Here is a 144,179-nt window from a genome sequence, read left to right on the forward strand (position 1 = left end):
ATATATTTATATTTATATATTTATATTTTATATCTTTATATTTGCTATTAACTTTAATCCAACATCTAGCATTTTTTAAGATCATATTGACAGTAGTAATCATGCATTATATTATGTTGTTTTACCGTCAATGATTAAATATATTTTGCATTGATTGTTTTAAAGCAAAATATCAAATAAAATATTCAAATGTATATAAAGGGAATTATATTGGCCACACCACTGAGAACAGATTCCACTTTGAGAATGTACTTTAAATCACAACCTGGTCAACTGGTAACCAAGATTAGTGGAATCTTTATTACTTTTCATATGAAAAGATCCTCTGTAATGTTTGGCATGGCTCAGCGTAGAATTACATTTTTTTTTGGGACATTTTAGATCACCTTTAACATTTTATTCTGAAATATCGCACATGCGCCAGAAGTCAATTTTTCTGCAGTTTTATATTTTAAAAAAAGCCTCAACCCTCTACAGAAAAAATATACAGTTACAATAACAACCAAAAAAAACCCCAATTCAGGAACATACATATTAACAGCGTTTGCTACTTCTGGGTCCTATGTATGGATGTGCATATTAATTTCATTATATCATTCTTTACCCCCACCCTTTATTATTTGTCTGTTTATATAGAGAGACTTTTTCCTGCAAAATACCCTTTGAAGTTTAAAAAAATGCTGCCGGCAGCAGAAAAAGTAAACCCACATTCTTACAAAAAATTAGATAATGTATGAGAGAAACATATACTGATAAACCGATTCAAAATAATATTGTTTTTATGGTGTAACATATAAATATACATAGGTTTTGCTTGCAACATTTGATTCCAACACAAGATGTCAGTATCTACCTACTTTATCTTGTGAAACACGGAGACAATAGATTTTTCTGCCAGTAAATCAGCCATATTGTTGCTGGATTTTACAATTGTGGATATTTCCTTTTTAATCTCCATATGAATGAAGATATTTTGGAGGTGTTTGATTTATATATAGCATCATATAGCCTCTGATTGACTATCGGAAATGTTTATCTTCAAACCAGATGTTCTGGTGATAATCCAGGCTGTCTTCTTAATGCAAATGGCTTGGAATAAGGTCCTTTGTCAGCTTCATTACAGCATCCCTGAGGAATCCAAACACGGAACCTTTGTTGGAAGAATTGCCCAGGACCTTGGCATGGAGATCATTGAGATTAATTCCAGGATGCTAAGGATCATTTCTAAAGACCAGAAAGAATATTTTCAGGTAAATCTGCAAAATGGCATTTTATTTGTTAAACATGCTATAGACAGAGAAGAGCTGTGCCCAAACTTACCTTTGTGTATTGTGTCTATTCAAGTTATTGTTGATAAACCTGTACAAATGCATCGTGTGGATGTGGAGATAGAGGATATAAATGATAATTATCCAGTGTTCTCTTCCATTCAGTACACTATTTCAATAGCAGAATCAAAGCAACCAGGGTCTCGTTTCCCACTAGAGGGAGCTGTAGATTCCGATGTTGGAACTAATTCTGTTACAAGCTATGAACTCAATGCAAATGAATATTTTATTCTAGAGTTTCCAAAGTTTGTTCATCAGATTAGATCAATACAACTTGTTCTGAAAAAATCATTGGACAGAGAGAAAATAAGTTTGCACAATTTGACTCTTACAGCATTTGATGGTGGAAAGCCTAAACTAAGTGGTTGCACTCAACTTATTATCAATGTTGAAGATGTTAATGACAACTCCCCCATATTTAATCAGTCATTTTACCAGTGCAGTGTTGCAGAAAATGCTTCTAAAGGAACCTTAGTTACAAGACTGAATGCAACTGATTTGGATTTGGGTAAGAATGGGGAAATATCATATGAATTCAGTAAACTGGTTCCATTGCAAATGTTGTCAATATTTAGTCTAGACAAGAACACAGGCTATATTAATGTAAATGGGGAACTTGACTATGAAAAAAACAATGTTTACGAAATCTATGTTGATGCTTTTGATAATGGTGAACCCCCTTTGACTGGACACTGCCAACTTTTAGTCACAGTTGCTGATCTGAATGACAATGCTCCTGAGATGTCAGTGACTTCTCTTTCTTTGCCTGTTCCTGAAGATGCAACTCAAGGAACCATTGTTGCAATCATTAGTGTCCATGATAGAGACTCTGGGATCAATGGAAGAGTGAACTGCTACAGCATTCCACCCACTCCATTTAAAGTAAACCCTGCATTCACTGGGGATTTTTCTCTCATAGTTAATGCACCTTTAGACCGAGAAAACAAATCAGAATATCAAGTTGTGATAACTGCTACAGATGAAGGCTCCCCTGCACTTTCAACATCAATGACAATCAATGTTGAAGTCAGTGATGTGAATGATAATGCACCACTATTTCAACAACCAGCACACACTATCTTTATAAAGGAAAATAATGCACCGGGCTCTCATGTCTACACAGTATCTGCCTTTGATTCTGATACTGGTCAGAATGCCTTCATAACATACTCACTCACTGAGAGCTTCATAGAGGGGATCCCCATTTCCTCCTATATCTCCATTAACCCAGAAAGTGGAAACCTGTTTGCTTTGTTACCATTTGATCATGAGGAAGTTGTATATTTCCAGTGTCACATAAAAGCCACAGATGCAGGACTTCCTCCACTGAACTCCAGTCTGGCATTAAATATTTTTATTGTAGATGTAAATGACAATCCACCAGTGTTTACATCAGAATATGCCAACAGAGAATCTGCAATGTCTTTAACAGCACCCAAATCAATACAACCAGGTCATCTGGTAACTAAGGTTAATGCTGTCGATTTGGATTCTGGATACAATGCCTGGATGATTTATAAAATTAAAAATGTAGCAGGAAATTCCCCATTTGCTATTTCTCAACATACTGGAGAAATAAGACTGACCCGGCCAATAACAGAAGCAGAGGGTGATGAGTTCAGACTGTTTGTGGTGGCTGAGGACCACGGAGAACCTGTAATGACTGCTCTAACTCAAATAATTATCTCAATTAAGGATTCTGGAGAGGACACCAAGATAGTTCATCATCATTCAAGAGCAATCAGTGAGGAATTTTCTGATGTAAACGTCTACTTAGTTGTTGCCATTTGCTCAATTTCCAGTATTTTTCTCATAACGCTTATCACCTTCACTGTTTTACGATGGCAAAAATATAAAGATGAGGTCAATCAACTGAGAGAAAACTACAGGATTTGCTCGAACACAGTAGGTAGCTGGGTGTATTCTCAAAGCCAATACAAGTTCTACACAAATTCACTTCAGGCAAAGAATGATTTAATAGTTTTCACGCCAAATAGAGGTCAATCTTCACAGACAGAAGAAACCACATCCGAAGGAGGTGCCATTTCTTACTTATCACTTCAGGTGAGATGGTCACGTTTTTTTAATTATTAAATACATAGCCTGCTTTTCTTCTAATTACAATATATTGTTAAACTTTGCATTGTCGATGACGTATTTAAGCTAAGAAATAGTATTACTGTGTTTTGAAAAGGTGGCATACGATAAGGAGTATACCATGATACACATTGTACTCAGGGCTTGTTAAAATATACAGGCTCTTTACAAAAGCCCACAAGAGACCTCACATATACAAAAATGTCTGATAAACATAACACTATTAGGTTGGCAGTTAGTAATTGTGTAAGAGTAAATAAAACAATGCTTTTGGGGTGGCAATTGACTCTCTTTATCAGACCTTACAACTGAATACTAGCATTTTGAGAGGACATGCCTTTTTTGACACCAAAATAAAACTACTAGTTCACATATATCATATCAATGGCTTGATTGCATCCTGGATAGATAGTGATGGATAGTGAAAGTAAATAATTACTATTGCCTATTTATATTCTGTAATTGTTCATACGTATCTGTATTCTGTACAAAATAAATATATGGCTAGAATGGTAGTTGAAGCAGAGTCACATAGAGACATATTGTAGAAATAAAAGACACACATCCATCAAGTTTTCTTATAATTGAAACCTGCCTAACTGCTAATTGATACAGAGGCAAACAATATTATCTGTAGCCTCTCCAATTTGCCTCAGAGGAATAAAAATTACAATATAAGTAGTGCCATTCCTACTGTTGAGTGTTAATAATGCTAATTTGAACACACAAATTCATACCGTTGGAATTGTACATGACATTAAATTTTCCTATATTATCTTGGCATATTCTTTTGCATAATTTTTTGGAGTAACTCTGACATTTTCTTTTCTAATAGATATTTGCAGTTTATACTTTGTCATTTAGTTAAATTAGTTAATTTTGCAGGAGTCAGAGACCTGGAAGCTTGTTATCCAGAGAGCACAGATTTGTGGAAAGACCATCTTCCACAGACCCCATTTTAATCACAAAATTTAAATTTTTAAAAGTTATTTCCTTTCTCCCTAAAACTAAAACAGTACTTTGTACTTTATTCCAACTAAGATAAAATCAATCCTTATCGGAGGCAAAACAAGATGAATTTTAGAGTTTTTTGTACCTCAAATGAACTCACAACTGGAATGGTTTCTAATTTAAGAAAAAACTCGAATGGAAAAAACAGGAATCAGTGAGTTCAGGGGTAACAACATGAAAACTTGAATCAATCGAGATTTTGGCGGGAAAAACTCAAATCGCTCGAATTGATCAAGTTTTTTGGCAAAACCCTGTGAAAAACCCCAGAACATCATAAAGGCTATTTACATCTTCAAATGGTTCAAGTGACCTCTGCCATTGACTCCTACATGACTTTGACAGGTTTTAGATGGTGTATTTTCTGATTATAGCTATTTCCAGGGTCAGGGTATAAATTCAATTTTTTTTTACCTGAAAAAATTAATTTTTTGAAATTCCGAATTTTCATGGAATACACAACTCGATCCTTAATAAATAAGTGTTTAAATTAATTTTAAGTAGACATAGATCAAAGATTACAAAAAGACCCCTCAAGAGGAAAACCCCAGGTTCAGAGCAGTCTGTTTAACAGGTCCCACAACTTGCTCTTAAGTTCTACCAGTTGTTTTGACTGAAATGCAATATCTACTCCTCTTTGTGCTAGATCTTAGCACTGAAATAAGAACCTGCTTTTGCAGCTCATTTGGGGAATCTGTTGGTTAGTGATGTCAAGCAGTAATCCATTGAATTATTATACATTGATAAATAAATTTAATTTAGTGAGCAAAATAATACAGTATATTGTATAATTATAGACCTAGTTGGCTGCATACATTTAATATCACTATAAGGGACTATTTTTAAATTAAAATGTACTCTATGCACGCACTCATAAAAATGTTGTGAGATATGGTATGTGGTGGTATGTGGTTGGGCAATTTGATTTTGTAACTATAAGCACTGCCCAATCTATCTGATTAATGACTGGCTTGTATAATCACATGGGATTCTGCATGAGAGTGGTGTAGAAGAAGGGGCCATACATGTAAGTATATATTATAATCAGTTTGCAAAGACACTAGAACGTGTTTAAATAGAGAAAACATTTTTATAACAATACTAACATTGCGCCTTGTATAGAATGTTAGGTTGGTAACTGTTCCTTGAAATTGAAGTAAAAATATACATGTGGTAATATGATAATGATTTATGCAACACTATTGCTTGATCATTTATTTTGTTTGTATTCTTCACATTTTACTTGACAAGGTCATGGAAGAGATCATTAACGTGATTATGTATTCTTTTTTGTGTTTAGGCTTCTAACCAAAAAAAACACACCACTGATAAAAATAATTTCAAAATGTTTGTAATTAAGAAAATAATTACCAATAATCTTACCGACACATTTCAACTAGTTAGTATAAATGACTGGAAACAGATAAGCAGAGGTGTACCTCCAGATATCTGTCTATACAATCGTCTGACACCGTACCCTTTAGTACTTCTTGATTTGACTGCAACAAGACATAATTAGTGAAGGATTTCTTTCTTGACTTTTCCTTATTATCTGATGCCTCTCTTGACTTGCATCTGCCACAGACTTTCTATTGAAACCTCCAAAACATATCCTATCATGTAGGGTTTCAGCTGTCGCATCAGACTAGGCATAATCTATTCATTTAAATGGGGCAGTAAAAGGACTGGCAGACTTTTGTGCAGTCAATGGAAAACTGGAAAAGGATTTTTCTGCAGCTTGTCTAACGAGTCCCCTAAGTATATTGCATTGCTATATATGTATAGCAAGAAGAATTCAGGCAACTTAATTTCTTAATGATGGAGATGTATTATTCATTTCATGTCTTATCCATGCAATCATGCGCATATATATGACAGTATTACATGTTGGCATTACCCATTTTTGAGTTTCTTAAATAAAAATTAATTAAATATGAATAAACGTCAAATTAATTAACATAGAACTCAGCTCAGTTAGTTGAGCAATAATTCCCTATAAATGTTGAACTTAATTAGTAATAAAGCATTATTTACTTCACTACTAATTTACCACAAAACTGCTCACTGCTTACAGATTGGATTTTTTTTTGTAAACAGGTGCACATCTATCATTTATCTCTGTAAATTAATTCATAACTAAATAAAATATTTACTTGCTGCCTGAGTTTTCAGTTTTTTTGGTTGTTTTTTTCTTTTGTACAAAAAAAACTGAACTGCTCAACAAGGTATTTGGCTTATCAATAAAATAACAGAAAATGATTCACATTTTTTTCACTTTATGTAATGGAGTCAGTATACATAAAATATATAGAAATATATAAACAGTATTTACAAGTTGGTGTAAAAGTAAACACTATAAGCCACAACATTAAAAAAGACACTTGCATATAAATTCAATACAAAATGTGTAACAAGGTAGCTACAGACAATGACATTAATAAAAATAAAATATGTAAAAATAATTCATATGTATTATTCATTATATTTATATATTCATTATTTGGGTGTATTCCATATATTTATCTATCCATAATTTGGGTGAAAAAATTATTCCTGTGTGTCATACTTTTATAGTATCACTCAACAGAAAAAAAAGCAGTAAAGATATTACTATTAGATATAAATACTAGTTTCACTACAAATATTTGTGCTTATGATGAAAATATTTTACCAAAGGACTACATGCAACATATAATTCCAACACAAGATGTCAGTATCTACCTTCAGAATCTATTGAACGTAAGAGATACTGGTTTTCTTTTTGCTGGTGAATCAGCCATATTGTTGCTGGATCTAGATTTTAAATTGTGGATGTTTCCTATTTAATCTCTCTATAACGGAAGATAATTTGGATGTGATTATAAGAAGCATCACATACCTTCTAATTGACTTCTGGAAATGTTTTCCTTTAAACTGGATGCTCTGGTGATAACCTTGGCTGCTTATGCCTTCCTAATGCAAATGGAGGTCTTCTGTCAGCTTCATTACAGCATCCCTGAGGAATCCAAGCACGGAACCTTTGTTGGAAGGATAGCACAGGATCTGGGTCTGGAAATCAGTGAGATTAATTCCAGGATGCTAAGGGTTCTCTCTGTGGACCAGAAAGAATATTTTCAGGTAAATCTGCAAAATGGCATTTTATTTGTTAAACATGCAATAGATAGAGAAGAGCTGTGTCCAGATTTACCTCTTTGTATCGTGTCCATTCAAGTTATTGTTGATAAACCTGTTCAAATGCACCGTGTGGATGTGGAGATAGAAGACATAAATGATAATTATCCAGCATTCCCTTCCAGTGAATATTCTATTGCAATACCAGAATCAAGGCTGCCAGGGACACGATTTCCACTAGAGGGAGCAGTAGATGCTGATATTGGAACAAATTCTATCACAAACTATGAACTCAGTGCAAATGATTATTTCATTCTAGAACTTCCAAAATTTATTTACCAAATTAAATCCATACAACTTGTTCTGAAAAAATCACTTGACAGAGAAAAAATAAGTTTGCACAATTTGACTCTAACAGCCTTTGATGGTGGAAAACCAAAACTACGTGGTTCGACACAACTTATTATCCATGTTGAAGATGTGAATGATAATCCCCCTGTATTTAATCAGTCAGTTTACCAATGCAGCATTATTGAAAATGCTCCAAAGGGGACTTTGGTGGCAAAGGTGATTGCTACTGACATGGATCTTGGCAAGAATGGGGAAATATCATATGAATTCAGTAAACTGGTCCCGGAACGAGTGTTGTCAATATTTAGTCTAGATAAGTACACTGGGGAAATTTGGGTGAAAGGTGAACTTGACTATGAAAAGAGCAATGCTTATGAAATCCACATTGATGCTTTTGATAATGATGAGCCTCCCTTGATTGGACATTGCCAACTTCTAGTTACAGTTGTAGACCTGAATGATAATGCTCCTGAGATGACAGTAACATCTCTTTCTTTACCTGTTCCTGAAGATGCAACTCATGGAACCATTGTTGCTATTTTTACAGTACGTGATAGAGACTCTGGGCACAATGGAAAAGTGAACTGCTACAGCTCAGAACCCGCTATCTTTAAAATAAACCCTGCATTCAGTGAAGATTTTTCTCTTATAATTAATGCACCTTTAGATCGAGAAAAAAAATCTAAATATCACATTGTGATCACTGCTAGAGATGAAGGTTCTCCATCCCTCTCAGCCTCAATGACAATCAATGTTGAGGTCAGTGATGTAAATGACAATGCACCCCTATTTCAACAATCCACTCACACAATTTTTATCAGGGAAAACAATCCACCCGGTTCTCAGGTCTTTGCAGTATCTGCCTCCGATTCAGATATTGGTCAGAATTCCTTCATAACGTACTCCATCAGCGAGAGTTTCATAGATGGAATTTCTGTTTCTTCCTTTATCTCTATTAACCCAGAAAATGGAAATCTGTTTGCTTTGTTATCTTTCGATCATGAACAAGTTTCATATTTTCAATGTCATATTAAAGCCACTGATGCGGGACTTCCTCCTTTGAGCTCTAATTTCACATTAAATATTTTTATTGTAGATATAAATGACAATGCACCGCAGTTTACTTCAGATTATTCTAACAGTGCATCTGCAATGCTGGTAACAGCACCCAAATCAGCACAACCAGGTCACCTAGTAACTAAAGTTAATGCTATTGATTTGGATTCTGGATACAATGCCTGGATGTCTTATAACTTTAAAAATGCCGCAGTAAATTTTCCATTTGCTATTTCTCAACATACTGGAGAAATAAGACTGACACGGCCCATAACAGAAGCAGAGGGTGATGAATTCAGACTGTTTGTGGTGGCTGAGGACCATGGAGAACCTACTATGACAACACTAACTCAAATCATTATCTCTGTGAAGGATTCTGGTGAAGACACAAATATAGTTCATCATCATTCAAGAGCAATCAGCGACACATTTTCTGAAGCAAATATTTACTTAGTTGTAGCTATTTGCTCGATTTCCAGCATTTTTCTCATTACACTTATTGCCTTCACAGTTATACGATGGCAAAAATATAGGGATGAGGTCAACCAACTCCGAGAAAATTACAGGATTTGCTCAAACACAGTAGGTAGCTGGGTGTATTCTCAAAGCCAGTATAAGTTCTACTCAAATTCACTTCAGGCAAAGAATGATTTAATAGTCTTCACTCCAAATGGACCTCAGTCTTCACAGCCAGATGGAACCACATCCCAGCAAGGTGCCATTGCTTACTCATCAAGTCAGGTAAGCTTGTTTCATTTTATTCAAATATTTTATTTGCATGTTTATAGCCTGTGTCTATTATAAGATTTTAAGTTTTCTTTTTTTACTGATTTTCTTAATTACTATGATGATAAACAGTATTGTTAGGAGAATACAATATGTCAGGTCTATCCAGCACAGAATATCAGAAAAAACTTGACTCAACTAAATGCAATTAAATGTCCATTACTTTAGAGTATAAAAGCAGAATTTGGCAGTGTGGGGTGCCTATTGTTTCACTCAAGTTAGATCAAAAGTAGCTCTTGCTACTCTGATATGCTTTGTTTCCTCTTACATTGATAATAAATTGTGTTCATTTGAGATGACACACTTTTGTCTATACTATTTGTCTATACCATAAAGTTGATGACATTTCATAAATTTACATGTGATAGCAGTATTAAATGCAATATAGCCACTGTACCCAGTCATTTGTCCATCTTTCTGACTATTTCTTAATATCTACTGTATCTCTGCTTAATTTGAATCATTAGTCCATAAATCTGCTAAAAAACATTTAAACATGAAAGGAATGGTTTTGCCGCCAATATGGACTCATGCAGCTGACTTAGGAAGACGGACAAGCTCCTGTGTTATTATAACAGAGAAAAGAAAAATCATTTTTAGAAATTAGAACTATTTGTTTAAAATGTGTGAGCTTGCCTTCCTGTAATTTAGAGCTTTCTGGATAACAGATTTCTGGATATGGGATTCCATACCTGTGATACACTATAGGGCTCATTACTGAACATGGGTGCTAACTTGTACTAGTGTAGCAACCAATAAGCATTTTGTTTTTACTTGTAGTTTTTACTACAAGTTTGAAAATTAAATTAAAAACTGTGCTACTCGTATCTGTAGGTTAGCACCCATGGTCTTATTATTCGAAATAAAATTATCACCTTTATCACCTTATCTTTACGGTACAAGGTGATGTCTACTGCTTGTCATTTGCATTCTCTCCAGAAAAGAAAGAAGTATATAAGCAGAATGGTTGTCAAGCTATGCTGGTATATTCCTACCAAACTGGACTCATTTATTTTGTGCATTCTTTGGTTTCTAATTCAAGCTGTCTTTTGCTTACTAATACGGAAATACCTTACTTGCAATATTTATTTGCTAAATCTCTCTAATAAAGTTCTTACTAACTCTAAAGTCAGCTTTAGGATCCACTTTTTAAAATAAAATGCAGCTATTTCAGTAGTACTTTTATCCCATGAGACAAAGTGCTTAACTGTGTTTTTACAGCAATCAAGGCAGCCACCATGGATACACTAAGTACAGAGATACCAAGAGACCCAGGTCCAAGGCAACAATGGTTGCTGAAGGGATTACAACCAAAGGCAGATAACTATGTTAACTCCTCCCAGTGTGTAGCTGCAATGTACAGTATACTTATCGTGTAGTTACATTTTGCATAATTTTGTATAACCAGCTGTTATTCTGTCTTGTAGTTAAGTTATGCATAATTTTGTACAATCCAGCTGTTGTTCTGTCTAGAGTTTAGCATTATAAATTCTACAGTGAAATACATTTTAGATACAAACTACAGTCTTTAATTGTATTGGTTACATAAAGGACAATTAATGCTATATTAAAGTTGAGTTATTCAATTTGAGCTGAGCAATGTGCTGTCATGTTTTCTTTGCTCACAAGTGTCCCTTGCATCACCCTGGGCTGTGTGTATATGCAGTATAACATAACAATAATAACTATATAACTACTCAAATTACAAACGCCTAAAGCATTATTAAGGACTCTTTTTAATGTGTTTTGTGTCTATATTTTTCCATGCATGCATACTGTATCTAAAGGAGCTGCAAAATATGGCAATATGGTTGTCTAGTTTCTGAGAGATTGAACAATACAAACAAGGCGCCATTTATATTTAGCATTAACCAATGTGTAACTTTTTTTTTGTAAATAATCTGGGAGAAGCTTACAATTTTTAATAACAGTAATGTACATCGTTGGAGTAATATGTCAGTATCTGGTTGTTCGTACTGTAGTATCTTACAAGTAACTTGTGCTAACGTCACATACTGCAATTACTGTATTATTATCACTTATCGTTTATTTATGTTGAACATAAACATTAATACAGTTTTCCTATAGTATAATTATTTTCATTTATTAAATTATTTTTATCTGTAAAAAGTAAGCCTAATAGCTAAATATTATATTTAGAAATAGGTTAGTTATTGTGTTAGAATGATTTGCTTTGTGCCCAAAAGATTACTATATAAAACCACAAGAGATCACTTGTCTGTTCGAGGGCCCATTTTTTTTATTTATTAAACTTTGAATTTTTCTGGTCGCGGGGAAAACTCAAAAAAAACCCCAAAGCTGCTAAAAATCTAAATCTGAAAATACTTCATCTCAAACCTGTCGAGGTCATGTAGAAATCAATGGCAGATGTCCCTGAAAATGTTTCTTGAGATTGTGAATTGCACTGGTTTTCATCTGATAATCCAATAAAGTTGAGCATTCGGATCGTCAATCATACAATTCAAATTGACACTGAAATGATCATCATCTTTGGGGGCAGATTCGAATATTCGCCAGCATCAGCTTTGCACCCCTTGCACCACTTCACCAGGAGCAAATGCGCTATGAATATGCTAATTCAATAATATGTGAAGTTTCATCCTGGCCGTCGAACGCTGGAGACTTTTCGATAGCGTTAGTTCAACTGTGTGAGTATTTCATAGTGAAGATGCGCTAGCGTTCGTTTGTGCCTAGCGAAAATTCGCAAGTGTTATTGTGCTTAGGTCACTTTGCATAGGGCAGGAAATTTGTTGTAAGGACGTCTTTTATTATGAATGTTGGTGCAAATGGTTTGTTACCTCTTTTTATTACAAATGTCCAGGGAACCTTAATAAAGACAAGAGAGTTAATATAATGTCCTTCACATGAGCCCACTGCAAAATTAATGTTCCATATGTTATGAAATGTCTAGAGAAAACCGGTTACCCAAAAAAAGACTAAGTTAGGACTTTTGCAGGCATTCCCGCTTAAAAAAAGGAAAAGTCGCCAGTGTTTTTTCAACTTTAATTCATTTTCGGCAAACAGGATATGATGTAAGTGACAGAAGATTGAGGAAGATCTAGCTTCTTTATAGCACTTCGCTTGGTCTGAGGTGGCGAAGTCAACTCTAGCAAAAGAGGTAACGTTCAGAAAATGGAATTTAATGAATTTGCGGAGTAACGATCGTTCGCCAGAGGGAAAAGTCGCCTGGCGATAGAGTGTGAACGAACGCTAGTGACGGTATCTTTTGCTCGCAAATTGATACCTGCGCCTGTTAGTGAATAGGCTAAGTCCCTATGGATGTTAACGCTGGCAAATTGTGGCTAGTGCTATCCATTTCACCCTTAGAATGAATGAATCTGCCCCTTGGTCTTTCAGATAGAGAGGCCCTGACTCAATAATTATTAAAAGGAGGGCTTGAAATATTTACTTATATTTTCCAACATATTCTATGAACATTACACATATGGGCAGATTTACCAACTATCTAGCTGGCAAATCCAGAAGGGACATTTTTAACAAATGAACCATTTATCAAATATGATACCTGTGTCGACTCATGTGTTTTCAACTCTTTGAATAGTAAAATAAACATTCTATTCACTACTGTGTCAACTATTGTCTATCCAAATACTCCTGGTTGCAACACAAATGTGTGGTAAAAGGCTTTGGACAATGTTTCAGGAAGTTGAGGGTGATAAATTACCCTAAATGTTTTTATGAACAAAGAAATTATTTTATTTTAATTATAACATTATTATTATAACATTATATATTATAACACTTTAAACATTGCTTGGTTTGGCTGTTACAAACAGCCAATCTATCTCATCCACCTGCTGATCTGGTCTGACTTTTGCTAGTTTTGATTTGACTGATTTTTTCTCACTGAACTTTTGTTTTATTCATGAATTCTGCTTGTTTGTTGCGGCCTCTGTCTCTGAAAGACCCACGAGTGGTATCTGACCCTTTGTATTAAACCATCTATATGATGCACCTAATGGTCACTGGGAAATAATCTCCTATCTATGATAGTTATGATAGTTATCCTATGATAATTATAGAGAATATTTTTCTCCTAGTTCTGGCTTTTTCAATAAAAAACACGCTGGAAGCTCGAAAGATGTGTACATTAAATGTTAGCACTAGTGAATACCAGAGTTGAAAACATGGATTGCAGGAATGCATAAAGCCTTTGGGTATGGTGAAATAAGAGTTTTGAAAGTTCTGTTATTAAGATTATACCCTTTAATTTAATACAAACAATATTTTAACTATTTTACACTACTTCAATAATAAGAGTTATTTTCTGAAAAACGTACAAACACTTCATCTGCAACATTCATTTCCAACACAAGATGTCAGCATCTACCTAAAAATCTTTTAAAAGGCCAAGATATTGTTTTTTTCAAGTGAATCAGCCATATTGGTGCTGGGTCTTAAATAAAATTGTGGAGGTTTCCTTTTTATTCTCCATGATTCAAGATATTCTGGATGCATTTATAGAACTGGATAAAGCTTCACCTGCCATCTGACCGATTAATGGAAATGCTTACCTTCAAAACAGATGTGCTGGTGATAATCCAGGCTATTCATTTTTTCTTACTAATGGCTTGTCATCCGGTCCTCTGTCAGCTTCATTACAGCATCCCTGAAGAATCCAAACATGGAACCTTTGTTGGAAGAATTGCTCAGGATCTGGGTCTGGAAATCAGTGAGATTAATTCCAGGATGCTAAGGATTGTCTCTTTAGACCAAAAGGATTATTTTCAGGTAAATCTGCAAAATGGCATTTTATTTGTTAAATATGCAATAGACAGAGAAGAGCTGTGTCCAGATTTACCTCTTTGTATTGTGTCCATTCAAGTTATTGTTGATAAACCTGTTCAAATGCACCGTGTGGATGTGGAGATAGAGGACATAAATGATAATTATCCAGCCTTCCCTGCTGGTGAATATGTAATTTCAGTAGCAGAATCAAAACTACCTGGATCTCGTTTCCCACTAGAGGGAGCTGTAGACCCTGATATTGGAACAAATTCTGTCACAAACTATGAACTAAGTGCAAATGAATATTTTATATTAGAACTTCCCAAAATCATTCAACGGGGGAGATCCATACATCTTGCTCTGAAGAAATCACTTGATAGGGAAAAACGAAGTTTGCATAATTTAACACTCACAGCTTTTGATGGTGGAAAACCTAAACTAAGTGGCTCTACGCGGCTTATTATCAATGTTGAAGATGTGAATGACAACTCCCCAGCATTTAATAAGTCATCCTACCAATATAGTGTTTTGGAGAATGCACCTAAAGGGACCTTAGTGGGAAAGCTGAATGCAACTGACTTGGATCTGGGTAAGAATGGTGAAATATCATATGAATTCAGTAAACTGGTACCAGTGCAGGTGTTGTCAACATTTATTTTGGATAAGTTTACAGGGGAAATTCGGGTGAATGGTGAACTTGATTATGAAAAAGTCAATGAATATGAAATCCATGTGGATGCTTTTGATAATGGTGAACCTTCTTTGACAGGACACTGTCAACTTTTAGTCACAGTTATAGATTTAAATGACAATGCTCCTGAGATGACGGTGACTTCACTTGTTTTGCCTGTTCCTGAAGATGCAACCCAAGGCACCATTGTTGCAATCATCAGAGTCCGTGATAGAGACTCTGGAGGCAATGGAAGAGTGAATTGTTACAGCTTGCCACCCACTCCCTTTAAAATAAACCCTGCATTCAGTGGGGATTTTTCTCTTATAGTTAATGCACCTTTGGATCGAGAAAACAAATCAGAATACCAAGTTGTCATAACTGCTAAAGATGAAGGTTCTCCATCCCTCTCAGCCTTAATGACCATCAGTGTTGAGATCAGTGATGTGAATGACAATGCACCTCTATTTCAACAATCAGTTCACACAATTTTTATCAGGGAAAATAATCCACCAGGTTCTCATGTCTACACAGTATCTGCCTCTGATTCAGATATTGCCCAGAATTCTTTCATAACATACTCACTTAGTGAGAACTTCATAGAGGGCATTCCAATTTCATCCTATATCTCCATCAACCCAGAAAATGGAAACCTGTTTGCGTTGTTATCTTTTGACCATGAGCAAGTTCCATATTTCCAGTGTCACATAAAAGCCACAGATGCAGGACTTTCTCCACTGAGCTCCAATGTGACACTTAACATTTTTATTGTAGATGTAAATGACAATGCACCAGTGTTTACATCAGAATATTCTAACAGTGCATCAACAACATCAGTAAAAGCCCCCAAGTTAGCACAACCAGGTCACCTGATAACTAAGATTGTAGCTGTTGATTTGGATTCTGGATATAATGCATTGGTGTCTTATACGTTTAAGAATCCCTCTGGAAATGTTCCATTTGTTATTTCTCCACATACTGGAGAAATAAGACTCACGCGTCCCTTAACAGAAACAGATGGCGGGGAGTTCAGACTTTTTTTGGTGGCTGAAGACAATGGAAAACCTGCAATGACTGCACTAGCTCAAATCATTATCTGCTTGGCAGATTCTGAAGAAGCCACCAACACAGTAAATCATAATTCGAGAAGAATCACTGATGAATTTTCTGATGCAAATGTTTATTTGGTTGTAGCTATTTGCTCAATCTCAAGCATTTTCCTTATTACACTTATTTCCTTCACTTTTTTAAGATGGCAGAAATATAGAGATGAGGTCAGTCAACTCAGAGAAAATTACAAGGTCTGCTCAAACACAGTAGGTAGCTGGGTGTATTCTCAAAGCCAATACAAGTTCTACTCAAATTCACTTCAGACAAAGAATGATTTAATAGTCTTCGCCCCAAATGTACCTCAGTCTTCGCAGACGGAAGGAACTTCATCCCAGCAAGGTGCCATTGCTAACTCAACAAGTCAGGTAAGCTGGTTTATAACTTAATCTTATTCAAGTTTTTTCTTTGCAAATTCAGAGCATGTGTCTATAATGAATTTTTAAGTTGTTATATTACTGATTTCCTCAATCTGAGTTACAAAAATTGCTATGAAGTTACACTCTTCGCCATGCTGAACATGCTACACTGGAATGTTTTTTAAATGATGTTACTGTTGTTGGAACTTCTTATAAAAGTGTGCGTGGTATTTTTTTTCAAATGACAAAGATAGCTTATATAAATATTTGGAGGCGCAACAGAAACAGTGTATAAATAAGTGGCTTAAAACTTGCAACACATAAAAATTATCTACCGACTCCTTTTTTAATGTTAGATGAAATTGAGTTGTTCTATTACTTTTTTCTATTTATTTTAACAAAAACATAATGCTCGTTTATTTAAGCAAAAAAACACAACACATTTTCCTGCACACGTTTTTTCTCAGAAAGAAAGTTGCACGCCATTGAGAATGACATTGTTCCATTCTTTTTTAATGAGGCTAAAAACCTTGAACGGGGAAAATAAATATATAATTAAAGCTGCAATAATGGAACCTTGCCAGCTGTTACTTGCCGAGTTTTTTCTGGTGACTTTTTGTGTTTTTTTTTTAAATAAATCCTGTATATTCACTGCATTTTTTCTCAAAGAGGGGCCAATTTATTTACTGTGACTTTTTGTTGCCAAAAACTCAAATAAAGCGTTAAAAAGTTATTTTTTTTTTCCAAATCTGAAAATACGCCAGCTAAAACCTGTAGAAATCATGTAGAAATGATTGGCAAATGTCCCTTTTACAACTGGAAGATATTTCTGTGTTTTGTGGTTTTTGGGTGTTTTTGACGCTGACTGTTATGCAACAATATGAAAAAGTTGTAATCATGTGACCAGTCGAAAAAAAATCATGTTTTTTTTCGACTTTTCTGCAACTTTTTCCTGTTTGTGCTTTTTCAGTTTGGATCTTTTGATAAAGAGTTTATTCATGGTTTCTTAAAAATAAAAATGAGAAAAATTTGAGTTTTAGTAAATCCCGCCCTTAGTCTCGACCTTTGTTAAAACATTTTCCTTATGAAAAGCCCATTAAAGATTCAGTCGTATATTTTCCTGTTGTGTTTTCTATTAGAAAATATGGACCCTTTTTTATCCTCTTCCATGATCAGGTTGTCTTGCATTTCACTTGCTCCTGCTCCATCTATCACCACCAGGTAGCCTAGTCAGTGCATATGAAATAAAATAACACCAACCCCACTTACTGCTCTGCCGGAAAAGACATAGTGACCTGGGTAGAAGGTGTAATGGTTAGAAAGGGGTAACATCTCACAGCAGTGAATATCATGATGGAATGTTGTCTTGACAAGCTTTTGAATGTTATTGGCAACTATACATACTGTGTATTCTTTTGTGCTTCTTTTGTGAAAATAAACAATGGAGAGATGTTTAGTACTTGACTTTTTGTTGCACTACTGAGTGTGAACATTCAGTTCTTTCAAAGGTTTATTTAGAATGCAATACTGAAAATTGACTAATTTGCAGTTAGAAACAAAATACTAAATTGAAGAGAAAGGTACTGTATATTTCAGACCAAGTATGCAATATAAGTTGTACACATACACACACATGCTGCATGTAAATATATATATATATATATATATATATATATATATATATATATATATATATATATATATATATATATATATATATATATATATATATAGAGGTATATAACATTAAGGGTTAATTTATGACTTCCAAGGCAGTTTGTAAAGTGCAAAAAAATTTTGAAATCTGCCAATTTTAAGTACTATGCAGAGAGTATATGCATTTCTGAATTACTGCACTGCCTGTGCTTGGCAGCACTGTATTTATGAGGGGCAGTAAATGTGAGACAAATACATGTTTAGGATCCGTTATATGGAAACTAGTTATCCAGAATACTACGAATTACGGAAAGGGCATCTTGTATTGGGGCAGATTTACTAAAGGACAAAGTGATGGTCGAGTGAAAATTCACCTGAAATCTCGCCCTCAGGGACATCGCCATTTTACTAAGCGGCGTAGAAAGAGTGAAAGAGACAGGTACATTTTTGCTCAGGCGAACGATCATTACTCCGCAAATTTAGTAAAGTGCGAATTTTACAGAACGTTACCTCTTTTACCAGAGTTTCCTTCGTCATCTTAGACTTGGCGAACTGATAAGATGAAGCTACATCCTCCTCAATCTTATGTCAGTGACATCATATCCTGTACTCCAGAAGTCATAGAAATGTTTAAAAACCCTGGCATTTTTTCATATTTTGAAGCAGTATTGTCTTTAAAAGTTGTAACCATTAACATTTTTTATTGTAACATTTTTTTTTACCATTTGAGGGGCATGCCACATTTTCTTTAGGGTGGGCTCATGTCTAGGTCATTAGAGGATCTCTTTTGGCTTTATTTTGCTTCTTTGAATATTCTTTATAATAAGTGGTCCCTTCAATCATTTGCACCGACATCACTAATAAAGACATATATATGACCTATGTATGTAACCACCCTATGCAAATTAAACTTAGCGTAAGTGTACTAACGAAGTTTCAACAAAGTTTACTATGCTAGCGAAACTTCATTATAATAATAATTCAGATTTTTAAAAATGATTTCCTTTTTTTCTGTAATACTAAAATGGTATCTTGTACTTAATGATTTTTTAAGTATACAAAGTAAGGAGATCCAAATTATTGAAAGACCCCTTATATAGAAAACTCCAGGTCCAGAGCATTCTGGATAACAGGTCCCATACCTGTTTTTGCTTTACTGATTCAGTTGTTCTAATAAGGGAGTGGCAGAGGACTCATGTCACAATGGGGCCCTGTCTTTACTGACTGCCCTGTAGGTTGTAAGGACAGGGCTGTTCTGCATGTCCTAATCCTGCACTCTGCACCTCTGTAGAGAGCAGCCATTTCCTTGAGCACCGACAATTTGCAGCTGGCTTTTGCAGTGCAGCCCTTCACTTTGGCATTTACATCACTCAAATTGCATTAATTCATAAATTAACAAAATACCCAACACTCACCAGATAACACATTTGATTTGAGTGCCCATGCCCATGCCCCAAACCTTTTGCTTGAATCAATCCCTTACATTACGTGCAGTATGGGTCACTAACCACTCCTAATCAGTGGTTCAGGTGTAGCATCAGAACCCGCAGCAAAGTAAGAATCCAATCAGCCAAATTCCAATATAATCCAATTGACTTTAATTCATTTAGACAAAAAAGTCACCATAAGAAAAAAACGCCTATTAGCTTTAATGCATTTGAACAAAAAATTTGCTGAGACAAAAAAATCGGCACAAGAAAAAGCTCCCATTGACGTTATTGCATTTGGAGCTAGAAAAATTGTCACGCGCTTAAAAAATTGTTGCGTATAAAAAAATGTTGATGTCAATGCGTTTCGCAAACTTTTCGCTGCTTTATATGCTGAAAAATTCCTGAAAATGTGAAAACTAATTTATAAGTACAGTATGGGGCAGATTCATCAAGGGTCGAATTTCGAAGTACAAAAATCTTTGAAATTTGACCATCGAATTCAAAGTTTTTTCAACAAGTTTGGCAATTCTGCGGTCAAATAAAAATTGATCGAACGAACGATTAAATCGTTTGAATCAAACGATTCAAACGATATTAGCGATCTATCGAACGATTTCTGTTTGATGTGTAAAGACTTAGAAAAATGGACTAGAAGATCCCCATAGGCTAAGATAGCACTTGGGCAGGTTTAATTTGGCAAAGTATTGAAGTCAAAGTTTTTTAAAGAGACAGTACTTTGATTATCGAATGGTTGAATATTCGAACGTTTTTTACTTCGAATCGAAGTCCTAGTATCCTATTCGATGGTCGAAGTATCCAAATAATTACTTCGGATTTCGAATTTTTTTACCTTGAAAATTCCTTCGAATTTACTTCGACCCTTAGTAAATCTGCCCCTATGTGTTTTACTTTTTGCTGCTTCATCTTGTGTTTGTGGGCTTATACATTTTAAGCATTTAGTGGAATGTTAATAAAACATGTTTTCTTGAAAAGTTGAAGCATAATGTAAATAATGTATAAAATGCTCATCCATTGTAAGGGGTCTTTATTGGTGGAAGTTTGTTAATTTCCTCTCACACTCTAAATGATACAGGTAGTTTAATAAGCTCCAGATTAACCCTCTTGCTGGAGACCAATATGTAAATTATGTTTTACCTATGTCCACATGAAACAAAATACAGCTAAGAAATATAGAATCTAAAGGGCTAGGCAAACAAGCAACCAGGGCCATAGATTCTAATATCTACTGCAGGTCTACAATTAAAGCCACAGAATGTAATCCTCATTGTCAAACCTGCTGTGTAGGGTAACATATCCTGCAATAAGTTGTGTTCCACCTGTACCTTAATTTCTATGTCTTTTTATTAAGTATTGCGCCAAGTTTTTTTTACTGTTGATTTGAAGTAAAATGTTTCCTTATTTATTCCATACGGGATCATTTATTGGAAATGAGAGTATACAATACTTTAAATACATGGTTGAAAATTTTAAATTTTTTGAATGTGCTGGTCATTTTGTGTATATATATATATATATATATATATATATATATACTGTATATATATATATATATCTATCATCCAATGTTTATCATGCACCTGACATTAAAGAGATAGGGAGAACTGTCCAGTTAGCCAATCTCTCTCTCTTTATATATGCATAAACACATACTTATAATTAAACACACATACAGTCTCTAACAGTTATTACTTATTAGCAACCACATCAACTTTATATATGTATTAACTTTATGATTTGAAAGCTCCATGTAACTGCCTTGCAATAGCACAAGGTGTCACTGTGTTAGCGTAAACTCTATGAATCACAACAACTGAGATGTGCCTTGGATTTTTATTTTCTATCATTGTTCAGAATCTCTGCAATAAAAACATGAACCTTTCACACAATATTATACCTGAAGCAATATCTTTCAGTATCTCACTCTTTTGAAATAAAAACCCTACAGCTACAGTAATTATTTTTCACTTTCCATCGAGATGGACTTACCATGGAAGCTCTTGATACCTTGGTGGTGGGGGGCCGAGACCTTAGTGCTGCTTTGTTTTAGATATATGGTTAAAGGGCAGATTGGATATTCAGTGATGGAAGAGCTTGAAAAAGGCACAGCAGTTGGGAATTTAGCCCACGATCTGCAAATGGACCCTAGGAGCCTTTTCAATCGTAAGTTCCAGATCAATTTTGATACTAAGACTCAGTATTTTGATATTAACACCAAAACTGGAATTCTGTTTATTCGTAACAAAATAGACAGAGATGAACTTTGTGGCAGCAGCATGACCTGTGAGATAAAACTAGGAATTGTTCTGGACATACCGCTTGAGGTTTTTCAAATAGAAATACAAGTTTTGGATATGAATGACAATTCTCCAGTTTTTCCAAAAGATAAAACTATTTTAAAAATTGTGGAGTCATCTGTTCCTGATGCAGAGTTTCCATTAGAAGCTGCTTATGATCCAGATGTGGGCTCTAATTCATTGTGCTCATATGAGCTGAGCCCAAGTGCCTTTTTCAGTATAGAAAGTCCTTTCGAGTATAAAAGCAAATCTTTGGTGTTAGTCTTGAATCAGGCATTGGATCGGGAAGAGCAATCGTTTCATCTATTAACTCTCACAGCCGCAGACTGTGGGACTCCAAAGAGATCAGGGACAACCCAAATAACAATATTTGTTCAAGATGCAAATGATAATGCCCCTACATTTAGCCATCCGATATATAGGGTTTCCATACCAGAAAATTATGCAGTAGGCAGCCTAATAGTAGTCCTAAAGGCTACTGATTTGGATGAAGGGGAAAATGGAATGATTGAATATTCATTTAGCAGCATTGCCCCTCTAAATATTAGGCAGCTATTTAAAATAGAGAATAACAGTGGGAAAGTCCGGCTGAAAGGTCTCCTTGATTATGAGGATAAAAAACATTATGAAATACATGTCCAAGCTAAGGACACTGCACAGCTGCCAATGACAGGTCACTGTAAAGTGATCATAGTTGTAACTGATGTGAATGACAATGCCCCAGAAATTAGAATATCTTCACTGACAGGTACAGTAAAAGAAGACTCAAATCCAGGCTTTGTGATTGCCCTTTTTACTGTTACAGACAAGGATTCAGGGTCAAATGGCAAAGTCAGATGCCAAATACCAGGTAACCTGCCATTTTATTTGGATTCCAAATTTTCCAACTATTATTCATTGGTTCTGAAACACAATCTGGATAGGGAATTGGTGGCAGAGTATAATGTTCCCATTTCAGCAACAGATGATGGAAAACCTGCATTATCTGCTACAGCTTATATACATTTTTCAGTAGATGATATAAATGACAACCCGCCTCTTTTTACAGAGGAATTATATTTTTTTTCTATAGCAGAGAATATTCTTCCAGGGTCCTTGATTTTTCAGGTTTCTGCTTCAGATGAAGACTCTGGTAAGAATGCTCAGATTCATTATGCTTTGCTACAATCATATGTGGAAGGAAAGTCTGTTTCCCACTTTATCTCTATCAATCCTGATTCAGGAAATTTGTTTTCATTGAATTCCTTTGACTATGAAAAGACACAAATGGTTCAATTCCAAGTTGAAGCTAAAGATCATGGTTTGCCGTCCTTGAGCAACACGGCAAACATCACTGTGTTTATTCAGGACCAGAATGATAATTCACCTGAAGTGCTCCCTCCTTTGCCTATCAGTGAAATGGTGTGGAGATCAATGAAGGTTGGACATCTGGTAACAAAGCTGAGGGCAATAGATGCAGATTCCGGCTATAATGCTTGGCTTACCTATGAAGTGGACCCAACTTCAAATACAACCCTATTTAGTATCGACAGTTATTCGGGAGAGATAAGAATTGCACGCAGTATCAAAGAGACAGAGGAAACTATGCACAAGTTGCTGATACTTGTGAAAGACCATGGACAACCTCCTAAATCAACACTAACCACTATAGTGATAAATATTGTGGACACTAGTGAAAAAAAAGCTAATGATTATATTATGGTAGTCAAGAGTGAACATCAAACCACAGGTCCATCTGAGCATCTAATAATTGCTATTGCTGTCATATTAAGCACACTTGTCTTTATAGTCATATTTTACAAAGGGTTTCAAATCTATATGGTTTTTAAGGATATGGACAGGCAACATAGGACTGAGGACTTTGAGTATGTAAGAAATGACTGGACTCTCTTTCACCACCAAAAATGCAGCTCAGGAATCACTCCTCTGTACTTTACTTCACATAGAGACAATAATACAACTTTAACCCTCCATCGGGCATCGTTCAATTCCAGCGATAGACGAATAGCTGAGCAACTGGTGCTGGATAATAAAGATCAAGGGGAAACAAGTAGAGATTTTGAGGTAGGATAAGCAAATATTTAACAAATTAATCTTCAGTGTTTTTTTTATGAATATGTCCTACTACAATCATTGCTTTTGTTTTTTTATTATGCAAGTTGCCCAGCATCACAGATCAAAAATGATTTCAAACCAAAAAACATATACAGTTCTATCCTTTGGCTGATCTGTAAGACATCCTTTTCTTCATCTAGTCTCGGCTGTATTACTTTGCAGCATGCAAATGTGTCAGCTTATTTTTTAATTACAAGATTGCTCATCATAAAGAACAGATTTAAAGTAACAATATAAACAGCATGCATGAACACCAAAATATTTTAAGAACATGGCTTCTTATATCATTGTGTTATTTCCCATAGTTAGTGTTATACATTATATGTCATTAGTTGGTTTTAAATGATTGTAATTATTTTCCTTATCTGCAGTATAATGTAGAATATACTTTACAGTTTATGGCTGGCTATGGTACACTGGAAGATTTGTCTCCCATGGGAGATCTGCACTACCCAGGGGAGACAAATCTCTTGAAAAAAACCCTTTTCTTTGTTGTCAGTGTGAATTGCAGGCAGTAAAATATATGAATCATGTTCATGAGAAAGCTCCCTTCAGGAGAAGGCAATTTTCAGAATGATTCTTATGTTTGGAAGATTTGTCACGTGCCCATGTGACATGAATGAGAGTCAGTATGGGCAGTTTTGACCATTTCTAAATACAGGACAGAATCAGCACCAGTACCAGTGCTATTACCCCAATGCAGAGCAGGGCAGCAGCATATAAACATGAAGTTTTTACCCCGAATCCTTCAGCAGACAAATAGTGTTATGTTATTACCTGCCCATTGTTCTGTTCCACCTGCAAGCACTGAGCTGCTGAACATTCTTAAAAGGGATTACCATTGAACCTCACCTACTATGGTACAGCATTTAGGCTTGAAAATATATTCTGTGGGGAAGCGCAAACAAGATAACTCCTGCTGCCAAATATCCAGGTACGTATATGTAAAAAGTGCAAAAACACATCCACCGTGTCAGTATGGTAACCCCACTAATACAGGTAATAAGAAACCTCTATGGAGAGAATATAGTATATATTTAGGATAAACACAGTTAGTTCAATCTTCACAACCTTGGATAAAACAAAGATAGGAATGCCATATATCGAAGTATAGCTTTTTAATTGTTGATAGACGAGCCCCCAACTGGGGATTCAAAATTAAAACAGTATTGAACAAATGTTCAGTTCAAGCCCACAACATTTATTCCTCTACTTGTTTCATGTGGTGCGCCATGCTTCCTGAGAACTTTTCTTGTTTGTGCTTCCCCACAGAATATATTGTGTTAATCCTGCAAGGTGGACACGTTTGGTGGGAGCTGTAATCAAACACTTATACCTCGAATACAGCACCAATTGGACTTTTTTGCTTTTATGGTACAGCACTACAGCTTTTGTAATATAATATTCTTCAGTGGCATAACTAGAGTGCTCCGGGCCCCCCCGGCCCAGCATACTCTGATCCCAATCCTTCTGCCCACTTCCTGCCCCACCCATGCCCCACCTCTGCTCCGTCCACATCCCACCCTGCCTCCACCCACGTCCCACCCCGACTTGCCTCCCCTTCCTCGCCGGAAAGAAAGCAGTTGGGGAGGAAGGGGTTTCCTTTTTAGATATAGAGGAAGTAGACCCCAAAGTCTGGGCCACAGTGTTCCCTGTGCCCCCTGCTTCCTCTATAGTTACGCTACAGCTATTCTTGCAGTTACAGGTTAGATTACACATTGCAGCATTATATTCATTTTCAAAACATTATTTACAATCTTTGTGTCTTATATCTGGCAGCAAATGTTTATGCTTATCAATGACAATGAATCCAAGTTGAAACTCATGCATCGTTACATCCATTCTCATATGTTCAATAACAAAAATTCTGATTAAATCCACATATTTTACTTTAGTATTAGAGTGATATTTGTGTTGCTGCTGTAGTACAGCAGTAGCTTTTCGGGGCCCTAATTGGGGAACTCTAAAAGGAATTATTATTAAAAAAAATACCAAGCATTAGAATTGTGTTATATTACTTCAGCCAATATGGGTATGTACTGAACACACACAGAGTTTTCTTTCCTATTGTGTTAACAGTCTGCTTTGCATGCGGTAATCATGCCTTTTGTTTGGCTCAGTGAGGAAGTTCTTAAAAGGTTAAACATATAAAAGAAGACAGGTCATTTATAACCAACGCCATCAATGGATAGACGTCTAAACAATCTCAGTGAAGTAAATGGATATGCTGAGGGCCGGATTTACAAAGCGGGCACCCCTAGGCCCGCTGTCATTTGCCACTCCTGTCCCCTCCCTTATTTGCTTGGGACCGAAGCAATGGGGATTGGAGCACGGGAGGTTTAAAAAAAGCTTACGTTTTTATGTGTGGTCTTCATGTGTATAGTTAGGACACTAGGGGCAGATTTACTCTAGGGCGCAAATTCCCCTGCGATCGCTTTGCACCCATCGCTATACTTTGCTAGGTGTAAATTTGCTCAGACAATGATAAATCACTGGAATGTGGAGTTTTGTCCTTGGCGCAGAACGCTGGTGACTTTTCAGTAGCGTTACTTCGGCAATGCGAGCAATTGAAAGCGAAGATGTACTAGTGTTCATTTCTGCCTAGCGCAAATTCACTAGAGGTCTTGCGTTCAGGTTAATTTGCATACTTCTGGAAATTTAAAGTTGAATGGATGTTGCAGGAAATACATTAAGGGGCCGATTCACTAAATTCGAGTGAAGGATTCGAAGTAAAAAAACTTCGAATTTCGAAGCATTTTTTGGGCTACTTCGACCATCGAATGGGCTACTTCGACCTTCGACTACGACTACGAATCGAAGGATTCGAAGTAAAAATCGTTCGACTATTCGACCATTCGATAGTCGAAGTTCTGTCTCTTTAAAAAAGACTTCGACCCCCTACTTCGGCAGATAAAAGCTACCGAAGTCAATGTTAGCCTATGGGGAAGGTCCCCATAGGCTTGCCTAAGTTTTTTTGATCGAAGGATATTCCTTCGATCGTTGGATTTAAATCCTTCGAATCGTTCGATTCGAAGGATTTAATCGTTCGATCGAAGGAATAATCCTTTGATCGTACGATCGCAGCATTTGCGCTAAATCCTTCGACTTCGATATTCGAAGTCGAAGGATTTTAGTTCCTAGTCGAATATCGAGGGTTAATTAACCCTCGATATTCGAGTCTTGATGAATCGGCCCCTTAATTACACAAGTCCAGGGAACCTTAGTAAAGAAAATAAAGTTGTTTTAATGCCTTACACATGAGCCCATTGTATAGTTAGGGAAAATCCGAACATCAAAATGTATCATTTATTGTCTCTTTATAAATTTAACTTCGACCATTCGCCATCTAAAACCTTCTGAATTGCTGTTTTACCCTATGGGGGACCTCCTAGAACCTATTTGGAGTCAATTGGTGGACTTTGAAAAATCAAAGTTTTTGTTGGGAAAAACGTTGGTTCGAAATTGATCGAATGCGCTATTACTTCGATTCAAACTATTTGAATTCAGCCGAATACAGACCTATTCGATCCAAAACCGACCTATTCGGCCAAAAAAAAAAACTTTGACTTAATTTCGGTTGGTCTTTTTGAATTCAAATTTCGAAGTTTTTCAAAATCAAAATTCGAACCTTGATAAATATGCCTCATAATGTTCCATATGTTAGAAAATGTATGGGGGAACCCGGTTAGCCAAAACATTTTTTAAGGACTGGCAGGCTATCACTCTGAAAAAAGGAAAAGGAAAAGACACCAGCGTTTTTGGACTTAGAAGGTTTTTCCCCTAAAAAATGTGCTGTAAGTAACAGAAGATTGAGGAAGATCTATGCACTCCAGTGCACTTCCCCTGGTCTGAGCTGGCGAAAGCAAGTCTGGTGAAAGAGGTAACGTTTAGTAAAATCCGCATTTCATTGAATTTGCGGAGCACGTCCATTCGCTAGAGTGAATTGTTGCCTGGCGATAGACAAGGGCGATCCTGGTCCCTCCGCCGCCTGAGGCAGCAGCAGTTGCTGCTGCCCCCCCTCCCCCAGAAATTCGCTCTTAAAGTACCAGGAGCAGCATTTTTGCTGCCCCTGGTACCTAGTGGGGCGCTGCCGTCTGAGGCGACAGCCTCAACTTGTCTCATTGGTGAAGCACCCCTGGCGATAGAGTGCGAATGACCACTAGTGTCTATCTCTTTTGATAGCGAAGTGACGCCTGTCCCCGTAAATTGGCAATGTTCCTGTGGGTGGTAATGCTAGCGAATTGACGCTAGCGTTAGCCACTTCGCCCTCGAGTAAATCTGCCACTAGGTCTGTATGTGCAGACTACCAAAAAAAGAACATTCAACAATGTATATGTGTTAATCTTTAAGGTCCAGCTATGTGACCTGTTATTCAGAATGCTCTGGACCTGGGGTTTTCCGGATAACAGATCTTTCGGATATTGGATCCTCATACCTTAAGTCTACTAGAAAATCATTTAAACAATAAATAAACCAAATAGGCTGGTTTTGCTTCCAATAAGGATTCATTGGGGCAAATTCACTAAAGGGTGAATTTTAGCTTGCGAAGGCTTCGCCACACTTTGCAAGACGTCAATTTTGCTACCACAACGCTAATTCACTAAAACTAAAGTTGAGTCTTGGCAGCTGAACGCTGGCGAAGTTTAGCTAAATTCATCAGCTTGAGAATTTTATTAGTACTTTGTTAGAAACTTTGTTAGTACACTTACGCTTAGATCAATTTGTATAGGCAGGTACATATACTGTAGGTCGTATAGACTTCTTTATTAGAGATGTTGGTTCAAATGCTTGAAGTGGCCACTTATTATTACAAATGTCCAAGGAAGCAAAATAAAGACAAAAGAGATCCTCTAATGACCTAGACATGAGTCCGCCCTAAAACAAATGTGACATGCCCCTCAAATTGTTAAAAAATGTTAAAACTAAAATTTTTAACAGTTGCAATTTTTAAAGACTATACCATTTTAAAATAGGAAAAAATGCAAGTGTTTTTAATTTTTATAACTTTTCGGCACACAGGATATGATGTCACTGACATAAGATTGAGGAGGATGTTGCTTCCTCTTATCAGTTCGCCAGGTCTAAGCTGGCGAAGGAAACTTTGGCAGAAGGGGTAGCGTAATGGAAAATTCCCACTTTATGGAGAAACAATCTTTCGCCTTAGCTCCTAAATAATATGGCCTGCAATGTAAAATTAAGGATAAACGTAGAAATGCTTAGGGCTGACATCCTGGTTCTGAAGAGATTGTCTTTTTTTAATTCTTGTGTGCTGGTGACCCAAGATTGCTTTCTGGACTCAAGATTTTTGGCTGAAACATCCCAAATATAACAAAGCAGCAAATTTAGGTTTTTTCATCGTAACATTAACATTCAGTATGATGTAGAGCGTGATATTTTGGGACAATTTGCAACTGGCTTTCATTTTTTTTATTTGTGGTTTTTGAGTTATTTAGCTTTTTATTCAGTAGCAATTTCAGCGATGTTGTTGCTTAGGTCCAAATTACCCTAGTAACCATGCATTCATTTGAATAAGAGACTAAAATATGAATAGGAGAGGCTTGAATAGATGAGATGAGTAATAAACAGTTGCAATAATAATACATTTGTAGACTTACAGAGCATTTGTTTTTCAGATGGGCTGGTGGCCCCCATTTGAAAGCTGGAAAGAGTCAGAAGAACAAAGCAAATAATGAAAAAAATATATAAAAAAGACAAAATAAAGGGCAATTGAAAAGTTGCTTAGAATTAGCCATGCTATAACATAATCAAAGTTAACTTAAAGATGAACCACCCCTTTAAGTGTGAAGGGGCTCTGCACTAAGAAATGAATTAAGTAAAAGCACTAGCCCTGTTACATCCTCTCTGCCATATACATTAATTAGTAAGTCAATAAATTCACATCTACCCCCTGACATGTTTAAATGAATCCCAGTTTATGGGAACCAGCTTTAGTTAGGGTGCTTGGAATTTTTTTTATTGACGTGTAGTCCTTCTTGGATAAAGCTCTTTCCTTACACCATTGTCTAGCCCGTCTGAATAATAAAGAGGCAAATGAATGCTTAGTCATCCTTCCCTCTCCAACCTCTGTGGGATGCAGAGATCAATATCCAGATAATCTGACAGCTGTGCTTTCTATGCAGGAATACTAAATGCTAGCATAAAATAAAGGATTCAGTCTGGTGATGTACTGTATATAGGCATGGGCTTTTAACAAACTTTTGCATTGCTAATTCTGTAATGCTCATTTATATTACACATGTGGGCATAGGAATTTGAATTCTGACCTTTTATATTACTTTTTTGTTTAAATATTAATCTATAGTGGCTTAAATATGCCATCAACTAAGAGTGCAGGTGCTGACCTATGTGTTTTGTGAATAATGCCGCTGGGTATAGAGGCATCCAAAATCCATTCAAAAAGAGCTATAACCACAATGGATTTTGCAAATTAGACATTATATATAATGTAAAATATAGATGAATGTGACAAGAGTGTACAGAGTAGCATATACATAAAGTAAGGGGATTTTCAAAACCAACAGAAAGAGATGGACCAGAAGTCAGGGGTTTGTTCCTGCGGGTTTGCACTATGGATCATTCATTAAGGACAAACTGTGTTAACCACCGTGTTTTTTTTTTCTTCATAAATCCATAACCTTTAGCTGGCATGCTGTTTTTTCCGGTGTGCTACAAACCAATAGCAGTCACATACTTTTCTGCAAGTGGGACAATGCCATGACTGGACAGAGGTTGACAAAAGCACTTGTGTTGGCTGTGGGTTCAAGGACTCTATATTTACCACTTTCTCAGCAGTAGTTGCATGGTCAGGAGCATCCCATTGCTCTCCATGCAGGTTTTTGCATACTTAAAAATATTAAAATGCCATGTACAGTTATTGTTGGGCAAATTTTTACGTACAAGAGTACAAGGGAATAAATCTTCCCCTTTTTTCAGTTACTCCAAAGCATTATCAAATCTAGGAAACTGCAATTAAGAGCAGCAATAAATAAAGATTTAAGCTCACTGTACACATGCCAATATTGGCTGCCTACTAAGCCGCTCCAGACTAGGCTGGTAGTTTATTGGCTGGTGAATGTGAGAAGCCCTTCATGTACTTGTAAAACTGATGTAGGGGTCCTCCCCTGTGCACTCAGCTAATAAATCATGCAATCATGTTTGGTTCATCAAGAGGAATCTGTGAGCATCTGTAGATTGTGCAAAAAGCCTGTCTGGCCAATTTGTAGCTAAATATATATTTTGCAAGTTTGAAAATCCTTTTGGGCTAGGGTCACATCAGCTCATGATGTAGCATTATGATCCCATTCTTGGGGGCAGATTTACCAAAGGGAAAAGTAGTTAATACTAGCATCAATTTGCTAGTGTTACTGCCCACAGGGACAATGCCAATTTACTAACGGGTGAAGGCGCCAATTCTCTAGTGTAAGAGGCAGGCGATAGCGGTCATTAGCACTCTATTGCCAGGCGACAATTGCTCTGGCGAATGGATGTAATTCACTAAAGCTAGATCTTCCTCAACCTTCTGTCACTTACATTATAATCTGTGAGCCGAAAATGCATCAAAGTCCAAAAAACGCTGGCGCCTTTTCCTTTTTCCAGCCTGATTGCCTGCAAAAGACCTAACTTTTAATTAATTTTACAGTGGGCACATGTGTAGGGCATTAGAATGAACCTATTGTCTTTATTAAGGTTCCCTGGACTTGTGTTTTAAAAAGTGTAATTTGTATATGCACCAACATTTAACATAAAGATGTAACACAATTTCTCGCCCCATGCAAATTGACCTGAGCGCAAGACCCCTAGTGAAGTTTCGCTAGGCAGAAATTAACGCTAGAGCATCTTTGCTATCAAATTCTCACATTGCCAAATAACGCTAGCAAAAAGTCACCAGCATTAGGCGCCCAAGACAAAACTCCACATTTTAGTGAATCAGCGCCTGGCAAAGTGTTGCGCTGGATGCGAAGTGGAAGTTGGTGAATTTGCGCCAGTTAGTAAATCTGCCCCGTGGTCTGTATCAGCCCAATTTGGCCCAGCTTTTGAGTGGCCTAACTGGGCAAAGATCCATTTGTTTAATAATCTCATCAAACAAGTGTGTGACCAGCATAGGTGCTAAATTGCAAAAGTGCACTGTAGTAATAAGATATTTGCTTTTATTATTTCACTTGTCGTAAATAAAACTAATTGCAGACTGGTTGCTATAGGCAACTGGACTGGTGCTCTTTACCAGATCTGTTAGTAAATATCCATAGGAGTTTCATGAATAACAAATCCAAAGTTTTAGGAGGAACCTTTGTAATGTTGTTTTGGAACTGAGGCTAAAGCATCCCTTTATGCAGCATTACATGGCCTCACAGGAATGACTTATTTAGATAGTAGTATTGACATTTAGATGAAACAGTACCCCATTTTTAGTTTAAACTGAGAACCAGCTTTGTTGAAGAGAAATAGAAAGCATAATAATTGCAGCAGCTTTAGTCATTCGTGAGTTAAGAATACAGGTAATTCAATGATGGGATCTATTATCCAGAATGCTTGGGCCCTTGGATTTCTGGATAAAGGATTTTTCCATAATATACTTTATGTCTGCCGTATTGTTAGTCTGCTAACAAGCATGCAAAGATTTAAACATTAATTAAACCCAATACAAGTCATTTTTAAATTTTTGGATTATTTGGCTAAAATGGAGTCGGGAGATGGCCTTTCCATAATTCGGAGCTTTCTGGATAATGGGTTTCTGGATAATGAATCCCATACCTGGGAATATTTGTAGTTTTGCATATTGGGTTCCCATATAAGAAAACTATACCTGTAGCATAGTTACTCTCTGTGTTTGTAATCAGGAGGCAGTCATATGGCAATCTTCCTGGAACCTACTCGGGTGTTTTATTTGGACCATCAAAAATAATTCTAGGAGAATTTTAACCGTCCCCTGATTTATAAAAACAGCAACCTCAAATTTTGCAAAAATAATATACACATTCTGTAACTAAGTTATGTGTGGTCAGACTGGGTTCCATGGGGCCAGGAGGGGGTAACTATTCAGTCATTTAGATATATGCATCTTATTTGACTGCACTAGATCAGCAAAAGGTAAGATGATTGGCTTGTAAGCGGCACCAGACCAGGGACACATTTCGAGCATTATTACCTATGCCCAGTAATTAAAATATGGAAGATCTGCTGTTCAAGCATCAACATGTATGGGTGATGGTTGGTTTTATTCTACAACTATTGTTGTCAAATAATTTTTTCCACGTTTAAAAAGTGTAAAAGTATATTCTCTCCTTACTGAGACCCCTAGACAGTCATTATAAGAAAACTAATGCCAGTGACCTTTCCAGCTGAGAAACTGACAGAATTCTGATATTAATTTTGCAATAAATTATAATGGATTCTCCACATCTGTGTCTCTGTGTTGCAGATAGCATAGTGCTGTAAATTAACTCCTCTGCACATTTGTGATGGGGAAACCAATTTGATAGCACCCAGGCTTATAGTATTACTTGCACTAAGTCATTGGTGTGTTATTCTTTGAGCAATGTCGTAACAAAAAGTTAAGAACAAAATATTTGCAGTTTGCTGTAATATTTTTCAGTATACAGTTAATGCATTACAAATGTAAATTATGTAGAACATGTTTTAAGACTTATAAATTGTAAATGGAAATACATAATGTATTGTTTATTGTTTATATAATGATATACCTTAGTGACTATAAATATAAGTAACTTTCTTCTTTACTGTTACTGGTACTTACTTAATTTAAATTTACTTAAATAAATGAAGAAAAAACTTTAAAAGGGCGATTTCCCTCCAATGTCACTTAAAGGAACAGGTTTTGTAAAAAATGAGAATGTGCCAGTAAATAATACTCTTTTTGATATAAAAGGAATGTTCTTTACTTTATTGAAAATGTCAGCAAAAACTCTAATAGTCCTGCCCATCTCTTCCACTTCCTGTCCACTTCCTGTCTGGCTGTGCAGGAGAGAGGCTCTCAGCACACTGCACTGTAGGATAGGAACCAATCAGTAGCTAGGCTGAATTGATAGGGAACTGAAGCCTGTCTTTGCTTGTGTGACTGCCAGACTGTGATTGCCTGTCCCCCTCTTACTGTACTTCTGGCGGGACCCCCCCCATTTGAAACATGACAGAGACCAGAGAATATCTATGGGGAGCTCCAATAAAGGGGCTACTTTTGAAGATAATGTTTTTGACCCAGTGCATATTCTGCCATATGTATGCAGATTTAGAGGCTCGAGTTAGAGCACTAGAGGAACAAATTGCAACACTGTGGTCGATTGACAATCTTGAAAGGAATCTCTTGCTCACTGAGCAGGAACTAGCTGGGTCAGACAGTTTAAGAGTTAGTTAAGGGATCTAGGGTCTAAGATTAAGTGAAGGTCTTCCAATGTCATTTTTTCAGAAATTTTGCCTGTGCCACGTGCAAATTTAGGAAGACAGCTGGAGATTAGGGAGCTAAATGTGTGGCTCAAGTCTTGGTGTAGGAATGAAGGGTTTGGGTTCCTAGAGCACTGGGCTTATTTTTCCTTAGGGTACAACCTATACAGTCATGACAGAACTCAATGGAAGGGAGTCCACTGTGCTGGGGAAAGAATGGCTAAGAGGTTGGACGAGTGTTCTAGGCAAGGTGGATGAGATAAAGAATTATGGGGAAGTTAAGGTAAATAGGGCAGTGGGATTAGTAAGGGGTCATGGGGGAGGAGTGAGGGGGGCATACAGTTTACCAGCTAAGGAGGTGTCAAGGCCGCCGGGAGCGCAAAGAGGCGCGTCTGCTCCCGGCGGCGAATAATCCAAGATGGCGGCGCCCAGTCGGCCCAAGTGGGCACTGGGACGCCAGCACCGCAACGCCGACGCATGCGTAAACGCACATACGCAAACACGCCGGCGTAAGAACGTCAATGACGTCACTTTGGCGCCAAATTTGGATATAAAAAGGCTCCCAGGATGCCAGAATGGCGCCCAAGAATAGGTTCTGCTTCCCTGAACCTGGGTTCCTGCTCCAAGCCTTGATATCTGTATCTTGTACCCTGATTCCTGCACCTGCCTTGGTTTTGACCCTTTGACCCTTTGCCTCCTGCTTACCGATCCTGATCTGCCTGCCCTTGAACTCTAGCCTGAACTCTGATTATTCTCTTGCCTAACCCTTTGGATACCGCGACCTTGATCCCTCAAGAAGGCTTCCTCCTTGATCCAGACTACCTCCCTGGAGGGAGCTCCCGGCTCCCTGACAGGAGGTCCCTTTGTTACAATGAAAACAGGCTAATACTAACTTAAGATATAATTCTCCACTAAGTAATGCAAATCTCAAAAGAAAATGTAGTAACCTCCGCTGTATGCTGGCAAATGCACGAGTTTGTCAGGTAAAATGGGAGACCAAGAATTATTTTCATGCTCTAAAAATTATGATGTAATTGGTATCACTGAGACCTGGTGGGATGAAACATGTGACTGGACTGTGAATTTAAATGGTTACACCCTTTTTAGGAGGGACAGAGAGATTTAAAAGGGTGGAGAAGTCTGTTTGGATGTAAAGCCTGAATTAAAGCAATGAACTAAAGAAATAACCATTGATGGGATTGGTGATGGTGTGGAATCCCTCTGCGTAGAGATTTTGACTGGGCAAAAGGTTACAAATCATTGGTGTATGCTATAAAACACTTTGTATAAGTGACGAGTATGAAGCCCAGCTACTCTTACAAATAGAAGCAGCTTCACAAATAGGTCAAGTTATTATTATGGGTAACTTATGGATGACTTATCCAGACATTGACTGGGGTAATGGGGTTGACAAGACAGTAAGTTTGTAAATATGCTGAATGACAACTTTTTATTCCAGCTCATTCAAAAACCTCCTAGGAATAATTCTATTTTGGATCTTGTAATAACTGATAATGCTGAATTCATCTCTAGCATTTGTGTGGGGAGGATTTAGGGAATAGTGATCATAATATGGTCCCCTTTGACATTCTGTTGCAGAGACAATGCTATAAAGGAGTAACTAAAACACAAAATTTCAGACGTGCAAACAGTATAAGGGCATCTCTGCAACATATTAAGTGAGAAATGCTTTTCACAGGGTTAAGCACAGAACAAAAATGGGAAATATTTAAAATGCTGCTTAATAAATATACTTGTCAGTATATTCCACTTGTAAGCAAGGAACGTCGTTGCAAAGCAAAACCTTTTTGGTTCAATAGAAGTGTTGGTGTTGAGGTGGGTAAGAAAAGACGTGCTTTTAAGGCTTTTCAAGCTAATATCACAGCAAGCAGTAAAAAGAATCCAAAATGATTTTTTAAATATGTAAATAGCAACTATAAATATACAACTATTGATGCATGGTTTGCACATGAGGATATTAAAAAAAAACTAGAACATTTTAAGATAAACAAAGGCCCGGGGCCAGATGCTATTCATCCCAGGGTACTTAGTGAGCTTAGCTCTGTGATTGCCAAACCTCTTTTCTTAATTTTCCAGGATTCATTGAGGTCTGGCATGGTGCCAAAAGACTAGAAAAATGCTAATGTAGTTAGCTATTCAAAAAGGGATCCCATTCTCAGCCTCAAAATTATAGGACAGTTGGTGGTAGGAAAGGTTTTTGAATGGTTAATAAAGAATAAAATACTGGACTTCTAGATACTAGATCTTGCCAGACTAACTTAATTTCTTTTTATGAGAAGGTGAGCAGGGACCTTGATTCTGGGATGGCAGTGGATGTGATTTACTTAGACTTTGCTAAAGCATTTGATACAGTGCCACACAAAGGTTACTGGTTAAATTAAGGAATGTTGGACTGGAATGTAAAGTAGTATTTGTACCTGAATAGAGAACTGGCTAAAAGATAGACTACAAAGAGTGGTGGTAAATGGAGCATTTTCTAATTGGACCAGTGTTGTTAGTGGAGTACAGCAGGGCTCTGTACTAGGTCCCTTGCTTTTCAACTTGTTTATTAATGACCTGGAGGCGGGCATTGAAAATACTGTTTCTATTTTTGCAGATGATACTAATTTGTGCAGAACTATAGGTTCCATGCAGGATGCTGCCACTTTGCAGAGTAATTTGACTAAGTTGTAAAACTGGGCAGCAAACTGAAAATGAGGTTCAATGTTGATAAATGCAAGGTTATGCACTTTGGCAGAAATAATATAAATACGAGTTATACACTAAATGGCAGTGTGTTGGGCGTTTACTTAACTGAGAAGGATCTTGGGGTTTTTGTAGACTGCAAGTTGTCTAATTCTGTGCAGTGCCATACTGTGGCCACTATAGCAAATAAAGTTCTGTCTTGCATAAAAAGGGGCATTAAATTAAGGGATGAAAACATAATTATGCCTCTTTATAGCTCCCTGGTAAGGCCTCACTTGGAGTATGCAGTGCTGTTTTGTACTCCAGTCCTAGAGAGAGTGCAGAGACATGCAACCAAACTGGTTAGAGGGATGGAAGACTTTCAAGGTTGGGGTTGTTTTATCTGGAATAAAGGCACTTGTGAGGGGACATGATTACATTTTGCAAGAACATTAGAGGACAAATAGCAGGGGACCTTTTTACCCATAAAGATGATCACCATCCCTTCAGACTAAAAGAAAAGAACTTTAATTTGAAGCAATGTATGTGGTTCTTTACAGTGAGGACTGTGATGTTGTGATGGTTGATTCTGTTAATGCTTTTAAGAGTGGCTTGAATGATTTCTTGGACAGACATAATATCAAAAGCTATTATGATACTAAACTCTATAGTTGGTATAGATATGGGTATATATAATTTATGTGAAATATGGAGGGGTGTATGTATGGATGATGGGTTTTTATTAAGAGGGGTTGAACTTGATGGACTTTGGTTTTTTTTTCAACCCAATCTATCTATGTAACTCTGCAACTATGTAATTTACAGCCAAAAGTAAAACCAGCACTATATAGTATACATTATTGTCTACCAAATTAGGGGGTTTCATTTATCCAATACAGTATGTCTTTTTAAAGTACAATGATATTCCATTTGCAAATTGGTCTTAATTATGTATTTTTTCTCTATTGAATGATTTTGTTTTATTAAAGAAGGAAGCCCCCCTAAAGATAAAAGCCCCCATCCAATACACTCTAGTCTTTTACTTGAAAATGTATATGGCAGAAACGCTGAACTATACATGCAGAGTAGTTCAGCAGAGCTCACGGGTGCCATCTTTGGTATCTTCGGATCCTCTTCTTTTTTTTTTGGTAAATTAAAGAGCTTTCCAGTGCATGTGTAGTTGCCGCCAACACCAGACTGGCTCCAACTGCGCATGCACCAAAACGTTCAGTGAGGATAACAAAGATGGCACCCATGAGTAGTGCTGTGCTACTCTGCATGGATAGGTCAGTGTTCCTGCCATATACTTTTCAAGTAAAAGATGTGTAGAGGAAACATGGAGGGCGGCCAGTAGAGGTTAGTGGATGGGGGCTTCTTTCTTTAAGGCAGGGTCGAATTTACATAGTGGGTGCCCCTAGGCCCCCTTTTGTCGCCCCTGTCCCCTCCCCTTTATTCGTGCAAATTTTCATCATCTGCACTGGAGCAATGGGGATCGGCGCATGGGAAATTTAAAAAATGATTTTATATCCAGCACATCCCCAGTGTTTTTGAACCAATATAGGTGTGGTTGGGCAACAAGCCCTAAAATCCTGTCGCCCTAGGCCCTGGCCTAGGTGGCCTTTCCACCAATCCGGGCCTGTTAAGGGGGGGGGGGGTTTGTTCTGCTTTAAGGAGTGCTTTAGCATCTATCTGGTTTCTAGGCTCCAATTTACCCTAGCAATCAGGCAGTGTTTGCACAAGAGATAGAAATATGATCAGGAGAAAGCCAGCTTAGAAAGATAAGTCATAAAAGGTAACACTAGCAATAAGTTTGTCGACACACAGAGTTGAAAAATGAATAGGACATTCAATAACATAGTAAAAGTTAACGCAAAGGTGAATCACCCTATTTGGCTATGTTACACAATTAGAAGAAAATAAAGCTATCAATCTTCCTGCTTGTGCTCTCCGTCTGTTGAGTCAATAAGTGACATTGGCCTTATGAATTAATGCAGTGAATACAGCAAACCAAACAGACTGACCTTTCTGAAATCTTTGTTTTGTTCTGTATCCATATATAGAAATATTTACCCTTCTTTTATTTCTTTGCAGCCTTTAATTATTTAATGCAGTAAATCCTTGATTTCACTTAGTAACTCATAAAACAGCAGCATACTGGATACTGTTTGTGTTCCAATGGCATTGCTATAATTTATTCTACTATGAAGGACACTGAAGGCAATTTTCATTCTATAAAAAAGTTTGAATGTTTTTCTCCTATAACTGGACATTTCCTGGATAAAAGCACATGTGTAGCTTTGCATGTTTCAGAAGTATTGTTGGGGGGATTGATTGATAAACAATAAAAGGCCAAAATCAGTTCTATTGATGTCTATTGATGATCTCTATCTTGCTTTTTTTTATTGTTTTTTTCCATGATTCCTTTTTTTTTGTAAAAAAAATGGCAAGAATTAAGCAGATGAGCTTCTAATAAAAAAAAATAATAATTTAGAAAATAATTTATTTGGGAAAAAAAACAATCACGATGGAGGTAGAAAACTCAAGTGTTTTTTTTACATTAATAAACCCTATGCCAACCCATTGTTAGCATGTCAAAGGAAATACCTGTGCTGTCATTGAATTGCGTTCTTTCTCAGAAAACCCAGGAAGTTGTCCCTGTTATAGAGAGTACCATTAATGCCTGTTTGATTAGTCAGGCCACTGTGTTGTAATATCTCAACCCTGAATATTCCATTTCGACAGACATACAAATAAACATTCTAATGTCAACATGTCTGCAGTGCTAGATGTTACTCCCTTATTATTATTATAACAATTAATTTTGAATTGTACAAAAACAAATGTTATATCCCTTTAACTGCAGATTAAAAAAAAATTCTATTATAGCAATCAGAGGCTGGATTCTGTGGATACCATTTAAGGGGTTGTTTATGACTGCAAGTACAGTGGGTTAAGTGCAATTTAAAACTCAGTCACTGTGTTTTTCACCCACAATGCAGCATTAGCCCCCATAATTCCAGAGTAATTTCAGTCTACATGGCACAATGGCATGAAATGCTTCAAAACTGACACAGTTCTGATGAAAATTTTGGTTGGTGTGATTTCTGGAAATTGACATAAAAGTGATGTGTGGACTCTACTGTGGTGATTGTGTCTGTTGATGCAGCGGAGCTGAGCTTCCCTAACCTCAAACTAGGCAGTACCTCCAGGGTTTCCCTTCCTCAATAGGTACAATTGTGTGAATTGGAACAGAAAAGGCAGAAGGAAGGCAACTGTCCTAAGTGCAAGTAGGGCAAGTACCTTTAGTGAATGGTTTCTCGTGCAACTGACTGTTGACAATCATAACAGCTAGGCTGGTTCTCTTAAATTAACAGTATGGCGTCATCTATTTGTATGCAAAATTAAATACATGCGGAAAAAATAAGGGTAATTTTAAACCCTATAAATGGTGCTTAGTGATGTCATCAGTTATAACACTGAAACTTGTGCATTATAATAAATAAAGTACCCCCAGTTGCAAAATATGATGATATTAGAAGTCACCTTGGCATTCCATGACCTGTATAAATACAATAGGGGGTACTTTATTCACTATATAGGTTACATATTAATTTTAATAGATAGTACATCTCCTTCCCCTCTATCAGTATAGTTATTATTATATGATGTTATAAATACTGAAATATATCTCTTTTAACTTGTGCTATGTAACATAATTGTTACATGATACAAGGCTCTAAAGAAAGTGTCATGGAAACCTTAGTAAGATTTAGCAGTGGCTTGTCCTTCTATGTAATAAAGACTCTCGTCAATTAATTTCTGCCATGTGACTTGCCTTGACCCCTGTCTGCATCAGCAGTTACTCATCATGATAACTGGCACTGCCATAAATGGCACATTTAGCTCAACTGTCAGTTTAGACAACACTGAGCAAATAACTGGAATTGCCTAGGTTTTTTGTTTCTTAGAAATATGAAGCTTTATAGCATTGTGAAAAGTACATTCTATTAACAGAGCATATATAATAAAATCTAAAAATAATTTGAATGTCAGAGCACAGTTTTTCTGCAAAAGTGTTGCTTAAAAATATACAGTATCTGTCACTAATAGGATTCAGGGTTAGATTCAGTACTACAGCAGGTCACCTGAAAATGATTCTAGAATTGCTATACCTTGGGGGTTATTTACTAAAATCTGAATTCATCTCATATTTTATTAAAAAAAAACACAACCAAACTCCCATGCCTGATTTTAGGTCAATTTATCAATAAAATAAAATTTGATTTAATCGGATCGTGGAAAAACTCGATAAAATCAAGCAAAATTGGTCGAAGTTTTCAGGCTTTTTCCCGATTGCTCTAATTTTTTTCTAGTTTTTGCCTGAACCCTGAGATTTCGAGATTTATTATCCCCCGAAAAAGTTGGATTTTTGGGCTAAACCCAGCGCAGGCAGGCCACGAAAACTTTCCCTTGTCTTATACAGGACCTCGACAGGTGGATTTTCAGATTCTGGCTTTTTGCTGCATCGGGGTATAATAGATCTCAAAAAGATTTATTAAATCACTAAATCACAAAAAATTTGAGTTTTTGCCCCAAAAAGCTTCATCAGAAAAATTTGAGGTTTAGTATACTGTATAACCTCCCTTATGTTTCTACAAATTATAACCCATGTGTTTGCTGCTGTCATTTACCTTAAATATAACCAATGTGTTTGTGGGTTTTTTATTTCTCTAAAACTCTAGATTTGTAAAGAGACAAACCATGAGAACTCTAATATAAAACTTTGGCAAGTAAAAGCAGTCGAGGCTCTATAGAAGTCAATGGGAGCTGCACTGATCCTATTGGACTGTTTTTTAGCCATAGCGTTTTATTGGTTTTCTGATTTTTATTTCACTAGTAATTGTTGGAAAAACTCACAGTTTTAGGGGTTTTTGATTTAGAGAATATGAATTTATTCGTGGTTTCAAAGGCTTCTAAAATCACTAAAATGAGAATGTTGATAAATGAGCCACCCAGTGTCTTCTGACTTATACATTATACCACATTGGCCTAATCTTCCTAACTGTGTCTTTTATATGCTGGGAGAGAGATTTCCAAGGCTCTGCACTATCCACCATTGGTATACCACAAACAATGCAGTGAAGAATGTAACAAGTGGTGCTGATTTTATGATTACTGAACAAAAACCATGGAAATAACCACAGCAACTTCAATTTTATTAATAAGCATGAATAAAAATAATGGAATTAAATAAAATGAACAACCATGGGAAAAGAATAAATGGGAAACAAAGAGCATACAGTATATGGGTTATAGTCCAGTCACGACAGAACAGGATAGTTGGAGTTAAAATAAATATCACCCTGCAGGTAAAATGCTACACTCTGAAATCACTATAAAAAAAAGGAAAAAGTCTGACTATGAGACCCACCATTTATTTAAATCTCTCTCATTGATGTAGAAGATTATTTACTGTAGAAGATTATTCAGGGCCGGCTTTACATAGTGGGCGCCCCTAGGCCCACTGCCGTTCATCGCCCCTGTCCCCTCCCCTTTATTGGTGCAAATTTTCAACATTGGGACCGGAGCAATGGGGAAATTTAATGTATCTCCTGTGCATCCCCAGTGTTTTTGAACCAATGTGGGTGTGGTTGGGCAGCATGTCACCCCCTGAAATCCTGCTGCCCTAGGCCCGGGCCTTGGTGGCCTTTCCACAAATTCGGGCCTGAGATTATTTATAGCTGCAGCTTCAACCAGAGGCTTGATATATGGTTGGCACCTTTCCCCACTGTGAACTCTGGGTGGGGGCAGGGTAATGACATTATGGGGTGGGAGGTGATGTGAGCAGGGTGGTGACGTTGCGCTGATGGGTCAATAGGTGTAGCTATGACTTGTCGATTGGCTGATCACCATGTCAATCTTAGGGAATCCTGCCTGGTATTCCAAATTAAGAAAACTGGGCAGGTAGTTTTGACCCGGACAGCCCTCCCGAAAACCAGGCTGTCTGGATCAAAACAGGACAGGTGGCAACCCTAGCCATTTCTAAAATAGCCTCACTCATATAGGTCTTTCTGCTTAATAAATATCAACTTGCCCATGGTCTATTCATTTCTGTGGGATTTTTAGCATTCTATTTATCAATGGGTGAAAATTAGAACTCCCCTTTTGATAAATACAATTCTAAAAATCCCATAGGAATGAATAGAACGTGGCTTTGTTTTTGTTTATTAAGCTTTAAACTCACCTTTTGATAAATCTGCCCCTTAGTATTTACTGTGGTCAAAGAAGACATGGGGTATCTATACATTGTATTTAAATACAGGGGGCATGCAGTTTTTGGGAAGGAGTTAATTTGGAGTTTATGTATAGAGTAACGGCTTAGTGAGATCTCTGACTTTTTGTGTACATATATTCTAAAATGTGCCATAATCCAGTTTAGCAATGTGAAAATTATACTAACCTGCTGATTCATAAGCACAGAGGGAGCCTCCCACATGGAAAATAATGACAGTGGGTGTCTTTGCAAATGTGTTTATAACATTCTGTATCGCCGCGATTAGGAAATGTTTAAAATATTTCAATGGCAATTGTTTGCATAAAATCCTGCTTTTTTCAATGATGTTTCTGCCCTTTGATGCTTTGCATGTGCTTGAAGGTCTGGCCCCACATCGTCAGATGTAGTGTTATCGATGTTTATTACTAGTACACATTGTTTCCATGGGGACCAGAGATGTTGCAGCCTAGCAACCATTCATGTGTGTGGATGTGACAATTTCAGCATCTGACTATGGTTTCTGCTGCTAATAAATTTAACCCTGTGTCATTTATTCTAGGGGACAAAAAGATAAAGGCAGCTCTAGATGTCTGCATTCATTTATTGCAGCGTTGCATGGTGTTAGAAATACTAGTAGTGGAAGAACACAAATAAAAGCAATACTGAAAGTCAGATGCAAATTCAACTATATAACATAAGGATGGTAAAGCTAAAAATAAAAGCAAACGCAACAAGCATGCTAAGAATATGATTTTTTAAAGGCAGATTTGTAATTTATTCTACCTATGTGTAGGTGAATGGCAAAAGGTTTTTTGCATTTTAAAATATGAACTCTGTACAGTAAGAGATCAATGTACCAGGCTCCTTTATTTAGTACAGTTAATTCATATACAGATATGGGACCTGTATGTTGCCCACAGTGTCGGACTGGGCCAGCGGCAAACCGGAAAAAACCTGGTGGGCCCCTGGCTCTCGTGGGCCCTGCCGGCCCAGATGGTGGTGCGACCCATCTTTGTCGGGGGTCGCGGTGAAATTAGAATTTTGCATGTGTGCACTGACGGGCGCCATGCGCGTTCACACTGACGTCACGCTGCACGCATACTTGCAAACCCTGCACTTTTGGAAAACGGTGGCATTCCAGAATGCTCGTGACCTAGGGTTTGCTGGACAGGGGGTCTTTCTGTAATTAGGATCTCCATGCCTTTACTTTACTAAAATATCATTGAAAAATTAAAGCCAATAGGATTGTTTTGCCACCAATAAGGATTAATTGGGATTAATTAAAATTACAAAGGATTCATTGGGATAAATTACAAGGTACTGTTTTATTATTACAGAGAAAAACAAAATTGAATTATTTGCTGAAAATTGAGTCTATGCGGATCTGGATCTTGGAGCTTTCTGGATAACGGGTTTCCCCATAACACAATATGCACTTTAATGAAACACAGGATATGTATAAATATCATATTGCATCCTCATTGTCCTTTATCCTATAATGATAGCAAATTATCTAGCTCTTTACATTATTATAATGATTATGAGTGCATGTCTGCAAATTTTGGTGGTAACGTAATCTGGGCCAATTTATATAATATTTTGCCATTAGTTATGTAGTTTACTGTGTTAGTGTAGAGCTGCTACTTTAAAAACAGAGTGCACTTATGTTAAAATATATTCTGAAAGGGGAGTGGTGATGGTTGGAAATACAGCCATGTGTCTAATATTCATATTTTTTTATGCTGTGCTTGAAGCAATTTTCCAAAGACTTGAACGTGCGTATGAACCATGGGGTCGATGTAGAATAAAGAAGCAGTGCTTGTACCTGTATATATTAAGACATCATAGTCAGTTGGAAGAAATATTTCCATGATCGAATAAACCTGATGTAGCTCACTCAAGGTGGGCATATTTGGGAAAGATCCGCTTGTTTGGCAACCTCTCCAAAAAAGCGGATCTGCCCATGTATGGCCACCTTAAAGGAACAGTAACACCAAAAAATGTAAGCGTTTTAAAGTAATGAAAATATGATGTACTGTTGCCCTGCACTGGTAAAACTGATCTGTTTGCTTTAGAAACACTACTATAGTTCATATAAACAAGCTGCTGGGGAGCAATGGCGGAAATTGAAAATGGCTATATGGCACAGGATAACTAATGGAAAACAGATAACACCATTAGACAGACAGAGCTTATTTGCTAACTGATGTGTAACCTGAGCCTTTTCTCCTTTAAATGGCTGCCCCCATTGCTACACAGCAGCTTATTTATATAAACAATTGTAGTGTTTCTTAAGCAAACACAGCAGTTTTACCAGTGCAGGGCAACACTGCATTATATTTTCATTACTTTAAAACACTTTTATTTTCTGACGTTACTGTTCCTTTATGTTTCATGGTATTGTAGCTCAGCTGCAGACTCTAAAGTTTCATTTACCAAAATGGGTCAAAGTTACCTCTGTGCAATAATTTACAGAAACTAGTCAGCAATTAGCTTACAGAAAAGATTAGAGAAAGCAAATATTTGATTTGGTCTGTATATCGGAAGCAATATTGCCCTCTATAAGTGTGCTTTTGTGAGTTCTGTGACCTATATAAAATCACATATCATGTGGCATTGTGCCCTTATATGGCACAGAACTCCATGGTGGCTTCTTTAATTTAGCAGGTTGGGCATTACTTATTATATATTGTATATCATATTGCATATATCAAATATTGTATTATATTTTATGTGCAAATATAACTAAGGACTTTATTCCCTAAGTTTATGTGCAGATATCTGCTTTGTTTCATTTCACACTCATTATCTACTACTGATTTGTTCACTGATAATTAGCAATGTACAATGCTCCTTTAATCCATACTGCCGCACACCCTTGTTTTTATTTATGGCCAAGAAGCAGAATGAACATACCAACCCCCCCCCCCCAGCAAAGACCTAAGTGCAGCTATTATTTCCCAACACTATAATAAATGCTGGGTATAGGATACTATAATATTCTTATAAAAAGAATTCTGGGATTGGCAAGAAAACTTTGAATAGGTGATATTTTGCCTGTGCCAACCATTACTGTGTCTTACAGTACTGAGACTGTAAAATAATGACTTGACCTCTATAAATACCAATATGCCAGGTTGTAACCAGGCCTGGATTTGTGGAAAGGCCACCTGGGCCTAGGGTGGCAGGATCTTAGGGGGGCGGCATGCTGCCCAACCACACCCACATTGGTTCAAAAACACTGGGGATGCGCTGGAGATACAATTATTTTTTAAATCCCCATTGCTCCAGTCCAGATGATGAAAATTTGCATGAATAAAGGGGATGGGACAGGGGTGACAAATGGCAGTGGGTTTAGGGGCGCACACTTTGTAAATCCGACCCTGGTTGTAACAATGTGGTGACCTATGGAGTCGGGAGGACGGGGAACTCTGCCCATTACCCAGTTAGTAATAATAATATAATAATAAGTCTGTTCAATATCCAGGTGTCCCATATTCCAATGTAAAGCTCCATCTGGTTATCCAACTGGTACTGTAGTTCTTTTCTGTGTATTTTCTTTAATTTTACAAATCAAAAGTGTTTGTGTATAGGGATGTAGCGAACTGCCGTTTATGTGTTCGCGAACGCCGTTCACGAACACCGGCTGTGTTCGCGAACTTCGAACATCCGAAAATCGTTCGATTCGAACGATCGAAGGATTTTAATCGTTCGATCGAAGGATTTTCGTTCGAATCGAACGATCGAAGCCATTCGATCGAATGATTTCATTCAATCCAATGGCTTCGATCGTTCGATTCGAACGAAAATCCTTCGATTTTAGCGATCGAAGGAATCGAATGGTCGAACGATTTTTGACGCGAACGCCTATTGGCGAACGTCGCGCGACGTTCGCGAACAGTTCGCTACATCCCTATTTGTGTATTTCATGTGTGGCCCCAGACAATTTTTCTGTGTTGGACACCCCTGCTTTAGATGAACATCAGGGAATCTAAATGGAGCACTTTCATTAACACTGGATGTGAATCTGCTGTGCACCGTTACTCAGGATACGAGTATGATTAAAGTGATGCAAGAAGCTGGCAACATGATGGCATGGATGTGATTGAACCCTGTGTATGCGTTTCTTTTGGTCCCGGAAGGAGATTGTCGGAAGCATCTGAGCTGCATAGCTGCTGGTTTATTGCTGACATGTTGCTTTGTGTATTAGAGGTTGGAGCAGCTTAAAGCACAGGAGCAGCCAAGGACAGCGGAGCTGATGGATCGCTACAGCTGGAGAAACGCTGCCCCATTGATGCGGTTGCTGCTGAGCGCTGTAGAAAGTATTAGTGGCGCTGTCCGCGTCCCAGGTGCTGAAACTGAGCCAGCCGAGGCTTAACGCCCCCTCCCTCCACTTAAAGCAGCTGAAGCCAAAGGAGCAGCGAGTCCGCGATCGTGGGATTATCGGGAAGCGGGACACAGAGATGGATTTTTCGGGGAGACAGCGATCCGTATCCCGCCCAGCAGCGAGCGCTTTGCACAGATGGTAACTCGCTGCAGTTGTGTAGCTGTGAGTTCATATACAAAAGGATGTGAGATAGATCCATGCTGGCCGGGGAGGGGTCGGCGGAGCGATTTGATCTGCTACAATGGCTCGTACCCGCCGGGGTTGTACGGTTGTGCCGACCCTCCGATTGCTGCTCATATTATTGGGCTTCGCGTCAGGGCAGCTGAGATACTCAGTAAGGGAGGAGCTCAGTCACGGGGCGTTTGTGGGGAACGTGGTGAAGGACTTGGGTTTGGACCTCAGACTATTACCCTCCCGGGGCTTCCGAATCGCCTCCGGCAACAGCAAACAGTATTTCGACGTCAATATCGGTAACGGGGTTTTATTTGTCAACCGGACCATAGACCGGGAAACTCTGTGCGACCCCGGCCCCCCCTGTGTCATCAACCTGGAGGTGGTTGTGGGAAACCCCGTGGAGGTGCACAACATCGAAGTGGAGATACTAGACATTAACGACAACGCTCCTAAATTCCCTAGAAACGAATATTATTTGGAGATCAGCGAATCTGCTGTCCCTGGGGCCCGGTTTCCTATAGAAAGTGCTCAGGATCCTGACTTGGGGACCAACTCTATTCAAACTTACAAGCTCAGTGACAATGAGTATTTTAGTTTGGATTTAAAGACTTTCAATGGGAACAGCAAGTTGATTGAGATTGTGCTTCAAAAGCCCTTGGACAGGGAGCAGAAGTCTCTCCATCGGTTGGTCCTCACTGCTGTAGATGGGGGCTCTCCTGCTAAATCCGCCACCGCCCAAGTATCCGTACGTGTGATGGACACTAATGACAATACGCCATACTTTGATAAATCTACTTACAAGGCTAGTCTGCCTGAAAATTCCCTGGCAGGCACATTAGTCATTAAGTTGAATGCCATCGATCCAGACGAAGGGACGAATGGACAGGTCACATATTCATTCAGCAGTTACACTCCGCAGAAAGTTAAACAACTGTTCACCCTCGACCCCCAGAAAGGAGAGATACGTATGAACGGTGAGGTGGATTACGAAAAGGCATCAGAATATGATATTTATGTTCAGGCCACTGACAAAGGCTCTGTGCCTATGGCTGGCCATTGCAAAGTGCTGGTGGAGGTTGTGGATGTCAATGACAACGCTCCAGAAATAGTGGTCACCTCCAATTACTCGCCCGTAGCTGAGAATGCTCAAGATCAGACAGTTGTTGCGTTAATGAGTGTAACAGATCAAGATTCTGGGATGAACAAACAGGTCAGTCTCACAATACAACCCAACATCCCCTTTAAACTGACATCTTTTAAGAACACCTACAAACTGGTAACGGATGGTAAACTGGACAGGGAGAAGTCGCCTTCCTACAATATAACCGTGACAGCCACAGATTCCGGGATTCCTCCTTTGTCTACTCAGAAAACTCTGTATGTGGAAGTGTCCGATGTCAATGACAACCCCCCTACATTTGAGGAATCTTCTTACTCTATTTATATCACGGAAAACAATGCCCCAGGGGTGTCCCTCATTTCAGTGAAAGCCACAGATCCAGATTCCAATGAAAACTCATTCGTTTCCTATTCACTTCTAAGAGGGGATATCGAAGGGCTACCGGTCAGTTCTTACGTCTCGATCAAATCGGACAACGGAACTATCTACGCTGTACATTCCTTTGACTATGAAAAAGTGAGGGAATTCCATTTTGTTGTTCAAGCACAAGATGCAGGGAACCCGCCACTTAGCAGCTCTGCGACTGTAAATATTTTTGTCATAGATCAGAATGACCATGCGCCAACCATCTTGTACCCATCTGCCACCAATGGTTCCACTGAGATGATACCTCGAACGGCTAATGTTGGTTATCTTGTCGCCAAAGTGATCGCCATTGATTTGGACTCAGGTCAAAATGCTTGGTTGTTTTACAACCTGTCTCAAGCCGCAGACTCAAAACTTTTCCAAGTGGAGTTACATACAGGTGAGATAAGGACTACACGGAAAGTCATAGATGACAGTATTACTAACTACAACATAACTGTTCTTGTACGAGATAATGGCCAACCACCACTTTCTTCCTCTGCCACTATAAGTGTTGTGGTTGTAGACAGGGTTTCAAAAACCCCGCCTGACACTCAGAGACATGTTCAAAATGCCACCAACCTCTCTGAAATAACCATTTACTTGATCGTTGCCTTGTGCTCAATTTCATTTGTATTCCTTTTGACCATAATTGTTCTAATTATTATTAAATGCTACAAATGCAGTGAGCCTGGGGGTTGTTGTGCTGGGGCCTGTGGATACTCACAGCCAAACCCTGCTGACATATATAAGCAGGCAAACAATAACATTGAAACTAGATTGCCACCTGGTTTAAAGGTACAGCCACACTTTATTGAAGTTAGAGGGAACGGGTCCCTTACAAAAACTTACTGCTACAAGGCCTGCTTGACAGCTGGATCAGGAAGTGACACTTTTATGTTCTATAACACGGGAGCCGGTCCCATTGTGCCTGCCACTCAGGCGGTGGTTGCAGACAGACACGTGACAGCACAAAACAGACACAGCGTGCAAAACCTGATCATTTTGAAAAGTGAAACCACAACACCAGTTGAGGTAAGATCACATTTACTTTCTTTCTTGTACATTTCTAACCTGTACAATAATGAAATTTACCCTGCTTAAGTTTTTCTGTTTGTTTTATGCTGATTGTCTTCTCCTAGGAAATGATTTTGTACAACCCAGCATCGTGGTATCAAAAATTCTGTTTAGATTGGCAAGCCGTGCTCTTAAGGATGAAGGGAATATATATGTCTCATCATATTAGTTTGTATAAAGTGCATGGAAATCAATGCCGGTGATTGATGAAACATTATGAAGAGTATTACGATGACTTAGGAATATTTGAAAATGACAATGAAGTTAAAAGATGGATCGTTTTTTCCATTAGTTTATCTTGGAGGGGAAATGTCAAAGTCCAAGGTTGTGCATGGTATGATATACTAGCAAAAGAGTTGGGGCAAAGTATATTGTGCAGACAAGACAATTGCATCATGTCATTACTTGTCCTATTTAATTTCTGTCAATGTTTTACCTTACTTTATATACAGTCCATGGTGTGTGTGTGTAAATGTTCATTTTCCTGATATGATATAAATTGGTGCTGACCAAAACTTGTGTCTGGGGTTGCACTGTGCACTCCCCAAGGGTATCCACCAACAGGTACAGCGGGAGAGAATCCTATACATTTATGTTTCTATTGAATCTGCATTAGGGCTACCTTCAACCACTATTAATAAGCAGTGCTTACCTGTACCTTGCAAACTGCCTTTTTTAAATTCTGTATCCTAGCCTAAGAGTTATATTTATGTGGAGGGTCCCAGCAGCGTAACTAGGAGGGCAGCGTAACTAGGAGTGCATGTCGCAGGTGGAGGGGCCAGTTGCAGATTTTGCAAAATCTGCAACTGGCCCCTCCACCTGCGACATGCACTCCTAGTTACGCTGCCCTCCTAGTTACGCTGCTGGGACCCTCCACCTGCGACATGCACTGTTTGCACAGTCCTACCTTGCAGGCTTCATGTTGCATGCCCATGTTCCCAGCACGATTAGGTGCAGTCACACCACTTGCCCTCTGTAGGTACAATAGTGGAGGGACCATTAACAATGTGTGGGACAGTGTGCAAAATGGCACAAACCACCATGCTTTTGTAAACTTGCACTCTGCCCAGCAATTTACTGAATAGTCCAAAATGGGGCACAGGGACCTGTGCTTGCTCCCTATATACAGTGTTTCTTGATTACAATAGCGCTTTATTCAGGCTGGTGGCAAAGGCATATATAGCAATACCCAGTCCCCAACCCTACTTGTCCCTTAATTTGCATGCCAACCTCACTGCTCACTATGACTCGATATAGATTGTTAAATTGACTTGATGTGCTGAGCACAGGTATGCCTGTGCTGCAAGTGTTTTGAGAATGAGTACTAAGATGTGTCTCTTAGTGTTCCTGTAGTTGTGGCAGAAGTATAAGTAAATGACACCTCAGACCTGGTGTAGACTGGAATATCAACTCCCCTCTTGCATTACTTCAGCTGCTAAGAGCTGTTGGCGTAATTCAGTCCCTATCACATCCTAATGTTTTCTTTTTGTAGCAGTAGAACTTTACAACTTTGTTGAGGGATATTCACCTCTAGCACATCTGGGGTGTTACTGAAACAGTGAAGTAAAAATAAAATAAGCTGATATTTGCAGGTTAAGTTGGGAATGTTTACACTGGAGAAGGTGGAAAAGGACATTATAGGCATCACTCAAAAACAACACAATATTTTGGAGCAAATACTTACAAGTGTCCTTAGTGCTGGAATAAGGGGGATGCAGAAGAGGCTCATTCCTAGGGTGCAACTGAATAGGGGTGTTGTGTAAGCAGCTCTTCTAGCTCTAGACTGGGACCTTTTTTTGGAGAAAGTGCTGTGAAGTTGTAATGTTCTCTCACTGACAGCTCTACTGATATATGAAATAACATTCCATTGATGTGCCATATTCACTGCACCCTGTGGAACTTGAGAAGGATTCTCATGTAACATAGTTTTTATGTTATGAAAATGTTAGGGTAGCAGGTGTATGGATAACAAAAATAGCCTTGTCACAACACAATTTTAGACCCCATCAATTCATTAGGCAAAAGGCAATCCCTGAAAAAGTCACACAAGTTGAAACTTGCTGTAGTTCTAAAATTATAGCATCTCGCAATACAGGTAGGGTTTCCGTTATCTGGAAACTCATTATCCAGAAAGCTCAGAATTATCTTCTATAGACTCCATTTTATTCAATTTTTTAAAAATGATTTCCCCTTTCTCTGTAATAATAAAACAGTACCTTGTACTTAATCCATACTAAGATATAATTAATCCTTATGGGAAGCAAAACCAACCTATTGGTTTTATTTACTGTTTACATGATTTTCTAGTAGACTTAAGGCATGAAGAACCAAATTACGGAGAGATCCAGAAAACCCCAAGTCCCGAGCATTCTGGATAACAGGTCCCATACCTGTATTACATGATATTTTAGTAAACCCAGCAACCCTTTGATCTTTGCTCCTTTTGATATTCATTTGCCCATCCAGGGTGGGCAGTATAATACCACAAGAGCCCATGGATTGCTGACACTTTCCTCAATCAGGACAGTGTCACTGTTCCTTTAAGACTATAACCAAGGTTAAATCAACAACTTAATCCAAAAGAAGTTTCTGTTATAAATTATAATATTCTTTATAAGAAAGGCATTTTGTCATAAAGATATATGGCACTGAATGCCACAGAGCATAAAACAAAACCTCTATGTCTTGCAATAGCCTTTATATGTTTTGCAGAGGATCCTTTAGTCATTGTACCATAGTCTCATTTGTGCTGGAATTTGTGAAATAACCAGATCTTCCAATTCTTTGAAAACTTGGCAGGATGCAGCGCGCGGCTTTAAAATCCCTGTTTACCACTTCATGGGCCAAGACTTCATATCTGACTGAATATTTCTACGCAGTCAGCTGTACGCCAATTTATGCTCATCAATATATGCATGTAAAAATAACATGCACAGACAGATTGCTTCTTTATAATTTTACAAGAGCAAATGTGTGTTGTTCAGTAATGGTTTAGTGCCCATTAGAGCATAGAATGTCCTTCTGCTTTATCATTTAAAGGACAGCCTGCCAGGACCAGCCAGAGTATGTTTGATGGTGCAGCATTTAGCACAATAACAGAAATCATTTGGGGTAAAACTCTTTTAGGCTCTTTTGTGTCTATTATTTATATATTTAAATGTATCTGAGTGTAGATCTGCAAATGCATATGCATATACTTTATTAACTGGATGTCATTTGGAGGGGGTTGGACTTTTGTCTTTTTTCAACCCAAATTAACTATGTAAATATTTAGTAAGAGGGTCTGGTCACACACAACACTGTTCCTTAAATATGAGTAAGTGACACATCTAGTGCACGTGCCCATGGGGCAGTCTACTATCACTAAATAATGAGCACATCGCATTATGGTTATTACCAATCCATATCTCATCTATTGTCACAGACTTGGTGCAACTGCAGCCGACATGGGATGTGTGTGAGGCTTACCCAGGGCTGAAATACTGCACTGAAGTTCAAGCAATGTTAAATACACCACTTACCCTTTTTATTGAATACGGTGGACCAAGGGTAGGCAACGTGGGATGATAAACATGCTGTTAAACTACAGATCCCAAACAGTTAAAGGCTGGATTGCAGTAAATTGACAAGTGCAGCTTTATACAATGAACTTGGAAGTTGTTCTTGGCAAGTTTCCAGAAAATTGGATTGTCTATGCTGGCTGAAAAAAACATAATAGATGTGAGGATATATATGGATATATATGGATATATATGGATATATATATATGGATATATATATATATATATATAGTGAATAAAGTACCCCCTCTTGTAAATTATAAGGATATTATAAGTTACAGAGGAGTTTCATGACGATATAAAAACACAAAGTGTTTTTATGCAGGTCATGGAACTCCGAGGTAACTTCTAATATCCTCATAATTTGCAACTGGGGGTACTTTATTTATTATAATACACAAGTTTCAGTGAGTCATGTGATAGAAATGACATCAGAACTCACCATTTATAACTGATGACATCAGAATTCACAATTTATAAGGATATAATTTACAGGATATTCATGGCTTTTGTATATATATATATATATATATATATATATATATATATATATATATATACCTTGAAAAAGGTCCCAGTGGGGACCGAAACGTCACGTCGGTTATGCACATAACTCAATAATATATTGTGTTTTGTATGAAAATCCCAGTGTTGCTGGTCTTTTTTCGATATAACTACTTCTTACCTTGCACCTGGGTAATCACTGAAGATGGGAGTGCTGTCCAACTGAACAAGAAACTATATATATATATATATATATATATATATATATATATATATATATATATATATATATATATATATATATATATATATATACATACATGTGTATTTGTGCCGTAAAAGTAGAGCTATAGCTGTCAAGCTAAATATCCCCGTCCCGTCTGCAGCCAGAGCTTTTATTGCTTAAATTTTAAGGTTAAACCATGTTTTCCCATATAATGAACACAGTAAGGGGATGCAAAAGCTGGTAGGCAAACTAACTCCATTTGTGTCTTCCACTAGATTTACATGGACAACAGCTCTATAATCTCTTGTTATAGGCATAGGTCTAAAGCCACCTAAGGCAGCTTTCATGATGCCACACTGGCACCCTGCATTTACCTTTACATAGGGGGTCCAGGGGGGGCTGAATCACTAGAGCAGAGAGAGCAATTGCACGGGGGATGCCGACCGGCTTGCCTAGGGTGCCCAGTCGGCATATCTCGGCCCTGCCCCTTGTAATCGCCCTGAGGGCACTAGTGAGTATGTGCTACCAAATATTGTGTTGCTTTTGGGTGATGCCAGATACAATCTAGATTTTGCATATTTAGAAACTATTTCACACAACTTGCATTTGGTATTAAAAGTGGTTGCATTAGTAGTACCCCCCTTTCTGGCACAGTATTTTATCTTGTCCCCAGAGTGTCATACAGAACTCTGTAACTTTCCCCTGCAGTAATACTAGAGTTATTGCAACTCCATAGTGTTTGTTTTATGAAATGGCCTCTTCATGGACTGCCTGTCTTAAGTGTTATTTTAAATTGACTTCTTTCCTAGCAACACAACACATAGACACGTGTCCCATCATGGTCTGCAGGTCTGCTTTATAACTCGATGCAACCGCACAGTAAAATAACACAGCAACCCATCTTCAACACGAGCTTACTGTCACAAACATTCTAATAGGATTTATTCTTTTAATCTGGCACCTGCTAATGCTGCACTTGTAAACAAGCATGGCTATACTATTGACTTGAATGTTTTCACAGACTGCTTGTGAAATCACAGCATATAGTTCACCAATAGAGTAACAATTTATAGGGATTTATTCAGATATTGGGCAAGGTAAATTAGAGCAAATCCAGGAATCAGATATTTCTCATTGCATTAAATTTGGTCCATTATTTGTCATCCATATATATTATTTATATTTGACAGCTGCAAGGGTATAACTTCCATAGGCACAGGGAACATAACAGACTCCTCCAACTTCACATCTGGACAAGTGGTGGTAGGAGGCAGCTCTGCTAAATGTTGATTTAATTTGAAGTCTCTGTGATTTCTCAGTGTGAGTCAAACAGCTGGTCCAACACGGTGAATTAGATTGTATGCAGTCAGTACATGTTCTGAAAGGGTGTTATGCTTTTGTTTACTCATTAGGATTAGGAGATCCGCCTTGCATTCAGGTGTAAGACCTGTTATCCAGAATGTTTGGGACCTGGGGTTTTCTGGATAAGGGAGCTTTCCGTAATTTGGTTATCTATATCTTAACAAAAACTTTATGGAGCAGGCACTCAATGGAGGCAATCTTCCACCAGGCAGATAAATATCAAAGTGAAGTTTATTGTGTCCACAGCCTTACGCGTTTCGTGATAAACACTTAATCATAGGTTTAATCATAGCCTTACAAAACGCGTAAGGCTGTGGATACAATAAACTTCACTTTGATATTTATCTGCCTGGTGGAATATTGCCTTCATTGAGTGCCTGCTCCATAAAGTTTTTGTTCGGCTTGTCCGCTCCCTGTGCTGAGGGCTCAGTGCGGCGCACCTGGGCCTCTTCCCAAGTGTGGTGAGTTACCTATTTCTACTTGCAGACCCTAAACTACAGTTTCATTCTCTATAAGTCTACTAAAAAATCAATCAAATTTCAAATAAGATTGTTTTGCCAACAATAAGGATTAATTATATATTAGTTAGGATCAATTACAAGGTACAGGTGTGTGACCTGTTATCCAGAATGCTGTGGACCTGGGCTTTTTTGTTTAACATATCTTTCTGTAATTTCGGATCTTCATACCTTCAGTCTACTAGAAAATCATATAAACATTAAATAAACCCAATAGACTGGGTTTGCCTCCAAAATGGATTAATTATATCTTAGTTTGGATCACGTACAAGGGACTGTTTTATTATTACACAGAAAAAGGAAATTATTTAAAAATTTTGGATTATTTGCATAAAATGCAGTAATTCAGCCTGCTGGATAACAGTTTCCGGATAACAGATCCAATACCTGTACTGCTTTATTATTACAATATTTATAATATAATTTTTAAAAAATATTAAATAGAGTCTGTGAGATATTGCCTTCACGTAATTCAGAGCTCTCTGGATACCTGGTTTCGGGATAACAGATTCAATACCTGTACTATGATTCAGTTCAAGTTGTACTATAAGGTACCTGCATGAATAGCATTCACCTTCTTGTGATATTTTCTTTGCACATTTTAGTCCAATGTGTACTTGCATTTGGATGTAAACACTGAACTTTGGTAGAACTTAAATCACACTGTTACAGCAATTTTTTTAAAATCAATAAAAATAATTATGTTATAGATTGTATGCCATCAAATCCAGGGGTTAGATTTTTACTCCAAAAAACAATATCAATGTACAGGTACTAATAGGTTGATATGCAAGAAGATGCTCTGACCATTAATTGCCAGTTTGCATTATATATGAGGAATTTACATTTTATTGCCTCATATCCCTTTAAATCTGACCATCAACTGCAAGCATAAAGTAACCATACTTCCATTTCAAGACCACAGGAGCTGAGCTTTTGCAAAACCACTTTAGCAGGGCATAATAAATCAGAAGCATAACATCTGACATGGCAACATTTCAGAAGTGAAGTATCGAGGTGTCATAAATTATTACTTGGGTACACATTAAAGAGAAAACGCACAAAAAAAAAACAATCTTAAGCAAAAGCTTAAACAACTAATGTTAAAGAACAAAAATAAACGTCAGTTAGGGATGCAGTGTTTCTCACTTTTGTTGCACGTCTCCAAGTGTGAATTTTCCTGCAAATCACTAAAGCGTTCTTTTGTATCCCTTTTTTCAAAGTGTAAAATCAAGGCCATGTTTTTTAATGGGCCTGTGCCTAGGAACGCAGCTGTAGGTGGCAGCCAGTGGGGGGTCATTTTTAAACAACGGTCAAATTAGCACCTGTACAGTAACCCATGGCAACCAATTAGATCACTGCTTTCATTGTTCAATCTGCAGCTCACAAAAAAAAAGCTAATCACTGATTGGTTGTTATAAGTTACTGCCCAGGTGCAAATTGGCCCAGCATTTATAAATGAGTCCCCTTGTGTGCTTATATGGAACATAATTATTTTTTCAAAAAATGTTTCCAAGCCTCCTTGCTCCAGATTTGCTGTGAAATCAGGTGGTAATGCTGTGGTGAAGACGATTACCCTTCCCTGATCCAATCAGTGCCTGGGCATAGACTTCTGCATCAGCAACAATCATATAGGGGAGAGGGAGGACAAGGGTTGGCATGCCTGGGGCATCACCATCTATAAAAGTGGTGTTGCCTGAAAGTGTTTCTCTATTCTGACGTAGAATAAACCATTATAACCTATTTTAAAAGTGTGGTCCATTTTCCAACATTGTATCAATATAACTATAGGAAAGTTGCTGCTTTTATTTTTTTATGGGAGAGTGAGAAAATATATTTGTTTAGCAACGGAAAATTGTGGAAAATTGCTTTTTCCCACAGACAAGTCAGAAAATATTACTAGCTGTGTAAATGCATTTACGGAATTTTCATTTCTTGGTGTTACTGACCATTTAACCTTAGACAGACAATTGCCATTATAGTGCATGTGAAGCTCTCTGCCTGTGAATAGTGGGAAGAAGCGTGTAGCATAGCAGCTATTAGTGAAAAAAGACACAAGCACACACCGCTATAGCTAATAAGTTAGTTGGGGCATAGATCCAATATGTTGGTCATGGCCCCACTGTGGGCTTGCCTCCCGATGCTCCCGATCTTGTGCATGTAAATGACATATAAGTTAGGGACAGCTGGAGGGTTGCCTACCTATCCTGGTGCCTTAGGAGTTGGTTGGGGGAAGCACATAGGCATTAGTCAACCACAACTGCGGCTACGGTGGTAAATGCGTTCTTTAGTTGAAGTGACAATATTACTTGTATTATTTGTTGCCATACTGATAGGAAGTGTCAATGCAATGCTGTAATGAAAAGAGCTTTAGAGCAATTATTCATCAAAGGTTTTTCCAGTTTATAGTCAGGTCGCTTCTCCCTTGCTGTTTAATGGAATACAGTGAGTTTGTTTTGTTTCTTGCGCAGCGAGAACTCCATCAGAATGAGATCATGTTTTGTGCATGCAGTATGATCAGTTCAAATAAAAATCAGCAAGCTGGAGTTTCTCCATAATGGAATTAAACTTCTGATTAGTTTAATGTCCTCTGAATAAAGGTCAGTTTATTATTTATGATCTTTCCCCTTCTTAAGTAGATTTGCAAAGGTCATAGATCTATAATCTGCACTACACGAAACAATTGTGCGGATTTTACTCTCGACATAATCTGCAGTAACAAAAAATCTCTCTCTCTCTCTCTCTCTCTCTCTCTCTCTCCCTGTCTTTCTCGGTCTCTCTATCTATTTATATATATATATACAGTATACACTCAGGTCTTAAAAAGATTTTTTATTGCTAAAAATGGCAAAGGACTGATGGAGATTATACGTGGATCATGCACCCAGGCAAATGATTAACCTTTATCGTGAGTGCCAGCTTCCTGTGCATTTAAATCACATTCCTTATAAAATTAGGTATTGCTTTTAAGTGGATATACAGTATAAGCAGGGCCGTATTTTAAAATGATGCATTCATAAAGACGTAAAGGAAGCCCCCCCCCGACCCTGGCTTGTGACCATGCGCAACCCCCTCTTTCTGCTCGGAGACATCACCCTGTTCACTTCTTTATAAACCTGACCTCCACTGCTTTGTGCATAGGAAAGGGAGGACAGAGCTGCACTATGGACTGGTGTTGGTGGGAATTTCAAATATCCGAGTTTCCGTTCTCCTTCCGCTCACAATCAGATCAGCATTATTCTGTCCCTAAAACGTTGCCAACTAGGCTCGGGGCCCTTGTGTCCATTCCACAAATCCAAGCCTGAGTACAAGGTTTATATTGCAGAGCAAGTTTTAAACAATTTCCATTTCTTCTCTGTGCAGCTTTCTCTGTGCACCTATTTCCCATTCCAAGCTGTGTAGAAGGTGCACTGACAGTGCAGTTAGCCAAACAGGGATGTACATGAAATCACCAGAGGTACAAAGTGAAAGCAGATCAGAGGGATTAGGATGCAGAATATACAGGAGTGTATTCTATAATGATAATATATTTGTAGATGAATGCCTGCAATGTTTTACTGGGGATTCAAGTTCCTTTATAAAGAAAACCATAAAATTGGATATGGGGAAAAAAAAATAAAAGAATCCCCTTTAGTTTTGCCAGCTCATTCGCTCATTCCAGCAGCTTTTAATTGTCATCACTATAGACTTTGAAGAAAAGAGATGCCAGCATCCAGAATTTGGGTGCTATGGCTTGGAAGAGCGACATGCATGCATTCTGCTGACAGTTGCCAGTGTCAGTTCCAACGTGTCTTTCTTGTTATTTGTGCATGCTCAAATCTGGAGAATTACTTAACTGATGACAATGCGGTTTACTGCAAATGTCATGTTTTATTACTAGAAACAGGTTGCTACTGTAAAGCGCATCAGACAATGGAAACAGTGAGCACATCACAGTCATATATTTGCTAATGTATTTGAAATATAAAAGACAGTCCTGTAATAACCTACTGTTCGACTAATCATGTGTACATCTGTTAGAGTTAAATGCCATTTAGTTGATGTCAATGTCTGATCTCGAGGTGCCTACCCATTGTTTAATGTATAGGCATATTAAGAGGTACTGCCTTGTAGTTTGTTAAAATATATTTGCTACTCTTCCCGCGTGTACAGAAGCTTTAGCGCATGCGCGCTTACTGGTCGCATCAGCCCCCTCACGTATACATGCCCCCTCATGTACATGCTGCAAAAAACAGGGGGCAGATTTACTAAGGTGCGAAGTGGCTAACGCTAGCAACAATTCACTAGCGTTACCACCCGCAGGGACACAGGCACCAATTCGCTAGCTGTCATTTGCACTCTATCACCAGGCAACTTTTCGCTCTGGCGAACGGACATTACTCTGCAAATTCACTTAAATGCTGATTTTACAGAACGTTACCTCTTTCGCAAGAGTTGCTTTTGCCACCTCAGACCAGGCGAAGTGCTATAAAGTAGATAGAACTTCCTCAATCTTCTATTACATAAATCATGTCTTGTGTGCTGAAAATGCAATTAAGTTAAAAAAAAAAACTTTTTTTTTTGGGGGTAACCAGTTTTCCCCATACATTTTAAAACATGGAACATTAATTTTATAGTGGGCACATGTGAAGGGCATTATAATAACTAAAATTGACCTAAGCGGCAGATCACTAGCTAATTTTCGATAGGCACAAATGAACGCTAGCACATCTTAGCTATGAAATGCTCGCACTGCCAAAGTATGGCTAGCGAAAAGTCGCCAGCGTTCAGTGCCCAGTGAATTGGCGTAGCCTGGCGAAGTGTTGCGATGCGTACGAAACGGACGCTGGCGAAATTTGCCGCTTAGTAAATCTGCCCCCAGGACTCTACAGACCGTGCCTACTCTGCCTACCCCTAGCCTACCGGCCTGGACTGGACTTTTTCCCATAGACTTCAAAAGAGTTTTTATGCAATAAACTGTGAGATGCTTTTCTGAATTGAATTGCATCTCAAATTGTTTCCTGTCCATGAGTTTACAGGTGAAAACCCTTTTTCTCGCTGAATTGAATCAGGCCCAATGTTACAATGTATGGGATAGTTATCAGTTTTAGGAAACACTTTCCAGGGACTATTTGAGACTGAGCCAGTTCCACAGAGTAAGCTGATGCCTTGCAAGGATGATGGCAAGCAAACCAAATTGCCTTTAACAGTGCAGAATAACATTATTGACTTTATTAGCAACAGTTATGTGTTATGTTGCACATTAGACCTGTAATGACTTCTCTGTTTGTATGTTTAGAAAATGTATGCAGTATACCGGTAGGTATAGGGGGCCCCATGATGCCGTAATTACTGAGCAGTTTCAATATCTATTGGCAAAACAAGACAACCTCTGTATATGTTGGGGGTAAAATTAATTTGCTGTGGGACCCAATAACATCTAGGAGCTCCACTGATTACTACTACCTCATATACAGTATCCCAACTGGTACTGTTGCTGTTACATACATGTAGTAGCTATGTGCCTGGCTACAGTCAGTAGAAGGTGGTTATGATTAAGACAATGGAGGTCATTTATCAACACTGGGCAAAATTGCCCGTGGGCAGATACTCCTGGCAACCAATCAAATTTTGAATTCATTGTTCTACCTGCAGCTGCCTAAAAAAAGCCAAACACTGATTGGTTGCTATGGGTTACTGGCCACGGGCGAATTTTCTCATTTCCCCAATGTGGCCCATATCCATGATCTAGTCGAGTTCATATCAATGGGCAAACACTGGCAGCCTTCTATCAGCTGGTCAGACACACATGCACTACTATGTGAATAATAGAATTTTACATTTTTACCATTAAAGCAATCACATCATGGTCCATCGTCTTATGTTTTATACTGTCACGAAAAATGTCACTTCACTGCATTGCACCGAAAGGCAACATAAAGTCTTGTATTTTAATGAGCAGCACCCTGTTCTAAGCTATTGATTTTAAAAAAAAAATATGTATAGGAAGGAACTACTCAAAAAGTGGATTTAATGGAGTTGTTTGTGAACAGTATCTGCTATCATCTACAAGTCACTAAATTGAGACCTGCTACTTTTGGGTTCCCCTGTTTAATGTGATCAATTCCAACATTAAATATAAAACGGATTGCTTTTTGATTTGTCTACTTGCAAAAGTGCCTTTCAATCAGAAACAACTGATTATGCTTTAAAATAAATCACAATGTCATGATTTGAGGTATCACATATTCCCAGGAAATAATCAATAATGCAGGATGTATTGAATCAATGCAGAACACTATTCTATTTCATATAGTTTTTGTAGAGTAGAGGAATTTTGCTTCAGCGGCAAACCAGAACCGTATATTAATTCACGTGTTTGTATATTTAATCAATAGCCATTTCCTATTCCGATATCCTTAGCTTTTAATATCTGACCTAGCCATTCTATTAAGAAAAGAAAGCAGATGTTCATAATGATGCTGAAAAGAGTCAATGATGCAGCTAATTTTATCTTTTTGTTCTAATCTACAGGGGTAATTCATGTATTCATACCTTTAGCACATAGATCTTTTTTCATGGCAACTTGGACAATAAACCAAGAACGGTCTCCTAATGAAATCAATCAAGCTAGTTCTTCTACATTTAAGTGATAATGTCCCATGAAGATACCAAAAGATGCCCATTTGTGCCACCAGCTTTAAAGGGAACGTCAACCCAAAAATAATTTTTGCCTAAGAAAAGTAAACATAATTCTAAGCAACTTTGCAAACAGTGTAAAAAGCTGTTCAAAAGAAATAGCAAGTTTATCAAGACCTTGGGGTAAATTTACTAAGCAGCGAAAATTCGCCAGTGATGGCTTTGCAGCCATCGCAAAACTTCGCCAGGCGAAAATTCGTTCAGACAACGCTAGTTTACTAAAATGCGAAGTTGCATCCAGGGCGCCGACCGCTGGCGAATTCTGCCTGGTGGAACTTCGTTAGAGGTCTTCACTCAGGCTAATTTGCATACGGTTGGAAATTTAAAGTTGAATGGACGTATATGTTGCAGCAAATACATTACATATGTCCAGGGAACCTTAATAAAGAAAATAGAGTTGTTATAATGCCCTATACATGAGCCCATTGTATAGTTAATGTTCCATATGTTAAAAAATGTATGGGGGAACCCGGTTACCCAAAAAAATATTTAAGGACTTTTTCAGGCTATCACGCCATGGCTATAGACGCCAGTGTTTTTTGGACTTAGAAACTTTTTCCACTAAAAAATATGATGTAAGGAACAGAAGATTGCGGAAGATCTATACACTCCAGTGCACTTCGCCTGGTTTGAGCTGGCGAAGGCAAGTCTGGCAAAAGAGGTACTAACATTCAATAAAATCCGCATCTTAGTGAATTTGCGGAGTAACGTCCATTCGCCAGAGCAAAAATTCTCCTGTCGCTAGTGTCTAGTTCCTTCGCTAGCGAATTGGCACCTGCGCCCATTAGTTAATCAGCGAAGTCCCTGCGGGCGGTAATGCTACCAAATGGACGCTAGCGTTAGCCACTTCGCCCTTTAGGAAATCTGCCCCTTAGTGTTATCTTTTAAAAAAAAAAGGTAGAAAAAGCCTCAATGGATGAACACCATATTTTTCCTTAGCATTTTTAAGTGGCTACTTACAGTTTAGTCACATTTGTACACTAGGTATGTGGTCACTGAAAATGAGTACAAAACTTGATATTTTTAATGCTGCAATGCCTGGTGAATTTTGTTGCAGTTTTTTTACACAGCGTAATAAATATAATAATGCCCATATATTTACTTGTTAGACATAAGGGCAATAGCAGAAGCGAAAAGCTATGTTTTTAACCCATAATCCCTTTAATTCCAACGTAATTGTAGCCAGTAGGGGAGGCCTCACTTGTGCTCCATGTGTCAAAACACAATTTTGTGTGAGTATGGTAGCAAATCGTATGCAAGCTGTAGCAATGATTTTAAAAAAATGTTTGTATGTGATTTTTATTGGCGCTGCAACTATTGATGCAACCAACTGTGGAAACCCTGAAATTATGTGGCTGTAGCTCCAGTGTTCCACCTGCACACGATGCAGAAGAGGATGAGGCAATGGCATACTGTGCAAGGAGAGTATTAGGACACAAAGACCTACAAGTACAACATTTGTGTCAATTTCAGCATGACCACAACCCTCAGCCTTGTTTGTAAATTACACTTTGACCATTAAATGTACTGCATTCATTTGCATAACATTGCAATAAAATGTTTTATGTTTTACATATAACGGCAATGATATTTAACAGTTCACTTACTGATATCCCCTATTCTGCCGAACCTGAATATAGTTAATAAAATTAAAAAGACAGTAGCATGTAGCCATTCTACTTCTGTGCAAATCTCCATAATTTATTGAAATCCTATGCGGGTTGGAGCAAGTTTAAATAATTGTCCCTGTTTGCAATATTGTGTTGAGGTCCATGCTGTAAAGGGAAACGTAGAAAACAAAAAGAGACAGTTCATAAATCAAGAGTCTTTGAGCACAGGATTACATATCTGGAAAGGGAGACTGTAATATGGTAATAGGGATGCAATGTGTTAAAGGGACTACAGACAGGAAAACTGTTTGTGTCATGATAATAAATACAGATTTGCATTCTACAGGCAGAAATAACTGGTCAGCTGTTCAGTCAACATACTGTACTGAGAGCAAGAGAAGGAGTGAACAGGTAGAGAAAGTGAGAGCTTTATAAATTTGCACTGCTATTGACGTTGTATGCAGAAACACATTCAGGTATACAGGCATGGGATCTCGTATCCAGATTGCATGGAACATGGGTTGTTTAGTTAAGGTTTAGAGTGGTCTGAACCATCCTGTATAAACATGACTGTTGGACTGCTGTTGAGCTTGTCTTAGTTTATAGACGTCATTGTATTATAACAGAAGAAGAAAGAATCACATAAGTGTACATAGACACATACATGTACACAAAAGCAACAAGAATAAAAAAAATATTGAGGCATTAACCGTTTTCCAACGAAATATTCAAGATGCAGAGATTGTCTTCTCAGATTGTCTTCCAAACTGACATGAGTACAGACGTTGCCTCAGGTGGATCCATATTTAGCAACGGAAATTGAGAAACAAGGCAAAGGTTATCTACTTGTGTGTGTGTGTAATTGTACTCAGTACAGACCTCAGGAGTATTCTAAATGAAACCCTGGTACTTTCAGTATGTTTTAAAGATTCATAACAGTGTGTGATAAGAGTGATAAAAGGTTTGTGTCTTAACCACATATTTCAGTTCTGTGCCTACGAGGCTAAATATGTATAGAATAAATATGACCAATATACAACTGATGACAAAGAATTATTAAAGGTTTTTGGGTTCTGTCATTAGTAACATAGTTGTCAAATAATTAGGAATACAAAACAATATTTTTTACCCATTGTACGCTAACCTCCATATGCAGTAGCAGGTATGCAGTAGAAGGGACTGTGCCTGTGGGATAGCAGGTGCAGTAGGGAGAGATGGTGCCTATAGCAGTAGTGGGGGTAATATTGGAATGGATTGTGGCTGTGGGATAGCAGGTATAGTAGGGAGAGATGGTGCCTTTAGTAGTAGTGGGGATAATAGTCTCTTGGAATGGACTGTGGCTGTGGGGTAGCAGGTGTAGTAGGGAGAGATGGTGTCTATAGTAGCAGTGGGATATTAGTCTCTGGGAAGGGAGTGTGGCTGTGAGATAGCAGGTATAGTAGGGAGAGATGGTGTCAATAGTAGTAGTGAGATAATAGTCTCTGTGAAGAGACTGTGGGGCAAATTCACTAAGATGCGAAGTTGCGCAAGGCGCAACTTCGCCGCGCTTCGCCGCACTTCGCCAGGCGTAGTTTCGCCAGCGCTCTGCAAATCCACTAAAATCCGAAGTTGCGCTCAGGGATAGCGTAAGGTTGCGAAGTTGCGCTAGCGTTGATTCGCTATGTAAAGCGAAGTTACGCTAGCGAAGGCTAATTTGCATACGGCGCGAAATTCAAATTTCAATGGAGGAATACGTATCAGCACTACAAATGCCTAGAAAACCTTCAAATCAGCAAATAAAAATTTTATTTTGCCCTACACATGTGCCCACTGTCTAGGTAAGTTGCCATGAGTCAGGAAATGTAGAGGGGAGGAAGGGGAGCCCCAAAATTTTTTTCGATCTTTTTCAGCCTATCACCCATCATGTAGAAAACACGCCAGCGTTTTTTGGGACTTAGAAAAAAAATTGACTTTTTTTTAAACAATCCCTATCTACTCTATTGCGCTTCGCCAGGTCTGAGGTGGCGAAGGAAGTCTAGCGTAAAAGGTAGCGTTCAGTACACTGCGCAAGTTAGTGAATTTGCGTAGTTACGTCGCTAGCGAAAATTCGCCTGGCGTAAGGGTGCGAAGTAACACTAGCGAAACTATGCCAGTGTTCGTTAGTGAATTTGCGCAGTAACGAAAATTACAAACAATAGCGAATTAACGCTAGCGTTCGGCGCTTCGGCGCTTAGTGAATTTGCCCCAGAGTCTGTGGGATAGCAGGTATAGTAGGAAGAGATGGTGCCTATAGTAACAGTGAGATAATAGTCTCACAGAAGGGCTGTGGTATAGCAAGAAAAGTAGGGTAAGCTAATGCCTGCAGCATTTTAAATAACACCCATTGAGAAGGGTCTGTGGATGTAGCATTAGCCAAATGAGTGACACCAGGTCAGTATGTTGGTTGTAACACTTTATATTAGTTTTGCCCAACTTGTGACCCTTAAAGTGTTATTGAAGTATGATTTATTGAATTCATAACATCTAAAGGTGCTGCTCAGCTGTACTTTAACAATAGTAAAATTTCCATAGATCATTAATTGCCAAGCAATGTTATTCTATAACACATTTCCAATTAATGTGGTCATAATTGATTGTTTTATTCAGCTTTTTTCATGTTAGTCTACACCACAATCACTGAATTTGGTACAAGATGGGCAGTGCAGGTTGCACAAAGACTATGAGATCAAGTAGATTGAGGAGGCCTGTAATGCTTTCCTTCTGAAAGAATGTTAAATGTGCTGCATTATCATAATTTTGAGCCTTTTAACATATTTTAAAATATTCTGGATTATGAAAATCAGTATTAAAACATATTCCCCTGTCATTATAGAGAGTTGTGCCTAAAGGTGGCTATAGACCCAAAGATCCGCTCATTTGGTGACATCGCCAAACGAGCGGATCTTTCCCCGATATGCCATTAACGAGCATGGCTATATCGGGGGTAATCTGCTTGACGGCTGAACGAATCGATTACAACGCGCGATGGGCTCCGTCGGGATAGGTCAGGTCAAAATCAAACCTATCTAATCGACCAAACGACCGATCTCCGCCTGACGAAAGATGTCGGCACTAACCACACACAATCCGAAAATCGTATGAATCCTCGATTCGTATGATAGGATCTGTGTGTCTATGGCCAGCTTAAAGCTTGCAGATTCGGATTCAATCATTACTGGTTGTAGTAATGCAAATCAATATTTGCTCTAAGAACATTTTAGCTGTGAGTTAGAATAAAGTTCTATCATCAAGAAACTTTTTATCATTTATCACTTAATTCCTGAGTCCGTGAACAGCAGAAGATGCCATTTAGCAAAGGTTTGTTTCAAGAAACTGTTAATGACTATGAAGAGCTACAGTAGGTCGAGCTTAATGGGGGGCATTTGCCTTAAAGGGGCAGTACACACACACCTTCGAGATAAGAAGACTCATACCAAGAATTTATTTGTGGACTGGTAATTTATTTTGGCAGAACCTAGATTTGAGAAAGACATTTCTCATTTATCAGTGGCATTTACAGGGTTAGCAAACTGTGGGTGTCTATCATCCCAACAAAAAAAATGCATGTAACCCATATTTTCTGTTTTCAAATACAAATTGCCCCATATTTGACTACAGAACATGGTGGTAGCATTTCAATAAAATAACTTTGTGGTCTTTTATATTTGGATTCTACTGAAACAACAAAATCCAACATTGTCATTTACAATTGTTTCATTTTTTAATGTACATATATTTTTTTTTTAGCCCAAACAGCCTCATCCAGACTGGCGTTACTCTGCTTCACTCAGAGCTGCAATGCAGGGGTAAGTTAATTGTTACTGTTCTCTTCCAAAAAGTGCTAGAGGCTTATTTCATATTACGATTTTGTTTTAGACATATATTATATGCTGCTTAATATATTTTCTTTCTCTTAAATATTTAACTGGAAAAAAAAGTATTTTACATGAATCCTTATTAGTTTATCTGCTCTATAAAAAAAGTTTCTCTCTACCCCCCACAAAGTTGATTCTAGAGCTCTACCTGCTAATTGTATTTGGGGTCTATCATTGTACTTGGTTCTTTTAAAAGTTATGCCAGGTGAAGTGCATTGGCATAGCTGTATGTTGTAACAGGGGTTGTGTTAGCAACTTTTAATGCTGTACCAAGTTCATATGCTGTGCCACATGTGTACAGTGTATATCATTTATGGTGCTTTATCACATGATGTGCTGAGATGTGTTGGCTTACTACTGCTTTGAGCAACAGACCAGCAATGATATCTGTAGTTCTAATGTATACTGTATATATATACAGTACTGTATAGTTCATACTTCTCAACTGTCCCTTTTTCTGAGGGACAGTCCCTCTTTTGACAGCTCAACCTGCAGTCCCTCATTTGTACTGGAAAGTCCCTATTTTCTCTGCACTGAACAGCCAGAAAAAGAAACAAAGTTTCTAACTTAATTGGTTTTAGCAGAGAGCACAGAACAGCTTACAGGTGTAAATAAGATACTTTGTAATAATTTTGAGACACAAAAAAAAAGTTTAGATAAGGAGAATTATTTTCAAAACCTGCCAAATTTGGAAAAATGGACATTGTAATTAGGGGGTGTGGCCACATAAAAATTTGCTGCACTACGTGCAAAAATTTTTTTTGTCCCTCTTTATACTTCCAAAATGTTGGGAGGTATGGTATAGTTTATATTACATTTTAATATAGCTAAATAAATAAATATAAGGGGTGTTGGATAAGGTTGCTTTTGACAACAATAATATTCCTCCTTAAAACTCCTTAGGCGATTGGAACTTACCCATTCCAAATCCAAAATGGAGAACTTTTATTAAGTTATTCATAGATTTGACATTAAGACACGAAGACTGCACAGTTATGATGCTCAATTAAACACCGACATTTGTTCTGGTTTATTCAAGCGGTCTACTTTGTGAATATAGAATTTCTAAATATATTTCTGCCAAAAAAAATTCCTTGCAGAGGAAATCCTATGAATTTAAAATGATGGCTAAAACCTCAAATATGTATAAAGCTGGTGTTTGTCACAAGCAGGTTGTCACAAATGGCAAAATATATGTCGTTGATTGAAATTGTTTCTCTAATAACGGCAGGGAATGCCTCTTTTTTTCTATGGCAAACTCTGGAGCTCTGCTGCTCTCTTGTCAAACATCAAACCTATGCTTAGAGGGCGAAAATAGGAGCAAAATGCAGACAGCAATGCTAATATTATTTCTCAATTCACTGAACTGTCAACGATAACAATGTAATTGGTACATTGTCCAATCTCACACAGAGCTACTGGCACTTTCCCCTCACTTTCACCCTAGTTCCTAATTATTTTGTGAGCATATGAAAATACAATCACTCCAGTGAGACACATATACCCATTAATGAACTCCTTAATAGCTGATTTCTGATACTTTATTAGAGCATGCAGCTCAGTTAGTGCAAGCACTCCTACAGCACACAGGCGTACCCTCTCCTTCTGTGCCCACAACCAAAACTGATGATTACTACCAGGAATTCACCCAATTCAACACTTTGCAGCTGGTTGCAGCGAGGGTTGCAAAATGAGTTCCCCTTGGATGCTGTCATAAAAGGATTGTAATGTATTTTAGGATTGTGTTTCTCGTTAGTAGATCACAGCAAATTATTCATATATAACTGAAATTATCACTATTTTTCATGCCAGCATACCCTCAATTTAAAATAATGGATTTGTAATAATACATTATATGTGGCTATTTAGATCAGTCTTAACCATAAGCATGCTTCCATTGTGTCCTCTGCTCACCTTTAATTCAAACCAGCATTGGTTACCTAGAGTACACTCACCCCTTTTCCCACGTGAAGTTAATATAGTTATGGTCATTTTAGTGATGTTAAGCTCATCCATATGACATTACCCTAGTGATTAGGTTTTCCAAATATTTCTTACTTCTGCCCTCCTTACTGCTATTTTGTGTTTTAAATTCTATAAAATATTCACAATCTCATTACATTTGAAAGAATGAAAATGACCTTCTATGTGCTAAAGGGAAATGTAACATATGACTCATATTGATTAGATAAAAATGTAAAATATATTCAGATTTTTTTAAAAATATTGTCTTGAGCTAAGGTGCTAACTCTGCAATCTATTCTGTACAGCGCTGTGCACATGGAAGGAGCAGCAGTTTTACACAGAGGGGTTGGAGGTCTCGAGCAGCAATGGCCGACAGTGTCCAGTGCAACAACAGGTTAGAGAAGACTATTGACATTTCTTATTTTTGAACATGAATTATATTATGTCAGAAATAGTGATAGGCGAATTTATTCGCCAGGCGCAAAATTGCTCGAAAATTCGCCGGCGTCAACTCTGCTGCTGGCGACAAGTAGACGGACGCCGATTGACTCGCGGGTCAAATGTCGCCGTCGTCGGAATTGTCACCCATATAAATTTTGACGCCCACGAATTGACGCCAGCATCAAAATTCGTGTTTCGTGAATTTTTCACCCGAATTTCGCGGCACAAATTCACCCATCACTAGTCAGAAACATTAAATGGCTTACTAGAAAATCTAAAACTGTACTACTGGCATCGTTTACAGAGAAACCAGAAACATAATAGCATATACAAATTATTTGTCTTAGTTTCATATTTTAAGAGCCTGCATCTGCCCTTTACTTTTATCTGTACCCATAAGTCATTGCTGCCCAACAATTTTTTTGTGTATAGTTGTTAGTAGTGATGTGGGGGTCAAGTTTTTCCAAACCCGCACCCTACCCTAACCCACCCTCCTTCAGCCCACGTCGGCATCTGACTTTTGGGTTCCTTTTATAGACCTGTGCAGACCCACCGATGATGGTAGGGGTAGGGCAAGCAGGTGCGCAACCATAAAGCCGGAAGTCGGCATTTGAAGGTGGCCATCCGCAAAGAGGACTGCATGGACGGCCCGAACCCACGGGTAAACCCATGGGTCCCGCAGGTATCGGGCAGGCCCGCACATCACTAGTTGTTAGTAACTAGGGATGTAGCGAACATCGGAAAAAATGTTCGCGAACATGTTCGCGAACTTCCGGTCAAAAATGCGAACGGTTCGCGAACGTCGCGAACCCCATAGACTTCAATGGGAAGGCGAATTTTAAAAGCTAGAAAAGACATTTCTGGCCAGAAAAATGATTTTAAAGTTGTTTAAAGGGTGCAACGACCTGGACAGTGGCATGCCAGAGGGGGATCAAGGGCAAAAATGTTTCTGAAAAATACATTGTTGACACAGCGCTGCGTTTTGTGCTGTAAAGGGCAGAAATCACACTACGTCACTCAGGTGATGTTTCTGGACACGGAATGTGAAAAAGCTCACACAGCTAGGTGGCACTTGGTTAAAGACTGGGCAAACAATGCCTGCAAGGGCAACGTATACAGTAGTGGATACGGAATATATTATTGCTGCTGTAAAAACATCACTCAGGTGATGTTTACGGACACGGAATTATTATTGTTATTATTTAGACAGAATGTGAAAAAGCTCACACAGCTAGGTGGCACTTGCATACCTCCCAACTGTCCCTCTTTTGACCACTCAACCCCCTGTCCCTCTTTTGTACTGGAAAGTCCCTCTTTTCTCTGCACTGAACAGCCAGAAAAAAAACAGTTTCTAACTTAATTAGCTTTTGGCAGAGAGCTCAGAACAGCTAACAGGTGCAAATAAGATACTTTGTAACAATTTTGACTCTGGTTGGTGCTGGTAGTGGTGAACTACTAGGAGGAGCAGCACACCAGTCCCTCTTTTCTCTGAAATGAACAGCCAGAAAAAAAACTGTTTCTAACTTAATTAGCTTTTGGCAGAGAGCTCAGAACAACTAACAGGTGCAAATAAGATACTTTGTAACAATTTTGACTCTGGTTGGTGCTGGTGGTGGTGAACTACTAGGAGGAGCAGCACACCAGTCCCACTCCCCAATACAGCTAGACTAATAGCACTGAGCAAAGTAAAAAAAACAAAAAAGAAAATAAAAGCAGTCCTTACAAGGACTATTGGGTTATTACAGCAGTCAGCAGATGAGATCAGAAGCAGTGCCCACAGCAGCTACATACAGAGCACTGCAGTAGAAGGTAGATTACTAGTCAGCAAAGCTAACTAACCTAAACTCACTGTCCCTCAAATCCCTGCAGAGTTCTGTCCCTACAATACAGAGCAGTATCAAGTAGATTACTAGCCAGCAAAGTTACTATCAACTGTCCCTCAAATTACTAAACAGCTCTCTCCCTACACTAGCTCTTCCAAGCACACACAGGCAGAATGAAAAAACGCTGCAGGGCTTCAGTTTTTTATATGGAAGGGGAGTGGTCCAGGGAGTGTGGGGGTGGTCCAGGAGGGAGAGCTTCCTGATTGGCTGCCATGTATCTGCTGGTCTGGGGGAGAAATGGCAAAAATAAGCGCCAGCTAAGGCGAACCCAAATTGGCGAACGTCGCGCGACGTTCGCGAACATTCAGCGGACGCCAACAGTCGATGTTCGCGCGAACTAGTTCGCGGGCGAACAGTCCGCGACATCCCTATTAGTAACATATGCACCACTTACACATCTGTTGCAAAAGTCTAAACCGAATGTAAAGGGGTTCAGTGTCACACTTTACTGTGGCATTGGGATTAAAGGGCATATTTGAGCCTAATTTTTACCAATAGTACCGGTAGTAATAAAATCATTATAGAAGGCATTGACTCAAGTTCTGCTTTATCATCTCATGTCTGTGGATCAAAATGATTTAAAAAATAAACCAAACTAAAATAAGAGACATCAATACTGGTTATGACTAGATATACGTGTGGTTGAAGTAAGGATTAAATTAAATGAAGTGGGTTTTTGGAACACTATAAAGACAGTAACTATACAGGATAGAGAGATTAGGTAGGAAAGATATACAGTATAAAGAACATAAGAATAACCAAGTTGTTGGGTTGTTGCGACAGATGGAACGTGTTGAGTAAAAGTGCAGATGAAGCATATGCATACTTTATTACTGTCACATGTTTTAGCTTCTGCATGCGGCACAGCATGTGAGTATTTATAGCTACACCTCTCCGTCCATGTTGATGCTGCCTGACGTTGCTGATAAACTAGTTCCCTTCTCTATCACCACAGTGACGCACAGTTTATTTGCATGTCAGAATATAATAAACAAATAGCTGCCTTATCTTTCTGCTATGGTCACCGTGTTTTCACTGTTTCTACTAGGGATGTAGCGAACTGCCGATTTGGTGTTCGCGAACGCCGTTCGCGAACACCGGCAAAAAATGCGAAAGTTCGCGAACAGTTTGCGAACTTCGAACACCCGCTAAAATCGTTCGATTCGAATGATCGAAGGATTTTAATCATTCGATCGAAGGATTTTCATTCGAATCGAACGATCGAAGCCATTCGATCGAATGCTTTTCATTCGATCGAATGCTTACAATCGTTCGAACGAATGGAAATCGTTCGATTTTTAGCGGTCGAAGGAATTCGAATGGTCGAATGGTCGAACGACTTGTATTCGAATCGAACGCGAACTCAAAATGCGAACGTTCCCAAACGTTCGCGAACATTCGGCGGACGTGAACGGTCGAAGTTCGCGCGAACTAGTTCGCAGCAGAACAGTTCGCTACATCCCTAGTTTCTACTAAAATCTCATACAGGTTGTATTTTTATTATGCTTGTTTAAGCTTAACCAACTTGGTTCAGGCACTATGAATAGAACAATTCTTTCCTTTTCGAGGAGGTAAATATTTATTGCTCTACATTCCTGGTAAAACAGCTCTTCATTCAAGGCCATGTCTTTTCCAATTACTTTATGTGACTGTTCATTGATAGATGTTCAAAGCTGACAACATAGATTAGGGTAAAGCTCCGATGAAAGGCAAATGCTATGAGGCCTCAATAGGATTTCTCTGCAAAGGCAATCTTAACACATCTGGTCCAGTCTCAGGGAGGGGGACATGAGCTTCCTGTAAAAGACTGTGTACTTAGAAGAAGAATGATCCTATAAAACAATAAACAAACCTATAATTGATGTATATATATATATATATATATATATATATATATATATATATATATATATATATATGTGCAAAACGAGGGCACATTTACCAACAACGGTGTTTATATTAGCAAGGATACTGGAACATCTTTGGGTCCATCCCCACCATTGAGCAATCAATAACATTACTTATTGCTTCTTGTGCAGTATGTGTGACAACAGTCCCTTGTATTTTACGCCTCGTGCACCACCCATGTCTATGCTGGGCAGCTGTAATGGCTTTTAAAATCTTCTCATTAAATCCTAAACTGGCAGATGGTTGTACTTGGTGTGAGCAAATGTGCTGAATGGAAAGATGTGGATTTCTGTTTTCCAATTAACTTTTCAGAAAATAGTAACCCAATCAGCATTTTATGCTTAGTACAATAGCTTTAGCAATGGGACCTGTATGTTTATTATTGTTATAGGTGTCCTGTTAAATAAGATAAAGAACAGAGAACGTTGTTCCCGAGACCTAGCCATAGGATCTCTCTGAGCAGTTTGTGTTTAGCAAATAACTTCACAAATTTGTCTGTATATGAGTAAGTATGTTGAGCTACCACATAATCCACCTGTGCTGCTGTGAGGGGATAAGATAAGGCCCTACTAAATGAAACTTGACATTGGCATTGCACTCTAGTCTTATAATCTTTTTTAATCATTCAGTGTAAGCATGGGTCTCAGGTGCAGTATTGTCTGTCATGCAGCAGAATGAACCCAAAGGCTCTTATGACATCAAGACGGACAATTTACAGGTTGTCTGATGCTATGTGCATTTATTAAAAAAAATAAAACACACACACACATATATATATATATATATATATATATATATATATATATATATATATATATATATATATATATATATATATATATATATATATATATATATATATAGGGTAAGGATGCTCTGAATCATTTAGTCATACAAACCAGGTAAAGTAAATTGTTTTCCTCTTTCCATTTTTTCTTTTGATTTACATATGCAAATCAGGGTTCAGATTTGGTTCGGTCACTTAAGGATTGACTGAGAATTTATAGTCATGGAATGTGCACGTTATATTACTATTATTAATATTAAGGGGCCTGTTATCCTCTGTGATTTAAATATATTTATGTAATTTAGATTCCCATACCTTAAGTCTACTAAAAGCATTTAAGCAATAAACATGTAAACATTAAAACTAAATAGGTTTGTTTTGCTTTAAATAAAGATTAATTATATTTTAGCTGGGATAAAGCAATGTACTGTTTTATTATTACAGAGAAAAAGGAAATAATTTGTATAAATATTAATATTTGATTAAAATCCCCATAATTTGGAGCTTTCTGGATTCCAGATAACAGATACCTATAATAGGGATCAGTAGAACAGGCACGATTGGGGAAGAAGCAGTCAAGAAAGAGAATAACATGATTATTGGATAAAGCATAACTAGGAACTACTCAGAATGTAAAAATACAGTCAAGCAAGGCAGTGGTGTGGGTCGTACATATATTTATGTACATTTTTGTGCCTACAGCACCGTAGCAATAAGATATCACCACCTGCACCATATGTGCCAAGGAGATCAACACAACCTTAGGCTAGGGCCAGACAATGTTTATTAAAGGAAAACTATACCCCCAAAATGAATACTTAAGCAACAGATAGTTTATATCAAATTGAATGACATATTAAAGAATCTTACCAAACTGGAATATATATTTACATAAATATTGCCCTTTTACATCTCTTGCCTTGAACCACCATTTCGTGACTCTATCTGTGCTGCCTCAGAGATCACCTGACCAGAAATACTACAACACTAACTGTAACAGGAAGAAGCGAGGAAGCAAAAGGCAGAACTCTGTCTGTTAATTGGCTCATGTGACCTTACATGTGGTTTGTATGTGTGCACAGTGAATCTTACGATCTCAGGGGGCGGCCCTTATTTTTTAAAATGGCAATTTTCTATTTATGATTACCCAATGGCACATACTACTAAAAAAGTATATTATTATGATAATGGTTCATTTACATGAAGCAGGGTTTTACACATGAGCTGTTTTACTCAGTATCTTTTAATAGAGACCTACATTGTTTGGGGGGTATAGTTTTCCTTTAATGCAGAGTCTCCGCAGGTGGAGAATCCGCTGCCCTGCTGATCTCCTTGCCTTTCAACTGTGAGTGGATTTCGGTGCAAAATGCAATATGTCACGTTTCTGAGCCGAAATCAACCGCGTTTGACTGAACCTGAAGGAAACAATGCTTCCGGGTGCAGGCAGACCAGGAGTGGAAGAGCAGCGGGGCAACGGATTCTCAGCCTAGATCCATTATCACACATCACAATAATGTTGATTTGCTTTTAGACAGGTCTGTGATTATAAATAGGTGTATTTCTATAATGCTGTAATTACTAGACAAAACACAGTAGCAAGTGATAAATTCCCATTAAATCACTTCCCTCAGTGTGAGTGATCGTGTGCCAGTGATCACTGAGGTTATTGCTGCCTCTGGCCTTTCAAATTATGTAGCATTGAATGCATTGACTTTGCTGGCAGATCTGTCTTTCTAGTTGAGGACATGGCAAAAAAACAAACAAATATGGAGCTTTGAAGAACTTTTGTGGATATTATGCTTTTTTTGCTATGCTTTTGATGCTGGGGTTCTTTTCCTTGTTATTTACGGTAAGATATTGGAAATTTGGCACACACTATGCACTTGGCACATCATTGTTTCAATGAGGATAATGCACAGCAATTGGTACAGATGGTGTAAAAAAAACAGCTCCATCTGAAGCTGGTAGTTAGAATTACATTTCATTGATTATTTCCACGTGAATATAATATTAAAGAATGACATTTTGGACTCTGCATTGCCAATATTGCCAATAACAACCTTTGAATGTCAGTAACAATCTTTGAAGTTCAATTTAAGCAATTAATTCTAATATTTAAAAAGAAAATTGACTTTTTGTCCTGTAATAATTCAACAGTGCCTTGTACTTGATCCATACTACTAGATCCAAATAAACAGGCCCCATGTGATCAGTTGATGATAGATGTATGTCACAAGAGCTTTGGCAAACCTCTTCATTATACAGCAATACTGCTCACTTGTTAGAATCATTTGTTAGATTAGTGTTTGGCATGGCCCAAGATTTATATTGCTTTCTTCACATATAATGAGCAAGCCATGGGTAAAGGATCATTTATGTTTTGGAGTCATACACATGCAAGATTGGACTACAGAAAGCAAATACCTTAAATGTTTATGTGTGCATTGCTCGGCATGGCTCCAAAACATTATACCTCAAATTAAATGAACAGAGACATATAACATTTTATGTTTGATAATGCAAACAGTTCTAGTCTATTTCCCAAAACAATATCTTGCTAAAAGTTTTTCGGAATCAGACCTGTGCCAGATCTACAGTACCAAGCTTTCAGGAGATTGATTGTTAGCTTAGCACAATTGTTACATACAAAAGCTGTACATTAAATAAGTCTCTTAAAGAAGTGTATCCACACTGTCCTTTTAATTGGCCGAGCTTTATGGACCATGTGCTGGTGCTGCACCACTCCCCATAGGATTGTATTATATATGCAGGTATCAGCATCTGTGTTAAAGAGATACAAATACTTATCTGTTTACTGCCATTTACATGGTAACAGAATAAACGTTGCAAATAAAAGGTCTGATACAATTAATGTTTGTGTGCTTTGCCAAAAATAGCATATTCGTATAACACAGAGCAATAAACATAGGTCACATGTGTCAAATTCAAGGCTCGCGGGCCAGGACTGGCCCCCCAACATGATTATCTTTGTCCCGCATGGTAATTTCTAATTATTATTAGATCTGGCCCGCCAGTATATTGCCTCCACTCTATTAGAACTGCAAGTCCCACAATGCACTGCTAGTGTGAAGTCAATCAAAGGCGCGCAAGTGTATCAGCAGCTTTCCTGTGGAGCTGGTGTTCCTCCTCTCCCTGAATAATGGCGGCTAAATGGAAGGTGGACTCAGCTCCGAGCCTGACCCCAGACATAGATGAACTTGTTTCCAAGATGAGACAGCAAGGGGGTTATTTACTAAACTCCGAATGCAAAAATCACAAAAAATTTTCTGAATTTATTAAACCCAGAGGATGGAAAAATACGAATCTGAAAATCCTGCATCTCAAAACCTATTGAGATTGCATATAAGTCAATGGGAGAAGTCCCAATGAGTTTTTTGATTTGCCCTGGGTTTCGTGCAATACCCCAAAGTTTTTGGAGTTTTCGGGCAAAAATTCCAAAACAATCGTGAAAATCGGATGGAAAAATCGGAAAAAAACTTGTGAAAATGTGCGAAGCAAAATTTCAGGAATAAAAGCCTAACTAAGGAAGTAGGCCAGAAATTTTGTACATTATGCTCCAAAGATGCTCCAGTAGCTCCCCATCTTCTTTTTGCAGTCACTGTGCTGCTGTCACTTACTGAGCTTAGGGACCCACTCACAATATACTGTATATATAGAATAGAAATGTCACAATATGGGGGCGTGGTCTACATGGAGACCGGTTAGGCAGCGCAGGCCGAAAGCTCCGCCGCACGGGAGGCCATACTGCAGATAATCTGCGCTACAACTGCTCCCACTCACCATTACCTGTCGGGTAAAGCACCCGAGCTTGCAGTCGGAGCCTCCGATGGTCAGGAGAAGCCGGCGCAACCACTCAGCGCGCCACTCCGTGTCTCCCCGCATCATGGCGAATCAAGATGGCGCCGAGCGCCATGCGGCGCGCCCGGATCAGGAGGAACTGCAGGGCCCGGGTGGAGCTGCTGCAGGGAAACTAGCGCGTTTTGCTAGGGACCCACTGTCACAGCCTATGCCAGCAGGTATGTCCGCCCCTGATAACAGTGCACTAGAGAATACAGTCACAGGGCCTACTGCAGCTGCACCCTCCTCCCCTGTACTCATGCAATCCCCCTTAGAGCCAACCTTAACAGAGGTCCTGCAAGCTATCACTTCAAACCATACTACACTGGTTGGGAAAATAGACGAACTCAGGACAGACTTTGCCATACTGAAACATGATGTACAGAAGTTAAGGGAAAGGACAGGGGAGGTGGAAAGGAGGATCAGTGATGTGGAAGATTTCACAACACCTCTGCCTAACAGGATAATGGCCACAGAAAAGCAGGTCGCACTGTTGGAAAACAAGGCTGATGACTTAGAAAACCGTTTGAGAAGGAATAATATCAGGATACTGGGCCTCCCTGAGAGGGTGGAGGGTACAGCCACAGAGAATTTTGTTGAAAAATGGCTGGCCGATACGTTTACCCGAGCTGTCTTCTCTACAGCCTTCACGGTGGAGAGGGCGCACAGGGTGCCGGGAAGACCGCCGCCACCGGGGGCCCCTCCACGCCCATTAATTGCCCGCCTTCTGAATTACCGTGACAGAGACTCGTCCTTACAAGCGGCTAGAAGGGCTGGAGAAATATTTTTTGAAAATCACAGGATATCACTTTATCCAGACTTCTCTACGGAAATTCGGAAGCAAAGAGCAAAATTTAATGAAGCCAAGCTGCAACTCCGACAAAGGCAAATCCCTTACGCTATGATGTTTCCGGCAAGACTGAGAGTAACAGACAAAGGCAAGGCCAGTTTCTTTACTACACCGGAGGAGGTCATCACTTGGCTAGAGGAGAGACCCAGACAGTCTCCGCTGAGAGAGCACTGAACTTTTCTACACTACATCTGGCTGGTCTGAAGCAAGCCTATCCTTAGGTTTCTTATGCCGCCCTGGAAGTTATGGCCTGGACACTGACACTTTCCCACTGACTCTATCAGAAGAAACTTCTCCGGGCAGGTAATGATGCAGCATATGTTGTTATGCGGGACAGTTGTTGACTAACCCTTTTATCCCTGTGCGGAAGCGACAGGCCCATGGACATTCAGCTCTGTCTAGTACGGACGAAGTGTACACACTAACCTCCCTTCATAGTTCATTTTACTTTTATTAGGGGAAAAGACGAAACTCGCTCTTCCAAGGTTATGGAGTGGGTAGGGTGGGTCTGGGTAGGGGTTAAAGTTATGGGTATTGCTAGCAATGTTAATTTTTCTGGTGTCTTACGATTCATGATCTCTTGTGTTTTCATGTCAATGTGCAGTTTTATTCTTCATATGCCTCCCCCCAAACCCGTCACATTTCCTATCTGTATGTCTGATGGCTGCCATTAGTGTAATGTCATGGAATGTTAGAGGTATGGGGGATGGGATAAAACGTAGACTGGTTTTTGACTTTATCAGAAGGTACAAACCCCAGATGATTTTTCTTCAAGAGACCCATCTAGTGGGTACTAAGCTGTTATCCTTAAAAAAGCCCTGGATTGGTTCAATGTATCACTCATCCTTCTCCAGTTACTCTAGGGGAGTGTCTATTTTATTAGCCAAAACTTGCCCTCTAACGGTAGAAAAGGTAATTTCTGATAAACATGGTAGATTTATCCTCTTACATGGTAATGTGTATGGCAAAAAATATAATATAGCAAACATATATGCCCCTCCTCCACCTACGGCTGAATTTTTCAACGAAGTAACTGGGAAACTGCTAAGTCTGCCCATGGCGCCACTTATCCTTATCGGGGATTTTAATGCAGTATCCGATGCGGGAATAGATAAACTACATCCCCCTCGAGTTTCCTCGGCGCATTTCAATAGATGGGTCTCTGCCGTTAACTTAGTGGATCTGTGGAGAGTGCGCAACCCTAACGTCAGGCAATTTACGTGTTACTCCCCTGGTTGCAACAGCATGTCAAGAATAGATCTCGCACTGGGTTGTTCAGAGATGAATAAATGGGTAAAAACGGTTGAGACGCTTCCTAGAGGCATCTCGGATCATTCCCCCCTGCTACTTACTTTCATATACTCACAAGCTCCCATGGATAGAGTGTGGAGGCTGAGTCCTTACTGGGCGAAAAATACCCATTTAAACGACATCATCAATGCCAGTATAATAAACTTTTTGGCTGTGAATGGCACCGAAACTCCCTTAAATGTAAAGTGGGATGCACTCAAAGCCTATGTCAGGGGTGAGTTTATCTGTAATATTGCAGCTTTAACCAAATTAACACAAGTGGACATAGCCCAAAAAACGTTAGCAGCTCAGATAGAGGAAGAGGCCTATATCAAATGTCCTACAAACCAATCATTCCAGAGATGGCAAGCTAGTCAGAGTGCCTTGAAACTCGCCCAAGTAGAGCTCACCAAAAAGCATATTCTCTATCAGAAAGGCAATGTTTTTGAGCATGGGGATAAAAACGGGAAGCTACTGGCAATGCTTGCAAAGGATGAGGCAACTACCATGGCGATTCCTGCTGTTAGGTTATCGGATGGCACGGTAGTATCCTCACTAGAGGAAATAAATCAGAGGTTTGCAAATTTCTATTCTGGCTTATATAGCCCCAAAATATGCACTACTCCAGAAGAAATAAGGGCATATCTACGTGACATAAATATCCCAAAACTGGCACCCCACCTCTCTATGGGACTGGCTGAGAATATCACATTAGCGGAAGTTGAGGCTGCTATAGCTTCATTCCCAACAGGGAAAACTCCAGGTACAGATGGTTTGCCAATGGAGTGGTACAAACAACATGTTAAGTTACTTGCACCTCTCCTGACAGACCTATATAATGGGGTACAAAAAGGGACGCTATTGCCAACCTCGATGAGAGAATCTCTAATAATTTTATTATTGAAACCAGGTAAGGACCCGCTAGACTGTACTTCGTACCTGCCCATAGCACTCATTAATGCTGATGCAAAGATTTTAGCCAAAGTCCTGGCAACCCGCCTGGCGCCCTTGCTCTCTCACTTAATCTCTTCGGACCAGACAGGTTTTATGCCTGGCCACTCCACGGATATAAACATCAGGAGACTGTTCACAAATATCTCCATTACACATGATAACTCAGGTAGTAGACTGATTGCCTCTTTGGTTAACGAAAAGGCTTTTGACTCAGTTGAATGGGAATATTTGTGGGCCACATTGAACAGAGTAGGTATACCCACATCGTACATTAACTGGATAAGAGCAATATATGAGCTGCCTGTAGCGAAAATCCGTACAAACAACAAATTATCCACCCCATTTCCAATCCTCCGAGGCACCAGGCAGGGTTGCCCCCTTTCCCCATTTTTGTTTGCACTGGCCATGGAACCTATGGCCTGCCGCATCAGGGCCTCCCAGGACATTGAGGGGCTCCGGGTTGGGAACCTAACTGAGGTCATTTCAATGTATGCTGATGACACTCTGTTATACCTGCCTAACTCCCAACTGGCACTAGCACAAGCTCTGAACATTATAAACGATCACACTAACTACTCTGGGCTCAAGATAAACTGGTCCAAGTCAGTTCTCTTTCCTATAGATGCTCTCCCACCGGATAATCCTCAAAGGACTTTGGGACTTTTTTTGGGTGAACACCTTCAAATATCTAGGGATTTGGATCCATGCGGATCTAAATAAATACACAGACCTTAATATTCTGCCTCAAATAAGGTATATGGAACAGAAAAGAAATGCATGGGCTAATCTACCACTATCTCTGATGGGTAGAATAAACCTTTTTAAAATGGTGATACTACCGAAATTAACCTATATCTTTAGACAATCCCCCACAATAATTCCTCATACGATCTTCTCTAAACTCAAAAGCCTCACACTCATGATGTACTGGAACAATAGTACTCCTAGACTAGCTCTCACTACTTTACAACTCCCGTCCCAACAGGGAGGATTGGCGGCCCCTAACCTTTTCCTTTATTACTTAGCGTCTCAGCTGGTAGTTGTGAGGAATTGGGCCAAATCTGATGACACCAATGCGTCTGTAATACTTGAGGCTCAACTGGCAGGGTCTTTTGAAGGACTAAAGAATCTACCTTACCGAGGAGCCACTTATAATGTTAGGGTCTCCTTCCTGATGAAAGAAACACTTAAGGCCTGGCGTTTGGCTAATCGATATTACCCTAAGCTACAACTTCAATGCTCCAGCTTTGCCCCGCTATGGTGTAACCCCTATCTAAAGCAGTTAGAGTTGATCCCTGACCCTCAGCTCTGGGCAAGGTATAATATAAAATATATATCGGACATTACAGAGGAGGGTAAACTCATTGGTTTTCAAGCCCTAAAAGAAGCTTATACTTTACCGAATAATATGTTTTTCAGATATTTGCAATTGAGACACGCATTTGTGACTCAGTTTAAGGGTGACACGGTAGACACCACGCCAAATGGCTTACAAGTAGGGATACATAAACAGGTGTTGGGCAAGCCTCTTTCATATTTTTATGCACAATTACAGACTGTTAGGGGTGCCCCTCTAAATAACTTACGAACGAAGTGGCAGCAGGACATCCCTGAGCTCACGCAGGAGCACTGGGAGGAATCACTGACTTCCATCTTCGAAGGAGTAATCAGTAGTAAAGACAGAATGACACAAATTAACTACTTGCATAGAGTTTATTTTACCCCACAACGACTGCATAAAATGAATCCAGCCATTAGCTCAGAGTGCCCCAGATGTCACCACTCCCCAGCGGACTTTTTTCATATGGTGTGGGATTGCCCTGTAATTAAATCGTATTGGAGGGCGGTTGTACAGCTCATTGAAGCTAAAACTGACCTTTTCGTGCCGTTAGAGCCTAGAGTACTTTTATTGGGTCAGTTAGAGGAAGTGTCCCCGAGGAGGGCACATCGTACATTACTATCTGTACTCTGTATGTATGCAAAATAATCGATTGCAATTAAATGGAAGTCTGGGGAGGGACCCAATGTTACGGACTGGGAACAGTTAGTGGAAAAATCCCTGCCATTGTACAAATTTACATACATGAAAAGGGGCTGCCCTGAGAAATTTAATAAGATATGGGGCTTGAGGAGGACCCTGACCTAGATCCCCCTTGACTCTCTAACTGAAAACACTGAGTTCCCGTTATCCTTTATCTGTCCATAATATTCTAGTGAGACGTGGGAGTGTCAAGGGATAATCTATTGGTTTAATACTACTTTGCAGAATTTAACTCTTAACGTGGATAGAGGTCAATAATGTGTGAGAAATAGGTGGGATAGGAATATAACAATATCTTTATGCAGTAATAAATTGTGAGACTATGGCAGTACTATGTAATGTTGTAGATACACTGTGATTTACTGGATGTATCAGGATAGAACTGTATTGTACTATTTGTTAATAAATATGACAAGGAAAACATAGGGAAAATATTAATAATAAAATAATGACAAGACATTGACAAGAATCTGAAGAACGACTAAGACACCATGTTATTGTTATTTGTTTAAGTTTTATTGTTAAAACTGAAATGCTTATATGTAACGAATAGTAAAAGGAACAAACATTGTGTTTACAACAGCTGTGTTAACTGGATATATGTTTCAATAAAAGGATTGTTAAAAAAAAGAAATGTCACAATATAATTCTGGCAGATTATTTCTACATGTTAGCTCAGAAACCAGTGCAATTAGCATCAGAATTTAATAATCAGTCCTGTAGCATCATCTTATATTACAGACAAATCTCATTTTCTGCTTGATAATTTGTGACGACCCCTAAGCTTAGCTTCTCAACAGCTGCTCAGAGCCCATTGAGCATGTTAGTGTCGCAGACACTTTTTAAGATGGTGACCCCCTGTAATAAATTTGAAGTCCTGGATCATTGCTGCTATTAAGAAACTTTAGGCCGGTGCAATAAGATCAGATAAAATATCGCATTTTTTTACATATTATCTTTTTCAGGTTTAGTTCGCCTTTAAGAATACTGCAAACTATATTGCCTGGGTGCTTTACAGAAAAAAATCACCTTCATAGTCATATTTGCAAAAGATATGTGGCATTCCTGGGACTTTATAAATAAAAATGACTCTATTGATTTAAATTAAAAATGGCAATGAGGTATTTTTAATGTAAATTAATAAAACCAAATTACGGAAAGATCCATTATCTGGACAAACCCCCAGGACCTGAGCATTCTGGATAACAGTACCCATACCTGTATATGATAGACACCACAACCTTTTAATTTCCAGTGACAAAGCATATTCCAGTGGCATTCAGCACAGGACCTGGGGTTTTCCGATTATGGGATCTTTCCATAATTTCTAGTTAACAGGTTTCCCGATAACGGAACCTAATCCTGTATAGGCTATGAGGATAGGGGTGGGATAGTCTTATGCTACAACACCAGCACATCATCATTTATTTATGTAGTACCAGCTAGTTACACAATACTTGTCAGTGCTCTCTAATGAAATACATAATAATTTAATTTAACAAACAAGGGTTACAGAGTAAAAAAGATACAAAAATAGTAGAAATCTAAAGATAATTGCCATGATTCTTTTTTTTTGAAGCTCATAAACACTTTATATTAAAAGTAAGGCTCTGCTGTAAGCACAGACATTTTGAGCTACTATATTAAGAAAAAAAACCCTCAACTGTGTCTTTATGTCTGAAGGGGGAGCAGAACCAGGTCAGCTGCCAGATATGGTTATGTTACTCAGTAAGGTCCTTGCTGGCCTTGGGCTAATGCAGAGATGCAGTGAAAGTAGAAACTAAGTCAAAGGGTAGATTGTGAACTGTACGCAGATGATTGGAAGCCATGTTGTCATGTATATCAGACATGTCTATACAATGGCATTATGTATACGTGATACACAAGCTCTTCTACACCTTCATTGGATGAATAACCATATGCATTAGCAGATTATCTGCTGTGATTTATGGTGTGAATGAGTATTAAAGGCAACTCAAGGACAATTGACTTTTTCATTCATCATGGATTTGTTCGCACATCAGATTTTAGGAGGGGGGGTAACACATCTAGTTTTGATGAATACAATTAAATCGCACATGTCATTGATACTATTAGGCTTCTTTTTTATTAGTAGTATTTTGCAGTTGATCAAAGTTTCCTAACATAAGAATTGTCCTTATATCACAAGGAGAAAAAGGGAATATCAATGTCAATGACCTTTAAGTGCCAAACCAATACTGTCTGCATTAAAGGGGTTGTTCACCTTTGAGTTAATTTGTAGGGGTCTATTTATCACGCTGTGTAAAAAGTGAAACGTTTTCCGGTGATATTGCTCATAGCAACCGATCAGATCCTTGCTTTTTTATAAATAGGCCTCTTAAGTATTATGTAGACAGCGATATTCTGAGTCAATTTGCAATTGGGTTTTATTTTTTATTATTTTATTATTTTTGGCTTTTGCGTTCTTTAGCTTTTTATTCAGCAGCTCTCCAGATTGCAATTTTATCAGTCTGGTTACTAGGGTCCAAATTACCCTAGCAACATTTCATTGATTTAAATAAGGGAATGTCTTCTGACTCCAATTGCTGTGATAATGGCTGATTTCCCTGTGAGACCTCCCTGCTGGGCCTGTATGGAGCTGTTAATTTTGGTAAGAATTGTAGTCTCTTAAATAAGGCACTTTTTTATGGCTGCAGAACTACCATAGGTGTGTTCAAGTCTTCCCCAATCGGCAGCAATACCTGCTTCTGGGTAGCTGACGTGCATAGCTCTTGGCCTCTTAACACGGTCTGCAGACTCTGGACCTAGCCATTTAATGAGTACATCAAGTTCCTCTATGGCTGTTAAGTTGAGGTCTGCAATTGCAGCTTTGAAGGTAGATCTCCAGGTGCTGAATTCTCTGGACAGTTATCAAACCTGTACCTGGTGAAGTCAGACAGGTCTGATCTCTCACTCTTTGGTGCCTGAGTAACTTGTGGAACTCTGGGATTGTATAAGCCTCCTGGCTTATAAAGGTGAGATAAACCAGGATAGAGTGAAGTAGCGTAAGCAGTGGTTTGGTCTATAAGGCCTTTGCTGTTTCTAGCTGAGACTGAGGTTCAATACTGGAATTCTCCTGGCTGGTGGTGGTAGGAGGTAGCGTCTTGTGCTGTATGACTACATCTGTGTGGTTGGCCTGTTGTGCCAGCATGTGCAGCTCGGTGGTTTGCGGACTGTAAGCAACAGCAGTGTTTGTAGTGGCAGGTAAAAGAGACTGACCTGTATTGTGCGTTGCAGGAGTTATCCCTGGATTTTATAAGCTTGGTTGGTTGACATTAGATGCATCCTGGTTTAGTACATATATACTTGTATGTTCAATAGGATCTACAGACTGTTGGTGTAAAGCAGGTCTCTTCATACACTTCTCCCAGTGCTTGCTCGAGGACCTTTAACCTTGCAATAGCTGCTGCTTTTTCCTTTACCATTTGAAAAATTTCTATTGCAGCTTCCATTTATTCCCTTTTATGTGCAGCTTCTGCTTGGTTGCGTGCAGCTTCCGCTTGCTGGCGCGCAGCCTCAGCTGCTGCTTCGGATTGCAGGCGTGCAAATCCTAATTTGCATATGCAAACTAGGGACAGGGAGGGAAATCACATGACTTTTTGTAAAAAAACAAAGTTGCTTAGAATTGGGCATTCTATAACATACTGAAAGTTAACTTAAAGGTAAACCACCCCTTGCACTAACAAAAATTAATAAATGTATATATTGGAAAGTTGCTTAAAATTAGGATTTCTTTTATTAGGCAAATTTTTATTTTGGGGTTGACTTGCCCTTTAACATCCATATCAAGTTATTTTTAATACCTGTACCAACAAGGTCTAAAAACATAACAAGTCATACAAAGGAAGAGGAAATATCTCCATGTTCTAATATAGTTTCATGGAACGTATTAGTTAATCCATAAAAGAAGTATTAAGGACGTCTCCAGGAAAAGGGGAAATGCTAATAATTGGGTTGATTTAGCCAGTCAGATTTTAATTGAGTTATTATACAGTAGTGAACTGTACTGAAACAATGCGCCGAGTTAACCATGTAATTAGAATAAAAGGAATTCACATGAGAAATAAAGAGACAAAATAACAATGTGGAACTCTTTTGAACTGTATCAAGACTTTCTTTATATTTCAGTTCTCTATAAATTTATAAGCGCTATTGTTAAAAAGATATCAATAAATAATAAAAAAAAAAACAGCAGATGCAAAAACCTTGTTAAATAGACCCTGTTACATGTGGCATCAGCTGCCACTGCGAATTATACAATAAACGTCTTTAACTTAATACAAATATACATTTTCCTGCAATAATATAGCCCACAAAAAGCACCTTTTCGAAGTTGCGCCAGCGTTGGCTTCACTGCACTTCGCATGTTAGCCCTGACACCCTTATCTTGTCATCCTTGGAGGCAAGTGGTATGGCGGACTTTGCTTTAGGCTAGTATTGGTCACAGGCAGGGGGCATAACTAAAAAGCAAGCAGACCCTGCAGCTGCAGGGGACCTCAGGAGACATAAGGACCCCATGAGACCCTAATTAATGAGTCATTTCAACATATATTAGTAAAAAAATGACAAACTCTGGATAAGTTGGGGGCCCTAAAACTAATTTGCTCTGGTGTCCAGTAACGTCTACTTACGCCATAGGTCACATGGCATTTACATACACATTTACACTTGCCCACCTCGTTCAGTTTAATCTCATCTGCCTGAATCACTTTGACCGGAGTTTGGTGAATTGTCATCTCAGACCAGATGAAACCGTTCGGATGAGCAGTGAAATGGTTTCAAGATTTCAAGTCCAGTGGCTTTAGAGTTATTACTACTAGATACTGTGCATTTCATAAATACACAGAAATATATCGCCCCCTACAGGCTCTTTGTAAGAAAACCTCCCAATATGTTGTAGGACTACATTTCCCAGAATTGTTCTAAAGCATGCTGGGAGCTGTATCCCAGCATCATCCAGGGGAACATGAATTTAAAAGCAAAGCTCAGATCCACTGGCTTGGGACATCCAGTGTCAATAAGTGGATTGATTTTGTATGAATATAGCAACATATACAGGTATGGGACCTGTTATCCAGAATGCTCCGGATCTGGGGTTTTCTGGATAACAGATCTTTTCTGTAATTTGAATCTTCATACCTTAAGTCTACTAGAAAATCATGTAAACATTAAATACACCATATAGGCCGGTTCTGCTTCCAATAAGGATTAATTATATCATAGTTTGATCAAGTACAAGGTCCTGTTTTATTATTACAGAGAAAAAGAAAATAATGTTTAAAAATGTGAATTATTTTATTATAATGGAGTCTATGGGAGACAGCCTTTCCGTAATTTGGAGCTTTCTGTATAATGGGTTTCCGAATAATGGATCCCATACCTGTATACAGTAAAAACATTTTTTACATGTATTGTAACAAAATTGTGAAGTGCCAATTTCCAGCAAATCATTTTAGGAACAATATAATTTGCTAATGTAGAATTACCGTGGAAGGATTAATCTAAATATAATTCTGCACTGAACTTGTGAACTCCTCAGACGGTACTTAGATGTGAGGAGCTAAAGCTGTTCAGCAATTCTTATCTGCTTTCAGTTTACTGGCTGCTCGATGTGGCTTTCTGAATGCTGCAGAAACGCTTGCATGAAACGCTTGCATGTTCAGACACTTACAGTCATCTAAGATGCATGAAGCCCAGTGTACTGGAAGAGCGTAACTAGGTTATAGCAACATTCGCCTCTTGCTTTTGTGTCTGTTCCTTATCAGACGCATCTTTGATGTTGCAAAATTAGGCAGGATCATGTAATGCTATGGATAAACCTATTAGATATTCCCAACATGTCACGGCATGCGGTTATCTGACATTACACAGAAATAGGTGACAAATTCCCACAGCTGGAGACTCTCTCTAGCTTATAAGGGTACACATTTTTCATTTTACAGCTACAATTAAGAAGGAAATGGCTGCTGTAGACACAGAGAAAGCCTATAACGTGATAATCAGCTTTCATTCAGATGGGCAGTGGCTGAAATCCTGTATTAAGGAACAATCTGCTGAATGAAAGGAGAATGAGGGAAGTCTTTTTTATAATATAAGCTGCACTGCAACAGACAATGGATTGCACGATAGCAACAAACCTTTTATTTCTGCATGGAATATTATCTTGCATCTACAGCCTTTAGAAGCAGTAGTTTAGAATCTGAACTGGTGTCTGGTTGCTAGGCACTGACCCTAATAAGCAGACAGTGGGGCTCATAAATAAAAATTGGGCAAATTTGCATATGGGCAGTAACCGATAGTAACCAACCAATGGTTAGCCAGCTGCAGGTAAAACAATGAAAACAAATCTGATTGGTTGTCAAACTTTACTGCCCAGGTGAAAAGTTGCCCAATATAAGTTAACCCCAGTGATTTAAAAATAAGTCAAGTGAAGATCAGAGGGCCTAAATACAGATCTCTCTGCTACAACTAGCAAAAGGCTGCTCAGACTTTTAGGGGCACATTTACTAAGGGTCGAATATCGAGGGTTAATAAACCCTCAAATTTGACCCTCGAATTTAAATCCTTCGAATTCGATATTCGAATTCGAAGGATTTAGCGCAAATCCTTCGATCGATCGAAGTAAAAATCGTTCGATCGATAAAATCCTTCGATTCGAACGGTTTTAAGCGATCAATCAAAGGATTTTTCTTCAATCAAAAAAAAGCTTAGAAAAGTGATGGGGAAGGTCCCCATAGGGTAACATTGTACCTCGGTAGGTTTAAACTACCGAAGTATGTAGTCAAAGTTTTTTTTAAAGAGACAGTTCTTCAACTATCAAATGGTCGAATAGTCAAACGATTTTTAGTTCGAATCGTTCGAATCGAAGGTTGTAGTAGCCTATTCGATGGTTGAAGTACCCAAAAAAATACTTTGAAATTCTAAGTGTTTTTCATTCGAATCCTTCACTCAAGCTTAGTAAATGTGCCCCTAGTGTTATTTACCATCAGGGTCTACAACTTCTTAGGATTCTATGGCAAGGGCATGGGAAACATATCTTATAACATTACCTTTAGCATTTCAATATAAACCTACCAATACATTAAAAAAATACTTTTTAACCTAAATAATAGAAAGTAGAAAGTACAAGTGGAGCAAAACCATGATGATGAAGATCTAGGGCCTCATCAACCCTTATTTAGTGCCCTTATATGCAGGTCTTTTTGCTCCAGAATGGCAGCACTGTATTTATCAGAGGTGAGCAGAACATTGGTGTTCTGTCATGTTCGGCTCCCTAAATTCAGAACAAGTGCTAAGCTCCCTGGTCTCAATCTTCTGCCTGTAGCAGCCGCTTTTAGCCTTGGAAGGCTACTCTGATCCTGACAGGTCTTAACTTGAGAGGAGCAAAGCAGATGTTCCGAACAAGCAAAGGGGCACGTGGGTTTCCAAGGTTTTGGATGGAAGGCAACAGTTCAGGGAGTAGCGTAGCCAGGCAGCCGGGGTCAGTACAGGCGGAGTTCAAGCAGGGTCAGACAGGCAGCGGTCGCTATAGGCGGAGTTCAAGCAAGGTAAATCAGGCTGGGGTCAGTACAGGCAGCGTTCATGGAATAGTCAGGCAGACAAAGCCTCTTTAAATAGTTCGAACTTAACACCAAAGCACAATGACGTCATTACGCACGACACGTAAATTGCGGAAGTGCAGGCCGGGCATCCCTGCCGGCCCACTAGACCACAATAGTGAGTCGTTACATGTTCCCTTTGATGTCCCCCAGGTGGTGCACCATGTAGACCCACAAGTTAGGGGTACCAAGACATGCAAGGGGCAGTGGAGCTATGTTCTTATTGCTGGCTTATGGCAGGAATTAAGTACAGCTACCCACATTGCTGCCCTTTAGCCTCATAATCAATGTAAAGATAACATTTTAATTTTCTTAATGGAAACAAGCAAAAAAGAATGAAAAATGTTTTTTATAAAACTACATAAAATACATAAATAAATACCACTTTGTTACTTGCTTCTTCGACATAGAAACAGATTAAACTTAGTAACATTAGTTACTGATAATATCTTCCCCTACCTACTTTCACTTGGGTATGTGGCTGTACATGGCGGATTTCTGTTCACACTATGTGCATCCAGCATGTCACTAATTTGTGATAATGCTTCCCATTATTGTATAAAATAGCCAACATCCCTGTTACTTGTACATATTGTTATCAAATACTCTATATAACCCCATATGCACAAGGATCCATAAGGTGTGCTACAGACATTGTGCTACCTGTATGTGCAAGACTGTCTTCCTTTGTACATTATAATTGTATTTAATCAGATCTCAGCCATCATTGTTGTTTCTTATTACAGGAATCTTTTGCCACTTGGTTTCCCAGTATTTAATTATTGCCTTTATTACATTTTAAAGCCATATGCAATGATTTATTAAATTTTTCAGGAATCAGGAAATAAAGAGCGGTCAGAATTCCAGATAAAGATCTGCAATGTTCCACAATAAAATGAGACAGAAGTTTTAATTTCCTGAAAAGGCAGATAAAGCTCTGTTCATAAGCACATCTGGTTAACGGCGAGTTTAGGATTAGGATTTGCTCTGTCCTCTTTTACATTGCTTGAAATTCTGCTGGTTACAGTGTGTTTATATAACTGCAGATTATTATGAGATTTACTGGCCAAGATGGATACGTAGCAAACTCTCAACACTATCATAATGAACAATAATTACCATTACAATACTGACATAGAGGCTGATATAAAAAAGCATACTCATTAAACTGTGTGTGTATTAGCCTGGTCCCTGGGCAATTTTTTTTTGCTTAGTGTGAACATGTATTATTCATGGGATTATTCCCCTTTCTAGTTTTAATACCACTTATTGCAATCTTTAAATGAAAAACATGAACAAGTGCAACAAATGCAATTAGGCCAGGTCTAATTAAACTCTGTTACGTGTTCTCACATTAGATGCTTCGTCAATTACCAAAGTGCTGCATATAGTACGTTTTAATACATATATATATATGTTTTAATATATATATATATGTTTTAATATATATATAAAACTGCATCAGTATTCTATTGTACAAAAGAACCAGGAAAGTGCAAATTTATCTTAATTGTTTAATACCAAATCATGTTCTAATATGACATTATACAAGGACCTGAAATGCTGAGGTCCTTGTATAATGGTAGGCTTGGCTTTACTTTTTAACTGACTTGGTAAAACTAATATGTTCTACTTACTTTATTGTGAGGTATACAAGACAATGTATCTTTCAGAATGTATTTACTTTTGTTTTATAAGTGCACATCCAATCAACAGTCTTCCCAAATAGCTAAAGTGATTGGAAGCAGCAGGTGATGGTTGCACCCTTGTGGGTTATACAGTGAAGAAGAATTTGTTTGAGCCTTCTTCCTTAATTTTCAAGAGCAGCCTAAACACACCACCATCACCGTCACTTCTACATCCACAGGTTTGTCAGAAAAATGATTCTTCGCCAGGACCAATGGCCCCACCCCCACAAAGGGGTAGGAGGCCTTCTGGAAAGAGGAAGAATATTGCACAAATAAGCCCAAACTTAATTTACACATGTACTGTTATAGTTATATATTTTATATATATTTTATATATATTTTATATATATTTTATATATATTTTATATATATTTTATATATACTTTATGGATCGCTAACAGCTGTGACTGTGATTCCGTTTTCACTAGTGAATAATCCAGGCGGTTAAGGGTGTTTCCAGCCTGTCTCACCTGGTGAGACTGACAAGAGGGCACCGATTCTGATTAGAATAAAGGAGGTTCAGTCTTAATATTCTGAATTTTTTTCGTCATACTAGCTGATACATTAGATATCTTTAAGAAGGGTTTGCATGGCTTTTTAGCAAGTGAGGGAATACAGGATTATGGAAGATAGCTCATAATACACGTTGATCCAGGGACTAGTCTGATTGCCATCTTGGAGTCAGGAGGGAATTTTTCCCCCTCTGAGGTTTTTTTCCTTCCTCTGGATCAACCAGCAATTAGGCAGGTTATATACAGACTTAAAAAGTTGAACTTGATGGACTTGTGTCCTATCTTTGACCTAACTTACTATGCTACTATGTAACTGAATTAGTCTCCCAGGAAAGGGAGTTTAATCATTTTAATAAGATAGATGTGCACTATAGCATATTGTCAGGAGCAAAATAAAATATTATTAAATACAATACATCCCATCAAATGGAAACTCCTGTAGCACTTAAAATAAAATTGCTGTACTTTTAACTGTAGGGTCACTTGGCACTTGAAATGTAAACTAGAGCCCACTTGTGTCCAGCGACAAATGGGTTACATGTATAGTGGCACAATATATGTACCAGAGCACATGATACCTACCATGATGCAAGGAGTCCAGCAATTCTTAATTTGCTTTTCTAAAGAGGTACCTCCCAGCTTATCTTTTACTCACATCCACTTAGCTATATGTTACACAGAGATGTCTATTGTGGTCTGCCTTTGGTTATCCTTGCTAATTCAATAAGATAAATGTGCACTCTGTTTGTCTATTCCCTTTGCTAAAGTGTCAAGATACATTATAATTTACTAACTGTAGATAAAACATAAACAGCACTATAACATCTAATTTGAGATATGTGGGTCACATAATGTATCAGAATTTAATGAGCCCTTGCGTAAGTGTCTTTACTGATCTTAATTTTCTCACTTTAAGAAAGATTGCAATAAGTATCATTAAATCTGCATGATGAAATCCAATTTTATATAGTAGAGTATAAAAATCATGATAAAGCCTTTAAACACTCTACCTTATAAAATGTTATTCCTGAACCAACAAGTGTATTTTTTAGCTGTAATATTGGTGTAGGCAGCCATCTCAAGCTATTTTGCCTTATCCCATGCTTTCAGAAAGAGCCAGCACTTCACGATGGAACTGCTTTCAGATAAGCTATAGTTTCTCCTACTCAGTGTAACTGAAGGAGTCACAGTGGGATTTTTACTATCGAGTGCTGTTCTTATATCTACCAGAGAGTTGTTATCTTGTTACCTTCCCATTGTTCTACTAATGGGCTATTGGGAAGGAAAGGAAGGGGGGTGACATCACTCCAACTTTCAGTATGGCAGAGAGACTGAAGTTTATCAGAGCACAAGTCACATGACTGAGAGCGCCTGGGAAACTAACAATATAACAGATTTCAAAATAAATTTGCCCTTTTGAAAAATGGATTCCAGTGCAGAAGTCTGCTGCAACAGCACTATTAACTGATGTGTTTTAAAAAATATATATATATATGTTCCTATGACAGAATCCCTCACTAAACTTGCCTTTGTAAGAGATGGCCTTCCTTTATTTCAGAGCTTTCTGAAAAACTGTTTTCTGCATAAGGGATCCCATGTTAAGGCAAAGCACCAAAATCTTTTTATATTCCTGTAACACTTAGGGGCACATTTACTATGGGTCAAATATCGAGGGTTAATTAACCCTCAATATTCGACTATCGAAGTTAAATCCTTCGACTTCGAATATCAAAGTCGAAGGATTTACCGTAATTCGTTCGATCAAACGATCAAAGGATTTTAATCCATCGATTGAATGATTTTCCTTCGATCAGAAATTGCTAGGAAAGCCTATGGGGACCTTCCCCATAGGCTAACATTGGTGCTCGGTAGGTTTTAGGTGGCGAAGTAGGTGGTCGAAGTTTTTTTTAAAGAGACAGTACTTCAACTATCGAATGGTCAAAAAGTCGAACGGTTTTTAATTCGATTCGAAGTCGTAGTCGAAGGTCGAAGTAGCCAATTTGATAGTCAAAGTAGCCAAAAAAATACTTCGAATTCCGAAGTATTTTTCATTCTAATCCTTCACTCGAGCTAAGTAAATGTGCCCCTTATTGTGGCCATAGGAGGGAGCCTAATGCAGTTTAAGTGATACAATTGGGATCATTTACAAACTGTGGGACACGGTGTAAAATGCAAGATCCACAAGTTACCATATGTAAAAGTTTTAGATAAGTACAGACTGCATGGCATACATACACTTTTGGACTGCAAGGATGCTACAGATCAATTGCAAACTCACTAAACAGTTATGTCCTATGTGGCCTCCCTTCAAGTCGCTGATTAACTCAGAGTTAGAGAGATGAAAAGCAGGAAGTTGTGTTGTGTTCTGTTATGTTAGACATCAGCTAACTCCACCCTTTATACTGTACATTACATTTTTGAATAACTAACTATATTAGAAACATTTTTTATTTTGCACAAGCTATCTATATACTCAGTTTTACACTGAACTGTTATTTTAATAAACTTGATTTTTAGTGTTGGCGGGCTTCAGGGACTAACCTGATTGGTGCTGTTATCTGCCTCTTGATCGCCTTTTAGTAATTATTCTGTCTCAACTTAAATAGTTACAATTATCCACTTTCTTGAAAGTTAATTTCCACATTATATGAGGAAGCTGTTAACAAAAAAGGGCACAACAAAGCACAGGAAATGTATTAAGTTTATTAATAAGGTTTCCAAATAGTATACATTTCCTGTGCTTTGTTGTGCCCTTTTTTTTAACAGCTTCCTCATATAATGTGGAAATTAACTTTCAAGAAAGTGGATAATTGTAACTATTTAAGTTGAGATGGAATAATTACTAAAAGGTGATCAAAAGACAGATACCAGCACCAATCAGGTTAGTCCCTGAAGTCCTCCAACACTAAAAATTAAATGTATTAAGTTTATTAATAAGGTTTCCAAATAGTATACATTTAATTTTTAGTGTTGGAGGACTTTCTTGAAAGTTAATTTCCATATTATATGAGAAAACAAAAAGACAAAACAAAGCACAGGAAATAAACACCCTTACATTTTATTGACAGGCACATCCCTAGTAATATGGACACCTAAGTGGGTCGTTATGGGGACCTTGTGCTTATGTAACCCCTGTAGTTCTCACAGTGTACACCAGATGGCATTGTGCAGTAGTATAAAGGTCTTGGGAACCATGAGGTCTGGGTCCATTACTTTAGCCAAACCAAGCAGGCAGGAAGGGAATGGGTATTGTGATCCTAGGAGCATTGGCCCTAGTAAAGTGATAGCATACTCTTTTATAGATCACTCTAGGAGTGATAGAGAGGTTATATAGTTGAGCAGCTCAAGGCTCCGCCAAGGATATTGGAGGGATTAAGATTCATGGGTATTATTGACCCAGAGCGGGGACCAAAGTGTTGAAACTAGGATGATAGGAATTCCCCTAGACTGCCACTCAAAGAGATCCTGAAAACTGGACAATACCTCTCACAAACTCTCTCTGCTGTGTATTCCCTGGCCTGCAGGGATTCAGCCTATACTGGTTCTGTGAGTATATGCTACCTTTGTAATATCTGATTGTTCTATGCTCCATTGTGGATCTGTGCTATATTGTTGAATAAATATTCAGGTTAAGCATTAAAGAACTACTGGCGCCCATAATTTGTGCTATTGCACCTGGTTACAGTTGCACTACAGAGGTATATGGGCAAACGCCGTCGCTGCAGAAGCTTCTGATGAAGTGACATTTGGTCACGAAACGCGTTAAGCTGTTCCCCTGCCTGCTCGCATGGTGTGTTTTAACTATGAACAATAAAGATTCTTCATTTTAACAAGTTCGGTTTCCCTGGTTCCTGTTTGATGATGCCGTCCACACAATCAAGCTTGCTTTACAGTTGCACTACACCCTGCCTCCACCCCATTGCGAGGGCTTACCCCTGAGAGAGCCTCATTTGTGGTATTATCCCACTCATAAAGTAGCTAAAACTGACTACAGCAAAGTCAGTTTACTATAGCGCAACACAAGTTTAGTACATGAGATAAAAGGTACATAAACATAACTGTATGGTAACTCAAAAAAAGATATATAGAACTTATGCAAGCGGAGATTTTAGATGCTCAGAGGAGCTTTTCACAATCAACCAACTGTGCAAGTCCATTAAATATAAATAATTATTGTAAAATTTTGTGATTTAGTGATTATGTATTTGCATACAGTATCTGTGATTTAACAAAACCATTGCTCACAAGAGCTTTGAGTGAAAACCCATCATACAAGGACATAAAAATAATTCTTAGAACACATAATGGATAAAGTGTTACCAAGGGGTAGTTTACCTGTAAATAAACTGAAGCAGGAGTTGTTTAAAAGCACCTTCCTTAAGAACCCATCCCCCTGTAGCTACAGGCACTGAAAGACTTGAAAGCCCATTGGGGCCTTAGGGAAGTCTACTATGTGGCTTTTAGTAAAGAAAAAAAGAGTCATCATTGTCAAAAAGAGTCATTCAAATACTTATATATCATCATAATGATTATATATGTAAAGTAATATGATTAAAGGGGTTGGTCGACTTTGAATTAACTTTTAGTATGATGTATAGAGTGATATTCTGAGACAATTTGCAATTGGTTTTCATTTTGATTTGTTATTTAAAGTTTTAATCAGCAGCTCTCCAGTCAGCAAACTGGTTGTTAGGCTCCAAATTCCCCTAGCAACCATGCATTCATTTGAATCAGAGACTGGAATATGAATAGGAGAGGGCCTCCATTTGAGAGCTGGAAAGAGCGAGAAGAAAAAGGCAAATAATTCAAAAACTATTGGAAACTATTGGAAAATTTGCTAAGAATTAGCCATTTTACAACATACCGTATATACTCGAGTATAAGCCGACCCGAGTATAAGCCGAGGTACCTAATTTTACCTACGAAAACTGGGAAAACGTATTGACTCTAGTATAAGCCTAGACACAACTACATCCCTGTCTCCCAGCAGCGCACATTCTGCCAAAGCGACCCCCCCAGCGATCAACCGGACTTCTTTGCAAAGCTGATGGTGACAGAGAATTGCCAAACGGATTACTGTATGCATTGTCCCACTACCATGTGCAGACGGTGCTGTTTGATATTGCCATCACTGTTAATCTTTCGTATAACCAACAGAGGGCGCTGTGTGATATTGCAGTCACTGTTATTCTTTCATATAACCAACAGAGGGCGCTGTGTGATATTGCAGTCACTGTTAATCTTTCATATAACCAACAGAGGGCACTGTGTGATATTGCAGTCACTGTTATTCTTCCATATAACCAACAGATGGCGCTGTGTGATATTGCAGTCACTGTTATTCTTTCATATAACCAACAGAGGGTGCTGTGTGATATTGCAGTCACTGTTATTCTTTCATATAACCAACAGAGGGCGCTGTGTGATATTGCAGTCACTGTTAATATTTCATATAACCAACAGAGGGCGCACTGTTATTCTTTCATACAACCAACAGATGGCGCTGTGTGATTTTGCAGTCACTGTTATTCTTTCATATAACCAACAGAGGGCGCACTGTTATTCTTTCATATAACCAACAGATGGCGCTGTGTGATATTGCAGTCACTGTTATTCTTTCATATAACCAACAGATGGCGCTCTGTGATATTGCAGTCACTGTTATTCTTTCATATAACCAACAGAGGGCGCAATGTTATTCTTTCATATAACCAACAGAGGGCATTGTGGGATATTGCAGTCTCTCCCCAAGTGAACTGTTGGTATAGGAATGATTAAAAGTGACTGCAATCTCAGCTACTCCGGTCGGGTACCGCTGACCCGAGTATAAGCCGAGGTAGACTTTTTCAGCACATTTTGGATGCTGAAAAACTCGGCTTATACTCGGGTATATACAGGGTACTAAAAGTTAACTTAAAAGTGAACCACCCTTTAAGGTTTCTTTGTGGATATTTTTGATATATAATAAATGTGTGCAATGTTAATTCAGGTATGTGATCTGTACCTGGAAACTCATTATCCAGAAAGTTCTCACATAAAAATGATTTCCTTTTTCCCTGTAATGAGAAGACAGCACATTTTACATGATTTCAACTAATTAACTATAATTAATGCTTATTGGATGAAAAACAATCCTGTTGGATGTAATTAGTGTTTCAATGACAAAAGGTATGACAATGCAAATTACAGAAAGACTCCTTATTCGAAAACCCCCAGGTGCCAAGCATTCTGGATAACAGATCCCATACCTGCACTTGTATATGTATATAAATCTGATATATCATCTTAATCTTTGCAGAACCTGAAGGAGGAGAAGTATCTCCCCCTGTTGGAGCTGGCGTAAACTGCAACAGTTGGACCTTCAAGTATGGCCCGGGTAATCCCAAACAACCAGTGCCACAAATCCCCCCCGATTTCCCAGAGAACTTCATCATCCCTGGATCACCAGCCATTATCTCAATCCGTCAGGACCAGCCATCCGCTCCAGGCCACAAAAGCAACTTCATAACATTTGGTAAGAAGGAGGAGACCAAGAAGAAGAAGAAAAAGAAGAGGGGGAACAAGAATCAAGACAAAGGGAATAATGCCGCTGACAACAACGATCAATGAAAGGATAATGAAGCCAATTATTTACCCATTTTTGTAAGAAATAATGTAGCAACTTCTAAATTCTTCCTACTGTTGATGCACCTTCGTATAAACAAAGACTTCAACATTCACGCCTAAAAATGGTTACTGTCTGTCTATATTATTTACCAGATTATGTCTTAAAGCTTTATTCTGTCAAATGTTAGTCATATCCAGCAGTTGTTTCTCGCATCCAAAGAACACAGTTGCAATTTTGTGCATATGAAACAGTAAGTGACTGTTAATGCCAATGTCTATGTAAATAGAGTATAATAAAGAGTAACACGTTATATTCAGGCATCCATGCTAGGTAGAAAATACATAAAGGATAGATTTTAGCTGCAATGCTGTCAGTAATAAGAAAATGTGCTGAAACGAGACAAAACAGAGGAAATGGAAAACATGAATTGTAGAAACATGAAAGGGCGATGTTTGTTATAGATATCATTTGCTCTAGATAAACTACATAGATCACAGATAAAATACATAAACAGTTTTTAGAGGGCTTGTGGCAAGGTTGATGGAAAGTCAGGTCAAATATAGGCATCGGATTCTATACTGCTGAATAAGCAAAATGGAGCAGAGCACAACAGACATCACCATTGTTGCCTTTATTCAGACAAGTCAAAATATAATGCTAGTGGGTAGTATGCCTGATTTGTCTCAATAATGGCACCATTTTGCATTTTGGTATGTTTTGCTCATTATTGATGGGCAAAGGAGCTAGTTATACAAGCATTCTTTTCTGGGTGTAAGCTTCTGTTGTGGCAAAATCCATTGCTAAAAAAATTCCCTGGCTTTTGAAATAAACAAGCCATCACCCTTTCATCAGGTTAACTGAGCTCCAAAAATGGCACTCAACATTCAACCAACTTGTTACTTACGCATCTCTCTCTATGGGGCAAATTCACTAAGCGCCGAAGTGCCGAACGCTAGCGTTAATTCGCTAGCGTTTGGCATTTTCGTTACTGCGCAAATTCACTAACGAACGCTGGCGTAGTTTCGCTAGTGTTACTTCGCACCCTTATGCCTGACGAATTTTCGTTAGCGACGTAACTACACAAATTCACTAACTTGCGCAGTGTACTGAACGCTACCTTTTACGCTAGACTTCCTTCGCCACCTCAGACCGCAATAGAGTAGATAGGGATTGTTTGAAAAAAAGTCAAAATTTTTTCTAAGTCCCAAAAAACGCTGGCGTGTTTTCTACATTATGGGTGATAGGCTGAAAAAGATCAAAAATTTTTTTGGGGCTCCCCTCCTTCCCCCCTACATTTCCTGACTCATGGCAACTTACCTAGACAGTGGGCACATGTGTAGGGCAAAATTAAATTTTTATTTGCTGATTTGAAGGTTTTCTAGGCATTTGTAGTTCTGATACGTATTCCTCCATTGAAATTTGAATTTCGCGCCGTATGCAAATTAGCCTTCGCTAGCTTAACTTCGCTTTACATAGCGAATCAACGCTAACGCAACTTCGCAACCTTACGCTACCACTGAGCGCAACTTCGGATTTTAGTGAATTTGCGGAGCGCTGGCGAAACTATGCCTGGCGAAGTGCGGCGAAGTGCGGCGAAGTGCGGCGAAGTTGCGCCTGGCGCAACTTCGCATCTTAGTGAATTTGCCCCATATCTCTATACTGCTTGACTTGATAGATGTCTATCATTCTATCTGCCTTTCACTTGATACTGTATATATATATATATATATATATGTGTGTGTATAAACATCACAAGTGGTATGTGAATATATTTAACACACAGATATCCAATCAATGAGTTGCACATCTAAAGTTGACACATCAAGCTTTCTAGAGTCAAGTCGTGGGGACAAAAAGGAAGAACTGTCTCCCAAAGAAAAGTCTTTGGGAAGTGCATCTCATTAAAAACGGTAGCATTTGCATGTTGGTGATGTAATTACCAGTATAATAAAGTGTTTTTAAAAGCTGGCATTCCAGTAATTCATTGGCCACAATCATTTTCTTCTCTATATCTGTATCTTGACAGATAGACTGATAGAAATCTACCAGCTATTTATCACCCGATTTCTATGTATATATGAACACATTAAATCATGTGTGTTTTCTGTCTCTGACTTGGCACCCAGACTTTTGACTATATATACTTCTATATAGCTTTAGCTTGATCAATACATGGATGCATAGGTGTCTTCTTATTTTTGAGATCATACTATACGCAAACAAATATCTACCAATCATGTTTATTACTGGGGGTGCTGTTCAAGGCTAAAATCTTTAGAGCTGTAAGAGTCTAAGGGGTATTTACAGGACTTAATACTGTGCTTCTTCTCGATACCACCCACTTCAGCAAGTATGTGGTATATTGAAGGAGCACTGTAATAGTGTTTCTAGCCCCATGCCGATTGCTATACTATATAAAAGATCATTTAGATTCTTTCAGTGCTCCTTGAACTCAGCAATTTGTATACAACCTCAATATTTATCATTATTTATGTATTTCTCAGTCTCATGAAATGATTTTATGCAAATATCAAATTTTAAATAGGGGCAAATTCCTCAGGAATCAAAAAGTGAACAAAAAAAAAAGATAAGACATTACCTACTTTTCTTAATACTTTCTGTTATGCACAATTTCTGCAAAATAGCACTCAATCATTTTCTACAATATATGATCATAAACAATGGTCATTAGTTACTTGGCATATGTTTTATGAGGAGTGGAAAATGTTTTAAAAAAAAAAACATTCTTCAGAACATGCAACGCAACACTACAAGCCATTGGGAAGTATAACTGCTGCTATTAAAGTGCATTACGAAAAAAATTGCCTGAATCATACATATTGTATTGGTTACTCTTCAATCACAGCTTTGTTGATTATGTTTGATCACCTTGTGGCTGGCTGTAGCATGTGTAAAAAAAATTGTTACAAAAATGGAAAAAAAAAAGTTACCTTCATATTCACGTCAAGGACATCTCAACAATTGTCCCGGATTTAAATACTACCCTTTCACCAACTATGTGACTCACAAAGAAGTTGATTATGATTACAACGTGGAGTTTCATCACTAATGTGATTCGATTTTACTGTCTTGAAGAATATGAACTGATGACTTTACAAACATCCATGTGACGGTATCAAGTATCTATGCCCTATGCCTCTATGAAACATATATTTATTCTGTGCTTGTGTATGTGAATGCAAATGCAGTTATAGTTGACCTTAACTGTTGATTGTAAACCCCCACTTGTGAAAAAGTGAAATAGTATTGTTTTTTTTTTTCAATTCACTGCTGTTTAACATATTTTTGTTTAAAAAACACACAGTAAAATACTTTCCTAAGTCAAGTAATGTTACTTGATTTTTTTGTTATTTGAACTTGAACTACAAAGGTGGAAAACAGGCTGCACTTTGCTATATTTCAGATTCACATTTAGACAGCATTTTATTCTGCAATATAAATACAGTTCTTGATGAAACACGGCCCAGTTTAGCACAGATGGAATAAAGCTGTTATGATGGATTATTCTTAGAGCTAATGTGTGTTTGATGCTTGAATGATTGCAGAGTGCTGGGAGATTTGCTTAACCATCGATCCTTGTTAATGAAGAACAGGTATGAGATTCAGAACTATCCGACTGTATCCGACTGGATCTCAGGACAGGGAACAAACAGTATTTATTACTTACAGAGCATCAGACTTTGGATAATCAATGCCAGAAATAACGATTGAGTTCCTTACTCTTACTCAAGTTTTCTGGCATAATTTTTTTTTTTTAATTCTCAAATTTAATTTTTTTTTCCAAAAATAAATTTGGGGAAAAAAATTGATAGTGGAAATTTTTAAAAACAACCGGTGGCAGAAAACTTGATCAATTGGCATCAATTGTTCTAAAACTGATGCTTAGTAAGTAGAAAATATTTCCATAGCCCTTTAAAATTCAGGGGTAATGTAATAAATTGTCGAATTAATATTAATACATTCGCAACTTATTCACAATAATCCATAACAACCAATCAGCATTTATTGGTCATCTGATTTGGTTGCTATGGTTAATATATGTGGACATACTTACAACTTGTTATCCTATTATGCTATTACTTGTTAGGGCCCACCTCTTGGAAGTCCTAAATGCCTTCTGTTTTACCTCCTTGAAGGTGGACCCTTTCAACTAAAGGAAAGGGGCCCGTTACAAAAAAAAAGCTTGTCCAAAAGGACAACACTTAGGGGCACATTTACTAAGCACGAAGGATTCGAAGTAAAAAAACGTTGAATTTCGAAGGTTTTTTTTGGGTACTTCGACCATCGAATAGGCCACTACGACCTTCGACTACGACTTTGATTCCGATTTGAACGATTCAACCTAAAAATCTTCGACTATTTGACCATTCGATAGTCGAAGTACTGTCTCTTTAAAAAAAACTTTGACTACATACTTTACCACTTTAAACCTAGCGAGCTACAATGTTAGCCTATGGGGACCTTCCCCATCAGTTTTGTAAGGTTTTTTTTTTTGATCGAAGGAAAATCCTTTGATCGATCGATTAAAATCCTTCGAATCGTTTGTAGGATTTGCGGAATTCGACCCTTGAAGTAAAATCCTACGAATTCGAATATCGAATTCATAGGATTTTACTTCGAGGGTCGAATTCGAGGGTTTATTATATTCGGCCCTTAGTAAATGTGCCCCCTAGATCCATCTGGCCAATCCTTATTGTGAACAAACCTGCCCTACTTCCCACTTAACTTTGGACCACTTCCGAAAGACAGGGGTGGTCTAGCCATGCCTGATGTCTTCCTATATTATATTTCGGTTCACTTGGTGCGCACCTTCTTTTGGTACCTAAAACAAACAGACAAATTATGGCTCAAGATAGAACAAGCTTCAACTAACATACCGTTAAGTAATTTACTTTGGTCCCCAAATCAGACTGTTCCTAAGGATATCTGCTCCCATCCTACGGTTAGGCCTACCCTGCTACCCTGGAGATATGGCACAAATACAGTAAGATCTATAAGTTGGTACGCCCCTTTCCTTCTTTACAACCCTTGCTAGGCAACCCTGATTTTCCTCCTAGCCTAGAGCCTAGAGCATTTGACAGATGGGGCTTATCCGGAAATAGGGAAACCAGACTCTCAGATTTCTACAAGAATGGGAAAATCGTTCCCTTGGGTGACATACAGAAGAAATGGGGTTGCCACCCGAGAGACGTCTGGTGTTATAATCAGCTGCACAACTTCCTCATCAAAGGTTATCATAGAATACACCCATTACAACCTACTGTCTGGGAAAACTTTCTGGAGCTTAAGCTTCCATTTTTGAGACCTTTATCTCAAACGTACAAGTTACTACAACAAAATAAAGCGTATCCTAGTCTCACGTTCTTCGACCATTGGGAACGTGATTTAAATATTAACCTGCCTGACACCATTAGACATAAAATAATGTTGAATGTACAAAAATCATCTAGAGCTTCTAGAATAAGGGAAATGAAGTATAAAATCATAACGAGATGGTATTATGTACCGGCCAAGCTACATAGCATCTTTCCCTCTTCTACGGATAAGTGTTGGCGGTGTGGGATAGGTGTAGGGACATTTAAACACATCTGGTTCTCCTGCCCGAAAATAACTAAATATTGGGAGCAAATTTGTACCCTTATCTACAATATTACCGGCTACAAATACGGCCATGATGACCATACTCTGTTATTATTTCACTTAGACAGGAAATCTAATAGGTTAATACCAGATATCCTTTCACAACACTTACTAAGGGCAGCCATATCCCTTATCCCCAAGAAATGGAAATCACAAGACCCTCCCACTATTTGTGAATGGACCAATTTAGTTGAGGAGACCAGGAAACTGGAAGAGATAACTGGGTTGGTACAAGACACACTGCACCGCTATAGAACGACCTGGTTACCTTGGTTAGAATTTTATAACTTGATCTGAAAATCTCCTATTTCTTAACCTGCTAAGGATGTTCCCCATCAGTTATACTGTGCTCACTATTCCCAGTCTAGGATTTCATTGTTGTAACAGACCCGATGTATTGGAGAAATGACTTGTTAATAACCCTGTACTTATTATCCTGGATCTGTAAATGTGAATTGTTTACTGTCCTCCCACCCCCTCCCTTTCCTTCTGTACCCCCTCTTTCCCCCCTCTTTTGAAAATTTCAATAAACAGAGATTTGGAAAAAAAAACTTTGGACCACTTCCAGTAAGCCCTGCCCATTTCAGGACCCAAAAAACTGGACCTTTGTGTCCCCACTGAGACGAGACCCCCAGATAGTGGCCTTCTGTATGTGTATGACATTATCTTAAAAAGATCATACGCAACCCTGTGAAATCTTACACAGTTTATAACAGACTTTGACATTGCCTTCAATTTATCTACCGTTATTGTCTATGGCTGGATCAAGAGCTTCTCTTTGAAACAAAGTCATGACATGATTGAGGCTTCCCATATATAAACCTTCTTCACTTTTGAACATTTGCCTGGTGGAAGTTTGCCTTATTGAGTGCCTGCTCCATATTGGTTTTGTCAGTTTGTCGGCCCCCTGTGCTGAGGGTTCAGGGCGGTGCACCTGGGCCACTTCCCCTGTGTGGTGAGTAACCTTTATACTTCTTGGAGACCCTAACACCACAGATGTATTCTCGCTTCCCATTCCCATGCCTACATGCCTCCCCAGGTTTGGACTGAGAATCAAAATAGGTCCTGACATTTCAGGTACACAGAGGCCCAATAAGCCCACACAGAGGCCTAAACAGCCCCCACCAGCCCACTAAATACTGACTTTCTGTGGCACCTTACAGCAGCCTTACAGCAGCCCACAGATTGGCAGTCCGGCCTGTGCCTCCCCCACCTATCTCATGTGAGCACTGTATTGGCTAATTGCAGCCTTTTTTGTACTTTGCACACTGTGTAAGGGCATTGTGAACAAGCCGGATTTCCTTGTATCGTGCCCCTAGGCCGCCAGGTCCTACAGCCGGCTGCCTTTAGTGCGCACCGCCCCCACCCCCTGCGCAAGTGTGTGTGAGCGCAGGCACGGATGTGTCTTGTTTCCATATTTCCTAAACAAAGCATAAAGTGGAACATCTTCAAATAATTTACACATTTGAGCTTGCCTGAGCAATCTATGAACCACTGGTGAAATGAATCAGAGAATAAAGTTACATTGGACACTGAAAATAGTAATGAAGAGAAATGAGAATCAAATTAATATTTGATAAACAATACACATGATATTATAGCTGGAACCGTTTAAGTCTAGCGCGGGAAGCAAATCTATATTTCAGAAGTGCACACTTCATGCATTTTTAATATTTATGAATATAACTAATGGTCTTATAGTCAACAGTTACAGACACTGAAAGTCTTCAGATACTGCAGAAAGATACCGTAAGTGTTGAGAACTAGCAACAACAAGTCTAACCTCAGGCTTAATCTGTTTTCTTTTTTCTGAGCCATGTCAATGATTAAAACCAAATCATGGCAGCCCTATTGAAAACGCAGTTCTTTAAAAACAATGAATTTCATGAGCTGCGTGATTTGTTAACTAATATGGATACCTGCTGCATAATGCATTTGTTTCTGATTGCTTCTTGAACCCAAGGCTTGTATGTATTTATGTATATCTTTATATAGGGCAAAATTATAATAATAATCATGATTACGTGCCGTATGTTAGAAGACATGGTAGGACAGAGATCCTTATCCTACAGATTTTCCCACCTATAAATGTGGATAAGGGTAATAAGTAAACAATTCGGTTAGGGAGACAGAAAGGATCAATCATGGACCAGAGATTATCTGCACTTATATTATAAATATAGGTGAGGACTTTAAAATATTTTATGCATAAAACTACCAACAAATGCCCTACCCTTTAAACAAAAAGGTATTGCAACTACATTAAAGTCACCCCTGGTCTGTCCAGTCCTACACTCACTTTCATCTATTTTTCAATGCAACTTGTTTGCTTTAAGGTTAAATCTCCCAAATGGTTGCCATTTTTATTGACCACTGCAGGATTAACTGGATTTATGCGCAAAAGAGGAATATAATTAAAATTGCAAGCAATATTCAAAATCAAATTTTTGCAAATGTTTAGCTTTGCTCGCAAATATTGCATCGTTAAATTATCGCTAAGCAATATATAGTGTTAAAACCTTGCATATTTTTGCAAAAGTCACTTGTTCACAAACTTTGCGAGGATGTTGCTGAGGCCTGAAATCAGTCAAACATTTGCAACGGTCTTTGCGAATGTTTTTTTGCATTAATGAAACATATTAAATTCCCCCAATTAACATCCTTATTATATTGATAATGTGTAAGTGTAGAGGATCTCTTGTCTTCGTATGACCCTTGTTCCACCCCTGCTTAATGGTTTAAAATTGTTTAATAGTAAGTACAACATTCCCTTTTTGCTAAAGTTTATACAGGAGCAGTGGCCAGCTCCATGTTACATAGTTAAATCGGGTTGAAAAAAGACAAAGTCCATCAAATTCAACCCCTCCAAATGAAAACCCAGCATCCATACATACACCCCTCCCTACTTTCAGATAAATTATATATACCCATATCTATACTAACTATAGAGTTTAGTATCACAACTAGTGATGAGCAAATTTATTCGTAAGGCGCAAATTTGCGGTGAATTCCCACGATTTTCCGCCAGCGAATAAATTTGCGAAACTGCAGCGAAATTCACCGGCGTCAAAAAAAATAGACGCCGGTGTCAAAAATTTGCGAATTTCACCACAAACGGACTCTGGCTTCCAACAAAACGGATACAGGTGTCAAAAATGGATGCCGGTGTAAAAAACAAGAAGCCGGCGCCGTTTTGCGTATTTTCCGCCATTTCGCGGATTTTGCTGGAAATTCGCAAATTTTTCTGCAAAGCGAAACGCCCAAATTTGCCCATCACTAATCACAATAGCCTTTCATATTCTGTCTGTCCAAAAAATCATCCAAGCTATTCTTAAAGGCATTAAAAGAATCAGCCATCACAACATCACCCGGCAGTGCATTCCATAACCTCCCTGGGAAGAACTCCCTATGTTGCTTCAAATGAAAGTTCTTTTCTTCTAGTCTGAAGGGGTGGCCTCTGGTACGGTGATCCTATTTATGGGTAAAAAGGTCCCCTGCTATCTGTCTATAATGACCCCTAATGTACCTGTAAAGCCTAATCATGTCCCCATGCAATGTTGTGGCTCTTAGGTCAAATTTGAATAAAAAAATTAGAACAATTTCAGTTTTAGTACATACCCCCTAACTGTCTGCCTGTCAGTGCTTTTTGCTTGCCCTGAAAGCATGCCTATCAGACCCCAATGAAAATGTTTGCCACCCCTTTAAGCAAAGGACACAAAATTCTAAACCTCACTAATTGAAAAACAAAGTAAATAAAACTCATTTAGACAAATTTATCTCGGACTCCATCCTTCCTTAGTTAATCCTTTTCAAAATTCAGGATTAAAAATTCACTTTAATACAGCCTGTACTTGGCCACCTTTTGCCACCCCAGACAAAAAAAATCTTCCTCCACCTATGCTTCTGTGTCTGTACCTGGAGGCACTGTGTAGGCCCAGGTGGAGACAAGTGGCGTAGATTTTGGCAATGAACACATTTTTTGCTCCAAAATCCGTTTGATGTGTCAACACACAGGCAGACAAAGTGCCTCTGCACGCAGACACAGAAAAGAGCAGATGTTAGTGAAGCACATTCTGAGAAACAGTCCAGTGTGTAATTAGCCTACAGCAGAGAGTAGTGTTGCTGCTATCAAGGAGTCACCTAAATCACTCTTAGCACTTCCCACATTCCAGAAAAAAAGCAGAGCTTTAAGGCAGGAGAAACCTAGTGTCAAACAAAAGATGACCCCCCCTACTGTGCACATTCACATTATTTTCTAGGCACCACCTGCTGTCTGAAAACAGAATTACAATCTATGTCCACATGAAACTGCAGTGAGATGATGCGAGACAACACGAGATAACACAAGCTGTCCTGTTTGTCACTAGTTTAGTTTTGGAGTAACTAGCGCTTCTTCTGTAAATACAGGCCAGTTAATTGGCTCCTTATAAAGTTGACTCTAGTGTATGAATGTGATAGGGACCTTAGACTGTAAGTTCTTCTGAGGTAGATACTGAAGTGAATGATAATGCAAATAAACGTGTCAGAACTATATAAATAATAATAATCAAATAAAGACACTTGGAGTATACTATGACACCTTTACTCTATTTAAGCAACATATTCAGTTGCAAGAGATCACTTGTGAGAGGATATCCTTTGTGACATATGTGGAATATGTGCTTGCCCTTGAAAGCTAAGAATGGGTTTACTGGTATGCCTTTCAGAAATCTACACACCAATGGCACATTTTAAATGGAAGTATTTTGGTTCATTCAGATGCAATAATGCAAATGCAAGGTACCCATATGCATTGTTTAAGACTACTGCAATAAAACTTGACTAATTCAGTTTTATTCTAAAGTAATAAAGTGTCATAGGTTTCACATTTACCAAGTCACCAGAGCCCTGTACAGCCATGGATGTATATATTTTCTTATATGTGGGGGGAGGCTGTAAATACTTGTTTCCAGTGCCAAGCCAAGCCGGCCTGGTGCCCTAGGCGACCTGGCTGGCCACTGCACTCCCCTCCATGCTCGTGCTCGCTCGCGCTATCCCACCCACGTGCATGTCAGAATGCAGTGTATGTACACATGCGCAAAGCACCGGAGGGGTGGGTAGGGGATAGCGGCAGAGGGGAGGGCAGTGGAGAGCGCCGGAGGGGAGAGGGAGGGGAAAGCGCCGGAAAGGGAGGGAAGAGTTCAAGAGGGGAAGGGAGAGGGAAGGGAAAGCGCTGGAGGGTACAGAGAGCAGCGAACATGGACTAGAGGTAGGCAGAAGAGAGGTACCTGCCCAGCGCCCACGTTTGTTGCACCTACCCCTAGTTCCGGCACTGCTTGTCTCTTCCTCTGAGACTCTTCACAGGACAATAAAGAAAAAGATCTTTTCTATGTGTAATTGTGAATCAGTAACATTCCCAGGGAGGGGTATCACAGCTCAGTCTGTCCTGAGTTGAAGCATGCCAAATTATAGTGCACCTGCTCTCCCATATAATAGAGACACTGTAGCAACAAAAAGAAGGAAATCAGTGCAGGATTTAATTCAGTGTCAGAATAGGGCTACATATGGTTTGAAGTTTGGGTGAATATACTGGGATGTCACTACTTGGAGGACTGGCAACTGACTTAAACGTCCTTCATTTGTTAATATTTCATACTCTATAATGATGGATTTGTCAATGCCAATAATCTTTTCCAGAGTGATCAACATTAAGTTGTTTGTCGTACTGCACAGCATTTTCTATATGAGAGTAGCCTGTATTCTCAGAGGATCTTGTTGTGGAATATGAAAGAAAAATCAAGTTTAACCCATCTCGGTCTTTATCAGACCCTAGTGTTTTGGTGTGTTCAACCCCAGCAAACGAGCCCTCTTGTATCCCTTTACATTAATTTTCAAACCCAAATGTTTTTTTGCTTTAGGAAACCTGCAATCTCTTCTTTGAAAGCAAACACAATGTTCTGCATTAGAAACTATGGCATCTGAGCAACTGAATTGTGTCATTTTGGATGAAGCAAGGGCAGCAAATGCTGAGCATGATTTAAAATAAGCTTTCAATAAAGTTCTGAAAAATGCCATAGAATTAGTATGGTAAAAGGTTTTTGAAAAGGATTACGATTATGCTACAGTTGTGAGTGTCTGCAAACTATTGATCTAAGGTTGCATTTGGCATTCCTCCCCTAACAAATTGGATAGTAATGCCTTAACTGATTCTTCAGGATCCCAGAAATACATTACTGAAAATGCAGAGCTGTTTACGTCAGCAGTGCCAAGTTCTTTTAAAGAATCCTATGTGTCTTAGACACTAAACCATGTTCATCAATTCGTCTAAATTCTGTGTTGGCATAAATGTTGAGAAAGAAAACATTAATAAGTATAATTCTATCAACCCTTAGTCTGTGGCAAAATAGATGAGGCTACATACTTATAGCCTCCTCCAAAATCTAGGAATCTGTTGATTTCTGGAATATAAAAATACATATAAACCTAGGAGCAGGGCTGGATTTTGTGAAGCGGCGCCCCAAGGCCACATGGTCCAAGTGCCGCCTCTGCTTGCGCACACGCCCATCTTCCCAGACAGCCGTCTGGACCTAGTGCTTGGCCCTTAAAGTACCCTCCTCACGTGTGTGAGTGATTGCGTTCTCAAGCACCCAAGCACTGGGGAGCTTTGAGTCCCCAGTGCTTCTTAGGAATGTAGCTTGGCGGCATGCAGCCCCTAAAATGTCGCCGCCCTAGGTTGGGCCTTTGTGACCTCTTCACAAATCCAGGACTGCCTAGGAGCCCCCACGGGTGTAAGTTCTTTACATATATTAAGGAGATTCCTTTATGATTTTTATGGTGTAGTTTTTATTTCTAAATTACACTTTCAGGTTTGTATTGGTGTGGGTATATATGACACTTTCAGGTTTATTTCTGAACCAACAACTGTAACTGAAGCAGTCACAGTAGGACTTGGATTATTACTAGTGAGTGCTGTTCTAATATCTACTGGGGAGCTGTTATCTTGTGTCATGGAGTTATCTGGCTACATTGCCATTGTTCTTCTGATAGGCTGCTTGGGGGGGAAGGGAGGAGGGTGATACTCCAACTTGTAGTGCAGCAGGGTTACACGGAAAGATTTGTCGCCTGCGTTTTTTAAAAGCGAGTTTCGGCGACAAGTCGTTCATTTTATCGTACCATAGAGAAAAGGTACCATGCACACAATGCTATTTGAAAACGCCAGTAGCGTAGCATCAAAACTCACAGAGACACTTTTTGGAGCAATTTATCAGAAATAGCATGGCCATATAGAAGAATTGAAAATCTGCACTAGCAAAGCACAAAAGGAGATTAGTAACCGCGATAGTATGCAAATTTTGACGTATGCGGCATGCCGTCAGCATGTAAAAACTCTGAACGTAATTACAATACGTTCTGCCATGAATACGGTAGAGCGCAGAACATAGGGTCAAGTCGTTGCGCAAGCTGCCCTGAGGGGGTGCAGGCCTTGGATCAATCGCACCCCTGCTTCCACGGTAGTTACGCCACTGCAGTTCAGCTTATTGAAGGCTAGGATTCTCTTTCAGAAGGTGAACAAAAAATATGAAAGGTAAGTGTTTGCCACCATTTTTTTGTATACAATCATGTGTGTGATGGGTATGTACAGATGAAGCCACTTGGATTTGTGAGTTAAATGCGTCATGACTCAGAGTTAATTGAAGAAACTGTGTTATCTAAAGTTATCTTAACTCATTTAATGCATTTAACCTTTTCATTAGCATACCAAAGCACCATTGTTCACAATGGTGAATGCTTTAATTAGATGGGATGTTGTGTCACAGTTTTCTGTGTTAAATGAGATAAATGGGATATCTGTGTTTAGTTATTCTGTGTCAAACAGACAAACCAAAGTGGCTGCATCTGTATACAGCCTGTGTGTGGGGGGGGGTTTACTTACTCACATGTATGGTTGGTTCAGAACGTTAATTTTTTTAAAAAGTAGTCTCGTACTAAGTGGTTCATCATAAATTTAGTACACATTGTAACATTATTTATTTCTTCCCCCCACTTTTACAGCCAAAGGAATCTAGCTGAGATGGAAGCACATACGAGTTTGTTTTCGTAGGGAATTATCTGCCCAGTGGCGCATCACCATAAAAAATATATATATATATTTATGTAGACAGACTGAAATTGCTACCACCTGCTTTTTCTAAGAGACAGTAAGTAAGTGTGAATAATTCTCAATTTGTTTTGTTGGGGGGGGGATATGATCAATACCTAAATCATACTAATGGTGAACTGGGCCCTCAAACGTTATGTCACTATTTGACTATTGGGCCTGCATGGGGCTATTTGGGCCTGTGTTTACACTAAATATTTTTGATTCTCAGTCTTGACCTGTTAATAGGTTAGAGTTTCTTAAAACTAGGAATCTTCTTGAATAGGAGAGGGCCTGAATAGAAAGATGATTAATAAAAAGTAGGTATTATGATAACTTTGTAGCAGAGGAATACCTCAGGGAATACCAAAATGTATCTATTATTTGTATGGAAACAATTCCTTGTTTTAATGTTATCTTTTCGTTTTGCATTAGAACTTCTGGCAATCTTGACAGTGAGGAGCAGGATGAAGATATACCCATAGATAATCCACATGGTGAAACTTCTTCATCTGCTACCAACTACTATTGCCATGTTATGCAATACATCCATATCAGGATAGACCGGAATTTTCATTTTACACTGGATTACTGCCTATAATAATGATGGTACCACAGACACAAATGCAACTCTGCAGATGGAATTCATGAAGTTGGTTTACCACAAACAAATCATCCCACCAATGTGCCTGTTGTGCAACCACCTCAACATTACCAGATGCCTCAAACCAGCACTCCAAACTCTTGGTACTCCTATCACAAATGATAGTATAAGGACATTTCTGAAACATATAAAGTGGGAAATGCTTTACACAGGGCTAAACACAGAACAAAAATGGGAAGTCTTTAAAATGCTGCTTAATAAATATACAGTACTTGTTAGTATATTCCACTGGTAAGCAAGGAACGTCATTGCAAAGCAAAACCTTTTTGGTTCAATAGAAGTGTTGGTGTTGAGGTGGGTAAGAAAAGACGTGCTTTTAAGGCTTTCAAGTTAGCTGGTACAGCCGAAACATTTATATGGTACAAGGAGGCCAATAAATCATGCAAAGAAGCTATAAGGCAAGCTAAAATTTATATAGAATGGATATTGATGGAATGGATATTGCAGCAAGCAGTAAAACAAAAGCAAAATTATTTTTTAAATATGTTAATAGTAAAAAAATGAAGCAGGAAAGGGTGGGACCCTTACTATCAGAGGGGGGTCAGCTGGTTGATGAAAACAAAATAAAAACGCAGATTCTGAACTCTGAATTTTTCATCTGTCTACACAAATGAGGAACCAGTAAGTGTAGGTTTCCTTCTTAATAGTCCCAATTCTAGTAATACAACTAATGATGCATGGTTCACACATGAGGAAATTCAAAAGAGACTAGAACATGTTAAGATTAACAAAGGTCCGGGGCCAGATGGTATTCATCCAAGGGTTCTTAGCGAGCTTAGCTCTGTGATTGCCAAACCTTTTTACTTAATTTTTCAGGATTCATTGAGATCTGGCATAGTGCCGAGAGACTGGCGAATTGCTAATGTGGTGCCTCTATTCAAAAAAGGATCCCGTTCTCAGCCTCAAAACTATAGGCCAGTTTGTCTGACGTCAGTGGTAGGAAAGCTTTTCGAAGGGTTAATAAAGGATAAGTTACTGGACTTCATAGCAAATCATAATACTATGAGTTTGTCCCAGCATGGTTTTATGCGTAATAGATATTGCCAGACTAACTTAATTTCTTTTTATGAGAAGGTAAGTAGAGACCTCGATTCTGGGATGGCAGTGGATGTGATTTACTTAGACTTTGCTAAAGCATTTGATATGTGAGTGTCACACAAAATGTTACTGGTTAAATTAAGGAATGTTGGCCAGGAACATAGTATTTGTACCTGGATAGAGAACTGGCTAAAAGATAGACTACAAAGAGTGGTGGTAAATGTAACATTTTCTAATTGGACCAGTGTTGTTAGTGGAGTACCGCAGGGCTCTGTACTAGGTCCCTTGCTTTACAACTTGTTTATTAATGACCTGGAGGTGGGCATTGAAAGTACTGTTTCTATTTTTGCAGATGATACTAAATTGTGCAGAACTATAGGTTCCATGCAGGATGCTGCCACTTTGCATAGTGATTTGTCTAAGTTGGAAAACTGGCAGCAAACTGGAAAATGAGGTTCAATGTTGATAAATGCAAGGTTATGCACTTTGGCAAAAATATTATAAATGCAAGTTATATACTAAATAGCAGTGTGTTGGGAGTTTCCTTAAATGAGAAGGATCTAGGGGTTTTTGTAGATAACAAATTGTCTAATTCTGGGCAGTGTCATTCTGTGGCTACTAAAGCAAATAAAGTTTGGTCTTGCATAAAAAAGGGCATTAACTCAAGGGACGAAAACATAATTATGCCTCTTTATAGGTCCCTGGTGAGGCCTCATCTGGAGTATGCAGTGCAGTTTTGGACTCCAGTCCTTAAGAGGGAAATTAAATGAGCTGGAGAGAGTGCAGAGACGTGCAACTAAATTGGGATGGAAGACTTAAATTATGAGGGTAGACTGTCAAGGTTGGGGTTGTTTTCTCTGTAGAAAAGGCACTTGCGAGGGGACATGATTACACTTTACAAGTACATTAGAGGACATTATAGACAAATAGCAGCGGACCTTTTTACCCATAAAGTGGATTACCGTACCAGAGGCCACCCCTTTAGACTAGAAGAAAAGAACTTTCATTTGAAGCAACGTAGGGGGTTCTTCACAGTCAGGACAGTGAGGTTGTGGAATGCACTGCCGGGTGATGTTGTGATGGCTGATTCAGTTAATGCCTTTAAGAATGGCTTGGATGATTTTTTGGACAGACATAATATCAAAGGCTATTGTGATACTAAACTCTATAGTTAGTATAGATATGAGTATATAGAATTTATGTGAAAGTAGGGAGTGGTGTGTGTATGGATGCTGGGTTTTCATTTGGAGGGGTTGAACTTGATGGACTTTGTCTTTTTTCAACCCAATTTAACTATGTAACTATGTAACTATCAGTACCCTTTCACTTCCCAAGAATGGGTTAATTCCCAAAACAAATTCACGGACCTTTAATGTACTTTATATGCTCTATATAATGTTAAACTGTTTTGATTTCTACAAACTTAGAAAGTTCTTGTTGTGTGCACTTTATAATGTTTTTTTGGGTGATGTGGATATTTGCACTTTGGAGGGGGGCATGTTTGCACTTTTGGGGAGGGGGATGCTTGCACTTAATTTTTTTAAATAGCTTTATAATAAATATTCATGTTCCTATAAGCAGCATTCTTACTCTTCCTTGCCTACAATTATACACGACAATATGTAACCAATATACAATAACAAAAAAATACACATTTAATCCTGATGCATTAAGTTTTTTCTAGGGCCAGAAGCCTTTCTTTAAGGGCACTGACTTCTGCTACCAGCTGGGCATGGTCCCAGGTTTCCTCATCCTCCTCTTCTTCTTGAGGTAGCATTTGTTCTTGGTAACCTACGTATGTGTAATAAATTGCATTAATAATACCAATGTTTCATTTAAAAAAAGCTTTTATGTCGGGTGTGATGCAGTCTTGCAGTTACATTCCTCAGACTGCTTCCCATCCACCACCTCCTCATGCTGCTGCACCACCTCCCAAAGCTCCTGATCAGGTCCTCTTCAAATTTCTCATAAGCCACCTCCTCCTTCCCAAGATCCTGATCAGGCTGGTGGTCCTCCACGTCAAACTCCTCCGCAGCCACCTCCTCCTCCTCAAGCTCCTGATCAGACTGCTGCCTCATCTTCAATGTCCTCCTCTGCTGCCTCCTCAGGCTGCTTGGCAGCAGCTTGTACATGTCCCCCTGATAAAAAATTGAATATTAAAATATATGTGTAGTGCAATTTTTTAGTTACTTACAACATAGGCAGCAGAAGATGTTTTTTGCTGGGGAGGCTGGGATGAAGACCGACGGCAGAGCGCGCTGCAGCAAAGTGTTGGTCATGCCCCCTTTAGGCCACTCCCTTTGGACTCCACCTACCCTCTTTCCTGTGTGCTTTTACTGAATTTTCAGGAAAATAAAACCATAGCGGTGAGAGCAAAATTTGCTTATAGACTGGCACTGCAGGAAGTGTTAACACCACATGTACAATTTTAACTGAGGGCTGTGAAAGCTGCACTACAAGCACATTATGGGGAAAATATTCTGGCACCTAAAGTACATTACATGCAGAGACTGTGAGGTACTCAAAATACATACAAAGGAGCAGTAGATACTGATCTCCCAAGAACATAATATGGAGAAGGCACCACAAGCACTATAAAGCACATTATATAGAAAGAAGCACAGGGCACTGGCACACCAAATACATACATACATAGAGAGCAATGGACAGTGGCATCCCAAGCAGTAAGATATAGAGAATACTGGCATGCCAAGCACAATATAAAATAAAACAAAGTATGTATAAGTACAAGAATGCGTTATATAGTAAGAATCAGTGAGTACAGGTACTCCAAGACTATAAATTATAGCAGCTCCCCATGCACTGCCTCACTCTACTGCTCTTCCAAAATGCAAGGTATGCGGAGCTTTAGGCCTGGAGCATTCTGTAACCTGTAGTAGGGAAAGCCGTGCATTAGCAATGTATAGTAAGGAGAGATGGTGTCTATAGTAACAGTGGGATAATAGTCTCTTGGAAGGGAGTGTGACTGTGGGATAGCAGGTATAGTAGGGAGAGATGGTGGCTATAGTAACAGAGGGATAATAGTCTCTGGGAAGGGAGATTGACTGTGGGATAACAGGCATATTAGGGGGAGATGGTGCCTACAGTAACAGTGAGATAATTGTCTGGGAAGGGGGTGTGACTGTGGGATAGCAGGCATAGTAGGGAGAGATGGTGGCTATAGTAACAGTGGGATAATAGTCTCTGGGAAGGGAGTTTGACTATGGGATAACAGGCATAGTAGGGGGAGATGGTGCCTATAGTAACTGTGTCAACATTTTTTTTTCTAATTTCGCGTATTCTTCGAAACGGCGAAAAATTCTCGAAACGGCGCCGGCGTCTCGTTTTTGACACCGGAGCCCGTTTTTGATGCCGGCACCCGTTACTTCGACGACGGCGCCCGTTTTAGACGCCAGCGTCCGTTTTTCCGAAAAAAAAACAGTGGATAATAGTCTCTGGGAAGGGAGTGTGACTGTGGGATAGCAGGTATAGTATGGAGAGAAGGTGTCTAAAGTAACAGTGGATAATAGTCTCTGGGAAGGGAGTGTGACTGTGGTATAGCAGGTATAGTAGGGAGAGATGGTACCTATAGTAACAGTGGGATAATTGTCTGGGAAGGGAGTGTGACTGTGGGATAGCAGGTATAGTAGGGAGAGATGGTGCCTATAGTAACAGTGGGATAATAGTCTGGGACTGTATTGAATGTACTTGAAGATTAACCCATTGCCCACAGAGAAGCTTAGAATACATGCACTGCTTGAAATCTTGAACTGTTGGTGCAAGCATAGTTGATATCCGGTAGCTTAGAACACCCGTGGGGCAGTTTCCACGGTTTATCACCCATACATCCCGATCATACAGAAAGTGCGTGCACGCCGGTGACATCACACAAAGTGCGCTGGTGTCATGAAGAAGCGGCATTCCCAAACTCTGGCTATTCCTTCTCTGGGGGTATCAGTGTAATATCAGCATGTGCTGCCTCCCTCTACTCAGCTGTCTCCTCCTAGCCCGGGTGGTTGCACTCATTTGGCTTGGCCCCCTGGCTCCCCACTTTCCCCAACCCAGGGAAGTCAATGACCTGCTAATGGTCATATATGGGCAGTGTCACGGACCATCATCATGCGTCGTGAGGCACAGGCGCGGACTGTATCAGTTAGGGCAGCTGGACCATGTTTCAGTCAGGGTGGGGGGGCCCCAATTGCACCCAGTCGGCCTAAGGCCAGCCCTGGGCAACGGGATTGTCAGCAGTAAAAATAAGAAAATGACAACAAAATAAAATTTGCCTGCATGTTTGAAAACCGAGGGTGCAAATTCTAGGGGGTGCCATAGACCCCTAGCCCTCCTGGTTCCGACGCCTATGAGTTACAAAATACGAAATACTCACAGTTCTCCTGCACTTGCATGATAAACTCAGGCTCTTGCCTCTGTAAGTCAGACCAAAGACTCTGTAGTATGTGTGGAAAATAATATGCAATGCCTGTGGCATAACCTGCACCTTAACCTTTTCAGAAGGAGCTGCTTGTGTGCCATTTTGCTAGGCTTACAAACAGGCAGGTTATCATAGTTTTCTGCAAGCAGAAAACTCACAATTTCCCATGCCTGTTTGTCACTGAGAGAAGTGATCCCAACCATGATGGAAAATCATGCTGGTAGTATGCCGCTGGCTGCAGTGGGCTTAGTATGGGGTTCTGGGGGAGGAGTGAGGGGGGCATACAACCAGCTTCTGTTACAAGGGCAACAGGCTAATACTAACTCAAGAGATAATTCTTCACTAAGTAATGCAAATTTCAAAAGGAAATGTAGTAGTCCTAGAATTAATTGCATGCTCTAAAATTAATGATATAATCGGTATCACTGAGACCTGGTATGATGAACATGTTACTGGACTGTGCATTTAAATGGTTAAACCCATTTTAGGAGGGACAGAACGATTAAAAAGGGTGGAATAGTTTGTTTGTGTGTAAAGCCTGAATTAAACCCATGCACTAAAGGAATAACCATTAATGGGACCAGTGAGGGTGTAGAATCCCTCTGGGTAGAGAATGCGACTGGCGAGGGTGTAGAATCCCTCTGGGTAGAGACTTTGATTAGACAAAAGGTTACAAAGAAAATTATCATTGGTGTATGCTATAAATCACCTTATATAAGTGATGAGTATGAAGCCCAGCTACTTTTACAAATATAAGCAGCTTCTCAACTAGGTCAAGTTTTTGCTATGGATGACTTTAATAATCGAGACATTGAATAGGGTAATGGGGTTGCCAAGACAGAAAAAGCTAGTAGGTTTGGAAATATGCTGAATGACAACTTTTTATTCCAGTTCGTTCAAGAACCTACTAGGAATAACTCTTGGATCTTGTAATAACTAATAATGCTGAATTCATCTTTAGCATTTGTGTGGATGAGCATTTAGGAAATAGTGATCATAATATGGTCTCCTTTGAGATTCTGTTGCAGAAGCAATTCTATAAAGGAGTAAATAAAAAACTAAATTATAGATGTGCAAATATTGATAGTATAAGGGCATCTCTGTAACATATATAGTGGGAAATGCCTTTCACAGGGTTAAACATGGAACAAAAAGGGGAAGTCTTTAAAATGGTGCTTAATAAATATACATGTTGGTACTGTATATTCCCCTTACAACACCGTTGCAATGCAAACCCTTTTTGGTTCAATAGAAGTGTTGGTGTTGAAGTGGGTAAGAAAAGGTGTGCTTTTTAGGCTTTCAAGTTTTCTGGGACAGCCTAAACATTTATAAGGTACAATGAGGCCAATAAATCATGCAAAAGAGCTAAAATCGATATGGAAAAGGATATTGCAGCAAGCAGTGAAAAGAATCCAAAAATGTTTTTTAAATATGTAAATAGTAAAAAAATTAAGCAAGAAGGAGTGGGATCCTTAATATCAGAGGGGGGTCAGCTGGTTGATGAGAACAGAAAAAAAGCTGAGATACTGAACTGTTATTTTTCGTCACTCTACACAAATGAGGAACCAGTTAATGAAGCTTTCCTTCTTAATAGTTCTAATTCTAGGAATACAACTAATGATGCAGAGTGTAGACATTAGGAAATTCAAAATAGACTATAACACATTAAGATAAACAAAGGTCCACAGTGGTGTTTCAGGGGCTGCTGCCACCTGAGGCAGCAGCCCTGATGCCACCCCCGTTCTGCTCCGTGAAACAGCAAAAATTTGCAAAACACTTTCAAGTCAAAATAAAAGTAAAGAAAAAGTCAAAATCTACCGTTTTCCAGTTTTCCGTTTTTCTAGATCAAATTTGTTATTGGGAGAAGTCAAACATCAGTGAAGGTGCTATAGACTCCCCGGTACATTTTTGTACTACATATGGTAACAGAGTCCGTTCAGTTCAGGACAGTATTAGGAAATATTGGGGAGTGTCGAGACAGGACCCGGTGCTGGCAAGAGTTCTTGATATTAAACCTTCCTTTGTCTTTAGGAAAAATAGGAATATAGTTTCATGGGTTTCTAGGAGTCTGTACACCTCGAAACCTATGGAAAAGCTGAGCTCTTGGTTAAGGGTCAAAGATAACTATAGATGTGGTAGGTCGAGGTGCAAGTCATGTAGCTTTCTTAAGGTATCCAAAGAGTTTGTAGCTACCTACACGGGGAAAAGATATGAGATTAAAAAATGCTACAATTGTACCTCAAGGTGGGTCGTACATCTTGTGATCTGTTTTTGTGGTGCACAATATGTGGGAAAAACAGTTAGGAAAGTGGGGCCACATTTTTGGGAGGATGTTTCGTCCCTAAGGAGAAAGGATTGTCAATCAGTTGTAGCTTACCTTATAATGGAGAAACATTAGGGGGATATGAGCATACAGTTCCTGATTATTGATGAACCAAATTTTGATATAAGAAGGGGTGATCGAGACCGGAAACTTTTGATGAGAGAGGCCTATTGGATTTACCATCTTAAAACTACTAAAATATATGGAGGTATGAATAAGGAATGGGAAGTCTCATGCTTATTCTGAAACCTGTCATTGGGAGGTGTTTTCTATAGGTCTTGTTTTTGACCGTTTTGATTTTTTGATTTTTAGGTGTGTGTGACTTTTTCTGAAGTGATGACCATGTAGCACTGGACTTGATAAGTCTGGGGCGAGCTTTTTTGGATAGTGATATTCTAATACTCTAATTCTTCTTTACTAGTTAAACATAATTAAAATTAACCTATGGGCTGTGCCTTTTTAACAGTGTTAGCTGCTTTGGTTGTGAATACCATTAATGGGTTAATAATGTTTTTAGGGGCGGGCTAGGCACTGTGGGGAATTTAAGGATGAAGGGGGATGGTGGTCATTAGCTCCTGATGAAGTGACGTGAAGCCACAAAACGCGTTGATCGCATGGCCCCTATTATGTCTGGTCACGCTGTACTTGGATTTTGAATATGCTTAATAAATTTCTACTTTTTTAACAAACTATACCTGGCTTCCATTGGTGCTCCGTACTCTACAATTTCCGTTTTCCAGACTGCTTGACCTTGAAAAAAATGTTGCCTATTAATAATTTATAAAAGGAAAAAGAAACCCCACCAATAGTTATGATTCTAAAGTTGACAAGAAAAATAGGTGATGCACCCTACTTATTTAATAACAATAATTCTTTAGAAAATTTACTAAAAAAGAATTTAAAGTGCTAGTGCCGTTATAATAACATTAACTTTTCCTGAATACTTTGAAATGAAAAAATTGAAAAAACGAATCAATTCAATTCATCTGTGAGTTAATATTACTCCTTAAATTCATCCATAGATAGACAAAAAATGCATTATTTAAATAAAGTGTGGTGCAATAATTTAAAGTGTTAAACCTATAAAATTGATTGGTTAATTAAAAAGTAGTAAAAAGGACCAAACATGGTAGTGGGTTAAAAAATGTAGTCACAATCCATAAAATTAGGTAATAGAAATTGGAAAAAATAGATGGTGGAGTTGTCCCGTAATCTGGCTACCTGATTTTTTTCTAGAGCCTGGGACACTTGCCCTAGATGTTTAGAGAGCCTAAGTAAAGCTAAGATAAGAAGCTAAACATCTAGGGCAAGTTAAATACCAAGGCCACAGCCCCGGTTACCCTGTCCTGCCTTATCTTTGTGGTGTCCCAAGCTCTAGAAAAAAATCAGGTAGCTAGATTACGGGACAACTCCACCATCTATTTTTTCCAATTTAAATTATTTTTTTAGTACATTTTCTAACGAATTATTGTTATTAAATAAGTAGGGTGCATCACCTATTAGAATTTTTCTTGTCAACTTTAGAATCATAACTATTGGTGGGGTTTCTTTTTCCTTTTCCTTTTATAACTTTTTGTGTGCTCTGACTTTGTCAGACCTCAACTAATAGTTGTGAAAGATCTTTTTTGCGTTTGAATAAAGGCACCTATTTTGGGTTATATTTCACCTATTAATAATTCCCAGCAGTTAGATATTTTCTTAATTTATCAACACCTTCCTAACACAACCCTTTGACAAAGTTATCCAAGAAGCAAGCTCATGGAAGGGAAGGACCAATGGAATATAAGGGAGTGATAAGCACATTTTAAACTCACAATGAGTGGACTCTGGACTTTAAATTATGCACTGCTTTACAGGAGTTCTGTGTAGCCAATTTTGAATTTTAATAGCTTTTTTTTTTAATGTAAAAAATACAGAAATGTATCTCATGCTAACTGCAATATGTGTAGTTATACTTATAGTACTGCCTGTCTATATACTTGGCAATTATATGATTAATAAATGCATTCCAGAATTCTATTAGGCTTAAAAGCAGCTCCAGAAATTAATTTCTTATAAAACAAAGAAACAGAAAGCATTGTATGTGTGTAGAATTTTCTTCCTATGTATATATAGCAATAACAGTATTCTTCAATAAAAGAGTGACTGCAATTCTGAGAGTTGGTCACTTGGTGTCACTGTTTCCCACTTTGGGACTTTGGGGAGAGCTGATGGATTTTTTTTTCCTTTGTTGAACCGGATCAACACTGCAGCAGAATTATAAAGAAAATGGCTGTTTTGTTGAATTCCACAAAACTACCAATTTACCTTTTTTTTATTTTAAAACAGCAAAAGGGATCTGTAATTGATTAACAAGGGTAATTTCAAGAGACCACTGGATGTTAATGCACATTAGCCAGGAGCAATCAGGAGAAGGAAAGGCAAGTATTCATTTTATTGATGTTCTGTATATTATGTAGCATCATTTATGTATGCACATTCATTATTTTGTGTTCGGGTTAAAGGTTACTGGATCTGTTTCTGGGGTCTGGTTAAACATCAGCACACATTTATACATATAGCTATTCTATCTATCTATCTATCTATCTATCTATCTATCTATCTATCTATCTATCTATCTATCATCTATCTATCTATCTATCTATCTATCTATCTATCTATCTATCTATCTATCTATCTATCTATCTATCTATCTATCTAGAGAGAATAATTCATCTTTGATTTTGCTGCCCTTGCAATGAATAAATTATGAATAAAATAGTTCATTTTGATTTGTGTAACTGATGTGCCCTGGACTTGAATGAGATCTGCATATAAGAAGCATTGTTAATATGAATATAAAATGTTTTTTGGACATCTTTTTGAAAGCAAAATAAAATTAGGAATACAAATCCTCCTCCCAAAGAGCAATGAATTGAGAGCTGTCTGGGTCAGTGGTCAAGATGCTCAATATTTTGATAGAATGCATGAAATGTATTGTGCTGATTGCAAAGCAAAAAGCTATCATTTTTCTACAGGAAATTTACAAAATGAAATACATATACCCCTATAGGTGTTAGAAACCAAACAGGAACATGGTGCATCAGGTTGTTTCCTTACAGCAACTCAACGGATGAACTCACTTATATATGGTGTCTCTGATTGAACAAGCGTATTGCCTGTTGCAGTATGAATCATATACTATTCTTTTAAGGAAACCTTTTGATTTCCATGTACAGTAGAGCACAGCTTTTACATTTTTATGGGGACTGGAAAAATATAAGTAAAATTTGGGAAAATCTGGGAACAAAGGAGTGTAACAGACTTGCACAAAGAAGTAACATTGTGTCCAGGAAAACGTATTATCCGGGTACCTAAAAGCAGGTGCTACTGTTCTGGTTTATTTTATAGAATGGCAAAAACACTGATCCACTTTTACTTACTCCTGTAGAATGCTCAATTCTTGATTCAGATGAAATGAAATTTTCATGATTGCTACAGACCCTTAATATGGTTTACAATCATGAAGGAAAAAATCCGGAAATCAAATTAATAAGTTGATGGGGATCCTTTTTTTCAGTATCAGTCTGTAAAGCCTGAATAGGTTGGTATTAAGGAGGGAAAGATTCCCTTCTGTCTTCAAAGCCTTCAGCCTTGGGAGTGATAATATAAATTTACTACTGTAGCATAAAGGACAAATCCACAGGAGCAATAAGCCATATCTTGTCTATTGCTATTCAGATATAAATATGTAGCTCCCTAACATGGGCACAGCCTGTGTGAACATTAGTGGTGGAATAGATATTAGTATAAATGGACAGTGCATTGCAAGGATCCTCACCTGATTTGCCATTACAGATATATACAGTAGATATTTCTTGAGGCTGCACTGTTTGCTGGGAGTCATAGTAAGTCTAAGAACTACATTTCCTACAAGCCTTTGCTACAGGAAGTGAATGGAGTAGGGTTGCCACCAGGCTGGTATTTTAATGGCCTAGCCGGAAAAACACCTGCGAAGGCCGGAACCGGTATTACAAATTTACTAGCAATGTAATTGGTGCTAAATTTGTAATATCCTTTAAAAAAGGCCTTGGCCCGCCCCCAATTCGCTCAAAACGTACTTTTTCTCTGCCTTCTGGCCATCATGCGACGTGGATCCACCTCTTTTTACATCACAACATGCCCCTTTTGCATCTCATCCCACCCATTTTTGCCCCCACTGGCAGGTGGAAATTTTATGAAAAGGTGGCAGCCTATTAGACATCTGGACCAGGAGAAATCTTCAGTAAGAGGAGAAGTAGTTTTCGTTCTGAATTGGGAGTTGCTTTTAAGCCTTGCTTTGCCAGTTTAGGGTACATTGCAAGTTCTGTAACCAGCCATTATGCGGCCAGTCCATTGGAGTGAGAGACTGGGAGACTACATGGTTTATTTGGACTGGGGAGCACCTGAGTTGCTGGCTGATTCTGCAATGCTGTCTCCCTGCTTACTGAGAGTGTTGTTCCAGTGTACAAGCAGAGCTTCCGAGGCGACTTCAGGGAATAAACTGCTGCAAGAATTGTAAGTAGGGCTGAAAGTACCTCCATACATCCAACTGCTTTAGAAGGATCACCAGAATCTACCTTTGCTTTTAGACTGCAGTTTAATTTGCAGTCTATCCAGTTCTTTACAAGGGGGCACCCCACCGATACACACTATATACAGCTGGCAACGTGTTGGGGGACTCCTGTTTGCACACCGGGTTCTGAGAATTTCTTGTTGGCGGGCTGAGTTGTTATTGTTTTTACAGTTTTGGGTACAGCTGCTAAGTACCAATTCTACTTCTAAAATTTCTAACCAATCCTTTCTTAAAGCTGTTAGCTGTTTAATAAAGTCAGACTGTGCCTGTTGTACTGCCATTCATGTGTGCCTAGTTAATGAATCTCGGGGATGTCACCAGTGTGTGTTGCAGGAGTAACCAATTAGCAAAATTCTATGGCACCCCTCAGGGTGGGCTACTTTTGCAGCTTACGGTTAAGGTTGAAAGTTATAAAGGTCTGGTTTAAAATGTTGTGATGGTGGTCTTGTGAAAGTCCCTTAATTCACTTTAAGGCCCCAAAATATTTGTAATTTGACTTATTCCACCACAATCTATATTCCCTCTAAGGTGTATGCTCGTGCTCACACACACAAATTTTGAGGCCAGTGCACAAAACAAATTGTGGTGCACACAAAGAATTGTTTGTGAAAAAACAAAAAATGGTATTTAAGTCTGACCTGTGCACAGAAGTTTAAAATGTGTATAAATGTAAAAATCTTTGTGCACATGGCCGAGAAGGAATTAGAGGGAACACTGACCACAGTATATTCAAATGACTTGTTATTTATGTATACTATATTAAACTAATTGTGGAAAAAAGCACTCTCTTCATTGTTAATAAATAAGAAATATACAGTGTGTCTGTGTGTATATATATATAATAAAAATTTAGTTAGTAGAAAGTAGTCTCTAAGTAGTCTCTATAAAAGGTAACAGAGCCAACACGATCTTACGGAAGCATCTGCTAAATTCCAGCGTGACGTCATTTTGCCAATTTTCGCCGATTTACTAATGGGTGCTGGCGTAAATTCGCTAGCGAAGTGGACCTACTCTAGCGCAACTTTGCACCCTTATGCCAGATGAAGTTGTGATCTGGCGAAGGGATGTAACTACGTTAATTCAGTAAGTTGCGGATTTTCGTGAATGTTACCTCTTGCACCAGACTTTACTTGCCACCTCAGATCAGGCGAAGTGCAATAGAGTAGATAGGTAAAAAAGTTGCAATTTTTTCTAAGTTCCAAAAAATGCTGGCGTCTTTTACTTTTTTATGGGTGATAGGCTGAAAAAGAGCAAATTGTTTTTTAGGGTACCCTCATTCCCCCCTACATTTGATAACATATGGCACCTAAACTTTACTGTGGGCACATGTGTAGGGTATTAGAACACATTTATTAAGGTTCCCTGGCCTTGTGTAGTATAATGTGTTTACTTCTGCATATACGGCCATTGTACTAACTGCACGGCGTATGCAAATTTCGGATCGATAGCGTAACTTCGAACCACTGAAGTACTTGAAGTATGGAAAACCATATACCTCATATGGATCAATATCTGTTGTTTGATTCCATCCTCTGCAACACAAACTAGGTGTCATTAGAACTCTGCACCACAGGGCAGAAAGTGCAACAACTGATGTAGAGTCCGAACATCTCAGAGGAGCATTGAAAGCTTGTGACTACTCAGACTTGGCTTTTGTCAAAACTAAGCCCAACAGGAACACCAAAATAAATAACTGCCCTGAGACACAGACTAGGAACAATATTGTCATTCCATATGTAGTTGGAGTGTTAGAGAAACTCAGGAGGATTTAAAAAAAAAACACCACATCCCTGTGTTTTTCAGACCTAACAACAGACTGACATAAAAATTGCTACATCCAAACACACCAAATCAAAGGCCAGTTTGCAAAGTCTTGGATTGTCCATATGACCTTCCTTCCCCCACCAACCCAAATGAGCATTCCAGAAAAGTCTTTCCTGGACCAACCTCTTCCAGTTTTCATCACCAAACAAAAGCATCACACTTTTATATTCATATCTGAATAGATTCTCTCATGTGACAGAAACCTGCACCTCCAGCCTATAGAAAAAGAGAGGAGCACTACATACCTTGAGATGAGGGCATGTTCATGAAGATGAAAGAGTAAGGTTCACCCCTCGCCATATGTTCTGATTTGATGATGGCCTCTTTATTCCCTGTTTGAATAGAGGCACCACTTTAGCAATTCTTCAGTCTCTGCACAATGCCAGACTTCAATGAATCCTGAAAAATGGAACAAAGAGGTTTGGCCATCATAGAGCTAAGCTCTTTACTAGCCTGGTTGAATACCATCAGTTCCCATACCTTTTATATCTAATTGCATGTAATATATGGGATTTTTTTGTCTTTTTTTCATACATGTTTAAGTCTCTTTTGAATTTCCTACTGAATGACCCATCTATAAATACTTATAGAAATATTTTTAGAACTGGGTCTATTAAAAAGGAAGCATTCATTAGCTGGTTCCTTACTTGTGTAGATAGATGAAAAATAGGTTCAGAATTTCAACTTCTCCCCCTTTTTTTCTCTTATAAGGGCCCCACCCCATCTTGCTCAATTTTTACTATAATACTTATTAATGTTTTGGGTTCATTTTAGTCCTTGCTGCATTGGGCTTTCCATCTCTATTTTATCTTGTCTTATAGTGTTTTTGCATGCTTTATTGGCCTCTTTGTTCCTGATGAATATTTCAGTTCTCACAGCTAACTTAAATGCCATGAAAGCACATTTTATCTTACCAACCTTAACACCAACACTTTTTTTTCAAATCATTTAGGTTTTACTTTGTGATCTTTCCTTCTTTACAAGGGAAATAAACTGACGTGTATAATTATTAAGCAACATTTTCAACCCAGAGATAAGCTTTTCCCAGTTAAGATGCCCTATTACTGGCACAATTTGCACTTCTAAATTTTTAGTGTTTTAGTTACTTCCTTGTAGAGTTGTCTCTGACACATAATCTCAAAAGAGACAATGTTATGATTACTATTCCCTCAAGGCTCACCCACACAAAAGCTGGAGATGTGTTTGGAATTATTAGTTATTACCAGGTCTAATAGAAAATTATTCCTACTAGGTTCTTGAACTACCTGAAATAAAAAGTTGCCATTAAGCATATTTACAAACCTGCTAGGGTCTTCTGACTTGGCAACCCCCATTGATCTAGTCAATGTCTGCCTAATTGAAGCCACCCATGATAACTACTTGACCTTGTTGAGAAGCCACCTCCATTTGTAATAGTTTTTGGGTTTCATTCTCCCCACTTATACAAGGTGTTTTGTGACACACACTATTGATAATTTTCTTTGTAATCTTTAGCCCAGCTGAATCCACAAAAAAAGAAATTGAACACCCTCCACAGTTCCATACCTGGTTATTTATTTAGTGGATGGTTTGCAAAAACATATAATGATGTAGTCAGTGGGGATGATTGCCTTGTAGTTACCTCATGGTCCCCTTTAGAATAATTGGGCTTTGCACAAAATAATTGCCTTTCTTATCTTGTAATGAAAAAGAAAGTATTTTATTATTTTTCCATATCATACCATTGGACACAGATGTACCTGCCAGGGACACTTTTATTTAAGACTACAGAAGACCAAAAATATACTATATGCTGTACAATCACACAAGGTCAATGAAAACCAGTATTTTACACTAACTGATGAAACTACCTTCCCAAAATTATTTTGCTTCTAGTACAGGTATGGGATCCATTATCCATAAAACCATTATCCAGAGAGTTACAGAAAGATCATCTCCCATAGACTCAATGTTATCCAAAAATTCTACATTTTTAAACATGATTTCCTTTTTATCTATATTAATAAAACAGTACCTTGTACTTTGTCCAAACTAAGATATAATTAATCCTTATTGGAAGCAAAACCAGCCTATTGGAATTATTATTTTCTAATAGACTTAAGGTGTGAAGATCCAAATTATGGAAAGATCTGTTATCCAGAAAATCCCAGGTCCTAATCATTCTGGATAAAAGGTCCCATGCCTGTACAAATTATTTATAAGCTAATTTTATCACCCTCTGATGGATGAAACCCTGTCTGGACAGGTTCCATTAAAAAAAAAAAAATCATTATTGATATGAAAATCCCTACTTTCACTCAAGAGCTGTTTATATTAAAGATAAATTAAAAGATACCGATCAACTCCACATGCAGGGGCAAAATTGATGAAGGTTCAAAAGCACAAATCCTACATTCTTGTAGCAAAATATTAGAAAATGCCATTCACAAAGAAATGTTCTCATTAGATCTGAAAAATGGTAACATGAATACCAGAAGAGATCTGGATATGCAAAATTTCTGCACAATGAAAAGTGATATTGCTGCTCATTCCAAGAAATTACAATGATCCTAAATATTGTCCTTAAAGATTTTCCAGTTAAATTTTTGCTAAATGTTTTGCAGTAAAGTACAGTTGACCCAAAAAGTGGCAAAATGACTAGTTAAATTATGTAAGTATGTAAATAATTAGACAGCACCAGAAATCTGTTAAGATGCCATAGAAGTCAATTGAAAGTGTATTTTTAGACATTTTCTGTTTGTGAGCATACTTCTTCCCTTGACCACATTTTTCCCATAATCAATTTTTCATGCCATAAAAAATCGCAATTAACTAATTCAAGATTTTTCATAAATAGGAAAATTGCAACAAAGCTTACTTGCTCATTTTCAAAATCTTGATTTTTACAAAAATGCCTTATTGTAAAAGACTTTGTATACATTTTGTTTGTTATTGTTTTACAGCCCAGAGCTGTCACAAGCATCTCATTTTCAATATTTTTTCGAAGATATCACTAACCCGACTGCCATTATGATTGTTTATCACTACTCACCCCACCATAATTGGTATCTACATGATGAACACCTGAATATGTTTTTCACTACTTGGAAATGTCCAAGGGAAGGGAAAACAAACAGATTCAAGAACAGTCAATGACAGTTTCAAGGTCCCTGCTAAACCAATCTGTTTCTGTCAGTCTAGGAATGGGGAACTACATGACTTTATGCCCATTTATCATGACCGCAAGATAGAATTTGTGAAAGTCAAGACTGTCAAGTGTGTCACACTTGAGAGAACTGTAGGTACAGCGTAGCTTTCCTCCATCATGAAAAAGGAGGTATGGTTTTATACATTATATTTCAAGCCTCTGCAATAGTTGATAATTTTTAAATGAAAGCAATTAATTTTTTCCAGTAATCTTGTTATAAATATCATTATTTAGCAGTAACTCATTTAAAAAGAATCTTCTTTTTCTGACGGAATAGTAAGAAACAGTGTATATTCTACAATTATAAATATACAATATCAACTGGCATTTAAATCTTTAGTATTCTTTAGAACTTTGGTACTATTTTAAATCTTCAATACTTGCATTAATTTACTACAATACGTCTGGAAACCAAAAAGGCACAGACATTTTCTTCCAAACACGGCACCCACACAGCTTCTTAGAGGGGCTCAGATCCCACTGGTTCATGCGGATGGCAAGGGGAAAATAATAATGACATTTACTTTATGCATTTGAATGCATTTTTTCCCCGGAGCAACTGTGTTTTTCCCCCAGCTAAACAGAACACATTCTAGCACAGATTTACAAAGAAATTTTACTGCTGGTGAAACCCCACATTTTGCTTTGAAAATGTACTGTACTGGCCACAAAAGTTGCTCATCCATAGTTTAGAGTAAAAATTTAAATTTGGGATATAAATGATAACCCTCAATAGTTTAATTTCATAGCATGATCTTTTTAGAATTTAGTTAAATTGCTTTACAAGGAATTAATTTGCCTTCACAAAATACAGAAAACACAAGTATTGGAATCAATGCTATACAATCATACAAGCTAAGCAAGAACCAGTATTTTATATTTAATGAAAAGGTCAGCTCTAATTGCAAAAATCATTTTAACTGCAGCTGATGGAGGATTTATTATTGATATTATAAGATAATAATGCTGTTTTTACTTATTAAGTATTCAAAAAATCTCTAGATCGAGAAACACAAGCATTCATGGATTAATGTTAATAACCCCAGATAAGATTGGTACTGTTTTAGTAAAGAAAACCCAATTGCTTGTTACTAATGCAAATTATTACACTCCATTATTTACTCAAGAAATGTACGAAGTGAAAAATTGTCCAGTTCTTTCTACAGTGCTAGTGGTAACTGATAAAGATGAAGCAGATCCAAATTCCCATTTAACATATTCATTTAGTAAAACCACTGGAAATAGAAACTACAGTATATGTTTACTGTTAATCCCAAAAGTAATGAGATAACTGAAGAGAAAATGAACACACATCGGTCGGTCCAAGAGAAGCACCACGAGGGAGTCCTAAGAAAGCCGGCTGGACCATCCTCTGGGACTTCTTACAAACACTTTTGAACTGGACTGACTGCGCACACCCTAAGGGGGTTAAATGTGAGTGTATATATTGCTGATTTTAATTATATTTTAATAAAACATTATTACACTATCTTTGGTTCTTATCCCTGGTCCGGAGCCTGGAGGGAGTGGTGACTCAGAGGAAGAACCTGAAAGGGATTTTGTTACATGCATAACGCCACAGCAGTGGTTTGTAAGTAGGCAATTTGCCCAGAGGGTGGAGGTGCTTTGCTTTTGGAACACAGTTTGCTGCATGAGAAAACACCTTTCACTCCTTATACTTACCTCTGATTTATTTTCTTTTTCCAACTAACAGCTGCCCAAAAGAAAGGGGGAGCACATTTGTCAATAAGCCATTTTAAACACAGGGTGATATCCCCTTTTACGCTGGTATGCTGGTTTTTAATTTCTGTTGCCACAGGCACTGATCTCCCTATGTATATTCCTTTGGAAATATATATACTTGTTTTTGGACTTCTAAAGAGAAAATGAATTTTGAGACTACAATAAAGTAAGAAATTCCCATACAAGCACAGGAAGGAGGCTTAATTGGTGGTTACAATTTATTAATTGAATTAATTGTTGAAAATGGCAATGTCCCTAAGATAACCATTGTCTCATTATCTTCTGCTGTTCCCGAGGATTATGTGCCTGGCTCTGTGGTAGTGTTATTTGAAGTTCATGACCAATACTCAGAAGAAAATGGAAAAGTTGACTGTCATATCCTAGACTACATAACTTTTGAATTATTAGCATCAATTGAGAACTATAACATGCATACAAAAAGTACTCTGGACAGAGAGGGTGTTGAGTTACAATATTACCATTCTAGCTACAGATTGTTCAATAGATATGAATGATAATCAATCTGTTTTTTGAGAAGACTTCATATCTTGCATATGTTCCAGAAAATAATTTACTGGGAGTCTCAACTGCAGCATAAATGCCTCTAATCTAATTAGTAACATGGTAAGTTAGTTTGAAAAAAGACAGATCCATCATATTCAACATTTTTGTAGGGATATTACCTGGGTCCTGCAACCGAGATGTTGGGGAGGACCGCTTTTACAGCTTCCCACTGACGTCCCCTTGGATTGGAACAAGAGGGAACCAGTGAGGATGAGGTATGAGAGCCTGATGTCTTGGCAGGACGATCCACCTGTACACAGAGATAACCAGAAGAAAATGATAAATCAATTTGTAGGCCCTTACACAGAGATCTCCAAAACTTTGAAGTGAACTGGACACCTCAATCAGAAACTATGTTTTTATGTAGGCTGTGCAAATGAACATACTCCTTAATAAACACCAGCATAGAAGCTGAAGGAATTCCAGACAAAGGAATGAAATGTGCTAGTTTTGTGAAACAATAACAAGAATAGTAGAAAATCCTTCCAAAATTGGTAAATCTGTGATAAAATCCATAGAAATGGATGACCACGGATGATCTGGTACTGGCAGATTGTTAAGAACATTAGTCATACACCCTGTGAGGCGGAAGGATATCAGCATTTCTCTCGTTGAAGACATACTGAAATTCATGGTATACTACTGGAACTAAAGACAGAAGATTAGAGATACCTTCAGACGTACATGTTATGGCCTGGGAAAAGACTGATGGACCATCTTGCAGACAAACCCCCAAACAATAAGAGGAACAGAAGGACAACGTTCCTTGACTCCAGTCAATAGAAGGATTATAAGCCTTTAACCATGGAAGGCCTATGATAACTGGGAGTAGTGGAGAAGAAAAAACATCAAAACCGATTAATTCACAATGCACATTATTTATTGAAACACACAGAGGTTGGGTCTCAAAGGACACAGGATCAGAACCCAATGGTGAACCATCCGCCATTCTGATAAATACTTGTTGGTCCTTGGGAAGAAGTGGAATATCATGAGCCTTAGCAAAAGAAGAATCCAGGAAACAGCTGCTAGCTCCAGAATCAAGGATGGCCTCCACATGCAGAGGAACTTTTCTCAGCTGAAATGAAAGCAAAAGAGAAACATGAGCATTTTTAAAATGCAGCTGTACCCCTAACCTAGACTTGCTAGGGGTAGTTTTAGCTTTTGGGCGAACTGGACAAGCCCTTAGGAGGTGTTCAGCTGAGCTGCAATAAAGGCACAAATTGAGTCTTCTTCTCCTCAATCTTTCTTCAGGGGTTAAACTTGGTCTTACGAGTCCCAGCTGCATAGGCTCTGGTTCTAGATATTGGACAGGAGAAATAGGAGGTGGAACCTTAGGAACAACCCAAGAAATGGGTACAGAAGACCTTTCAGTACGCTCTCCCTTAATCTATCAACTTGGATGGAGAATTGGATAAGATCCTCTAGAGAGTTCTAGCCAACTCATCTTTCAATTGTGTGGAAAGTCCAAAGCGATAGTGATGCCTCAATGCAGGCTCATTCCAATTGGTATCCACAGCCCACCTCCTAAATTCAGCAGCATAATCTTCCACAGGGCGTTTCCCTTGAGTGAGGTATTGAATTGCTGTTTCTACAGTGGTGGGCCTTTGGGGATCATCATAAAGAGAGGACATAGCTTGAAAAAAGGTGTCAGTGTCCTTTAAGAGGGGACTATATACAGTAACTCCTTAAGACGATGTGTCCATGTTTTTGGTTCTCCAAGGAGATAACAGTTCCAACTTTAGCTTGCTCCTCAGCATACATTCGAGGCTTCATGGAGAATAGTAATCTGCACCCATTAAGGAATGCACAAAACTGTTTACGATCTCCAGAAAATTTTCTGGCAACTGAATCTTTGTTTCAGGAGGCAAAGATGAAGAGGTCACAGAATCACTAGCTGTAGAAATAGACGGAGGATCAGCTAAGCAAGACTGAATATTCTGATGGCCACCCTGAATGTCCTGAACAGCCATGGAAAGAGGAGAGATTTGTTGAGACAGGGCCTCCAGCACACTTGTCTCCCCAGATGGTTACATCTTCTGGGGCTCGGACATTCTGTCAGCATATTATCTGGGACCTGGAACCGAGATGTTGGGGATGACTGCTCTTACAGCTTCCCACTGATGTCCCCATGAATTGGAACAAGAGGGAACCAGTGAGGATGAGGTATGAGAGCCCGATGTCTTGGCAGGATGATCCACTTGTACACAGAGATAAGTCGTAATCCAGGCAGGAACCATGATGGACGACAGAATAAGTTCGCAGATGAACCAGCGAAAACCAGTAACAGGCAGAGGTTGGCAACAGTGGGTTCAGTTATAGTCAGCGGTTAAACAAAGCAAAGCCCAATAACAGGCAGAGGTTGGCAACAGCAGGTTCAGGTATAGCCAGTGGTTAAGCACAGCAAAGTCCATTAACAGGAAGAGATCAGCAGCAGTAATCAAATAAGTAAGTACTGAGAAGATCCAAGAAGAATAGGGTCAAAATCCAAGAGTATATGTATAATCAACGTACAAATTTAGCCAGGAAGTAATATCCGAGCGTCAGTCTTGCTTCAAGGCAGGTTTAAATAGTGATCCTCTGCAATAACGACAGGCCCAGCGGAGTACGCCATTACATGCACCTATACGTGCTCCTCTTCTTCCAGGTATGAGCGGGCTGATGCGGCAGAGTGCGCATGCGGACCTATCCGATGTATCAGTTTGTACTATGAGCTACAGTATCTTCAAAAACCCTATATTCGTTCCATCCAACCTCTTCTCAAAGCTATCAGTTCACATGTATCAGCCAGTATGGTAATGCTCACATGTTTTATTAGAACACTTTCCATCTAAACAACTAGAATTTAGTTTACATTACAAGATGCAAGGTTTTTTTATTCAAAATGCATAGGATTTAGATATTGGCATAAATGCCATCCAACTGTACCAGCTTAGGGATAATGAGTTTAATATAGTACCTATGGAATGAAAACTCTAATTTGTGTTTAAAACATATCTAGATCGAGAGACACACGCATTTATGGATTAATGTTAATAGAACCAGTTAAAACTGCTACTGCTTTAGTAAAAAAAACTTCTCGCTGTTTCCTAATATTTCTACAGAACCTCTTTTCTTCTAATCAGAATGGGTGCCCTTGTGTCAACTGGAAGGACCTACTGGTAAAAAAGCATTAGAGATATTATAATATATATGATCCCTTATATATTTTAACATAGTTATCATATCATCCCTTAAGAACCTCTTCCCCAGTGTAAACAACCACAACTTTGCCAGACTTTCTTCATAACTGAGACTTTCCATACCTTTTGCCAGCTTAGTTGCTCTTCTCTGGACCCTCTCCAATTCAGTAATATCCCATTTGAGTACCAGATTTTGAGCACTCTGTAAAGTGAAAGAATAAACCCCTCCTTCTACGAATCTATGCCTCTTTTAATACAGACTGGTATTGTTTGCTAAATCCAAGTTTATTATTTGCAAGGACTCCAAGATCCTTTTCTATTATGGTTTTGCCTAATGCAGTCCCATTAAGGGTATAAGTGGCTTGTATATTCTTACATACCAGGGACATGAATTTATATTTATCAACATTGAATGGCATCTGTCACTTAGCCACCAGATTACCAGTTTGTCAAGATCCTGCTGAAAGGATACCGCATCTTGGATGGAATTAATTGGGCTACATAGTTTTGTGTCATCTGCAAACACTGATACATTACTTACAATACCCTCCCCCAAGTCAATGAACACGTTAAATAAAAATGAACCCAATACAGAGCCCTAAGGGACCCCACTAAGAGCCTTACTTGAAGTAGAGAATGTACCATTAACAACCACGCTTTGAACATAAGTCATTAATGAACAGTTATATAAAAATGAACCCAATACGGAGCCCTAAGGAACCCCACTAAAATCTATACTCCAAGTAGATAATACCATTAACAACCATGCTTTGGACATGATGCTGTAGCCAGTTTCCTATATGTGCAAATTACCTGAAATGCCAAATACCTTATCTTAAAAAAGCCGTTATTTGTGGGGAGCTAATGTATCAGATACTGACAACAATACTAAGAAAACATATTCAGTTTTAAACAAGAATACTGAAAATTTCCCAATATCCTCATACATTTCCATAAAAACAGAGACTGGAGTTCTATATTCACAGAAGTCATTTGAGCAACAGAAAGAATTTATAGTTCAGGTGACTACTAGAGACAATGGATCTCGATCTCTTAGTAGCAATGCAACACTGACTAACCGAATGCACCAACAAATTTTGTTTCCATCAACAGAAACTGGTGTGGTTTAGTGCTATATGAGATGATGGTTCCTTTTACCATAGAACAATGTGATAACTAAAGTAGTAGCAGTGGATGTTGACTCTGAGAGTAATGCATATCTGTATTACGAGTTTCTACAGATCCTCAGAGTCATCTTTGTTTTCTATTAATCAAAGCACTGGAGAAATAAGAACTTCTCAGACACTTCAATAGAAGGGTGTTTTAATGCATAATATAATGGGTTATGGAGAAGGACAATGGACAGCCACCTCTATCTCTAACAGTTTCCTTAAACATGCCAAACATGGTGCCATACCAAAGCAATAAGGCTACTGAAAAAGATTCTTAGTATAACTTATAAAGGTACTTAGTAATAGCTCTAGCTTTAATTTCTCTGCTATTTTTAGCAAATGTTTTGTTTGCCAAATATAATAAACAACCCTTGGTGCCTTAGTACAAGTCTATTCCCAAATTAATTCTCACATTTTTTTCCATATACAATAACGAGACTTTACCTTTTCCCTATGCCTACAATGTTTGCGCAGATTTAGATTCAGCTGAAAGTGACTTTTCTTTTCTGAGGCTGATTCATAATATTCCTATTGACATCTAATAGATGCTGATGATTCAGATGAGCAATTTGAGCTACTACATTACAATAAGAAATGCTTTAAATGTTATTAATAACAAAAGTGTATATTGTTATCCGATTACTGTATTTAGTTATTTATGTAAAATAAATGCCTTTCTTTCATAAGTTGTTTGAATTTTTCGTTTTGATAGATGTCTTGTTTTTGGGTATTGGCTTTATTTTGTTGTAAAAATTCAACATGAACATTTAGATTCAGGATTGCTCACTTTCAGTCTGATAGTTTAATGTCATGGCTTTCACCATGGCTTTCTCTGTATGGATATAGAGTGGGCTTGTTATTTTAGCAGACATCTTAGCATGTGAGAAAACATTCTGTTTTTTAATCAATGAATCCAGGCACTGAATTTGAAGATTAACAGCTATACCGATATTCAAAGTTACCTTACGTACTCCTCTCTTGTTTAAGCAATATTAGAAGATTGATTAGGACCTTGCTTTTCATAAAAAAAAAAAAAAGCGTATATATATATATATATATATATATATATATATATATATATATATATATATATATATATATATATATATATATATATATATATTAGTGAAGTACTCAATACTGCTTTGATTCCCACCTCTACCCGCGTAATCCTATAAAACAGGAAGCTGGAAGTCAGAAGCTGACAGTCTAAGGTCACAATAAAACACTGTAGTTGAAGTAATAAATTAAGTCTTTGCTGGCATCTCTAACAAAAAGATTTCTGTAGCCTAAAACCGTGGACAATAAGAAACTGCATATTTAAGGATTTTCATGTTACTTACTCGTGCTGCAAACCAGCAATTAGACTCATTATTTTCCAAATATACATGGATCTAAACTATTCCTGTGTAATGGGCTGCATACAGTCATGTCTATGCAATAAACTCGATATGCAAAAGAGGTACTTTACACTAAAAAGATTTTGCATTGTCTCATGGGCTTTAGGAACATATCTATTTATATTGCAGATGCAGAAAATTGTAAGTCAATATGAGAAGTCAGGAGGTTGCAGGTGTTATATCTTGGTTTTCTCACATCAACTTACCTTCAAACACACACACACAAGTAGAAAGATTTGACTAGGAGCTAAAGCAACATGGATTTTTTAAAAGAGGCTGTTTCCAATCCAATTGAACCTCCTTGTCTCACTAAAGAGGCACCGCAGTTATATTTTCCTTTCCTTAAATTTTATATGTGTTTTATTGTACATGGCGTGTATATCTGGAATAAGGTATACATAAGAATGTAGGGGATCAGACACGCCTTCCTCCTGTTCTGCCTGTGACATCACTGAGCCCACTTACAGGCAGTGGAGTGACCGAGTGGCTGGAAGCCCCAGAGTCCATCTGGGAAAAAGAGGAGGATCCAGGAAGAGCCTGGGTTTGGAGCCAAATGTAAGGGGTTGTGAGCAAGAGGTTATAAAAGCACCCCCTGCTGCAACATCCAGCCAGAAACAGTGTGTGTGAGCCCCTGGTCTAAGATTAATTGGTGGGCCCCTATTCAAAGGTTTTTGGGTGGGCCCCTGGTGTCCCAGTACGACACTGCCAAAAATGGTAAAGTTCAAAATATGTGAAAAAGACCCAATAGTAATAAATGCAGTAGCATAAGTATAACATTTAGAAATGTTTATTAAGACATATGTAGCCTAACGTGTTTTGTGGCAAATGGGCACTTACTCATAGGCTTATGATGGTGATTTATGGCAAATAACTGGCAAATGATGAGGAGGATACTTATTTATTAAAGTTTTAAAATTGTTATAGTTACCTCTGATTGATCTCAGCCCCCTAATCCTACACCGGATATTAATCCCTAACAGCAGGGGTTCATTTATTTGCTGTCCTGTCAGCAATCTGTGTTATATGTTCCTTTTTGTTTTCTTCCAATTATTAAAGACCTAAACTTACTAAAAATGTATTGAAAGTACTTCAATTAAAAGGATAAAATGAAAAACAAATGACCCGTTTTTTTATTGTTTAATGCAGCAAATTTTACTAATAGGACACATGAATGAAGACTGTTTTCAATCCATTGTTACTGATCTGCCAACAGCTATGTAAATGGGTGAAGAATAGACAGTGCTTTCACAAAAGTGACACAATTAATGCTATGTGCTATGTGAAGATACTTCATAGTAAAATCAGTGCCCAGAATGTTTAATACAGTTTTATTTGTATGATTAACTGTATCGATTTCAAATATAATAAAAAATAAAACAATGTTTTAGAGGATTATATATGTATTTTGCCTTTGTTCAAACTATTTCTTGTAATATTACACATTTTGAAAAATTATGTAGTTCCCCAATTACACCTCAAAGCGCCGCTGTTCACCAAAAAAGCGGTTAAATGTGGAACAACATATTGTTCACATCCACTGCAGTGCTGCTGATAGAAAGACATTTTCTAGATTCTCTCTTAAACATATCTCTCTCCATATACATTAAAACAGTGGATCAGGACTGTTTTTTCTACTGGACTGAAAGGTAAACATCTAAAGGAGACATTCTACTCTGAAGACATGAAATCCCAGCATTCAGAAAAAAACAAAGAAATCAGATGGCAAGTAACATTTTCTTTCTTACTCTCATGGCAGTGTCATTCAGTTTCAGGCCAAATTCAATATTCTATTGCTGATGAACAGAGCACATATTATTGTGTTGCAATTCTTGCAAAAGATCTTGGATTAAATATTAAGGATGTCTCCTCAAGAAGATTTTGCATTGAATCAACTGTTTCACAGAAATATTGCTCTGTATATTTAGAAAATGAAAATGTGTAAGTTAAAGACAGAATAGAAAGAGAGACTCTTTGTAAGGCAATGCCTACCTGCTTACTAACCTTTGATTGAGCAGTGATTGAAAACCCTTTAAATATTTTTAGTGTCGAAATAGAAATTCAGGATATAAATGATAATTCCCCCAAATTCTTTTATGACACCATCTGTAACAACTCACCTCCCTGGTGGTCTAGTGGTTTGAGGGGGTCCGCGGGGAAGCCCGCCACGTTGCCCATCCTCTTCTAAAATGCCAGCTTAGTTGGCGCTGACATAATGACATCAGCGCGCAATGGGCCGAGATTCAAACCTATTTAAAGGGACCTTGTACAATTTCTCATTGCCCGTTATAGTATCATTCTTTGTGAGTTCCTGGTGCTTTTGTGCTGTAATCCTGTCTGATATCTGATACCTGTTGTGACCCCTGCCTGTTTTGACGATTCTGACTTCTGTATCCTGATCCCTGCCTGGTAACCGACCCTTCTGTATCCGTATCCCTTCTGATTGATCTCCTGGTTTGACCCTTGCCTGTCTGACTCCGCTTGTACTCTGCCTGCCCCGGCCTGATTTGACTACGCTTTCTGTTTACTCCTTGTACTGTGACCTGCTGCCCAAAAGACTTTGCTTTACCGTCGTGCCCCTTTGCTCGTCCAGAACCCTTAGCTTGGCACCTCTCTTAATAAGACCTGGCGGCATCCGATTAGCCAAGGGCTCCTCCCAAGGTGAAAGGTGGCTGTTTGAAGCAGAAGCAAGAGAAGTGAAAAGGGTGCTTAGCATTGGTTCTGGATTTAGGGTGCCGACCATGACACCATCACATTAGAGAAGATTGAACTTACTATACCAGGGACATGGCTTGCTTTACAAACTGCAGAGGATCCAGATATTGGCATTAATT

The 144,179-nt window shown here is 38.4% G+C and overlaps 2 protein-coding genes across 2 annotated transcripts; both read left to right on the forward strand.

Moving 5' to 3' along the window:
- Positions 1 to 1,028: 1,028 nt before the first annotated feature.
- On the forward strand, positions 1,029 to 3,422 carry LOC108710209 (protocadherin alpha-8-like). Its single transcript, XM_018251354.2, has one exon. It carries the CDS (start codon positions 1,029 to 1,031, stop codon positions 3,420 to 3,422), a length of 2,394 nt encoding a protein of 797 aa, XP_018106843.2.
- Positions 3,423 to 21,803: 18,381 nt separating this feature from the next.
- On the forward strand, positions 21,804 to 102,447 carry pcdhac2.L (protocadherin alpha subfamily C, 2 L homeolog). The gene is made up of 6 exons (XM_018252052.2): positions 21,804 to 24,108; positions 34,730 to 34,858; positions 48,154 to 50,655; positions 68,921 to 68,979; positions 71,319 to 71,407; positions 101,143 to 102,447. The coding sequence occupies exons 1-6, from the start codon at positions 21,832 to 21,834 to the stop codon at positions 101,451 to 101,453; spliced, it is 5,367 nt and encodes a 1,788-aa protein (XP_018107541.2). The 5' UTR covers positions 21,804 to 21,831; the 3' UTR covers positions 101,454 to 102,447.
- The last annotated feature ends 41,732 nt before the right edge of the window (positions 102,448 to 144,179 follow it).

This window comes from Xenopus laevis, chromosome 3L (genome assembly GCF_017654675.1).
Source record: "Xenopus laevis strain J_2021 chromosome 3L, Xenopus_laevis_v10.1, whole genome shotgun sequence".
Taxonomy (NCBI): Eukaryota; Metazoa; Chordata; class Amphibia; order Anura; family Pipidae; genus Xenopus; species Xenopus laevis.

What these genes read in the sequence shown, in the direction of transcription:
- LOC108710209 (XM_018251354.2), top strand. Translation starts at nt 1,029, where the DNA reads ATGTTTATCTTCAAACCAGATGTTCTGGTGATAATCCAGGCTGTCTTC.
- pcdhac2.L (XM_018252052.2), top strand. Translation starts at nt 21,832, where the DNA reads ATGGAAGAGCTTGAAAAAGGCACAGCAGTTGGGAATTTAGCCCACGAT. An exon ending in AGAATTATGGGGAAGTTAAG is followed by an intron (nt 34,859 to 48,153) that starts GTAAATAGGGCA and finishes GGAGCGATTTGA; the next exon opens with TCTGCTACAATGGCTCGTAC. An exon ending in AAACCACAACACCAGTTGAG is followed by an intron (nt 50,656 to 68,920) that starts GTAAGATCACAT and finishes TTTTTTTTTTAG; the next exon opens with CCCAAACAGCCTCATCCAGA.